At 53.2% G+C, this 107,085-nt stretch overlaps 3 protein-coding genes and 1 non-coding gene across 11 annotated transcripts; 3 read left to right on the forward strand and 1 right to left on the reverse strand.

The window, feature by feature from the left end:
• Window positions 1-22,480: 22,480 nt before the first annotated feature.
• On the forward strand, window positions 22,481-22,597 carry LOC116871404. The gene has a single exon (XR_004383378.1). It is a non-coding gene; the product is annotated as a U5 spliceosomal RNA (small nuclear RNA).
• Window positions 22,598-30,713: 8,116 nt separating this feature from the next.
• Window positions 30,714-36,878, reverse strand: KIAA2013 (KIAA2013 ortholog). The gene is made up of 3 exons (XM_032863427.1): window positions 35,738-36,878; window positions 32,955-33,808; window positions 30,714-31,393 (listed from the first exon to the last, which is right to left on the reverse strand). The coding sequence occupies exons 1-3, from the start codon at window positions 36,768-36,770 to the stop codon at window positions 31,376-31,378; spliced, it is 1,905 nt and encodes a 634-aa protein (XP_032719318.1). The 5' UTR covers window positions 36,771-36,878; the 3' UTR covers window positions 30,714-31,375.
• Window positions 36,879-42,040: 5,162 nt separating this feature from the next.
• Window positions 42,041-67,888, forward strand: PLOD1 (procollagen-lysine,2-oxoglutarate 5-dioxygenase 1). Its single transcript, XM_032863428.1, has 19 exons — window positions 42,041-42,217; window positions 50,905-50,996; window positions 52,102-52,235; window positions 52,564-52,727; window positions 53,757-53,869; window positions 54,390-54,453; window positions 56,046-56,143; window positions 57,032-57,133; window positions 57,718-57,849; window positions 59,287-59,408; window positions 60,421-60,525; window positions 60,941-61,066; window positions 61,341-61,482; window positions 62,099-62,212; window positions 62,796-62,861; window positions 63,367-63,471; window positions 65,025-65,171; window positions 65,907-66,032; window positions 67,326-67,888. Exons 1-19 carry the CDS (start codon window positions 42,142-42,144, stop codon window positions 67,479-67,481), a joined length of 2,184 nt encoding a protein of 727 aa, XP_032719319.1. The 5' UTR covers window positions 42,041-42,141; the 3' UTR covers window positions 67,482-67,888.
• Window positions 67,889-80,182: 12,294 nt separating this feature from the next.
• On the forward strand, window positions 80,183-106,522 carry MFN2 (mitofusin 2). 8 transcript variants are annotated; one of them, XM_032863429.1, is made up of 21 exons: window positions 80,366-80,419; window positions 80,678-80,731; window positions 81,624-81,765; window positions 82,186-82,270; window positions 85,905-86,083; window positions 88,274-88,409; window positions 91,601-91,763; window positions 92,449-92,573; window positions 93,272-93,380; window positions 93,502-93,609; window positions 95,068-95,236; window positions 95,682-95,749; window positions 95,879-96,000; window positions 98,203-98,329; window positions 98,739-98,843; window positions 99,111-99,213; window positions 99,657-99,877; window positions 100,456-100,611; window positions 101,922-102,118; window positions 102,958-103,092; window positions 104,453-106,522. In XM_032863429.1, the coding sequence occupies exons 2-21, from the start codon at window positions 80,711-80,713 to the stop codon at window positions 104,520-104,522; spliced, it is 2,541 nt and encodes an 846-aa protein (XP_032719320.1). In that variant the 5' UTR covers window positions 80,366-80,419; window positions 80,678-80,710; the 3' UTR covers window positions 104,523-106,522. The 8 variants fall into 8 exon arrangements, with proteins under 8 accessions (XP_032719324.1, XP_032719323.1, XP_032719325.1 ...); XM_032863431.1 differs by having other exon boundaries at window positions 95,068-95,221; window positions 104,453-104,522; XM_032863433.1 differs by lacking the exon at window positions 80,678-80,731 and having other exon boundaries at window positions 80,183-80,419; window positions 82,203-82,270; window positions 104,453-104,522.
• Window positions 106,523-107,085: the final 563 nt, after the last annotated feature.

Consider the following 107,085-nt stretch of genomic DNA (forward strand, 5'->3'; position numbering starts at 1 on the left):
CCGCACATGGTGGCCCAGCAGGCACCGCTAGCTGAGCCCGGACGATGGGACAGTGGCCACCGAGCCACCAGCATCCGTTACAAGACGGACATGCCTGCTGTCCTGGCAGGAGAGCTAGAGCATCCTCTCAGAAGGGGAGGGAGGGCCGCCGAGGACTGGTGCCCCCTCAGAGAGCCTTCCAGGCCAGCTGCTGATCTAAGCACGGATCATTTCTTCTATCCCCGCCCGTGGAGCGCTCACTCACACACCATCACATTCAGGTCCACTCACGACTGCGTTTCCTGCTTTGTTGCTTAAGTCATTAAGCAATGGTGCTTAAAGTACATGATCTTACAGACAATTCTATATGGACATGTAGACCTAATAGATAGACCTCCTAGCATAATCACGTCACAAAATCCAAACCAGGATGCTTTTGAGCATGAAATGTGTTGGTTGAAGAACGAGGCGGTGGACACCAGCCAGGACTCCCCAGACAAGCATGTCTCAGGCGGAGTCATGGAAAGGACCCAGCTGAATCTGGGTTGCATGCCGTTGGACAATTGAACACATCTTTTCTGAGACTTTCCTGTGTTTTCTAGGCAGACCTGGCAGTAGGAGTCACCTCAGGCTGGGTTCACCTCATTGGTCCTCAAACCTGAGAGACTCCCCGGGAAACCCAGTGTGCCAGGCTTTGGCGAAGACGCGCATGTCATTTTCCTCATGGCTTTCTCCTACTTTCGCTTTGAAAATTCCAGCAGTCGCCCTGCGTGTTGACTGAAGGCCCACCTGCTTGTCTGCTCTGTCGGTTCTGTGAGAGTCCAGGAACCCAGGCCACAGGGGAAAGGGCCCTACAGGCACACACAAAAAGGACACTCGACCGGTGTTGGCCCAGGCAGGACTTTCTGAGTCCTGCCAATGAGTGCCACCGAGGGTAAGCGAGGGGGCTCGGCTGGGCAAGATGGACAGGAGAAGGAGAGCAGGGAGGCAGGCTCCATCAAAGGAACACGGCGGATTGGAGAAAGGAGGAGATGGTCATGGAGCTGGGCCGTGGGGAGACCAGGGAGCTGTCTGGACCTTGTGGGGCCTTCAAGACTGCAACCCGCAGGCCATGAGCAGGAGTTAAAGGAATTCCCATGTGTGTGATGACAGGATCCCAGCTGCCCCCATCCCCGCCATGGAAAACACCCCAGAGTATGGGGAAGGGCAAATGACCAAGTCCTGGACCACAGGCCAGGGCACTGGAGAGGGAGACACAAGCCGACTCAGAGTGGTGGGGCCAGGGGCTCCTGGCGGGCCACCCAGGAAGTAGCTTCCTAGGACTTCACCAGCTTCCTGTGAGGCCAAATCTCTGAGGGCTGCAGTGAGGCGTGGGGGTTGAGGAGGAGAAAGAGGAAGAAGTCCAGGGCTAGGGGGCTTCCCTGACCCTGGGGGTTGGAGCGGAGGCCTGGGCCACCTGGCTAGAACCCCAGGCCCTTCTCTGGCTCACATTCCCAGCGAGGCCCCTGGAGCACCAGGCTCCAAGATGTCTGGGGCTCCTGAGCACCCCACCCCGCCCCCCACACACACCCAGAATGCAGCAGAAAGCACAGGAGACAAAGGGACAGTCAAAAAAGGAAAAACACGACTGGGAAGGTCAGACAGCCCCAGGAAGGGGCGGCTCTGCCCCCTCGCCTTCCTGGCTCGCTCGGCGCAGACGGGAAGCTGTTGGAACCGGCTCAGAATTTGGCAGGCGGGGCCGCTGGGGGGAGAGGTGCCCATGACCACTAGCCACTGGGCGGCCCCATTGGTCCCGTAGGTTGACCTCATTGCCCAGGCCCGCAGGAGTGCTTCCTGGGGTCACATTCCGCACTGAAGAGCCCCTCTCTAAGGCCTTGGTTGGTGCCAATGTCTTTTTAGGAACGAAGGGTCTAATTTTAGTGTCCCGGCCTTCGACACCTTCTCGAAATAGCTCCCTGTTTTCCCTCTTGTCCCTGCCCCTTCCTTGGAGAAGGTGAACCCCCTGCGTCCCTGTGATCCGGGGCGGTAAGCACAGGCCCAAAGCCTTGTATGGGTTTTGTTGGAGGGACCTGCGTCCCCTGCTGTGTGTGTTCCATGTGACCTGACCCAGAGGACTGGCCTCTGGAGAGAGCAGCTCAGCGCCCACCGGGCCAGGGGAGCCGCAGCTGCCAGAGCTCACCCCTGCACCCTTCCCTGTCCCCGCCCACCCGTGCTCAGGTGTGACGCAAATGCAGGTCCCTACTGCCCTGGAAATCAAGCCGGACTAACCCTACCCAGCCTCTACCTGTAAGGAGTGTGGGTGAGCTGATCCTTTGACCCAGGGGAGCCTCTATCGTCCTTTCTAGTGGGGTCTGCCATTCTTGTATTAATAACAATGATTACTATTATTTCCTGAGCACTCACTGTGGTGCCAAGCCCTCGTGGTCATGGTTCCATTTATCCTCTCTGCCACCCAGTCAGGGGAATGCTGCTATTGTCCCCAGAATTGTGGGGCCGCCAAGGGGTAGAACTGGGATTTGAACGCAGGTCCTCCTTGGATCCTCAAAACAGCCCTGTCTCCACTGCCTTTGTCCCAGCCCCCGTCCCAGATTCTTCTAGGCTTCCCAGGAGAGCAGGCCAGAGGGCTCATCCTGCTTTCTGCTTGCCTTCGGTCACACAGCAAACCCATGCTGGGAGAAGACGGATAGCTCCAAAGTTCTAGGATCCAGGGGGCATTCCAGGAAGGGAGCTGCAGCCTCGCCAAGGGAGCCAGTTGTGCCTCAGCACACAGCCAGACCAAGAAGTTGCTTCCAGGAAACAGGCAGGTGTGTGCCCAGCTGGGCCAGCTGCCCCTTCCTGGATAGGTCCATGTGCTCAGAGGCAGAAGAGCTTTCTAAAGAGGCACCAGCAGGGTGAGTGACTGGCTGCTGGGAAGCACGATTCAGCAGGCTTCCCGGGGCACTCTCCAGCAGGACCCACAGCCCTGCTGGGAGTGGACACATCACAAAGAAGGAAACCAGATCGGGCCTTCCTAGGCCTCCTCTCACTGCAGCCAGAGCCCAAATGCCACATCCAGGGGTTCCCCCAGAGAGCTCATGAGCATTGGGAGCTCTTTCCTGGGGCCCCGAGGCCCAGCTCCTGTGATGGGCCCCTGGGCCATGTGCAGACCAGGGTAGAGTTGGGAGGGAAGACAGAGGCGGGGGAGCAGGCAGTGCACTGAGTCAGATGGGACAGGCCACTCCACCCAGCCAGAGCAGAACACATCAGGGCCTTGGGAACCTCCTCCAAACCCCCAAAGTGTCTAGGTTTGTCCAAGCAGCCTTGACTGTCAGGACAGGAAAAATGAGTGTAGATAAAAGTAGATAAAAAGTAGATAAAGAGCCACTCTTCTGGGGCACCTGGGTGACTCAGTCAGTTAAGGGTCTGCCTTTGGCTCAGGTCATGATCCCGGGAAGCATCGGGCTCCCTACTCAGTTGGGAGCCTGTTTCTCCCTCTCGCTCTGCTTCCCCCACTCCTTCTCTCTCCCTCTCTCTCTCAAATAAATAAATAAAATTTAAAAACAAAAACTGTCCAGAGGGACTGATGATATTTCCCACGTAAATAATACAGTTGTTGCAAACCCATCTAACCAGACTAGATGGGTAGTGCAAGGACCAAAGCCAGTCAGGTGACAAACAGCACCTGACCTTGACCTCAGTGCTGGGGACACAACAGGCTGCACAAAGGGATGTGGGGACCTGGAGAACCTTGTTCACAGGGAGAGCTCCGTGCACCTGAGTACTCTCCTGGGGGACCACACCTGTGTTAGCACGTGCAGTGGTATATTCAAAATCTCCTGCAAAAATCTGATTTTTTAAATCTTGGCCAAACATTTTAACATCTTTCCCGACTGCTGAGCTTCTAACAAACGTATCTGCAGGTGGTATCCAGCCGTCGGGAGGGCTGGGGAGGCAGCATGGGCTGTGAGCTTGCGCATTTCCTGTTGACAAAGCACATGATCTTGTGTAATTGTCACCCCGACCCTTTTAAGCAGACAGAGCAGGTTGCTGTGTCCATCAGACATATGAGGAAAACTGAAGCCTGGGTGAATAAAGCACTTTGCAAACGTCACACGGCCGTGGAAGAGCACAGATCTAAAATCAGATCTCTCTGATTGCCAAAGGGGTGCTCTTTCTGCTCGGAGAGGTCAAGGCTGTGTGGTGAGGGAAGGGGTGGGGGAGTGGGAGCCACTGACCGCTCTTCTGCACCAAGAGAGCTGACCCTACCCTGTTACCTGAACTCCGGGCTCCAGGCTCTCAGCAGCCCAGAAGAGCTGAGCGTGGTGATAAGACTGCGGAGGCACTGGTGGAGCATGTGACACAGAGATTCGCACCGCCCCACCCTCCCTGGGTCTGGCCAGTGGAATGCAGAAAAGGGTCAGGGGATGGGCAGGGCGTCAGTGATGGGCACATGCCAGTGTCAATACCAGGAGCTCCAGGCTGAGCCCCACCCTACCTCCAAGGCCACCTTCCCCATCTGGAGGCTTCCTGGGTCTCCCCCGCCCTGGGTCTCACCTCCCAGGGGGTCCTCACATCACTGGGGCTTGCCTGCCTCTTGGGGTTCCAAAGCCCCGAGACTGAAGATCCCCCGTGGGGAAAGGGCAGGCAGCACAGATGCCTCCCACTGGACACATCCATCCCATGGGGCAGGAGCAAAGTGGTTTGCTGCAGACCCTGCCTTACTGGAAACCAGCTGGCATTACTGGTGCGGGAAAGGAGACCCAAGAGAAGCCACTTGGGACCAAAGACACACCTCCCCCACCAGCTCAGCACCACCCCCCCATACAGGAGGGCTTTAGGACATGGGTCCTGTCGCTCTCCCCACGCCAGAGGCTCCGCCCAGCCCCTGACATTCTGCTGCCCCTGCTCAGAAACCTGCGGCCACCAGTTTGCCGGCAGGCCAGGCCCAGACTGTCCAAGCAAACTAGATGGAAATCCCCCACCTGTAGGACTCGGTTTTGTTGTTTTTTAAAAATCCCTGATCTTTTCTGTTCTAATGTCACATATATAGACATTATGATGTTCGTCTTGCCAAGCTTGTTCTAGAAACGCAAGTATATTTGAAGTAGAATTTCCCTAGAATTCCCTCCACCCCTGTATAAAAGAAGCAGGGATGATCAGAAAATCAGGATGCTATGCCCCAGCTCCGTCCCTGAAGAGGGGGACAGATATTAGTATGACTATAAGTGCACTGGAGGAAGCAGTTTCTGGGACTTTCCTTGTCCCGCCTTGCAGTTCTGCCTTACCAGGACCCCAATTCTGTCCTTGCTCAGGGAACAGTGTGGAGTAAGTAAGAAACCCAGCCCCGGCGGGGCTCTGACTGCCAACAGGTCACCAACTCCAGGCCTATGGAGTTCCAGGAGAAGGAACCAACACTTGCTGACCACTTATTACAATCCAGAGTTTTCGCAAGCTGACCCTTTAGCCCCGATGCTAACCTGAGTTTAGGCATTGTTACCCCATTTTACTGATGAGTAAAACTGAGGTTCAGAGAGATGAAACAACTTGCCCAAGGTCACACAGCCTTCAACAGGCTGAGCTGGGATTTGAACTCGGGTCCACATTAATGCAAGTTCTATGCCCTTTCCAATGCAACAAGCATGAGTCTCAGGGGAGACAGAATGAGGTTGGCTTGGACCCCTGTGAAGCTGATCCCAGGCTAGAGGGGGCCAGGCCGCCTGCACTGCCTGGGAACACCCACGCAAGGACCAAGATCTCTTAGGAGAGTCCCCTGCCTCACCTGCCTCCTAGAGGTAGGGGGTGGAGAAGAGCCCAGTCCCGCCTCTGGTTGAGCCACAGCCCGCCTTCCTCCCAAGACTGACCCACTGGCTCTTTCCTAGAGACAGAGCGGGCTGCGCCACCCAGGTGAGAGGAGAGCCTTCAGCGCCACCTGCTGGACATACAGTAGCCGCATCTACTTATCCCGGGAGAAAGTCTCCCCTGCCACTGGGGGGTGGGGGAGAGGGTTTAATGGAGCGCAGAGAGGGGGCCAGGCTCCGTCTCAGGGGATTAGCTCCTATACTTAACTCTACAAACAGGTGTGGGTATTCCTCCTCCCACAAACTTAGAAAGTTATAGTTGGAAGGCTCAAAGCTGGAGCTGGACCAAAGGAAGGAAGGAAGGGAGAAAGGGAGGGAGTCAAGGAGGGAGGGAGGAAGGAAGGAAGGAAGGATTGGATGGACAGATGGATGGATGGACGGATAGATAGAGGCGTGTCTGAAGCTAAAGGCCAGGCTAGGAGGAAGGCTGGCTAATCACTATAGCATGGAAACAAAGCTATTTTCTTTCCTTCCTTCCTTCCTTCCTTCCTTCCTTCTTTCCTCTCTTTCTTTCTTTCTTCTTTTTTCTTTCTTTCTCTCTTTCTTTCTTCCCCCTTCCTCCTTCCCTTCCCTTCCCTTCCTTCCTTCCTCCCTCTTTCCCTCCCTCCCTCCCTCCCTCCCTCCCTCCCTTCCTTCCATTGGCTCCACACCAAATGTGGGGCTCGAACTCACAACCCCAGGATCAAGAGCCACATGTTCCCCTGACTGAGCCAGGCAAGCCCCACAACAGAGCAATTTTCTGCAGTTTTCTTAACAATGCCCTGGCTGTTTGGTTCCAAAGAGCAAGATTAGAGGGGTCAGCTGGGTCCTACTGTCATCCCTGGGGTTACATTGGCCCTGGGGAACCTGGGACAAGGGTGCAGCTCAGCCCTAGGGAGGGAGAGGAAGAGACCCAGGGTTGTTCCCACAATTAACATCTATCAAGCATATACTTTCTGCCAAATCCTACACCCAGCACACTACACATATGGTCTGCTTGACCCTGGTTGTGACCAGTGAGGGAGGGAGGGTGAGAGGCTTTAACCCAGGGGGAGGCGCCAGCATCCAGAGCCCTCTGTCCAGATGGAAATCTCCAGGACCCAGTCCTGCTGAATGCCTTCTACTGTTTAGTACACAAAGGGAGGAGTGTCAGGGAGGGAGGGAGTAAGTGAGCAGCCCCTGGAGCCAGCTGCCTGGGTCATCATCTAACAGCAGCATGATCTGGATCAAGTTAGTTAACCTCTCTGAGCCTCACTTTCCCCACCTGTGATATGGGGTTGTAACAAAACCTACCCAAGGCTCTTGGGTCCCCCGGCTGGCACAGCCAACATCAATTCTGACTCATAACTGTGCCATATGGTAGTTAACATTGACTTTAATTATAAAAAATGTGAGACGGTGGTGCCTGGGTGGCTCAGTCAGTTAAATGTCTGCCTTCCACGCGGGTCATGATCCCAGGGTCCTGGGATGGAGTCCCACGTTGGGCTCCCTGCTCAGCGGGGAGCCTGGTTCTCCTTCTCCCTCTGTTTGTGCTCTCTCTGTGTCAAATAAATAAATAGAATCTTTTAAAAAATGTCAAACATCATAAAAACCAAAAAAATAGCATAAGAATCTTCATCAACCCATCATCATTTGCCATATTTGTTTCACCTAAACTTTTTGTGGTTGTTCAAGCATTATACATGTAGAAAACGTTCCTATTGAAATAAACATACATAAGATATAGGGCTTAGCGGTTTTCTGCAGTGAACAAGACAGCTCAAGGACAGCACATTCCCAGCACCCCCAGCACAGGCCAGAAGCAGCCCTCATGGCCCCTCCCAGCCAAGGGTAAGCACCATTCTGCCTTGTATCATCATCGATTGCTTTTGCTTGTTTGGGGAACTTACATCCATGGCATGACTCAGGACATACTCTTGTGTCTGTCGCCTTATTCTCAACGTCAAGTTCATCAGGTTCATCTACATAGTCTCGTGCCTTGGGATCCCATCTTTCTTGATGTTTAAATTTATGATTGTACTGTTTGTCTATTGTGATGTTGGTGACCATCTGCGTTGTCTTCTGTTATAATTCTGCTATAGACATGCCTGTTCGTGTCTTTTGGTACAAATGCACACACACACACACACACACACACACACACACACACACACACACATTGTTGGGTTACCCGTGCATGCAGATACTGGGTCATGGGGTATGTCTGTGTTCAGCAGAACGTATACTTCCATATATTTTGTCGAAAATGGCTTTACCAATGGACACTCTCTCCGGCAACATAGTCGAGTTCAAGATGCTGCACTTTCTCATCAACACTTGTTATTGTGAGCTTTTCAACATTTCATCCATTCCCGTAAGTGCATAACAATATTTCATTGTGGTTTTAATTTACATATTTACATACCTCTGATGACTAATAACATTGAACACTTTCCACGTGCTTATTGGCCATTTGGATATCCTCTGCAGTGAAGAGTCTGCTTAAATTTTTCCCGGTTTTCTAGTAGATTACCATTTTCTTTGTTTTTTTAAAGATTTTATTTATTTACTTGACAGAGAGAGAGATCACAAGGAGGCAGAGAGGCAGGCAGAGAGAGAGGAGGAAGCAGGCTCCCTGCAGAGCAGAGAGCCCGATGCGGGGCTCGATGCGGGGCTCGATCCCAGGACCCTGAGACCATGACCCGAGCCGAAGGCAGAGGCTTAACCCACTGAGCCACCCAGGCGCCCCTAGATTACCATTTTCTTATTGATTGGTAAGAATTCTTTACATTTTCTGGATAGAAATCCTTTGTCCCATTATGTTTTGCAAATTTGTTTTTCCACCTGGTGATCTTACCTTTTAACTCTCTTCATGGAGTCTTATTAGGACTTCATTTTAATATTTTAAATGAAGTTGTTGGTCTTTACCTTCATGGAAAAATGTTTTTAGAGTCCTCCTTAAAAACATTTTCCAAGGTTGGGGCGCCTGGGTGGCTCAGTGGGTTAAAGCCTCTGCCTTCAGCTCAGGTCATGATCCCAGGGTCCTGGGATCGAGCCCCGCATCAGTCTCTCTGCTCAGCGGGGAGCCTGCTTCCCCATCTCTCTCTCTCTCTCTGCCTGCCTCTCTGTCTGCTTGTGATCTCTGTCTGTCAAATAAATAAATAAAATCTTAAAAAAAAAAAGACATCTGTCTAATGTGGGTGTGGTTTTTATACATTAGGTGACTACACGTGTAGCTCTATTTCTGAACTGTCTTGTTTCATTCGTTTATTTGTCTGTCCTTGGACCAATACCCACTGCTTCCATTACTGGAGGTTATTCTGAGCCTGAGCACACATAGCCTTACTTTAGCCAATACCATATGTCCTCACCAACGTTTGGAGAAGCATTCTTAATTTTAGCTATTCTCAAGAGTGTGAATTAGCATTTCATTGTGGTTTTGTTTTTCTTTTTTCTTTTTTTAAAGTAGGCTTCGTGCCCAGCATGAAGCCCAATGCGGGGCTTGAACTCACGACCATGAAATCAAGACCTGAGCTGAGATCAAGAGTCAGATGCTCACCCGACTGAGCCCCTCAGGTGCCCCTCATTGTGGTATTAATTTCTATTTTCCTAAGGAGAAATGATGTTGAGGACCTTTTATGTGCTTATTGGGCTTTCCTATATCTTCTGGGAGTTTCCACTCAGATCTTCTGCCCAGTTTTCATTAGGTTCTGTTTTTATTAATGGACTTACAGATTTCCTTATATATTCTGCATGCAAGTCCTTTGCCAGATGTGTGGATTGGGAATGTTCTCTCCTAGTCTGTGGCTTGCTTTTTTATTTTCACTGGCTTAATGAGCAGAAATTTTTACGGTTAGTGGAATGCAAATGATCTATTTATTTTTATATGCAGTGTGTTTTGCTGCTCACTCAGTAAATTTCACCTACCCCACGGTCATGAAGATATTCTCCTATGTTTTCTTTTAGAAGCTTTATGATCATAGCTTTTATGTTTAGGTTTATGACCCATCTTAATCCCTACTCTGGGGTTCATTTGCATTTCCTTTTCCAGCTTCATAAAGTGGAAGCTTAGAATATTTATTTTGAAATCTTTCACTTGAAGCTGTAAACTCCCTTCTAAGGACATTAGCCACATCCTACTATTTTTTATGCATTAGCTTTTATTACCATTGAGTTTAAAATAGCTCCTAATTTCCTTTTTGATTTCTCCTTGGATCACGGACTCATTTGGAAGGGTGTTGTTTAATTATCCAATGTTTAGGGCTTTTGCAGATAACTTAAGGTTTTTGATTTCTAATTTAATTCTCTCGTGGTCAGACAACATGCCCTGTAAGACTTTAGTGTTCTCCCTTTGATTCTGTCACTTTGTGCTTCATTACTCCTTGAAACTCTGTGAATCATCATTTAGGATTATTTTGTATCCTCAGTGCATTGACCCTTTTATCATCATAGAATGTCCTTTTATATCTCGGACAATATTCCTTGTCTTAACATCTACATTGTTTGACATTAATACAACGACACAAGCCTTATAATGCTTACTGGTCCCTAATTTTTCATCCTTTTAGCCTGAACCTATTTGTGTCTTTATATATCAAGTGTACTGCGTATAGTAACATATCATTGAGTCTTGCTATTGGATAACCTCTGGTCTTGAATTCATTTAGATTTAATGCAATTACTTATACTGTTGGATTTAAGTCCATCATTTGCTATGTGTTTTCTATTTATCCTCTCTTCTTCTTTTTTTTAAGATTGTATTTTATTTATTTGACACAGAGAGATAGATCACAAGCAGGCAGAGCAGCAAGCAGAGAGAGGAAGGGAAGCAGGCTCAAGGCTGAGCAGAGAGCCTGATGTGGGGCTCGATCCCAGCACCCTGGGATCATGACCTGAGCCGAAGGCAGAGGCTTTAACCCACTGAGCCACCCAGATGCCCCCATCTTCTCTTCTTCTTTGTCCCTCTTTTGTTGAATTCTTTTAAGCTAATCGAATAACTTGATATTCCATTTTATTCTTTTTATTAGCTTTTTAAACTATCCCTTTTTATATTGCTCCAAGGATTATAATATGTGTCATTAACTTTCCAGAGTGCACCTAGAATCAATATTTTACCACTTCAGGTAAAAGACAAATACTTTAAAACACTTAATTCCATTGAATCTCCCTCTTTATTAATGTGGTATATTTCATTTCTATGTTATAAACTCCCAAATACAAACCATTACTTTTGTTTTAAACTGTTGCCTTTTTAAAAAGATTTTATTTATTTATTTATTTATTTATTTATTGGACAGAGAGAGAGAGATTGAGAGCGCATGAGCACAAGCAGGGGGAGCAGCAGGCAGAGAGAGAGAGGGAGAAGCAGGCTCCCCGCAGAGCAAGGAGCCCGATGCGGGGCTTGATCCCAGGGTCCTGGGGTCACAACTTGAGCTGAAGGCAGCCGCTTAACTGACAGAGCCACCCAGGCACCCTAAACAGTTGCCTTTTAATGAAATTTTTTAAAACCTCCCCTCTAGCAAAACAAGCTGAGGGCGTCTCCAAGGGACAGAGAGGGTGGGCATCTCGATGGAGGAAGAGGGCTGGGCAGAAGGAAAGGAAGTGGCCTTCAGATAGTCCCACTACAATGCCATGCTCGAAGAGTGGCCCATGGACCAGCAGCATCACCCAGAGAATAATAGAAATGCAGAATCTGGGGGCACCTGGGGGACTCAGCCAGTTAAGCGTCTGCCTTCAGCTTGGTTCATGATCCCGGGGTTCTGGGATCAAGTCCTGCATCAGGCTCCCTGCTCAGTCAGGAGCCTCCTCCTCCCGCTCCCTCTCCCCTGCTTGTGTTCCCTCTGGCATGCGGATGATCCCTCTCTCCAATAAATAAAATCTTTTAAAATAAAATGCAGAATCTGGGCCCAACTCAGGAATTACCGAAGCTGAATGCGCCCATGAGCCAGCTCCCCAGGAGGCCTGCGTGCATGTGTGAGCTGGACCCAGGGTGAGAGTACATGCTGTATTTGCTTCCTCCCCATTTTCTGCCCCTTTCTTGGTAGCAGTTGCTTTCAGCCCAATGTCCTCCTGAGCCAACCCTACCCCCCTCCAACTTGCTGACCAGGGACTGAGTGCCCCTGAGGGACTTGAATCTGGGCATGGGATGTCGTTCTGGACCCTGTGATGTTTGTTGCCAAGAAGCCAATATGTTTTCATCTTCCATCTGCCATGACAGAGGTAGAAACTCCATGCTGACCAACTCATTTACTGCCCATTCCATCAGCTTCTGGGAGGAGAAGTACCTGTCAGCTTCCTATTTTTTTTTTTCAAGTTTATTTATTTAAGCAATCTCTATACCCAACCCCAAGATCAAGACCCGCATGTTCTACCAACCGAGGCAAACAGGTGCGGCTAGAAAATGTCCACTTTCTGAGAGAAGGGAGAAGGGGGAAGAGGAGTGGGAGGAGGTGGGCAGAGACTCCCAGAGTTTTCCCAACAAGGAGGCCACAAACGGAGGGGCAGGCTTTGTGGTAAGAGTGATCTAGGGGATAAAAACCTTGGACATCTGCCAGGGGTTCATCATCTCAGAGTGCAGAACAAGGTCTGGGGTGATACCGGTCTTTATTAGCAAGGTGGCAGCTGCAAACCTGCTCCTGAGTCCCTACGCTGTGTGGGGGCATATGCTCAGTCCCCAGGATCCAAGATGGAGAAGACATGGCCTCTGGCTCCCTCTCTGGGGAGACAGAACACAGCAGGAACATCCCAAGAATGCCAGGAAGCAGATGCTCCATGCCAAATGTGGGCCATGAAAAAGAACCTCGGCTGGAGTGCCAAGGATGGCTTCCTGGAGGAGGAGGCAAGTCAGCTGGGCCTCAAGGGCAGGGTGGAATTTACATAGGAGAGAGATAAGGGAGGGATGCCTTGAGAAAGGAGAGCGGAAGGGAGCAGTCAGGACCCTGGGACAACAGGCTGGTCCTAAGAACAGCAGAGAGTGCCATACATTAGCAGTTGCTGAGAGAGGCGAACCATCACGGCTGTGTTTGCTGGGCCTGTATGCAGAAGCCCTCTGAGGGCAAAGTGGGCTTCAGGAGGTGCTTTTCTGGCAGTAGGGGCAGCGCAGATGAGAGCAGGTAGACCAGGTGAGAAGGCCAATGGGTGCTGCCTGCTTGAGTTTAAGGTCCCTTTGCGTCTCCAGAGAGGGGGACAGGACCCCAATAAGCTTGGCAGAGGGAGGAGGGGGAGTTTGAGAGCAAGTTGGGTGGGGGAGGACTGAGCAGAGGTCCCCCCGGTGGGAGTGGGCAGAGAAAGCCTCCCCGGGAACCACAGTCCCATCTGCCATTTCCTGAGGGACTCTGCGGGGCGCTTCGGATGACTTTCCTCACGTAATCCCCACATCAGGTCTGTGAAACAGACGTTTTCATCCCGGATGAGAAGACTGAGGCTCAGAGAAGAGAAATAGCCGCCCAAGGGCACACAGCACATGACAAAGTGATTTATTCTACTGCTGGAATCGACGGGCGGCGGTGAGCAGGCGAGGACGACGGACTGGAGCCGCAGGGCGGGTGGGGAGCCCGGCGAAGGGTGGGGGGCTGCGCGGCAGGAGCGGAGCCGTGGCGCGGCCGGCTTAGGTCCGAGCAAAGGGCTGCAGGCCTCGGAGCAGCGCGGGGCCGGGGGTGTCCCCTGCTCCATCAGGAAGGCCGCCTGCCCACGTTCCCCACCTCGCCCGCGCGCCCTCGCACCCGGTCCCACCAGAGTGGGCCTCGCCTCCCCTCCAGCCTTTCGGGTGGCCCGTGGCGCACGGCGGCCACCAGGTCCGGGGCCATCTCAGAGACCTCGTCGGCGCGGGACTCCCGTTTGGCTCAGGCAGGCCGCTCACAAGTACGAGACGCCGACCGTCCCGCCAGCGGGCGAGCGGCGCTTGGCTCCAGGGACCCGCTGAGGTTTTGATCCCCAGCCCCGCCCCGGCCCCTGGCCCCAGGCCCCCGGCCCCTGGCCCCGCCCCAAGCCTCGCCTCTGGACCCAGACCCAGACCCACCCACCCGATCCCGTGCTCAGGTTTAGACCCCGCCCCGGCGCACTCCCAGCCCCGCCCCTTTCACCTAGCAGGTGTCCTTGGACCAGGCGAGGGGATCGGAGCACACGTCCTGCTTGTTGAGCGTCTCCACCAGCTGTAGCAGTGTGCAGGCGGCCCACGACGTCAGAGAGGATGGTCACTGGAGGGAGGAAGGGACACGAGGCTGGACATGACCTCAGAGGCCCACCCCCTTCGCAACCAGGGAGCCTGAGACCCAGTGAGGAACAGGAACGTTTGCCCTAAGTTATCCGGCAAACCACAGGCAGGCCTGGGACTAAAAACTGAAAAATGCAGTGCTCCGCTGGATTGGGCTGTGGCTAGAGAGCCTAAGAGGAGAGACTTTGTGCGTTGTGCCCCCTAGGGACTCAGAGGTTGAAGAAGCAGATGTGAAACGTTTTGGATTATTGTTAAACTTTGGGTTTTATTCCCCTATGCCAACTCTGGCCTCTGCGGCTGAGACGCTTCGTGGCGGTGGGTAAATTACGCAGGCTTTGAGGTAGCACAGACTCAGGTTTAAATCCTGGCTCTGTTATTCGGTCTCACCTGAGCAAGTTACCTAACCTCTCAGCCTCAGTTTCCTTCTCTGGAAAAGGACCATGAGAAAAGGACCATGACAGACATGCCTCCCCCATAGGGCTGTACTGAAGGTTAATTAAGATAATCTATTAAGACAGATACAAGTCTGGCACTCACTAAGCACTCAGCGGTACCTATTATCATTATTATTTAGATGGGGGTCCCATGAGGAAGACTCAAAGCAACTTCTCTTACTGGTTTTATTACTTTATTATTTTGTTTTATTTTATTTTATTTTACAGAAGATGAGCAGATCTCTCCGTACTTGTGGAGGTGGGTTGGAGGAGGTGGGAGCACAACCGTTTACAAGGCAGAGCCACATTCTTCATCTCAGGTGACTTCGGGACAACCTGGTAATTAGGCCAGAGACATCTTTTTTTTTTTTATAAAGATTTTGTTTATTTATTTATCTGACAGACAGAGATCACAAGTAGGCAGAGAGGCAGACAGAGAGAGAGGAGGAAGCAGGCTCCCTGCTGAGCAGAGAGCCCGATGCGGGGCTCGATCCTAGGACCCTCATGACCTGAGCGGAAGGCAGAGCCTTTAACCCACTGAGCCACCCAGGCACCCCAGGCCAGAGACATCTTAAGTTCTTTCTGGTAGAATGTAAGCTCTGTGAAGGCAGGGGCTGTGCAACTAATTTTCACGTCTATATACACCACAAAGTCATCTCAGCTTAAGACATGCAACGTTTCCAGCACCCCAGAACATTCCCTTGGGCCCCTTCCCAGTCAAGATGGCCCCAGAGGTAACTACTATTCTGACCTCAATCGCATGACATGAGCTGGTGAACGGTGGTATTTTCAAAAAATCTTCCAGAGTCTCTAATGTGCAGCCATGGTTGAGAGCCAATCACAGTGCAGACAGACATCTACCGGGTATTTACTGAGCACCTGGCATTGCTTGACGCTTTTCACAGGTTAACTCATTTAACCCTCACTCAACCCTATGAAGAGCGTTCTGGACTTAGTCCTATTCTCCAGGTGAGAAAACTGAGGCGGGAGATTTGAATTTGTGCCCGGTGGGGAGATGTTTATCACCTGTGCCCAATTGCAAAGTGGGGCTCTGTTGGGAATTGGGGGTCAGAGGTGAGGGATACTGCAGAAGAGCCAAGGCCAAGGTGGTCTGGATCTGGGCACACTCCCCACTGCTCATGATGCCCTGTGTGTCCATGGCCTCTCCCACTCTAGATCTTGGCCACCATGTGCTTTCTCCTGCATGCCACAGAACTGAAACGCCCCTGTGGCAGCCAGCCACCAATCCCACCGCGATCCCTCGGTGCTCAGAGGCCCTGGGTGCAGGCCTGGCCCCAGTGGGTCCTCTTCCCAAAGGAAACCAGAATGATGGGATATAGGAGGCTGGCCACCAGCAACAGGCTGACCTTCAGGCTGACATCGGAGAGCACCATCTTGGTCTTGCTGCCCAGCCCTACAGAGCCATACTCCCACCAGTGCCGGCCATGAAAAGACTGGAAGGAGCAGGAAGACGAGGCTGCCCCCTGAACTGGGGCCAGAGGAGGGATAGGTTGACATCCGCCCCCCCGCAAGCCTGAAATGCCACAAAAACCACCAAAGCATAGCCAAGGTGGGCAGCACCGTGGTCCTGCTGTTGACCTCATGTGGGCACAGCTGCCCAGCCTGGAGGAGGAACCTCGCGGCCACCAAGGCAGCCAAATCAGGGCTGGTCTTCAGAGTTGGGAGGGATTCTTCCAGGTCTTCCAGGAGCCAAAGCAGCTAAGAGATGATGCCTGAGAACCGCAAGCTGGGCTCAGAGCCTGACTCCAAGGACACATGGAGGCTCTGCGCCGCCGTCTCCACACAGAGCTCCCAGACTAAGCCCGGTTCCATTTCACATCAGGCGTGGCGCGCACACACCCTACCCTGTGCCACCAGACAGAGGGGTCTCCATCCTGCTGGACAGCAGCGCGCCCCAAAAACCAGGTTCCTAGCAGCAGGAGCTTCATAAATCATAAGCACCGGCCCCCTCTGATGCAGGGTGTTGCTGGCGGGGAATGGGGCAGGTAGGGATGGGGATTGTATGGGGAAACTGCTCTCAGGAATAAAGCTGATGAATTTTTAAAAATGAATGAATACTATCACAAGCAATAATTTGAGAATCTAGACATAAAATGTCAAAACTGGAGTAAGAAAAACTAATCATGTAAAGTAGATTGACAGCCAATAAGAAAAATTGATATGATAGTCCAAATACTTACAGCCCCAAAGCCCCAAGCCGGAAGGGTTACGGGTGTATTCTACCAAATTTTTTAGGACTATTGTAGCTTATCTTCTACTGGCAGTTCCAGTCATTTAGAAAAATAAAAATTTGGATCCATACCTGACACCATATATCAGAAAAAACTTCAAACACACAGAGAACTAAATGGAGGAAAAAAGAAACCATACAAGGAAACTGAGTGAATTCTTCTTATAATATGCCCAAGGAAACCCCTTCTAACTATGACTCAAAGTCTAGAAAACATAAATAATAATTTAACTCCATTTAAAAAATACTTTTGGGCGTGCCTGGGTGGCTCAGTTGGTTAAGTATCAGATTCTTGATTTCAGCTCAGGTCCTGATCTCAGGGTCATGAGATCCGGCTCCACATTGGGCTCTGCGCTGGGTGTGGAGCCTGCTTAAGATTCTCTCTCTTGGGGCGCCTGGGTGGCTCAGTGGGTTAAAGCCTCTGCCTTTGGCTCAGGTCATGATCCCAGGGTCCTGGAATCGAGCCCCGCATCGGGCTCTCTGCTCAGCAGGGAACCTGCTTCCTCCTCTCTCTCTGCCTGTCTCTCTGCCTACTTGTGATCTTTGTCTGTCAAATAAGTAAATACAATCTTTAAAAAAAAATTTTTTTTTTAATTAAAAAAATAAAGAATGGTGGCGGGATGCCGCCAGCGGGAGCTCTCGCCCTCCTGCTCCTCAATTGCAGACCCTGTAGGAAGAAAGGAACCTTACAGGTCCAAACCACCTGCTTTACTACCCTAGCAGGAGCAGGGAAGGTTTCCTCTGCCCCTGGCAACAACCGAGTCAATGAAAGACTGTCACAGCTCAGCCAATGACAAGCCACTATACTTCCAACTCCGGGATTACTCCAGTAGACTTCGTTTAGAGCATCCTTTCCAATGGAGAGGTCCTGTTCTTTGTTCTCCAGGCTTGCTTACAGTGTTGCCATGCTTTGCTTGTCCCAGATTGCGATCGTCTGCTATTCCCTAATAAACCCATTTTTGCTGGTAAAATAACTGGCAGCTTTATTTTTAAGGCGAACAGGTGATACAGTTTCCAGGAATCAGAACCCAGAGATCTTGGGCACTATTACTCAGCCTCCCACACCCTCCTACTGTTCCCATGAGACCTGAAATCAGGGTACAGGGGTTGGAAGATGTAATCTGGTCAGCAACTGCCTGCCTTGACCTGTTTGTCCTGTTTTACTTGGGCACTAGGGTGTACTCAAAAGATTTGGCAGATAAAATACATAAAGTGGAACTAGATCTACAGATAGCAACGCAAATAGATCTTGAGAACATAATGTTACGTGAAGAAGGCAAACTGCAAAAGGATTTAAATATAAACATTACTTTAAAAAGCACAACGTCAATGCACAGGAGCGAATGAGATGGAGAAGTGCAAATGCAGGATTCAGCTACATGTATGGTTTTGTCTATTTTTGTTTATTTATTTTTAAGACTTTATTTATTTATTAGAGAGAGACTACAAGTCAAGGAGAGAGGCAAGAGGCAGAGGGAGAGGGAGATGCAGACTCCCCACTAAGCAAAGAGCCTGATGTGGGGCTCGATCCCAGACCCTGAAGTTCTGGGCCAAAGGCAGACGCTTAACCGACTGAGTTCCAGACGCCCCAGATTTTGTTTATTTTTAAAAACAGACTTAAAGCACATTTGGAGAAATGTTGACACCTCTTAGATCCAGGTGCAAAGTGCATTTTGTTTGTTATACTTTTCAGTGGAATTAGAAATATTTTGTTATGGTTCTTTTTTTTTTTTTTTTTTTAATTTTTAAGTAGGCTCCGATCCCAGTGCAGAGCCCAGCATGAGGCTTGAACTCATAACCCTGAGATTAAGACCCAGGCTGAGACTAAAAGTCGGGTGCTTGGGCGCCTGGGTGGCTCAGTCTTTAAGCGTCTGCGCTTGGCTCAGATCATGATCCCGGGGTCCTGGGATCGAGCCCCACACCGGGCTCCCTGCTCGGCGGGAGGCCTGCTTCTTCCTCTCCCACTCCCCCTGCTTGTGTTCCTGCTCTCCCTGTCTCTTTCTGTCAAATAAATACATAAAATCTTTAAAGAGTCGGATGCTTAACTGACAGCCCCCGAGGTGCCCTCTGATTGTTCTTTTTTTAATGAATAAAAGAAGTGAGGAAGTGGAGATGAAAAGAAAAATAAGAACTCTCTCGCTATAGCCATTAGTTTCACCTAATGAAAAACGCACATTTCAAGACTCTGATGCTTGAATTTGTCTTAAGATTGTGAAGTGTTGTCTAACTACTTAAGCCATTTAGAAAAAGTCTTAGCGTGAAAAGTAATTCAATATTGTCCTAGTTGATGTAAATGCATTAACAGTAAAGGTTAGTATCTTTCTTTCTTTTTTTTTTTTTTAAGATTTATTTTAAAGTGAATAGGTTGGGGGCACCTGGGTGGCTTAGTCGTTTAAGTGGCTGCCTTTGGCTCAGGTCCTGATCCCAGAGTCCTGGGATCGAGTCCCGCATCTGGCTCCTTGTTCTGCCGGGAGCCTGCTTCTCCCGCTGCCTGCCACTCCCCCTGCAGGTGCTGGTTCTGTCTGACAAAGAAATAAAATATTTTGAAAAATAAAATGAATAGGTTGACTTGTTCTCTTGTGGCTTCAGGAGGGTATGGGGTTTTTTGGTTATTGTGGTAAAATATATGTAACAAAATTTGTCATTGTAACAATTTTAAGTGTATAGTTCAAGGCACTAAATACATTCACAATGTTGTGCAAACATCATCACTTTTTCCAAATTTTTCATCACCCCAAACAGAAACTCTGTACCTGTTACCCACTAATTCCTTACCCCCCCTGCCCCACACTTATGCCAGCCCCTGATACCCTCTGATCCATTTTCTGCCTCTCTAAATTTGCCTTTTCTCAATAGTTTATGGAAGTGGGGTCATCCAATATGTCCTTTTGTGTCTGGCTTCATCCCCCGAACATCTTTTCAAGGTTCATCCCTGTCATAACATGATCAGAACTTCCTTCTTTTTAAAGCTGAATAATATTGGGTAGAGGCACTACATTTTATCCATTCATCAGTTGGTGGACACTTGGGTCGTTTCCACCTTTTGGCAACTATGGAATGTTATTACTATGAACATAGGAGTACAAATGTCCTAGTCCCCGTTTCCAAATCTTTGGATGCCTACCCAGGAGAGCAATTGGTGGGTTATAAGATCATATTGAATTACATTTTTTTAAGGTTTTTTTTTTTTTTTTTTTTTTTTTTTAGTACTCTCTGTGCCCATCCTGGGGCTCAAACTCACAACGGTGAGATCCAGAGTCACTCGCCCCATGGACTGAGCCTGCCAGGGACCTCTGTGTTTAATTTTCTGAGGAACCTCCAAAGTTTCCCACACCGCCTGCACCATTTAACATTCCCACCAACAGAGCACAAGTTTCCAATTTCTCCACATCCTCGCCAACACCTGTCATTTTCCTTTATTATTACTGTTGCCATCCAAGTAGGTGCAAAGCAGCATAAGTTGGTTTTAATAAAGTGATTTCTGACAGATTTTTTTTTTTTTTCTGAAAGAGAAATACAAAGTGAGGATTTTTGTTGTTGTTGGTGGTGGTGGTGGTGGTGGTGGTGGTGTTTGTTGGTGGTGGTTATTATACTCCACAAGAGGAAAGCATCATGGGGTCTGGGGAGTTTTTCTGTCTCTGGTCTCCCCTCTCTCTTTCATGCTGGGATGTAAGGAAGCCCTGCCAGGTATCCAGGTACCCAGGTATCCGATGGCAGGGAGGGGAGACAGGTGATGCTGAGGGGGTCTGATGGGAGAAGCAGCGTCTTTGTGGGGTGAGGCACAAAACCCAAGTGGGTCAGCCTTGGATGGGAGGAGGCACAAGAAGTGGGGGGAACCCCTCCGGCTTCTGGGTTTGGGGTGGGAAGACAAAGGCTTCTGTTGGCTCAGTGAAATCCCTGGGGAAAGGTCAGGGCTGGAGCCTGAGAATCAGGAAGGGGAGCATCAACGGAGAAATTTAAAGGGCACTCCCAGGATAACCAAGAGATAGAAGTGCCTCCTTTGACCTCACATCCCTCCCAGCTGTCCCTGTGGAGTCCCCACTCTCCACCCAAGCCCCTCTCTCCCTCCTTCATCAGCTCCCTGATGCTGGAAGTCTCCAGCTCCCCCACTCCTCCGAATGGCCTCTGTCCAAGGCCACTGACCTCCCTGTCATGACACCCACTGACCTTTGCCGTCCCCACCTTACTTGATCTCTGGTGGACACTTCCCACAGCAGACCGCTTCCTTCTGCCCTTGACTTCTGTGCAGCCTCCATTCCTGGTTTTCCTGATGCTTCCCCTCCCCTGGGGTCTTCCTAATCCCCTTCACATGCTCCCTCTTCACCTACCCCTCATTCATGCCACCACCCCCCAAGGACCCACCTAGATTTCTTCCACCCACCCCGTTCCCAGGCATTGTCCCCCCAGGTTGGTCATTGTGTATTTCTCTCTGGCTTTAGTGCTCAGCTTTCTTTTTTTTTTTCTTTTAAGATTTTATTTATCTTTTAAGTAATCTCTACACCTAGCGTAGGGCTTAAATTCATGATCCCCAGATCAAGAGTTGCAAAATTCACTGACTGAGCCAGCCAGGTACCCCCAGTGCTCAGCTCCCTAACTCACCTCCCCCAAACTCTTTGTCTCTATGGTGGCCACCTGTGCCAGAATCGTTGTCCCACAGTGGTTGTCAGCCTAGGCTGCATCAGAGTCATGGGGGCTCATGCAATCCTGGGTTGCAGGCCCCCCCCCTCCAGGCTTTCTGATCCAGCAGGTCTGGGGAGAGATCCAAGAATTTGGGGACTCTAGCAGGTATCCAGGTGACACTGACCTGCTGGTCTGGGGACCACGCGGAGGGAACCTCTGTCTTAAAACACTTATCTGATCGCGTTGGTCTCTCTTAAAACTCTCTCTCTTTTTAAAAAGATTTTATTTATTTATTTGACAGAGAGAGACACAGCGAAAGAGGGAACACAGGCAGGGGGAGTGGGAGAGGGAGAAGCAGGCCTCCTGCCAAGCAGGCAGCCCCATGCAGGGCTACATCCCACGACTTGAGCCACCCAGGCGCCCCTCTCTTAAAACTCTTGAGTGCCTCGCTGTTGCCCTCAAGTGAAATCCAAGCTCATACCTTTGCAATGACGGTCACCTGGCACTTTTCCTCTCTGCACTGCCTAGAACCCTCACCGCCCTACTTCTGTGGATCGTGGAATGCTCTGCCCGGATGGCACTGAACAGTCTGTCACCAGTGGTCACCATGCACACCTGGCTCCGCCATCACATACGCGCTCCTTGAGGATGAAACGTTGGGGTACCGCTCTATTCCTTAAACCTAGCACAAAGTGTAATGCAGTGCTCAGCAAATTGTGGTTGAATGAATGTAAATATTTCCACGTTTTATTTTATTTTTATTGTTTTATTTGAGGACAAAAGACATTTTTACTTGAAGTCAAAATTTATAAAACAGAGTCAGACTTTTTCTAGCTGGACCAAACTCAAATCTATAATCCCGAAAATCTGGCTTCCGCTCTGCCCCCTGGCGGTAGTCCCAGTCCCAGCAGGAAAACGAACGTACCGTTTTAAGGCGTTTCCAGGAACGGGGGCGTGACGGCGGAGGGTCATTTGCATACCCAAAATGCATTGCACACCGAACAATTTCTCACTTAGAAATCACTCGATTTTCACTTTTTCTTTGAATTATTTTTCACCCAGAATAAGACTAATGTCACAAAATTGTCCGAAAGAAAGACAGAAATCAGTAATTCTTTCGAGCAAAGAGTCACCATCACTGTCTTCAGGGTAACAGTTACTCGAGGAACGTGTGCGGAGCTTCTTAAGCATACTCTGGTTTCTCTTCAGATCGCATAAATCTTTCGCCTTTTACTAAAGATTTCCGTGGAGAGGAACAATTCTGAGTTTTTTACCAATTTTTTGAGGCCTTGCGTTCGGCAAGGCTACTGATGCTGTTTAATGAAAGACTTTCTCGAAAGTACTGCTGAGCTGTCTTGGATGCGTTTGGTGATGGATTAGTTTCATTTGTGTGTTTAGGCTGTAACCTAACTTTAATTCGTTAATAACAGGAGTTTTGTTCTTGGTGCTAGAAAGGTTCTACATTAAAAGCCATTATTTTTTAACGTGGTTTTTCGTTTTTCAATTCTTTGCGTGTCTGGGCGCACCTGCTGGGAGTTTTCGGGAACTTCTTTTCACAGCTGGTGTAACAGCTTGTGTGTTCAGCCCCGCACGGAAACCTCTTGTGCAAATCTGAGCCTCGTCCTCTGAGCAGACCCCAACTGCAGAAAACCACCGCTCCCGGAACCCCGGCGGAACCTAGCACAGACGTTTGCTCAGCAAAGGACACCCGGTTAACCTGTTTTTGCCCAGACGTTGGATAAAACTTTTTGTAAAAGACGATGGGCGTATCTATTCGCCCGCTTTTCGAGGAGGGAAATGCCCGTCCAGGCGCAGCACCTTTCTGATCCTGGCTGCAAGGGTCGCGTTTACTGTGAGCTTTCCCAAAAAATCAAACAACTGAAGCGTAATTGGCTGCTTTTTCTATGACAGGTTCGTAAGTATTGCTGTCGGTTGGTTTTCCTGATAAGTTCATTAAAACCAGCGCTGGATCACTTGTGAAAACTCTGAATGAGAAAGGCTTTCAATCGTGGTTAGAATGGATTTGATTAAACTGGAGAGGAGGCTAATTTTTTAACCAATCCCACTGGTCAGAGCTTAGCTTTAGGATCCCGCCGGGGTGTGGGGTAGGCTGGGAAATGTAGTTTTTCCCCCAAGGCAGCCTTGAGGCCTGCTAATGGTGTGAGACTCCAGGAGGGAGGAGGTGAATCCTGGGCAAGAAAACTAGCAGTGTTTGCACCAGCAAGCGCGGGAGGGAATGCATCCCAAAGTTCCCTCCTTGAATTTCTCCACCTCCCAGGCCAGTTCTTCCTTCCTCTTTCCTGGGCACTTTTGATGCCCCCCCCCCTTTTAAAGATATATTTATTTATTTGAGAGGAAGGGGAGAGGGGTAGAGGAAAAGGGAGAGAGAGTTCCAAGAGGACTCCACGCTGAGCTCGGAGCCCCATGCGCTGCTCAGTCTTATGACCCTAAGATCATGGCCTGAGCCAGACACGAGAGTTGGTGGCTTAACCCACTGAGCCACCCAGGAACCCCCTGATGCCCCTTTGTATAGAGGACCATGGCCCAGGCTCAGGATGCTTGAGGCAGTTACCCTCAGTCCAGCCCTGCTCTGCTGGTCCCCGCATTTGTCACCAAGGAGACCCCTTGACCCACTGAATTCAGGACTGACTACCTGAACTCAGGAAACTCCCAGAAGCCTCTGCCTGTCAATTTCATCTTTTAGAAACTAACAAATTGCTTAAACAGGAAAAGAAACATCTGGGAACCATACCTGTCCAAGTGAGTCAGCAAGTGCCCACAGGTACCTCAGCTCCCTTATATTACAGTCCCTCTCTAAATATTTACCCCAAACCCCAATAAAAGGAGCCTGCTTCCCCCTGCTGGAAGAGTCACAACTTTGGAAATTATTCCTCGAGGTCTCCTTATTTGTACAAATAAAGTGACCTTGGGAGGCAGGCCCCTGCACTGGGTGTGCTCTCAGTCCACAGCTCCCTGAGGAGCAGGTTCAGTGTCCGGTGACATATTCAAACCCTTTTTCGCCAGCAAAGTGCTCCTCACTTGCCTAGGTTGGGTCAGTCAGAATTACATGCTGGCGGCCAGTGCTGTCTCTGGGCTCTGAGGCAGGCTGTGTATCCAAAGCAGGGGTTTTAAACTTGTTTCTTGTTCACCTTTGGCAAAAACAGCCCAGGGTAATGAGCACCTAGTCTCTAAATGCCATCCCTTGGTCAAAGGAGGCCGGCTTCTTGGAGAAATGGAGATTACAGGCGTGAGCCAGGACATATACCACCTTGCAGAGGCTCCTGAAAGCCAAAGATAACCGACAGACCATCGAGAAGATTCATACATTCAAAGGATTAAGGCATCTCCAATCTATTTAAGTCTATGAGTTCATAAAAATACTAAATCTGAACTAACTGGTCACTATGCTGAGGGAGTTTTGCTTGACTGGGCTAAGAGATGTCCCCCAGAGCTGGTAAAACGTTATTTCTAGGTATGTCTGCGGGGGGTTGTTTCTGGAAGAGGTTAGCGTCTGAATCAATGGACTGAGTAGATGGTCCTTCCCAAGTGGGTGGGCCTCACCAAACCCGGTGAGGGCCTGAAGGGAGCACAAAGGTAGAGGAAGGGCAAATTGGCTCTTTTTTTGCTAGGGCTGGGACATATCTTCAGCACCCGGTTCTTGGCCCTAATTTCCGCTCACACCACCGCCAGCTTTCCTGGATCTTCACGGGCAGATGGCAGATCGTGGGGCTTCTCAGCCTCCATAATTTCACGAGCCAATTCCCATCATAAACCTCCTCTTGTATGTATCTATTTATCTCCCATCTGGCCTATTTGTGTGTGTTAAACATGAGCCATATTAAAGTTTTATATATTTTTAAAAATTTTTTTAAAAGCTTTTATTTTTAAGTAATCTCTACACCCAGCATGGGGCTCAAACTTACAACCCTGAGATCAAGAGTCCCAGGCTCCACTGGCTGAGCCAGGAGCCCCTAAAAAAGTATATATATTTATATATTTATTTATATTTTAAAATAATTTAATGATATATTTTAATAATTTGTAATTTAATAAATTTATTTAATAAATATAAATAAGATATTATTTATTTAAGAGAGACCTCGTGCACGAGTAGAGGGAGGGGCACAGGGAAAAGCAGACTCCCCACTGAGCAGGGAGCCTGCCATGGGGGGATCCCAGGACCCTGATGTCATGATCTGAGCAGAAGGCAGATGCTTAACTGACTGAGCCATCCAGGCGCCCTGCCCCTGAATATATTTTTAAAACAAATTTGCTAGTGGTAACATGTGCTTCCTCATTAATAGATTAAATACAAGGGTTCAGTGGCAAGTCTAAGATTACCATAATTTCAAGGTCACGATAACCCTGAGCAATATTTCAAGATCCCTGCAACAACTCTAATGGGATGTGAACACTGTGATTTTTATTTGTGACAATGACCTAAATGCCAAAGTTAATCATGGGAGGAGATACTGAAATTCCAGTTAGAGGTTAGTGAAAATAAAGATTCATTTCTGATCCACATTTGCAGCCCCTCTGGATTCTGTCCGTGGGTTTAGGAGCTCCGGGCTACCTTCTTTTGCCTCCAGGTCTCAGTACAAACCATCCCCTGTGTGGGTAGAAGGTTTTGAATTTATCAAAGCACATTCCCGCACAGTCATTTATTTAGTGGGACTCCCTGATGGTCTTATGAAGTTGGAAGGTGCTATTAGACCCATTTTACAGGTGGGAACCTGGAGTATAAAAGCTTAATGCACTTGTTTGAGGTTTCACGATGATAATGACCAATGATAATGACTAAGCTGGAAATGGAAGCAGGTCCCCTAACTCCTGGCCCACGGCCAACTCTTTTATACCCAGCTGCCAGAAATGCTGTTTAATTACCTTTTCACGAAGTTTTTGTTTTTGTTTTCATCTTTAAATTTTTTGAAGCTTTTATTTATTTATTTGACACAGAGAGAGAGAGAGACCACAGCAGAGGGAGAGACTGAAGCAGATTCCCTGCTGAGCAGGGAGCCCAGTGCGGGCAGGGCTCGATCCCAGGATCCCTGGATCATGACCTGAGCCGAAGGCAGATGCTTAACCAATCCAGCCACCCAGGAGCTCCACTGCAAAGTTTTATTTTGAGAGAACCCACAGCCTTTCTCCTGAGCTCGCCGTCCTGTCTTGTCATTTCTCAGGACACCCACAGAGGGGTCACATTGATTCATGTGGCGGTTGGGCATCTAGGAGCTATGATTTACCTGTGAGCAGAGGTAGTCATTACCCTGTCTGCATCAGTCCTGCAAGGTGCTGGTGACCTCCCTTTGACCTTTGACAAGTCACTCTCTCTCTCACCTGGTCTCAGTTTCTTCTTTTGTAAAACAGGGTGATAATCCCTTGGTTTTGGGGGAACCTATAAAGATTGGCTAAAATTATAACAGTAAGGAGGGGAGAGGACGTGCCATGTCCATGGGAGGAATTGTCACCTGTGATCTTGCCATTGCCATGAGTTAGGGCTGAGCCTACCCACCCCTTGCCTTTAGAAGTCAAAGATCTAGACTGCAAGGGCGGGGAGAGAAAAAGAAGTCAAAGATCAATAAACCCCATAAAGATCAATAAAAAGAAAGATCCATAGACCCCCAACTCTCTAACCTGATCACCCGCTTTGCTCCTTTTGAGGAGTCTACACTAGGGACAATCTGATGTTTACTGTGCCCGTGTGTCCCTAAACATCCCCCACTCTGTACCTTTACTCATGCTCTGCCCACTGCCTGGACAGCCTTCTCCCATGCCTTAGCCTGGGGGACGCCCATTATCCATCAGGTTCCAGCTTGCAGATTTCTGCTTCTCTAGGGAGCCCTCCCTGACCCTCCGGCAGAGGTTCAGTGTGCCAGCCCCACGCTCATCACAGTCTGACCTCTTACCTGTCTGTCTCCACTTCACACTGTGCAGCCCCTGAGGTCGGAGACTGTATCTATGTTGTTCCCCTCTTTTCCAAGGCACTAAGCCTCACTTGCCCCATCTGCAAAATGGGAATGAAACTTACCTTGCAGGGTGTGCTGGCCACGTGTGCTTTGCCGCCAAGAAACTTCCTCCTCCTTCCTGATGAGAGTGCCCCAAACTTCCTTTGGGAAACTACTTCTTTCCTATTATTCCCTGTTCAGTGGTTGGAGACTGACCCCAGGCTCAGCTCTGAGGAGGTTATAATTAAGGTTTTCTGTCACTTACAACCCCAAGCACAAGGATTGAATGACATAATGCATACAAATGTAATTCAACAAACATTCTTCAGACATCTAGTTTCTGGCCAGCCAGAGATAAAAAGACAGAGTCACCGCCTTTGCAAAACTTAAGTGCCAAGCACACAGTAGCTGTTCATCCAATGTAATCTTTCCCCCTTCGTCACCCATGGGCCAGGTGCACGGCCAGCTAGAAGAGTCACAATAAATATTTATTGAATCAAATGATTCATTCAAAGCTTCCATTGGCCAAAGTCCAGAGGAGAGGCTCCCAGGAACAAGGAATGTCAGACGGCAGTAGCTATTTTAGGGTGAAGCTGTTTGCCCAGCCAGTGCTGGGGGCAGACTCCTTTCTGCAGGGAGGGTATCTGCCCCACAGCAAGTGGTGTGAACCTCCCAATCTCCAGGCCCCGAGCCAGGCTTCAGGAGCTTAGGCCATAGCTGCTCCCCGTGATGGGGGGGGGAGGGTAAAAGCCAGACCCCAAAGCACAGGTTGTCTTGTTTATTTTGAAGTCAGGCATCCTTTGGGAATCTGAGGAAAGCTACAGGACCTCTCATGGGGGGGAAAAAAGTGCATACAGTTGGCCATTCTGGGGTCCATGGATCTCGTGTAGCCTGGTTACAGACTCCTGAACAGGAAGAGCTACAAGGTTTCTTCTCCACCCAAGATCCTGGGAATCTCTGTTCCTTGCTTTGTTTTCACCTCCGGAAAGTTCCACTGCTCCGCTGCAGGAATATGACTGAACACATCAGAGTTTGGGCTCCGATAAGAGGGGGCCAGGGACTAGGGCTTAGGAAAAACAGGAAGGTATTTCCCACAGTTCTGGGTGCTGGAAGCCTGAGATAGGGAGCCAGCACATGGGTTCTGGTGAGCACCCCGTCTGAGTTACAGGGGAGAGGACGAGGGTGCTCGCTGGGATCCCTCTGATTAGGGCACTAATCCCATTCAGGAGGCTCCCACCCTCATGAGCTAGTCACCTCCCACAGGGCCCCGTCCGAACACCACTACATTATGGGGTTAGCATTTCAACATGTGAATCTGGAGGACATTTTCAGCCCATACCAATGCCTTTGGGAGAGTCCAACTCCCTTTGGAAAAACCGTCCCCCAGGAGCTGCGGGCCTCATGGTTAGTGTCCTAGTCTGAGGCAGGAGCTCGGGTGTGGATAGCTGATTTGGAATGAGGCCCCAGGGGCCAGGAGCGGGAGACTGAGGCAGGGTAAAACGAACAGAGGGAAAGCCAGTCAAGGGTAGTTATGGAGTTCCCCACCCCGTGAGCAGTGGGGCCAGCCCCCTGCTGGGCCAGTCTGAGGAACTGCTGCACAGCACACGTCCCAGAACGTTCCACCCAGGGACAGAGAGAAGCGTTTGTCCCCCTTAGGTCTGTCTCCCCTGGGTGAAGGGCTCCCAGAGAAATGTTAGCCTTTGCCTGTGTGGAGGCCCCGCACACACCCACGGGAGCAGTTTCCTGAAGGGAAGAGGGAAGCTACTTGAGGTCAAGGTCAGGTACCCACATCTGTTCAGAGCTGCAGCTGACAGAAGAAAGTGGGCTGAGAGGAGGGGAGAGGGGGCTGGGGGTGCTTGAGGAGAGGATGTGACCACCAGTGACCTCAGAGGCTCCTTACCCCTCCCCGTCCCTGGAGGTGGGATCTGAGCGCCTTTCCTGCTCCCAGAAGCTGCTCCAAGGGCCCCGTGATGGTGACGGAGCTCGTGTCTGAGGCCAGGTGAGGCCTCTGGAGAAGTTTTAACGTGTAGGTGGGCTGGTGTGGGGACCCACTTATTTGACAGTGCCCCCAAAATCCTCACAGGTAAGTTTCTTTTTTTTTTAAGATTTTTAAATTTTATTTATTTGTGAGAGCGAGCACACAAGCTGGGGGAGTGGCAGGTGGAGGGGGAAGCAGACACCCCGCTGAGCAGGGAGCCCGAGAAGCAGGGCTCGATCCCAGGACCCTGGGATCATGACCTGAGTGAAGACAGATCCTTAACGGACGGAGCCACCCGGGCGCCCCAAGTTTCCTTCTTATTCCACCTGCCACCCACCCACCTGCAGTGGCCTGCCTCGTCTTCGGTCCCTCCTGCCCTCTGGGAACAGGGACCAGGTTCAGAGGATACCTGGGAAGCTCCCGAGGGGCTTGCACACCCGCAGGGGCCCCCGGGGTAGGGCAGGTTTACTCAAAGCCTCTGCACATCCCTCCGAGAGGCGTTACTGGACAGCGCAGGGCGACCCGCTAGGCCGAGGCTGCCTACATTCCTTCCCTGTGCGGGGTGGCCCCTGCTCCCGGCACACACCTGTCATTCTTGGGGCTCCTGGGATGGGCTGCTGGTGCCATGGCCAAGGGGAGCGAGGTTGCTCGGGGGAGGAAGCCCCCAGAGGTGGGGGTGTGGGGGAAGGAGCCACACTGCAGCCTGGCACCCCCGGCCTAGATGGCCTGGCGGCCTCCACACCCCAAGTGGCTTCCTCTGCTCTCAAACCCCCATCCTTACCTCCTCTGGGGGAGGCCTGCCGTGGACAGTCCCCAGCATGCGGGGAGCGCCCGATGCCGTCCCTCACAAGTCGTTTACTGAGACTCCAGGCGTTCAGGCTGAATTTCTCGGCCACGGGTACGTGCGGTTCTCTTCACCTCCAGCAGGCCGGGTTCCAAGCTAAAGAGCGGAGGGGGGTGTGGGGACTCTTGTCCGGCGTCTTCCAGCTTCACGGGACCACTGCCGGGCATGCCACACCCTAAGCCACACACCCGATGGTGCCCCACTAGTTTCCTGCTCCCCTAAACAGGCAGGCCCACCAATGACTCATGGGGGGACGAGGAGGGCACCACTGTCCAGTGTGGAATGGGGAGGCACGTGGGGCCAGGGCGACTCCTGGTGGAGCTGGAGATGCCTGTTTGTTCTCTCTCCCGGCCTGCAGTTGTGAGTGACAACATTCAGCTGGTGACAAGGAGACCAGCCTTCCAGGGTGAGTCGGGCTGTGGCACCTGTGACATGGGGAACATGGCCTAGGTCCTGAGCCCCCCACCCCCGCCCCGGGGACGAACAGCAAGGAGGCAGCCTCCCACCTCCTGAAGAGAGTTAGACACAGGGAAACAATCTGTCATTGGGTCAGGGCCAGGTGGCTGGCCCTTCTGCCTCGGACACCACCCCAAAAGCCTGGTGATGGAGGAAGACCCCACGGCTCAGGGTTTCAACCACACACAAACCGGTCATGGAAGTTTGAAAGAGATTTATTTAAAAACAGAACAAAAAAGAAGCTTTGGTATTTGAAAAGCCAACAATCATCGATCACTAGAAAGTTAAACACCTCCCGTAAAGCCCAGAAGTACAAAAGCACAGATCTCCACAGGCTCATGATGAGAGACAATGTGCAAACCCAGGGTGAGCCGGGACCCGCCCTCCGCACAGGCCGGGTGGGGTGGCGTGGGTCACAGGTCACCTCCGCCACTCACTGTCTCAAGTGGACGCCAAAGCCACCCCGCCAGATCTCAACAACAATAAATTAAAAATTCAGTCAAGAAAGAACACATTAAATTAGGAAGAGAACACAATTTTTCCTAGACACGTCTTTTCAAAAGGGGGTCTATGTCCTGGGACAGAAGAAAGGGGGTGGGGAAGCAGAAGGAGTGAGTTCAATTTCAAGTATTTTCCATCTAGGTTCATTTTATTGAGTCGAAAGCTTACAAAAAGTCCACTGGGCCTCCCCTCCCGCTCCCCGAGGCCGACTCCTGAACATCCACACGCGCTCTGCGTCACCGGTGTCCCCAACAAGGCACAAAAGGGTGGGTGCTCTCAAAGGCTCCCTGTTGGCGCAGCAGGACTGTCAGTGCTGGGCGTCTGGTGCAGACGGGGCTGAAAGCGGGGCTGTCGGCGCGCTCAGACACTGGGGTCCTCCTGTTCAATGAGCAAAACAGGTTGTTACTCTTCACCACCAACCTGGGGAGGCTACACGATTACCAGGGGGAGCAGAGGACGGAGACGACCCTGGTGGCCCCCCGCCCAGGCTCCGATCGGGCTCTGCAGCCACTCCTGGCCCAGGGACGTGCCACAGCCACCGTAGAGTCCATGGCCTGGACACCTCCGCGGGCCGGTGCGGTGTTCGCCGGGCTCTGGTCTGCCGTGGCCCAGCTGGTGCCGGAGGAAACGGAGGGCCGGGCGGGTAGCACCCCCAAATTAGGGGTTTGGCTTGCCCCCATCCTGGATCAGGTGGGGAACCGAAGGCGGATGGGTGTAGCCAGAGGCCCACCAAGCAGCAGCGGAAAGCAGCCTGCCTCCCTCAGAGGCTGTCAGCCCCTGTTCTCACCCGGCTCGGAAAGATTTTTCATGTGACTTTCCGTGTGTTCTTCAGGCTCAGAGCTCAGACCTGCCGCCCCCCCTTCCCCCACTCCTCGGGCTGACCTCTGCTGCTTCTCAGCCTGGCCTCGGGCCAGAAACGAGAAACCAGAAGGCACGGAGCCCTCTGTAGAGGTAATGAGGCATTTCTCCCGAGCTGGCGCAGGCTCCTTAACCACTGAGAGCACAGATCGAGAGCTCGTGTATCTCTCCACTCACCAGTCTGACAAGAGGGGAAAGAAAGGGAGGAAAGCCCAGCTCCCTCTGAGGGACTTTCTCCTGTGACTGCTAAGAATGGACACCCTTCTGTTCCCTCTCCCGGGAAATCCTGGCAGCGAGACAGCACAGAGGGCTGGCTGGCAGGGCAGACGAGGCGGCCTCCCCGAGGCTGTGCCTGATCCCCAAAACACATTTCAGCGGACAGTCCCACAGCGGCCGAGCTCAAAGTCACGGCTTCCTGGGGGCAAAGATGTTTCAGGAAACAGGGTGGGGAAGGATCGTGCCCCGCACTGACAAGATGACCCCCTTAGCTGAGGCACAGCGAGGGCAGTGAACGGGGCCCTCGGGGTGAAGATAGGGCTCCCCCACTGCAGCTTACATGGAGGCGTGGGTCAACGTAGGGGCTTGTTGCAATTCGTAAATGCTGCGATTTACTGGGGCCGGGAAGGGACTGTCCCTGGGAGGCCAGCAGACAGCTACCCACCACTGTCCTTCCTAGGGTCTCCAGTAGAAGTCACTTTCTGACATCCTCTCTAAACATACTCCTCTCTGTGTTGCGGGTGGAAGGTACCGGCTTAGAAGGGAACCCCAGGGGCACCTGAATGGCTCAGTTGGCTAAGCGTCTGCCTTCGGTTCAGGTCACAATCCTGGAGTCCTGGGATTGAGCCCCGCGTCAGGCTCCCTGCTCAGCAGAGAGCCTGCTTCTCCCTCTGCCTGCTGCTCCCCCTGCTTGTGCGCTCGCGCTCTCTCTCTCTCACTCTTGCGCTATCTCAAGTAAACAAATAAAATCTTCAAAAAGAAAAAAAGGAGGAGACCTAGTATGGCCCGGGCCCTCCCCTGTGCTGGCCTCCGGACAGAACACAAGGCCAGGGCCCCGGGCTCTGAGGACACAGGGGCTTTATACCTTACTCCTGAAGAGGGGCTTGGCCCCAGGCCCACAGTACTCGTTGTAGATGAGCTTGAAGAGGAAGAGGTGGAAGAGGGTGATGAGGGAGGCCACGCTGAACCAGAAGAGGAAGGGCAGCCCGGGGTCCTGCTGGGCCATGTGCTCATCGTGGGCCAAGATGGCCTTGAGGTGCAGCGTGTGGCGCAGGTCCTGCAGGTGCGTGAGGTCGGTGGAGATGTACAGCAGCGGCGTGATGGGCTGCGTCACCATGACCGGGAAGATGTGGCCCTGCGGCGCCGAGGTCAGCTCCACGGGCTCCTCCAGGCAGCCCGCCTCGCACGCGTAGACCTTGACGGGCTGGCCGCGCGACTCCACGGACACGTGCAGGTACGGCTTGCCCTCGGGGTCCGCGAGCACGGCCAGGTCGATGTGGTCGTTCTTGTAGCGGATGCCGTGCAGGGCGTAGCTGTTGTGCAGCACGTCGGGGTCGGCCTGGAACTGCAGGTGGTTCTCGGTGAACTGGAGGCCCCCGAAGCTGAGCACCATGCCCTGCAGGATGCCGGGGGCGCCGACCCGCACCAGCCCCTTGCAGCCGCGCTTCTGCAAGGTCAGCCTCCACAGGTCGGACAGCTGCAGGATCTGCGGGACGGAGGCCAGGTGGCCCGGCCACAGGTTCTCGGCGTGCATGGTGGCGTGGCCGCTGAAGCAGTGGTCTTCATAGTTGAGCGTCGACTCCATCTGGTCGCGCTCCCGGTGGCTCAGGCCGGGGCTGAGCAGGGGGGCCGGGGAGCAGGAGAGCATGTAGTACAGCGTCAGGTTCACAGTCAGGCCCGACGGGGTGTGGGCGTCCGTGATCTTCTTCATTTCCACACCTGTAATGCCACAGAGGGTGCACGGTTAAGGAGGAATGGTGTGGCCGGGAGGCCAAGGTCATGATGTGAAGAGCAGCAAGAGAAGGAAGCTCTGGCCTCCAGGAGGCACATGGCAGCTCCGGTCTCCCCCGAGGAGGAGACAAAGTCATTCAGTTAGACCCTGTAGGCCCGAAAACTAAAATCCTGTTCAAAGTGGAGCCTCCTGCCACCGCCCAGAAGAACACAGATGGGGCCAGGACGTGGCCAAAGTCAAGCCCTCTGCCTCCAGAACACAGTCATCAGCGCCTGCTCCTTGCTAACATCTCATTCTCCAGCCCTGTAGCTTTAAGTAACATCCGAACACCCGATCTCCCAAATCTGTATGAATTCTAGACTCAAACAGCTAGCTGCCCTTTGGGTGTCTCCATCCGGATGCCTGACAGACATTTTGAACCCGACATGGTCTGAACTCTTCTAGCCCCAAGGCAATCCTCCGCCAGACTATCTCTGGACACTTGCTCAAGCCTTCTCCACAAATTTAGGAGTCACTCTCAAATTCTCACGCCCCACACCCAGTCCATGCAAAGTCCTGCTGGCACCACCTCCAAAAGTTATCAGAAGCCATCCACTTCTGTCTCCACAGAGCGGCCACAGCTCTGGTCCCAGCCACCCTCCTCTTCTACCTGGGCTCCTGCAAAATCTTCATGTGGGGTCTCCGTGTCCCACTTTCATCCCCTTACAGTTGCACTCTGCACAGAGCAGCCAGAGGGAGCTTTAAAAATGTACAGCTGGGGGGTGTCTCTGCTTGTTTTCCATCCCACACGGAATCAAATTCACCATCCTCACCAAGGTCTACAAGGCCCTTCAGATCTGGCGATCCCTTCCCTCGCCTGCAACCTGCCGGCCACGCTGGCCTCTCGCCTGCAACCTGCCGGCCGCACTGGCCTCAACCACACCTGCTCCTGCCCGAGGGCCTCTGACCTGCTGGCTCCCTCCACATCATCACTCGGCTGCTTTCTTGCTATTCAAGTCTGAGCTAAGTGCTTCCTCCTTGGTGTCCCCGGCAACTGGAGCTAACCCCACTCTTCCCCTCACCCCGTCACCCTCCGTGTACTTTTAACTTTACCGAACTTTTTATTCCGAAAATTTCCCTTCCTTACTCATTCAGATTTTCACTTTTCTAGTATCATCTTCCTCCCATCCAGAATCTGAGCAAGCACTAGGAGAACAGGAACTTTGTTCTAATTCACTTCTATACCCCTCACATGGGGAGAACAGTCCCTGGCAAGATCCAATCAATTCTTGCTGAGTGGATTAAACACGCGTTGAGCAAGTAAGCGTAAGAATGGAGACAACAAGCACCCTGGTAACCAACATCTCTCTCATCTAGAATAGGATTTCCTTTACTGAAACAGTCAACGAGGGAAAGAAGTTCTCATTTGACCTGCCCATTCCAACCTGCTGGAGAATACGTTCCATTCCCTCCCAGTGGAAAGGTGCAGCCACTCTGGCCAAGGCACACTCCAGCCGAGTGGGAGTCCTGCCTTGGGGGCGCCTGGGGCATGTGACTCTTGATCACATGTGAGTTCAAGCCCCACATTAGGCACAGAGTTCACTTAAAAACAAAGAAAAAAGCCCATGCTGTCACCAGCCAGACTGTGGGAAACTGAGGAGAGAATCTGGGGACAGCCAGGCCTCTCTCTGCCTGTTGATTTATCCTTTAAAAACTGACCCCCACATCCATTCTCCGTATCAGTGCTCATCTACAAGAACAAGGAACAGTAAGACCTGTCTTTCACGCTCATTCTTTCATTAGAATCTCACATTAGACCACCCCATTACTCCCCTTCAGTGTCCCCTTCGTACACTTTAGCGGAGTATCTCCACGGTGGCCCGTGTACTCCCTGGTGTAAGGTGTGGACTGTGGGCCAGGAACTGGCCAGGCCTCACCTGGGCTGAAGAGCTGAGCCCAGAGGTGCTGGTGGTCCTGAAGGAGCTCAGCCGCGGGCATCTCCAAGAGCTCCAGCATTTCCTTTCGGGCCAAATCCTGGAGCACCTTGAGCTCCTTGGATGCTTTGCTTTTGAGCACCTGGGGGCTAATGGGGCCTGAAACATGCACCACCCACAACACTGTCTCGTCCAGCTGTGTCTTGGGAGCCACTTGGAGCCGGTTCACTAGCTTCTTGGCCGCCACCACCACCAGGTGCACCAGCCCCGTGGGAAAAGGCGGGGACCGGCCTGAGTAGAGGAGGAACTGATGATCTCCCACCTTCTCCAGGGTACTGGTGAAGGCTCTGGGGACCGGGCCGGCAGTGGGCCCCACAGTCTGCAGCGCGGCCACCCGCTCCGTGGGATTGTTGAGCTGGATGCGCTGCAGATAGACGTGGGGTCGGCCCCGGTGCGCCAGAAAGTCCTCTTGCAGAAGCACGCAGTCGCGGCCTGATCCTGTGACCAGGCCGGAGGCCGAGGCGGGCCCGGGGGCGGCGGCCGCAGGGCCAGGACCCGAGGTCCCAAGCTGCAGGCAACGCACTCTGCGCAGCAGCCCTTCACGTAGCAGCAGCACTGACTCTCCCGCTTCGGAGAGCGCACTGAGCGGGCGCAGCTGCACGAAGGGCACGAAGTCCGGCGCCACGGCGGGCTCTCGTTCTCCAGGAGTCACCCACAGCCGGTTGGCGCCCACGTCCAGTGCCAGGAAGCCGTTGGCCACCAGGGCCGGCACTCCAGGGCCCAGCGGAACAGCCTCGCCGCGCTCCCGCAGGCCGCGCCAGGAGCGGGTGGCCGCCTCCAGGCAGGCAGAGGGCTCAGCGGCGCCCGACTCGCCGCGGGACCAGGGCAGTAGGTGCAGGCCGCCCGCGGCCCGCCGCGCCCCGGAGCCGGCGAACCACAGAAGCAGCAGCAGGAGGCCGAGCAGGCAGAGTAGGCGGCGGGCCCAGCTGCTCGACAGGAGTCCCGGCAGCCCCTTAAGCCGCTGCTGCAGCCACATCGGGCCGCCAGGCGCGGCGCGGGGGCGGCCGCCGGGCCCGCCGCCCAGCCCACCCGCCCGGCCGCCCGCGCCTCACTCCCAGGCCCGGACCGCGGAGCCCACCCCTGCCCCTGCCGTAGCCGCCGCAGCAGCAGACACCGCCGCTTCCTCCTCCTTCTCTGTTTCCCCCGGCCGTCAAACAACGCCGGCCGTCAAGCGCCGCCGGGTGTTTTGCGACACGCAGGAAAGGAGGGGGCGGAGGGAAGAGGCAGGGGCGGGCCAGAGGGAAGGGGGCGGACCCACGGCCTGGACGCGGCGGGAGCCACCCGGGCGGGACGGTAGTATCTCGGACAGATAAAGCGCAGTCCCAGAGAGGGCTGGGGTCTGGGGTGGGGATTGGAAGCATCCAACTCACTTGCAGAAAAAAAAAGTACTGAGCCAGCCAAACTGAACACGTGTTGGGCCCAGTTTGCTACTGATGGATTCAACAGCCCTAAGAGTAAAAAAAAATAAAAAGGAGACTTTTCTGTAAAAATGACGATCCTCCCTGCAAAAAATATAGAGAAGAAAGGAGGAAAGGAAGGAAGGAACGGACGAACGAAGCAAGGTTGGAAAGAAAGAAAGAAAGAAAGAAAGAAAGAAAGAAAAGAAAAAGGAAAGAAAGAAAAGAAAGAAAGAAGAAAGAAAGAAAGAAAGAAAGAAAGAAAGAGGAAAGTAACAATTGTAAACTAGACTTTTTAGGAGATATTTTGTTGACAACTCTTCCAGACCTGTCTGGCTGCATGTTCAGCATATAGACACACAAATCCTGCCCAGGACTGTCCATTTCTCTACCACACCAAGTCGTCTTTTTGATGTCACCCTGAGTTTTAAATCATGAAATGACATGAGACACTAAAGTCTCATTATTTGAAAATGCTTTTAAATTGTGAATCATTGGTGAAAAAGAGAAATTTTGTTTTGTTTCTGGGGAAAAAATTCAATACGAGCACAGGGGCGGACAATGGAGCAATTGTTTCCGCTTTGGATTCAGGACATTCCAAAACCAGACAGTGCTTTTCAGTTGTTGAAAATTAAACAGTCATTTGAGGTGGCTTCCTGTGGGCTGTAAGCAGACACTGATTCGTTTACCGAGTTGGACTGCCAGCGTCCTTTGAGAAGGTACCTGTCCAGGTGATCTTTTTTTTTTTCCCCCAAGGTTATTATCAAAGCATAAACACAATTTTTTTTAAAGATTTTATTTATTTATTTGACAGAGAGATCACAAGTAGGCAGAGAGGCAGGCCAGAGAGAGAGAGAGGAGGAAGCAGGCTCCCCAAGGAGCAGAGATCCCGATGCGGGGCTCGATCCCAGGACCCTGGGATCATGACCTGAGCCGAAGGCAAAGGCTTAACCCACTGAGCCACCCAGGCGCCCCCATAAACACAATTTTTTAATAGTTTATTTTTTTTTAGTAATCTCTATACCCAATGTGGGGCATAAACTCACTAGCCCGACATCAAGAGTCACACACTGTTACCACAGAGCCATCCAGACACCCCTATAAACTTCTTAATTCCCACCTGGTTCACAAACCCTACAGAATATGTTCACGGAGGTGCAGGGATAAATGACCTACCATTAGAAAGACAGGCTCCATCCAACGCCCCCTTGGGAAGGCAGAAGTCCTTGGGTGGCACAGTGTGATGAGAACAAGGGACCAGGCTTGATTCTAACTATGAAATGGGGATGACGAGAGAATGTGCCTCTCGTGTTTTTGAGGAATAAATAAGTTCGTGCAGGCTAGGAATGCAAGGTGCATGACACACAGTGAATGTTCAGTAAATGTCAACCTACATAATTACATTCGCTCTTACAATCAACTGTGTAATAGACATACACCTTGGCCTACTTACGTGAATGTTCCAGGGGGAGCAATTCCTAGAAATAGGTTCCTGGGTCGAAAGGAAGCGTCATTATGTGCTCTTCACTCCCTTGCCACCCTACCTTCCACCCCAGGAGGGAATCACTGCCCAGAGTCAACAACAGAACCACAACAAAGGGCTCATGGGTGGCTCAGTCAGTTAAGAGGCTGCCTTCGGCTCGGGTCATGATCCCAGAGTCCTGGGATCGATTCCCGTATCCGGCTCCCCGCTCCATGGAGAGCCTGCTTCTCCCTCTCCCTCTGCCTGCCGTTCTGCCTACTTGTATTCTCTCTCTGTCAAATAACTAAATAAAATCTTTAAAAAAAAAAAAGGGTTAAAAAAAAAAAAGAACCACAACAAAGCCAGGGACCAAGAGTATGGAGGACCCTGGCATCAGGCTTTCTGGGTTTTGAATCTTGGCCTTACCCCTTGCTAGCAGGTCAGCTGACTTCCCTGGGCCTCAGTTTCTCCATCCATAAAGTGGGGATTATAAAACAGAGTAAGATTGCTCTCAGACTTCAGGGACAGGGGCATGTGATACAGTTAGCATACTGCCTGGCTGAAAATATCCATTCACCATTTTTACCTATTAAAAGCGCTAAGGAGGGGAAGGGTGACGTCTTCCCCTCTCCCAACCCCAGTTATTCTGTTCCTCTCCCTAGAAGCAATCGTCATTAATTTCCACTCACAGAAATTGTAGCATATAATATACACATGTATCTCCCTATTTTCACTTAATAGTGAGCAGCTTGGAAATCCCATCCTTATTGCTATTAAAGGGGCTAAGTGCCAGTGGGTCTGGCTGACGGATGTGAACAGGGAGGAGGAGGCTGAGGGCCTACTGGCAGCAGGGTGTGGCAGAGGCCAGCACCCTTCCCTGGCTCAGGCTCAGCAAAGGAAATGAATAAAAGAAGGAGAGTGAGAAAACCACCGCCACCGCTTGGCACCAGACAACTGGCTTCCGGGCCAGCAGTCCTCTCTGCACCTTCCCTGGGAAACCAGAGTCCTGCGCCTTTAACGGTTCACAACACGTGCAGCACGTACCAGCAGTAACATCTGGGCAGCAGCCACCTCTGGTTAAAGAGACAAACTCTCGTTCTGGATGAAGTTTGGACCAGGTTCAAGTTCCAGAAATCTGGCAAAAGGAACAGAAAAAAGATACGAAAGGAATGGAGGGCAGGCTTTGCCACGGTGAGTCCTTTCTCCAGGGAAAGCCAGCAGCCTCCTGGATTGATTGCCTCTCCTGAGTTACACTGACTCTGGGCACGACCACAGGAACCCCACAGCCCAGGGATTTTTTCTGTCCACAGGACCTGACCATAGAGGTTCTCCTTGGATCCCAGCAAATGGGGAGCTCAAGCGGGTTCTAAAGCTGCCTCCCTTACCGTGTCCCGCATCAACTGTGTGATGTCGAGCAGGTTGGTTCGCCTCTCTGGACCTCAGTTTCCTTATTTCACAGATAGGGGCAATACTGCCCAACTCACAGGGCTGCTATGAACACAGAATGAGAAAGAGCTTTGAAAATTGAGCCAGCCAACATACACGCTCATTCTCCGCCCCTCTGCTCATCCCTCCATTTCCTTCTGGAAGGATCTGGAATTTCAGTCTGCATCCTCCTGAATTCAAAAACATCCGGTGGATTCTGGCACCAATCCTGTCCCCAGCTGCAGAAACTCCCCACCCTGGGTCCCAGTTGGAAGACAGAAGACCTGGATTGCTCTCACGCCTCTTCACTTTACTTGCCTTATGACCTTGAGCTTGCTGCTGGGTCCATCAACCATCCGTACAGAGTAAATCTCTGTACGGTGAGATGATCTCCAACGTTCCCAGGGATTCTACCTATCTTCTAAAAATAACATATGTTGGTTTTGTTTGGATTGTACAAATAGGATATATTATTTGCAAAAAAAAATTGTAAAAACACTGAAAAATATAAGTAGGAAAATCAAACTACCAGGAAATAATATGTGCAATATATAATTATAGATGTATATACAATCCCACGATCTGCAAATAATCACTGCAAACATTTGCCTGTCATTTGCTTCTAGCACTGTCTCTATTATATCCACAAAAGGATATTCTTTTTTTTTTTTTAAGATTTTTATTTATTTGACAGACAGATCACAAGGAGGCAGAGAGGCAGGCAGAGAGAGAAAGGAGGAGGAGGCAGGCTCCCTGCTGAGCAGAGAGCCCCGACTGACGTGAGGCTCTATCCCAGGACCCTGGGATCATAACCTGAGCCAAAGGCAGAGGCTTTAACCACTGAGCCACCCAGGCACCCCTTCTTTTTTTTTCTTTTTTTTAAAAGATTTTATTTATTTATTTGACAGACAGAGATCACAAGTAGGCGGAGAGGCAGGCAGAGAGAGAGAGGAGGAAGCAACCTCCCTGCGGAGCAGAGAGCCCGATGCGTGCGGGGCTGGATCCTAGGACCCTGAGACCATGACCTGAGCCAAAGGCAGAGGCTTAACCCACTGAGGCACCCAGGCGTCCCAAGAGGATGTTCTTTTGAGTGGGGTCATAGTGTATGTCCTTTTTTTGGACTTAGCAAATGGTAGAGGATTTCGCTTGCTGAAACAGTTTGATTTCTCTTTTCCCCAGAACCTAGGCATGGCCCACTCTGCCTTGTTCAGTAACACCCTCGACATGTCCCCTCCCTTCACCCTTTGCCCCCCCTCACCCAGGGGTTGGGGGGTGGGAGCCCCTGCCCATCCAGAGTCGCACCCACAACCTTCCCTCTGGAAACTAATGTCCTGGAAGGAGGCTCTCAGATTTGTCCGAGCGCCTTTTCCAAGGAAGGGAGGATGCCTTTCTCTTCCCTGGCTGCCCCTGGCTGACATCTGCTCTGGAAGCCGTTGTTCTAAGAAACCCTTAAAGTGTTTGATGAGCTTTGAAGACTCATGTTGGTGAAAAACCACTAATCTACCTACCTTCCTTCCTTCCTTCCTTCCTTGCTTTCACACTCATTCATTTCACTTAACAGGGTGACCTCAAGAGCAAGACCTTCCTCGGCTCAGAGGTTCTGTTTGCCACCCAGGAACATAAAGGCGGATTAAGTGACTTCCTTTTTTGGTAGATGGTGATGCACCTTCTGCATTTCCAGCAGCCAGGAGGATCTCGCCAGGGACGTGGACGCCTCTGAACTCCCCGACCTTACCCCCACCCCACCCCCATCCCCAACTCCCGCCCACCACTTCCAGCCGCGGAGAAGCCCGGAGAGAAGGGCGGGGCGGAGGACCGGCCGGCGGAAGGACCCGGGAGCCGCCCCAGCTCGGAGCCGCCGGGGTTCGGGCGAGTCTGCGGGAAAACCCTTCCCCCGGGCGGGCGGCGGCGGCGGCGGCGGCGGCGGCTGGGAGGGACAGGAGGGCGGTGCGACACCGCCCCCGGGGCGGGCCCCGTGCGTGGCAGCCGGACCGCCGACCCCGTCGCGAAAGTTCCAGCCTGCGAGCGCCGCCGGGCCGGCCGGACGTCCCCAGACCCCGGCCATGCGGCTGCTGCTGCTCTTGGCCCCGCTGGCCTGGCTGCTCCTGGCCGAAGCGAAGGGCGACGCGAAGCCGGAGGGTGAGGGCGCGGGCCTGGCCGGGGCCGGGGCCGGGGGCCTGGGGGGTGGGGGGCTTGTCTGGGGGCTGCCGTTCTGCACGGGAGGCCTGGGCTTCCGAGGAGATCCGGGTTCCGGTCCCTTGGCCACTGACTCGCTGGCCGCTTGGACGAATCACTTCCCCTGTTGGGGCTGCGGCTCCCGCGTCGTGCGGCCGGGAGGGGAGGGGCGTGGAGAGGGTCAAGTGATAAGAGCTGTCTCAGTAGTAATGACAGTGGCTACTGTGTATGGGCCAGGCAGCCTTGACGGGTGATCTCCACCTCCCGTGTGCTCTGCTTTTATCCCCCCTTTCCAGCTGGGTAAACTAAGGCTCCAGAGTCCGTTCACTTGTCCAAGATCACACAACGTGGGGGCCTTGGAACCAGGATTGACTCTCGGGGGTGTCTGGTTCCATGGGAGCCTCTAGGCATCCCAGCTATGGGGGTGGGGATGGCATGGGGTCCCCCATGGCAGAGGCATGTGCACTTCTGTCTGGGGCCCCTGTGGTCTGCATTACCCCTGCGGGGTGGGTCTTACTCCCTCCAGACAGGTGCACTGACTGCCTAGGGTTGTTCAGTCTTCGGATGGTTGGTTCGGGATCTGCTGGGCTCCGCATGTCATGTTCCTTCTCCATCCCCAAAGCAGATTGGATTTCAGAGTGTGCCCCACTGTTCTGAGTGGGTGCCCCTGTCCACCCCACCCCTCCCCCAGTCACTTCCAGGGTTGCCTGCTGAACCTCTGAGAGGAGCCGGAGGGGGCAGGATGGTGTTGTGTTAGACCCTCACCAGGGACGGGGTGGAACTGCCATTTCTGAGTATGTTCTTTGTGCCAGGTTGTGCCCAAGGCCACGCATCTCCCAGTGGTAAAGCCCATGAAGCTTCCATGAAGCTTGGTGTTCTAGCCTGCAAACCGGGGGGAGTGGTACCCGAGTCCTAGTGCTCTAGCCAGGATTGTATGGGATGAGGCCTGCTGGTGAGGGTTCAGCTCTATGCCTGGCCTATACAGGCCTTTTTTTTTCATGAACCCAGCACTGCCTGCTTTTCTGGAGTATCCCAGCAGGGTAGTGAATCAGGTAAAAAAAAAAATCCAGTGAGGCAGGTGCTGAGCACAGCGCTGGGCTGGTGGTGTGTGCAAAAGGCCTGTGGCCTGGGTTTACTCACTGGTCAGGAGACTGGAGCCCTAGAATAGCCTTGGTATCCCGGGCCTCTCTTTGCCTTGCTTCTGCCGATGTGTGCTCCGTCCACCCCCAGACCATTTAAAGAGAGAAAACTCCGGCTGCCCCCAGCGAAGCCCCCAGAGTCAGAGGGACCTAATCAGTGACGGGGCTTCAGGTGCCCTGACCCCAGCAGCAGGTGATGGGAGGGGACAGAGTTCACGGAAGGTAGCTGCCACTGAGAGTGCAGGATCCCGTGTGCCGTTGAGATGGTCCAGGTAGAGCACCCGGCAGATGCTAAGTAGATAGTAGATTGATGGACAAGAAGTAAGGGGTGGCCAGACATGGAGCTAATATCAAGCCACTGTCAAGTTGAGGCACTTTGCTTCTCCTACTCCATTCAGACCCTTCTGATAAGTAAGGAATCATTATCCCCGTTTTGCGGATAGCAAGACTGAGGCCCCCAAAGGTTAAATACCTGGTCTCCGGTTGCTGTAGGTGGTTGGAGGTAGAGTCATTCACTGGGACTCAAACCCGCTGCTCGTGACCCCTGTTGCCTGGAGATGCTGTCTGGAGGAATCTGTTCAACTTTAGCCTGCTGGCTAGGACAGAGTGGGAGGGTAGTTTGTCCTGCAGGCCCACTGACAGGGGTCCGGAGGCAGGGACGCTCCAGCAGCTGCCAGAGAGGCCAGCTCCTCCGTCCCCTGGTTGGGCCGGGATGCCCGGTCAGTACCAGGGGGCTGGGATGGGGCAGCTGCTGAGGAGTGTGGGCTGATGCCTCTTGGGGAGGAGTGGGGCAGGTTCGGGAATGGTGCTTCTGGCAGCTTGTCCACCCCGTACCCAAACACACATGGATTTGGCACATGGAGAGGAAGATGGAGTTTTCACTTTAGGGAGCTCCCAATTTTAGGGGAGGACTCAGAGCTCCTCTCCTCAGTAGATGCCCAGTCTTATGGGGGAGATACAGTCCTCCTCTTCCAGAATGCCCTGCGCTTGGGAAAGGGGACATTGACATATGCGGGGTGGGGGGGTGTCCCCAGCCCACTGTGGGGGACAGAAAAAGGCTGTCAGCAAAGCAACATCCAAACAGGCAAATTTTCATAGAGTTGGGAGCAGGAGAGAGTCCAGATGCCCCCTGGTCCTTTCTCCCTCTTGTAGATGCTTCTGGCTGATTACTGTTCCCTGCCTGCCCTGAGGGCCTGGGTTTGGCCATGGAGAGGGAAGGACCAGCTGGAGCCTGGTGGCTGCTGTTCTGAGACTCCAGGAGGTCAATAGGGCATGGGTGGGAATTGTGGGTCATACTGTTCCATGCAGGGAATGGAAAAATCCCAGGAGTCAGGCAGGCCCAGCTGTGTGTGTGTGTGTGTGTGTGTGTGTGTGTGTGTGTTGGCAGGGGAGTGTCTGAGGAGACCTCAGGGGACTGACATGAGTGGGGCGCCAGACCCAGGAGAATCACACTTGGCTTCTGGGCACTGGGAATCCCCATCTCCTGACATTCTGCCACACCTGCTTTATGGCTTCTGTTCAAGCCTGGGGTGAGCCCAGAGGATGGGGGAGGAGCTTCATTCATTCCCATGCCCCAGAGAGCAGACTGGGCTTCCGGATGGGGCCTGGAGAGCCTTTCTCTGCCTTGCGTGGGCTGGCCCCTCTTGGGGAGGAGGGGGCATCAGCTGTAGCAAAGCGACCCAGGCCTGGGTTCTCAGCCTCAACTTTGGACCCCAGAGAGGTGTCTTCCTAAACCCCTCCCCCCCCAGGGCCCTGGGCACAGCCTCTCCCCATCATTCTTGCCCTCTGGAAGGAAGACCAGAGGTCTGGGAGCCCAAGGGCAGCAGCTGGACTTCTTTCCGGGGAGGGTCCCTATGACAAGAACCTGTGTGGCCCCCATGGGCAGGTCCTGTGCCACACACTTCACAGACATTAGCTCTTTCAGTCCTCAGGCAGGTCTCTGGAGGAGAGTACTGGGGTTGCTAGGACCCCGTTTTACGGATGAGGAGACAGGCTCAGAGAGGCTAAGTTACTCACCCAGCAATCTGTCGGCGACTCTGCCCTGCTCCCTCCCGCTCACCTCTGCTGATCCTGGAGCACAGCTTGTCTGTCCAGGGAAGCAGGCCTGGAGCCCTGGGTGTCAGGCCTCATGCAGACCCGGGCTTGAGCCCCAGGCCGGATCAGCCAGAATGCAGGGGGGCCGGGCCTGGTGCTTGGAACTGGACCCTCCTCAGTGTCCCCCCGTGGTGTGCCCTGTGCTCTGGGTGGATGCCCGCCGCCGGACGGGAGCTGAGTGTCCGGCCACACTAGGGATGCCTGAGCGAGGGCGGCTGGACATGCTGGATTCGGTCGCAGCATTCCAGAATGTCGGCCAGGAAAACGGTGAGGCCGAGAACACGGGCCTTTGGAATTCCAGCTCATTCGCCTCTCACTTCAAGCCTCTGTGACCTCTGGCGGGGTATTTAGTCTCTCTGTGCCTCAGTTTCCTCACAGGCACAAGGGGGAATAGAAGTGCCGCCCGCCACATGGGATGTCGATAGTTAAGGTGATAGTGAACGCAGCACACTTCATGTAGCACGTGATGTCTCCTAAGGGCTCATCCGATGGCTGTGCTTTCTAGAATCACCTTCCCAACGTGCTCCCTAAGGCCAGACAGCGCACACCAGACGTCCAGACTCACACTCAGTCCCAGCCACGGGGAGGGGGCTGGAGACCAAGGAGATGAAGACATGAGTCTGGCCCAGCAAAGGGAGAAGGGACAGGCTTGTACTGGTGTACTGCTGGGCACGCCAAGGGCGCACCAGATAAGGGGAGGAGATGATGGAGGGCTTCATGGAGGAAGGACTACGGCCTCTTTTTTTTTCTTTTCTTTTTTTTTTTTAAGATTTTATTTATTTATTTGACAGAGCGAGAGAGAGCACAAGCAGGCAGAGAGGCAGGCAGAGAGAGAGGGGGAAGCAGGCTCCCTGCTGAGCAGAGAGCCCAATGTGGGGCTCCATCCCAGGACCCTGGGATCATGACCCGAGCCGAAGGCAGAGGCCTTAACCCACTGAGCCACCCAGGCGCCCCTCTTTTTTAATAATATTTTTTACCATGCTATGTTAGTCACTGCCCAGGACATCATTCGTTTTGCTGCAGTGTTCCATGATACATTGTTTGTGGATAACACCCAGTGCTCCGTGCGATTCATGCCCTCCTTAATGCCCATCACCGGGCTCACCCATCCCCCCCAACAAAACCCTCAGTTTGTTTCCCAGAGTCCACAGTCTCATAGTTCGTCTTCCGCTCTGATTTCACCCCCTTCATTTTTCCCTTCCTGTTCCTAATGTCCTCCATGCTACTCCTTATGTTCCACAAGTAAGTGACACCATATGATAATTGTCTTTCTCTGATTTATTTCACTCAGCATAATCTCCTCCAGTCCCGTCCATGTTGATACAAAAGTTGGGTATTCATCCTTTCTAATGGAGGCATAATATTCCATTGTGTATATGGACCATATCTTTATCCATTCGTCTGTAGAAGGGCATCTCTGCTCTTCCACAGTTTGGCTATTGTGGCCATTGCTGCTATAAACATTGGGGTGCATATGGCCCTTCTTTTCACTACATCTATATCTTTGGAGTAAATACCCAGTAGTGCAATTGCTGGGTGATAGGGTAGCTTTATTTTTAACTTTCTGAGGAACATCCACACTGTTTTCCAAAGAAGTAGTCAACAAAACAAAGAGACAACCTATGGAATGGAAGAAGATATTTGCAAATGACACTACAAAGGGCTGATATCCAAAATCTATAAAGAATTTCTCAAACTCAACACTCAAAAAACAAATAATCAAGTCAGAAAATGGGCAGAAGACATGAACAGACATTTTTCCAGAGAAGACATACAAATGGTTAACAGACACATGAAAAAATGTTCAACATCATTAGCCATCAGGGAAATTCAAATCAAAACCACACTGGGGTACCACCTTATACCAGTTAGGATGGCAAAAACGGACAAGACAAGAAATAGCAGATGTTGGAGAGGATGTGGAGAGAGGGGAACCCTCTTACACTGCTGATGGGAGGGCTAAGGCCTCTTTAGGAGGAGGAGTGAGCTGTGCAGGTGGGACAAGGGAATGGAGCAAAGGCTCAGTTCATGAGGCAGCTTTCGTGGGGGGTGGGCGGTGCTGAGAGGTGATGCCAGGGTCCCTTGTGGGGAGGGACCTTCCTGGAGTTCTCTTGCTGTGAGTGAGGACCCCCAGGCCCAGAGTGAGGACCAGGAGATGGGCTGGATCAGAGGTTTCCAAATGTGGCTGACTCGGAAATCACCCAGGAGATGTAGGATAAATCCGGACTTCTGGGCGCATCTCAGCCCTCTGGTTCTGGGGCCCAGGAGTTGAGTTCACAGCATCTCTTGTGATTCTGCCGTGCAGGCAGGCTTGGGATCTCTGAACTGGGTGGCCTGGTCGCGTCCTCGGCCAGGGAGTCAGGCACTAGATTTGTGAAGGTTCTGGGGGGACGCATGGCAGCATCCAGGAAAATAGAAGAGGCAGACTGAGTTGTTGGGTTGGAGGGGGCTGTCTGGCACGGCCTGGGGCTCTCTCCTCCACCACAGTGAGGGTTCCTACAGACGGAGAGACAGAGAGCTGGTCACTGTCCCGGGCCTGGGCAGTGTGTGCAGGGATTAAGGAGGACTCTGGGTCCAGGCCTCTGTGTCCACATACTGGTGTTACCACTTCCTGGCTCCCTTGGGCAAGCTGCTCAACAGGAGGAGGGGGTTAGGACCAATAAAGGGCTTAGAACCAAGCCGAAGGTGTTCGGTAAAGGTTAGCCATCTGGTACCACGATTTGGTAGAGGGAACTCAGCAAAGGAGCCTCAAGATGCCCACCGCATCCCCTCTGCCCTCCCCCTGCAGCCTGACTGCGGGAGCCCCCATCCAGCACCTTACACAGACACACACGCTGGCTTTTTCCATCCATGAAATGTGACACTTTTCCTGTCCCCAGCAGCCCCTGCCAAGGACAGGAGGGCCTCAGAGCTGGCAACTCGCCTCTCCTCACTTAACCATCCAAGCCAGAATTGGGGGAGACTTTCCTCCAGTGGGAGCAGCACCCCACTTTCCTGGTCCCCGCGGTCAGGTGGGGAGGCCTCCCCTCTCCACACCTACCTAGTGAATCCACCCCTCCCTCCCCAGATCCTTGGGGCCACTTCCAGTGGATTCCTGCCCAAACTGCTGGGCCGCCCCCTGCTCTGGGGCCAGCAGCCTGCCCGGCTCTGCCAGCTCAGCTAGCTCCGCCGGGCGGGACCCCTTTGTTCTCTGAGCCCGGGCTCCTCTTGCTTTCACAGAGCCCGGGTGCACAGGAAGGCCTTACTGGCCTGTGTTGGCCTGGCCACCTGCTGGGTCTGTTCACCCAGAAAAGCATTATGTCCTGGATCTCGGGGAACCAGTAATGAGTGCTACGAAGGAGGGGTGGGGGGGGGTCCTGCCTCTAAGGGCAGGAGAGGTCAGGAGAAATCTGAGAAGGCTTCATAGAGGTGGTGGCAGGAAAGGGGTGTCACTGTCACTGGCCCTGGGACCTGGAGGAAGATTAGGGAAAGGGTAGAGAGAGAGGGGGACCTGGGGCAGAAGGGGAAGAGCCAGTAAGGTGAGAGCCCCGGCTGGGAGAAGGCCGTCTCAGTGGAGGGAATGAGTACGTCACTGGGCCCATCAGGGAGAACCTTGAATGCCAGAGCAAGGTGTTTTCCTCTCCCTGATCAGTCCTTGAAGTAGGTACAGGGGTCTCGGTTATCCGTGGGCGAGCGGATGATCCTCCTTCTGAGGACCTGTCAGTACTAGGCTGACCGTGTCACAGAGCTACACTTCATCTTCTCTCCTCTTGTCCTGTAGCATGGTTGGTTGGTTGGTTGGTTGGGGTTTTGAGAGAGGGAGCACAAGCTGGGGGAGAGGCAGAAGGAGAGAGAGAATCAGGCTCCCTGCTGAGCAGGGAGCCCAGTGCTGGGCTCGATCCCAGGACCCCGAGATCATGACCTAACCCTAACGCAGACACTTAACGGACTGAGCCGCCCAGGTGCCCCTCGTCATGTAGGGTTTTTATATCTCACGCCATTACAAGAGAGGGGAGCCCAGTGCAGTAAGGTCATTTGAGAGAGAGGTCACATTGATAGAGTGTTTATTACACTATATTGTTATTGTTCTGTTTTATGTTGCTAATTTCTTACTATGCCTGACTTACAATTAAACTGTATCCTAGATCGGGACATTCAGGAAAACGCACAGTATATAGGGGGTCTGGCACTCTCTGTGGTTTCAGGCATCCACTGGGGGTCTTGGACTGCATCTCTCACGGATAAAGGGGGGACTGCTGTACTGTTGGGTTTTGTTTTCTTTTTAAGTAGTCTCTATGCCCTACACAGGGCTTGAGCTCGTAACCCCAGTATCAAGAGTCATGTGCTCTGCTGACCAATCAAGCCAGCCAGATGCTCCTACTGTACTATTATCGTCCCTGTTTTACAAAGGGGGAAATGGGGCCCTGAAAAATTAAGGACTTGTTTAAGGTCATAGGACTGGTAAGGAGCAAAGCTTGGATTCTGACCAGGCAGGCCAGCTCTGGAGCCTTTGTTCCTTAGATAACCCAGCTTCAAACTGTGATCTGGAAGGGACTTTCCCAGGGCTCCTCGAGATGCTGTCTGGGTTGTTGTTTCCAGCAAGTTCCATTGCAAAGGTGAAGCCACACTACAGAGCCCAAAAGAGGTCTCTTGTTAAAAACGTACTACAGCTGGTGTGGTCAGAGCTAAGGATTCCGTTCTTTCTTTTCCTCTTTCTTTCTTTCTTTTAAAGATTTTATTTATTTGAGAGAGTGAGAGAATGAGCAGGGGAGTGGCAGACAGAGGGAGAGGGAGAAGCAGACTCCCCACTGAGCAGGGAGCCTGACACGGGGCTTGATCTCAGGACCCTGGGATCATGACCTGAACCAGAGGCAGATGCTTAATTGACTGAGCCACCCAGGTGCCCCCAAAGCTAGGGATTTTGAATCACTTCCCACTCAGGGTCCACTCATAGCTTCTCCTGTGGTGGCCGAGTGAAGTTCAGCAAGAAAGACTGTTGGGTTAGACGAACAGTGTGTGCCCTGGGCACAGGCACGGAGAGCGGTGGCCATGCCTGGGCATCTGGCCAGCACTGACCAGAGAGGTCCTCCTGGTGTCCAGCATTCGGAGCGAATCTTTGCCTCCACCCCTGCGCAAGGCCAGAGCCCCCTAAATCCAGGAAGACCCAGCCCCACAGTGCAAGGTGCAGACACCCGTGCTCTGGACACCTCCTGTCATGTTGCTCAGTTCCCAGGGGGATGGAACTCAGGAGGAGAATCGGGAGACCGGAGTACTGACCTTCAACATGTCCTTCCTACTTGGGCCTTGGGCCCTTGTCTATAACGGGTGGACACGAGGACACATCCTGCCGGGATTTGCCACATCTGGGGACAAGGATCTACTCGTGCCTGTTGCTCCTCCTTCTCCAGTGCCATTCATCACGCCCTTCTCTGTCCCTAGACAACCTGTTAGTCCTGACAGTGGCCACGAGGGAGACGGAGGGGTTCCGGCGCTTCAAGCGCTCGGGTCAGTTCTTCAACTACAAGATCCAGGTGAGAGGCTCTCCGGGCAGGGTGGAGGGGGCAGGACAGCCAGGGGGTGGCGGGAGAGTCTAGGAGCTGGGCTTTTGCCCTTCCCAAACAGATGGGGGCCACAGGGAAGGCTTCTGGAAGCTCTTAAGATGAGGACGAGTTAGGAAGAGCAGGAGGGGGAGAACATAGTCAAAGTATGGGAGGTGCCGGAGGTGGGAGCGTGGGGGAAGTGAGACAGGAGTATGTGGCCGAGCTCACGCTTGGAGGGGGTGTGTGTGGCTGGTTTAGAAGGCAGGGCCTTGGAACCAGCATTTCCACCAGCCCCCCCCCCCCCGCCGGTGATTTTGGGATGGCCCATAGTCTGGAGACTGCACCTGTGTAAATGCTGCTCTAAAGAAACACAGGCCGATGCCCAGTCCCCTTGGTGTCCTCCGTGTGCAGTGTGTAGGGCTTAGCCCTGCAGGAAGATATTCCTCTATTCAGCAGAGTGTGTCAAGTGTTACCTTCTGTCAGGCACAGTGGTAGGCACTGGGGACCAGATGGTGGGCAAGGCAGACCATGGTACTGCCTATACAGCTTGCAATCTAGTGGCATTAAGTCAGAAAGAAAATGGATTAGTTCACATGAATGAGGTTGAAGCAGAGGGTTGCTTCAGGCATAGTTGGATCTAGGGGTTCAAGCTGCATGGTAAGGGCTTCATCTTTCCATCTCTAGGTCCTGTTGGTCTTCATTAGCAGACATGTTTTCTCTGCAGGGTGGCAAGGTGACCACCAGCCACAGACCCACATGCCCCGCTTCTCAACCTGAGCAGAAGTAGACAGATTTTCCTTAGTTTGAGCAGAACAATCCCAGGGAAGACTCTGAGGCCATGCTTAGGTCCTGTGCTGAAACCCATGGTCCTGGGAAGGATGGAACACTCTGATTGGTCAGATGTGGTCACATGACACCCCCCCCCCCCCCAAGGCCAGTCAGCCTCACATACATTGTAGAATGGTTTCCCTATGGGTGAAGGAGGAGGTCCTGGGCAGACACAGGCAAAGATGGTCACTGTCCCGGTGGGGGTGGAATTTTGGCTGGCAAAATAGTTCTTCGCCGAAAGCCCATGTTAAGGGGCCTTTCTCTACAGGCGTTGGGCCTGGGGGAGGACTGGAGTGGGGAGAAGGGGTCGTCGGCTGGCGGAGGGCTCAAGGTTCGGCTGCTGAAGAAAGCCCTGGAGAAGCATGCAGACAAGGAGAACCTGGTCATTCTCTTCACAGACAGGTAGATGGTGGGGGGCCTCCTGGGCAGGGCCCCTCAGCAGAGAGATGGAATATTCTAGAATGAGGCCCTTGCAGGATAAGGGAGAGGGGGGGATCACTCTCGCTAAGGTTGTCTATAGTTTTACGGGATCCCTGAGCCCAGAAAAGACCATTTCCATTGGTGGTGAGAAGATGGGCACGGGGGTCTGCCCAGGGGAGGCAGAAACCCTGCAGGCCAGGCTGGAGACAATAGGGCAGATTGATATCCCAGGGGTGATGTGGGAGGAGGTACCCTCATGAGCCCCTGCTCACCTCTGTCCTGTTCCTGCCTCCCCTGGCTCCGGCCACAGCTACGACGTGGTGTTTGCCTCGGGGCCTCGAGAGCTGCTGAAGAAGTTCCGGCAGGCCAGGAGTCAGGTGGTCTTTTCAGCCGAGGAGCTCATCTACCCGGACCGCAGGCTGGAGGCCAAGTACCCAGCCGTGTCCGACGGCAAGAGGTTCCTGGGCTCTGGAGGTGAGGAGCCCGGGTGCGGAGAGCGTGACGGGGCTGGGCGGGCTCCAGAGGGGTCCCTCCGCTGCCGTCAGGGTGGACCCCCTGCCATCGGCCTCATCTCGTGGACAGCCACCCTTCTGCACAGGGCAAAACCGCAGTCACCCCTAAATGTTCTCCCTTGGCTCCTCCCCTGCCCCTCAGTCTGGGGGACCAATTATGCCCCTCCCACTCTGAAAGACCTCTCAGCTGCACCCTCCTGTCCACCCCCACTGTCCCCGCCTCAGTTGGCTCCTGGCCATTTGTGGTGGTCTCCCTGCTCCGCCAGCCTCTCCCCTCACCCCTCCCAGGCCATTCTCCAACCAGCAGCACAAATCCACACACGTCAATGGCTTCTTGCTGCGTGGGGAATAAAATCTGTATTTTAGGCCGGATTCCTCTGTTCAGGCTCAGAAGAGCCCCTCCCCCACCGGCAGCCATGTTTCCCCATTGGCTGGGAGAGTTAGCACCATCTAGACGGACTGGTCCTGGCCAGGGCTGGCGGTGTTCTCCCTCTACCTGTCTGTCCCCTTCTCCCCCTTCTCTTCTATCCTTACCAATCTGCACTGTGGCCAAGATGCTGTGTGGGCTTTTTCCTCTAAGCCGCCATGCGCTGTGTGACCTTGGCCCAGCCTCTGCCCTTCTCTGGGCCAAGTTTCCCAGATAACTAGAAGAGCGGCTCCTAGCCTCTGCCCCACCAGCTCTGCTCTCCAGGGACTCCTGGTCTGATCCATTCATTTGCCACCTACCTGTGTGGTGCCCAGCACCTGAGCTGGTGCAGGTTAGTGGGCACCCGTGATCTTTCTCCGTGAGCTCAGGGGGAACTTGTCACCAAGTGGCATTGGTTAGCAGGGTGCTTTCAGCCTGGAGACACTACCTCCACTCAATCCAGGAGGGCTCCTAAGAGAAGGTGAAGGAGGGGGAGGTGAATGAAAGTGGATGCTGGGAAGAGGCTCCTGACTTGGAGGCCGGAAGCTAAGTGTCTGTCTCTGCATGTCCCCCACCAACCCGCAGGCTTCATCGGTTATGCCCCCAACCTCAGCAAACTGGTGGCCGAGTGGGAAGGCCAGGACAGTGACAGCGACCAGCTCTTTTATACCAAGATCTTCTTGGACCCAGAGAAGAGGGTAAGGGCCGGTGTGCGGGGCCAGGCTTCTGGGGTTTGAATGCCAGCGTAGACAGTTACTAGCTGTGTGACCTTAGGCAAGTCATTCAACTGCTCTGTGCTATATTTTTTAATAAATCTGTATTTTTTTAATGCTGTATTTTTTAAAACTACACCTCAATGTAGTGATGGTGATACTTTCCCATAAGGATGTTGTGTGAATTAAATTAATGTATTTATAGTACTTAGCAAATGACAGTAAAGCAAAAAATAAGCAATTTGTTGTCATCCTGGTGGATGTACTTAGATTAGCTATTTTCCTTAGATGCCTTCCGACTCGGAAAGTCCCTGGTTCTCTGTGAGTAGAGCCACTGGACCAGTAGATCCTAGGGCGGCCAGCTGCACCGGTGTGACAGGGCAGAGTGGGTGTGGGGAGAGCAAGTGGCAGAAGTAGGAGGCAGGCTCCCCACACTGGGCATGATGGGGCCCCATCCCCCGCCAGGGCCTGTCCCTGTTGCAGTCTGGTCTCCTCTTTCCCGCAGGAACGGATCAACATCACCCTGGACCACCGCTGCCGTATCTTCCAGAACCTGGATGGAGCCCTGGGTGAGCAGCCCCCACGGGGAGGGGGATCCTGAGAGGGATGTTAGGAAGGAGGTAAAGATTCCAGGCAGGGCCTGAGTCCAACAAGGAGAATGGGCTGGTTTTTCTGTGGCCATTGTGCTGGGAGGTCACCTGCCCCCGTCCTGAGGTCCCCAGAGGCCACCTGGATGCCCTGGGGCAGAGCTGTGGGTCTCTAGGAGTGGAGAAAAGAGGACCAAGAAGTCAGTGTGAGAGCCTGCGGGACACCCGGGCAGGGGACAACCGCTCAGCCTGGGAGCAGCTGGGCAATGCACACTGCGGGTACCTGCCCCCTGTCCTGGGGCCCTGGTTCTTACAGGTGAGCGGGCTCCCCTCCTTCCCTGCCCTCTCCCCTACCCGGCAAAGGCTTCCTGGGCATGCACAGGGACCGAGCTGACAGGAGGGTGATAGATAACTTGGAAAGCAGAGAGGCTGCCTGGTCCTTAAAAACAGAAACCCCCAGGGCTGGCCCCAAATCCGTGGCTGGTGACAACAGTCCTTTGCCTGTCTTCCTGGGTGACCTCGGGCAAGTCTCTCTCTCTCTCTCACACACATACACACACACCTTTAGGCCTCATTTTCCCATCTTTAGAAAGGAATAGTTAGACCCAATAGCTAATTGGTGATTTTTTTAAAAAGATTTTATTTATTTATTTGACAGAGATCACAAGTAGGCAGAGAAGCAGGCAGAGAGAGAGGAGGAAGCAGGCTCCCTGCTGAGCAGAGATCCCAATGCGGGCCTTGATCCCAGGACCCTGGGATCATGACCTGAGCTGAAGGCAGAGGCTTTAACCCACTGAGCCACCCAGGCGCCCCACTAATTGGTGATTTTACGGGGTAAATGGAATCTTGGTTTTTGAGAATCCAGTCAGTACTATGATTCCTTTCTCGGGAAGGTGCAGACACAGCCACACCCCTTTGTCTGTGGCTTCTGGGAGTACGTGGACCTACATTAAGAAGCCAGGTCCAGAACATCTTTTGGGGAAGCCAAGAGCTTGCACGGAGGGTCCCCCTCACGTGATCACCCACACAGAGGACCTCCTTCCCTGGTATCTTCCAGGCCTCTGATGACGGGCCCCTCTGCATTTATAACTATCAGACAGGCAGCTTCCTCCTGCTGTCTAACGGGGTCAGAGCAAAGGGGTTAGGACCCTGCTGGAGGAATCCTCTCCACCAGGACAGGATCTGTCCCCCACCCTGCCCAGGGCTTCCTCTTGGGCTGGCATATTCTCAGTGCTGCTCTGCACACCCCCAGGCCCTGTCCTGGGGGCTTTTCTCTGAGCTGGAGCTGGAGCTGGGATGTCTCAGGTCTTTGCTTTGTCCCCTCCCCTACCTCCGGCTCCAAGAAGTCATCACAGTAAATTCCGGGGGTTGCTATGGACTCCATGTGCCCAGCAGGGTGCTAAGTGCTTGCCCAGCATGGACTCCTCCCACTCTTAACCCCATTTCACAGACAAGGAAACTTGAGGCTCAAAGAGGTGGTGTTGGTGGCCTGGAACATGCCCTGGGCGGGAGCCAGGATTTGAGCTTAGCCTCTGGGCCTGACGCTGGATGTGTCTGTGCTTTCTGACCCCCAGATGAGGTCGTGCTCAAGTTCGAGATGGGCCACGTGAGAGCGAGAAACCTTGCCTACGACACTCTCCCAGTCCTGATTCATGGCAATGGGCCCACCAAGGTAGGGGGAGGCCGCAGCCCGCGGGTAGAGAGCAAGAGAGGGGCCAGAGGCCCAAGTCTGTTTTCACCATGATCCCATGGCTTCTCCTTGGGGTCAGGGCCACCTCCCCTCCAACCCTGGGGCCCTGTTGCCACGTCACTACTTCTGTCCTCACGTCTGAGTTCAGTGTGGTGCCTTGTCTCCTTGCTGTGGTGGTCAGTGATGTTTATCCCTGCTCAACCACAAGACACAGAAGAGGTCACTGTCCCCATCAGGGCCTCAGCTGGGCCACCTGAGTCATCCGTACCCCGTCCTCCCAGGGCAGACTTGTTTCTTCAGGCAATAAACATTTACAGAGTGTCTACACCAGAACATAAGGCAGAGTCAGTCATGAGCGGGACAGACTTGTTCCTGTGCTCTTGGGGCTCAGAAGGGGCTGGGGTGAGAGCCAGACCTCATGGGCCCTGAGGAGCCAGCCCTGGCTCACAGCAAATTGCTTCAAGTGTGGTCCTTGGCCCCCTCCCCTCCCCCCAGTGTGTCAGAGTCACGTGGCCAGGAGAGAATGGGGCAAGTGTGAAAGCAGATTTCCTGACCCCACCCCAGAGCTGCTCAGTGGGACTCTCTGGCGTGGGGGGCGGCCAGCGATCTGCATTTTACATGCTCCTGGCAGATCCAGAGATGAAGGTGTGGCAGCATGCCAAGCCCCACTCTGTCCTCGGAGCAGCTTTGGTGATCTCCAGGGGGACGGAACATTCTCTCCAAAACCTGCCCCAAGTAAAGTCACATTCCTGCCCCCTTAGAGGGCTGGGGTGCAGGTATCCCAGGGGCTGAGGGATATGTGACTCAGTAGGTACAGATGGGTGGGCCGGGCCCCAGACCCCACGTCTCAGACCCCATGTTTCCCCACAGCTGCAGCTGAACTACCTGGGCAACTACATCCCGCGCTTCTGGACCTTCGAGACAGGCTGCGCCGTGTGTGATGAGGGCCTGAGGAGCCTCAGGGGGATTGGGGTATGGCTGCCAGGCGTAAGGGGCTCAGTCTCCTTGGATGGGGAGGATGAGTGATTCTGGAAGAGGCTCTTGTCTTTGGTGGGAGGTAAAAGGATCACCTTCCTGTCTGGGGTTCCATCTTCCTCTTCCCCCAGGCACCTCCTCCTGGAAGCCTTCTCAGATTACTTACGGCTCCAGCTCATACCCCACCCCCAGCCATGCCAAAGTTCTGGTTCCTTAGCCCGATTCCTCTCCTACAGCACCCCCTCTCATCTTACAGACCTCACTCCTCATTTATAGCTCACTTCAAACCCATGCCAGCCAGGCCCTCTGACCGCAGGCCATCAGCTGGTCCTGGCTCCAAGTCGAGGCAAACTCTGCCCAGCTGGGACTTTCTCCTCCTGCTTCCTTCTGCTTCCGCACTGGGCCCTGCCTCTGCCTGCCTGCACGTGGCTGCTTGGAGCTGCCTGGCCCAGGTCCCCTTTCCTGCTAAGTCTGCACAACTCTGCCTCGGGCCCTGGGTCCCTTGGGCCACCGTAGGGGCTCAGCCGTGGCCCGGTGGCTGGACATTGCCAGCCCTTCACACTACCCCCCCCCCAATGCAGGATGAAGCTCTGCCCACGGTCCTGGTCGGCGTCTTCATCGAACAGCCCACGCCCTTCCTATCCCTGTTCTTCCAGCGGCTTCTCCGCCTCCACTACCCCCGGAAACAGATGCGGCTTTTCATCCACAACCACGTGAGTAGCAGGTGGCTGGCGTACAGGTCTACCTCACGGGGTGGCCTTGGACATCTCTGGGACTAGCTGCAGCAGCAGCATCTGGGCCAGATGGAGGCGGCCCGGCTGGGTACAGGTGTGACCTTGGGTACAGTCCTCAACCTTTCTGTGTTCAGTTTTCTCATCTCTCAAATCGGGATAGAAGTGTGCTGACCACGTGGATTTGCTGCAGGGGTTCCACAGGTGGGCACGTGGGACGCAGAGGCTGTTGCCATGGGGGAGGCACACACTAGCTGTCAACGTTGGCCTGGTTTCTTCAGGTGCTCCTGATATGATTCGGTGACAGATGGGTTCTTCTGCCCTGCGTACCTTCTGGGGAACCGGGGAGAGCTCTGAGGCCTGCTGCTTTGTGGGGAGCAGGCCCGGGCTCAGTATTCCCAGCTCCCTCCCTCTCCTCTTCTTCTTAGCTGGATCAGGTCCCAGCTCTGCTTTTGCTTATCCCAGTCTCCATAACTGGGACGCCAGATACACTCTCCGGTCCTCCCTGTTGTCAAGGCTCCTTGTCTTAAATGTCCTCTCAGCTGCCCCACCTAGTGTCAGCGCTTTCTGAGACCTCTCAGCTCTGACCGTCTGCACCCCATGCCCAGGGCCCTGTGGCCCCAGGCTCGGGTCGCCTGGGCCGCAGACGTTCATTCAGCTGTGCCCCATGGAAAGAGGAGGAGGGTGTGGACCCGGCCCGTGGGAGGCTCCCAGCTTCCCTGGAGACATGAAACAGCACAGCCATGAATTCCGACTTTGTGACTTGGTGTGGAAGAAGACAGTCGTCACAGGCCGTCTCTGGGCCCTTCTGTGTGCCCTGTCTGACCTGTCGACTCCTGACAGTGACCCTGTGAGGAGGGCACAATCGCCCTTCCATTTCACAAGGGAGGAAATGAGAGCTGAGACAGGAGAGGTGCCTGGCCCAAGGTCACACAGCTGACTGTAGCAGAGCTGGGCTGCACTCTAAATCCTGGGTTTGGTTCTAAACGTCCTGTTCTTTCTGCTTTCCCAGGCAAGGGGCCCCTGGTGTGGACCGTTGTTTTTCCAGGGTGGTCCAAGGATCACCTGGAGCATTTTGCAATGAAGCAGATCCCTGGGCTGTACTCCAGACCAGAAAAAATGACTCTGGATATGGGGCCTGTGGGATCGGGGTGCTGTCCTAGTGACAGAGGCTCTTAAGAGGCCAGTGGGCCTGGCCTGGTCAGGGGAGGATGGTTAAGGATGGCTGCAGAAGGGCACTCCAGGCAGAAAGCCTGGCATGGGCAAAGGTCTGGTGGTAGGAAAGCCAATGGCCAGCAAGAGTGTGCCGGGAATGAAGAGGAGTGGCCTGTAGTCGCAGAGGGTGCTGTGGTCCTGGGGGGGCGGGGTGGAACGGTGGAACCTGTGTCCCCATCCTCTCCCTCCCATCCCCCACCCCAGGAACCACACCACAAGGTTCAAGTGGAGCAGTTCCTGGCAGAGCATGGCGGCGAGTACCCGTCCGTGAAACTGGTGGGCCCTGAGGTTCGGATGGCCAACGCCGACGCCAGGAACATGGGCGCGTGAGTTGGGGACCAGAGCATCACAGTTGTCTCTGCTGACGGTAGTGGGGGAGGGAGGGTGGGGGGCATGGTGTCAGGAGCATCAGGGCCAGGAGACAGGCGTTCAGAAGCCTGTGTGTGCTCTCTGGCAAGTTCCTGCCCCTCTCTGGTCCTCAGTGTCCCTGTCTGTCAAGTGGGGAAATGGTCTCTGCCCTGACCACCTGGGGGCTCCTGGGTGGGGCCGAGCAGTGTCCTTTGGGTGCAGAAAGGAAATCTGAAAAAAGAGGAAGAACCAAAGGGCCAGAAGTAGATAAATAAGCTGACAGAGACCATCTGTGATTTTCCCCCAATCATTCAAACGAACAAACAAGTCATCTGTTGACCGTGGCTGGTGAGCTTTCCCGGAAAGGACTAGGTAGTAAATCCATGTGCTTCGGCCCTGTGGCTGTAGCCTGCTGGGCGTGACTGTGCGCCAACAGAGTTTTATTTATGGACCCTGAAATTTGAATTTCATCAAATTTCATCACTTTTAGAAATTTTTTCCCCCAACCATTTAAAACTGCGAAACAGTCCTTAGCTCACGAGCTGTGCCCTACCAGGCAGGCGCTGGATTTGGACCGTGGACTCCAGTCTGCCGAGCCCTGGGCCAGATAAATGAAAAGAACATACATTCATAAGGCTTTCGGGCCAGGTCACCAAGCCGCACTTCGGAAGGGCAGGACCAGTGTCCCCCCTAGCCCTGGGTAGTGTAGGAAGCTGGGGGCCGTGCTCTCCCCAGTACAAGCGTTTATAGGGCACCTGATACCAGTTGCTGAGTGAGCTCTGGGGGCGGAGCGAGCTCTCGCCTTGAGGGCCTGGCTGCCCAGGGTCTGGGTCCGAGCCTGCACCAGGGCTGGCCCGACCCCTTTAAATACCGGTGGCTGGTTCCCTGCGGTCATGGACGGGGACAGGCCTGGAAAGCCCGGCTGCGGGGCTCTCTGGGACCCTGGCACCCGAGCCCCAACCTCGCTGACCCCGGGTCCCCAACCCGCAGGGACCTGTGCCGGCAGGACCGGAGCTGCACCTATTACTTCAGTGTGGACGCCGACGTGGCTCTGACTGAGCCGAAAACTTTGCGCCTGCTGGTCGAGCAGAACAAGTGAGCAAGGGAGGCTGCGGGCGGGCCTTGGCAGTCGGCACCAGGCCCTCCGAGCTCCCCGCTCCTGCTCCCGCTCCGGGCCCCCCCCCGCCGTCCTGCCTTCTCCCCCTTCACCTCGGCCTCGCCTCCTACCCCGGGCCTGTCCCAGCCTGGCACCCTCGTCTTGCTCCAGAATGTTCCCTCCTCCGTGCTACAAACCACACCGCCCCTTCCTCCCTCTGCCCCTGGCTGTCCTGGTGGAGGGGGTGGGGGCCCCATCTGGGCCAACCCCCACCCCCCCCCCCCCCCCCCGCTCTTGGCCCTGCCCCAGGGGGTGCTTGAAAGGCCCTCGCCCTGTCCTTCCCCACATCCAGTTAGATCTGCCCTGGACTCCCAGTGGGCCGGGGGAACCCCGCTGAGGTGCTCTCTTTCTCAGGAACGTCATCGCCCCCTTGATGACCCGCCATGGGAGGCTGTGGTCAAACTTCTGGGGCGCGCTGAGTGCGGACGGCTACTACGCCCGCTCTGAGGACTATGTGGACATTGTGCAGGGCCGGCGTGTGTGAGTACCTGTGGGATGAGAACCCCCCCATCCATCTGTCCACGACCCCCTCACCACAGTCCTGTCCTTGTTGCCCTCAAATTCCTGCTGGACCCAAAGCAAGGAAGACTGCAGTCAGATACACGGAAGGGCTTCCTGACAATTATCCTGGGCCTGTGTGCCCGAATCAGCACTGCTGTGGCCCCCAGCCTGTGACTTTCCCCTTGTCCCGGGGCCTGGCCCCCAGCCTGTGACCAGCCTGCGGCCGCCTTCCATCTTCTTCTCTCACCCTTAGTGGCGTCTGGAACGTGCCATACATCTCAAACATCTACCTGATCAAGGGCAGTGCCCTGCGGGCTGAGCTGCAGCAGACAGACCTGTTCCACCACAGGAAGCTGGACCCCGACATGGCCTTCTGTGCCAATATCCGTCAGCAGGTCGGCCTGGGCTGGGCACTCAGAGGAGGCCCTGTTGATGGAGAAGGTGGTCTGTGTCTGCTACCTTATTCCCTGGAGTCTCTGAGATGCCAGGGCCTGGTGGGGGGCACTTGGAGCGGCAGGCATGAGGGCTGGTCCTTGGGGTCCATGGGGATCACTTCAGTGGACCCAGTTTCCGCACAGCTCTGTTTTATGTACATTTTCAACAGAGCCAAAAAAAACCCTAAACTTCCACCTAAATATACCCAAGTAGTGTGCCTGAGAGACACCCTTGCCCCGCCCATGCGCCCCACCCAGGATGTTTTTGTGGTTATTTTTTTAAAAAGTGACAGCATAATGATGTTTTTTCCCCATGCCCAAAACGTCAGGAGCAGACACCATCCTTTGCTTTCATACATTCATCCTTTCGTTCCCATTCGGTCCTCCAGGAAGCCCTCCTTGATCGTATCGCGTGTCAGGCCTGGGCTGGGTGCTGGGGAGATGAGATGGGGTGACCCGCACTTGGTTCCCTCATCTCCAACTTAACAGGCAGAGGAGGCTCCCGCTGAGCCTCTCCTGGGCTGTGCGTGGGACTGTGGGGTGGGGGTGTCTCTTCCATCCGGCCTGTTCTCCCCAGGATGTGTTCATGTTCCTGACCAACCGGCACACCTTTGGCCACCTGCTCTCCCTGGACAACTACCAGACCAGCCACCTTCACAACGACCTCTGGGAGGTGTTCAGCAACCCCGAGGTGAGGCCCTAGCTGGACGGGCAGGGGAGGGAGAAGAAGGGACCCCCGTGAGCCTGCTGGGGGGGATGCTCCTGCTTAGCCTGAGAAAGGCTGTGGACCCCATGGGGCACCAGCTTTCCTCCACCCCAGGGACTGGTTGGGCCGTGGGAGGGCTCTTGAGCGGCAGCGCCACCTAGTGGAGGAGGAAGGATCAGGAGTCAGGCCCCTGTCGGTGGACCGTCCCTTGAGCTTCTCCGTCTTTGGGGCCTCGGTTCTCTTAGCTCTAAGATGGGTATACTACCCCAGCCTCACTCACTTCTGAGGGTGTTGTGAAGATCAGAGGAGGAGAAAGTGCTGACAACATTCCTAGGCGTTGCGAGCTTGTGGCTGACGTGGGTACACGCACAGACATGCACACCTGCACACGCATGTAGGTACACGTGCAGACACCAGCTCCTGCGGGCACACACTCACCCACATTGCAGGGGGCCTGGGGGGAAGAACCGCCTCTTGCAGTGTTCCCTGGAGCTGGGCAAGGGGTGAGCCCCAGCTGGCCCAGGCCAGGCCTAAGGATCCCAACTGCCCCCGCCCCCCGCCCCTCCAGGACTGGAAAGAGAAGTACATCCACGAGAACTACACCAAGGCCCTGGCAGGGAAGCTGGTAGAGACGGTAAGGACTGGGCACCTCCGGGAACAAAGGTCCTGGATCTCCACCCTGCACCTGCCGAGAGGGAGGAAGGGCAGAGGGAGGAAACTAGCTGCCCCAGGCACCTTTCTGGGCCCCAGCAATGTTTGGGCGATGGAGTGGGTCATAGGATGGCCCTTCCTTCTGTTGGCCCTTCCCAGCTGGAGTCTTCAGGGGCCTTGGGAACCTTGAGTTTCTCCTCTGGCCCAGGTGAGAAAGAGAAAAAACGTCCCCAAATGTGGTCTCAGCTAGGGACCAGGGGCCAGTAGCGAGAAACTGTGCACGTTCCTTTCCTGGCCCTGCACCAGGAGCTCTGTGACCCCGGCTGAGAAGGGCGAGCACTGAGCTCTGCTTCCTTCCCCCCTTAGCAGCTGGCAGACAAGGGCGTGAGGAAGGGCCTGGGCTGCATGAGGGTCTTTGCCTGTGGGGGCAGGGGAAGGTGCAGCGGGGCCCCTCTAGACCTCTATCACTGAGTCCCTGCCCTCCCCAGCCTTGCCCAGACGTCTACTGGTTCCCCATCTTCACGGAGGCAGCCTGTGACGAGCTGGTGGAGGAGATGGAGCACTACGGCCAGTGGTCTCTGGGAGATAACAAGGTGGGTGCGGTGCCTGGGCTGGGGGTGCCGGGGGGCCGCCCCTCCACCAACACCTGCCCTCTGGGCTCTTGCCCTGGCGAGCCAGCCAGCCTCTCTGGCTCTTCAGATGGGTGGTTCTGGCACTTAAGAGTAGGGGAACATTGAGAAATGGGGTGGAGTGTGGGTGCCCATGCTGCCGTGACCGCGAGCCGTGGTGACCTGGAGCCGTCTTAATCTGGAATTGCTAGATTTCCAGTTTCTGGTTCGTTATTAGAATGACGTAACTTCCTTCCCCAGCTTGGGTGAGTCATGGGAGAGGACTGAGCAAGAGTGGGATGAGGAAGAATTAGGAACATGAGTGCCATGTTCGCCAGACAGCAGAAGCAAGTGGCATGTCAGGCCGAGAGGCTGTGCGTTCCCCAGAGGAGGAATCCGGTGCCTGTACTCATCTTGGAAAGTTCAGGGAACATTTTTTTTTAAGGGAGGGGAAGGGATGACAGAAGGAGAGGGAGAGAGAGACCCTTACGTAGGCTCCACTCCATGCTTGGCATGGAGCCTGGTGCAGGGTTCGATCCCGTGACCCTGAGATCATGACCTGAACCGAAATCAAGTCGGACACTCAACTGACTGAGCCACCCAGGAGCCCCAAGTTCAGGGAGCACTTTTATTTATTTTTAAGATTTTATTTATTTATTTGACGAAGCGAGAGAGCACGCACCAGCAGGGGGAGTAGCAGGCAGAGGGAGAAGCAAGCTCTGCTGAGCAGGGAGCCTGACCCAGGGCTCCATCCCAGGACCCTGGGATCATGACCTGAGCTGAAGGCAGAGGCTTAAGGGACTGAGCCACCAGGCGTCCCTAAGGAGCACTTTTAAAGGCACGTGACCCTCTGGGCCTATGCGGCTCCGAGCCTGACTAACCTTTGACCTGGCAGCTGGACTACCCTGTGGTTCCGGTTCTCAGCCTAAGCCACATGCTTTGGAGGCTGAGCTAAACTCTAAAAGCCAGTAACTGGGATAGTCCAGGCTTTCTGGGGTCTGGCTGGCCCTCGTGCTCCAGGGACCAGGTCAGCACTGGAACTCCAGTGCCCGAGCTAACCCGGGCCCTCTGAATTGGTTTCCTCTGTGTTGTCACAAATCCCTACAGAGCCTCGTGGCTTCAAACAACACCCAGGAATCCTCCACGGGTTTCTGGGGTTGGGAGTCCCCGGTGGTTTAGCCGGGTCCTCCACTCAGGGTCTCGCGAGGCTCCCGTCGATATGTCAGCCAGGACTGGGGTCTCCTCTGAGGCTCGAGGTCCTACTCGGAGCTCCTGGGGCAGAATTCATGGCCCTACTTCCTCCAGCCAGCAGGACAGTCTCTGTCTTCAAGATCTCCTTTTAAACATCCTCCCTTGTTGATTAACCCACAGTCAGCAGACTAGTGACCTCCGTTCTCTCTGCGGAGCCCCCTCCCTTGGCCCTGTACCCTGACCTTTTCCCATCACATTCACAGGTCAGGGGGTGGGGGTCAGACAGCCCGCACACCAGGCGGCCACCTCTGATTTCCCCTAACCAGGCTCCCCTCGGTCGTTTCCAGGACAACCGCATCCAGGGCGGCTACGAGAACGTGCCGACCATCGACATCCACATGAACCAGATCAACTTTGAGCGGGAGTGGCACAAGTTCCTGGTGGAGTACATCGCCCCCATGACGGAGAAGCTCTACCCCGGCTACTACACCAGGGTGGGCGCCCCGGGGAGGTGGCCGGGATGGGAGCAGGGCTGGACTGGCTTGTGGGGAGGAGAGAGAGCAGCCCCAGCTTGCGGAAGAGGCCTGAGCATTTGGTCTCCAGGTGGGAGTGCAGTCTCCTCCCATGGTTGGGGTCAGGGGGCCTCTGGAAGGGTCCAGGGTAGGGCCAGCCTGCCTTGCCTCTGACCTCTGACCTCACCCCTAGGACCCCCTCCTCCATGTCCTTAAATTCCTCTGCAACGCCTCTGCTGGCAAGCCAGGGCAACCATTCCTCTCCCAGCTTCCCACTGAGAATCTGTTGACCACCCCTGTGGCTTTTGCCCTCCTTCCCTCCCTCTCTCACAGTCTGTGCACACGCTTTCCTCCAGACACCTGCTCCCACTGCCTGGGCCCTGCCCTCAAGGAATTGGCAGCCTGCCTAGTTGCTACGAAGGCTTGCAAGAATTTGATTCACTCCTTCTGCCCTGTTTCCTTCCCCTCCTCTCCTTCTCCCTGTCCCTTCTCCCTTCTCCCTTGCCTTCCCTTCCCTTCCTTCTGTCCTTTCCTCCCTCAGCACATTTTTACCGAGAACCTTCCCTGGGCCGGGCTCTGGGGAGCACTGTGTGAAACAGACCTGCCCGCTGGGAGCCAGTGTCCCCTGAGACCAGATGAGGGGTCCCTTCTGTGCAGCCCGGCCTCTCCTGCTCTCGGTCAGCCCCTCTCCAGCCGGTTCTCTTTCCCTCGACACAGGCCCAGTTCGACTTGGCCTTTGTCGTCCGCTACAAGCCAGACGAGCAGCCCTCACTCATGCCGCACCACGACGCCTCCACCTTCACCATCAACATCGCCCTGAACCGGGTCGGCGTGGATTACGAGGTGGGCAGCTTACAGGGTGGTGGAGGAGGGCTCGGTGGCAGGGCCCAGGGGACCCGGGGCCAGAGAACCGGAGAGAAAGAGAAGGCCTCCGTGCTATAGGGAAGGAGTGGAGCAGGGGCACAGGAGTCGGAGGTCAGCCTGCGCGGACCTGGGGCCCTGCCTGCTCCGTACTCGCCAGCTCCGTGGCCTCAGGCATGTGTCTTAGGCTCTCCGTTTCCCCGCATCTTAGATGGGGAAACGTGGGGCTTCCTCCGTAGAAATGCTGTGAGAATTCCATGAGCTCATCCAGGGGAGAGCTTCCATGGACACCCAGTAAGCACTCAAGGCCTGAGAGCCGTCGGTGATGCAGAGTGTAGAATTTCCATCCTTGGGAGTAAGAAGGCTCCTTGGGGAGGGATGGGGTCAGCCCGGGTGTGGGGCGCAGGCCTGTGGCTGGAGGAGAGCTGGGGAAACCAGGAGGATGGGGGGTGGAGAGGGGACAGTTCTGGGGGCCTCAAGGCCCCACAGGAGGCCTCCGGGTGTGATCAGCTGGGGGCCTTTCATTCATTCCTTCACTCATGCCTTAAGCTGCTGTTTCAGGGACTCAGTCCTGGGCTGAGGACACCCATACAAACACCTCTCATTTTCTTGAGAGTTTACCATGTAAACAGGGGTTCTCCTGGGGGACACTTTTGTCCCCCAGCCCCCGGGGACATTGGCAATATCTGAAGACATTCTTGGTTGTCACAATTGTGGCGGTGGTGCTGACAGCGAGTAGGGGCTGGGGTGCCCAGGACAGCCCCCCATTAAGGGAGAAGGCCCTCGCCCCTGGTGGTGAAGGTTGCATAGCGGTACGCGTGGACTTAGTACTTAGTACCACTGAACCGCACACTTCAGAATGTTTATGTTGGTAAAGCTTATGTCATGTGTTTTTTTGGCCCGATTTTAAAAAAAATTTTTTTCTGGCCCCAAACGTCCACAATGCGGCGGTTGAGAATGCCGTTCCTAAGCTTTTACTCGTCTCACCGAACTCTCATGACCCTGTGAGGTTAATACCCATTTCCCAGAAGGGGAAACTGAGGCTTGGGTGGGGCAGAAAGTTGGTTAAGCAAACACGTATCTGGCATTTGGCCAGGGCTGCCTGACTCCCAGGCAGGGGGTCTGGCTCCCTCTGTCTTGGCTGAGTGTCTTCCTCAGGCAGCTATGGCCGTGACTCCACAAGGTGTCCCAGGCGGCTGCGCAGCGGGGCTGCAGGGAGAATCCAGCATGGGGGTGGGGGAAGGGCCCAGCCTCCTGACACTTCCCATCTTCTAGGGTGGGGGTTGTCGCTTCCTGCGTTACAACTGCTCCATCCGAGCCCCACGGAAGGGCTGGACCCTCATGCACCCCGGGCGACTCACGCACTACCACGAGGGGCTCCCCACCACCAGGGGCACCCGTTACATCGCCGTGTCCTTCGTGGATCCCTAATCGGCCAGGCCAGGCCGCCTCGGACCTCTTCCTCTTTGCCAACAACCACTGCCCAGCAACACTCTGGGGCCTCGGGGTCCCGCCTCCAGGCTCTTGACCTCCATTACTCTTGGAGCCACCGTCAGACAGACTTGGCCACGAGCCAGAAGCAGAGCCCACCTCCTCTGCTGGGGCGTTCCTGGGGCTCTGGACCAGCCCAGGGAGACACTGTTCGTGTTCATTGCTTTGTAGCAACTTGTCCCTTTCCCTTCTGGCTTCCTGAAAAAACCCAGTCCTCTTCCTCGGCTTCTTCTGTGGCCTGGACTTGAGCAGTCAAGGACTTAGCCAGCTGCCCAGAGAGGCTCTAGGGGCGAGAAGACAGCCCCAGGACTTCTGCTCCAAGCTTCCGGGCAGACACAGAGACTCAGATTCAAGCCCCCTCCCTGCCCCCTCGGACTGCTGAAGCCCCTTCCTCATCCGCTCCTATCGTGGGAGCAGAGCCTCATTCCCTGGAGACGATGACTCAGAAAATCTCCTGGGAGACGGGAAAGGTGTCGATGCCACAGCTTCGTCCTCGACGTAGGGGTGGCGGGGGGGAGTAAGATGCCCACACACAGCAGCACGTCACCCTGTCCTGGACGCCTCCGGAGGGAGGGATGGACGGTCAGAAACAGGAGAGTTTCTATTAAAAGTCATTCACACCACGGAGTGGGAGATGCTTGCGTGGGTGAGTGTGGGCGTCTTACCGCGAGTGTCCGTAGGGAGATATCTAAGAGCCCCCTGGCTGGCCAGAAAGGCCCTGTCAGCAGACTTGGTGGCTTGTGTTTCCCAAATACGGTGGTTTGTGATCCCTGAATCGTTTGTGTGTTCCAGAAAGCCTTGCCTGCGAGCCGGGCATGGGCTGCTGGGGCTTCCTTCTTCATCTCTCAAGATCTGCAAGTGTTCCCTCCTCCCTGAAGCCTTTTCTGACCACCCTTCCCGCCAAACAGGAATCTTGGAGAACACAGAGCTCCTGGTGGCCCCCAGCATTCCTGGGACAGACTCTGCCTATAGCGCTGATAACATTTCGGGGTGTTCATTAATCATGAGGGCCAACATCTCCCTTCTCCATCAGGTGGGAAGGAGAGGGAGAAGCAGGCTCCCTGCCAAGCAGAAAGCCCAACACGGGGCTCGATCCCGGGACCCTGGGATCATGACCTGAGCCGAAGGCAGATGCTTAACCCACTGAGCCACCCAGGCGCCCCTGTCATTTTGTTTTTATAGATGAGGAACTGTAGGCTTGGGGAAGCCCAGCAGGGTCACAGAAGTAAGTGGTAAAGGAGAGGGGTTTGACTGTGATGTCGCTGGACGCCTGGTCCCTTCCCCACGAGGTGCCCTGCAGTCAGCAGTGGGGCCAGAAATCCGAATTGCAACACGGTCCATGGTGACCCGGTGTGGTAAGTGTCTCAGTGGCCGGAAGAACCGCAGAGAGCAGCAGAAGCTTCTGGGTCTTCTGGGATGCTGTGCTTCTCAGCCGAGGGCGATTTCCTTCACTGGGGGATATTTGGCAATGTCTGAAGTCATTTCTGGTTGTGACACCCAGGAAAGGGGGGCAGCTGTCACCCATGGGTAGAGGCCAGGATGCCCTTAACCACCCTACAGGGCACAAGACAGCCCCTCCCCCAAGGAATTAACCTGCCCCAAATGTCAGGAGCGCCGAGACAGAAGCCTGGTGGGCAGATGCTATTTAGGCAGGGTCTTGGAAGGGGAGGAGGTTCCCAGGAGCAGAGACTCTCTGGCCCCGGTGGCTGAAGCCAACACGCCAGAGATGAGATCAGAGAATGCAGGTCGGCAGGGTGTGGGCAGTGAGGGGGTCAGCTTGTACAAGCCGGGTTTCCCAGCCTTGGCAGGGCTGGACTTCACCGCTTCAAAAGACATTCCGGGGTTTTCTGTATGTTCTAAAGATAATTTTAAGTGTTTGGTCTTTTTTACATGCCCCAGGGTGAATTCATGTAGTGCAAATCTTAATCCCTTTCCCGTTCAATCCTGGGTACAGTGTTCTCCCCAGAAGCCACCGTGTCTAATCTGTCTCTTGGGCGTCTTTTTTGAGCTGATAGGTGCGTGTGTGTGTGTGTGTGTGTGTGTGTGTGTGTGTGTTGTGTGTTTCAGGGTTGTTTTTAACTGCTACCTTTTTCTTTAGTTTCTGTACATTGAGAAAAAGTCAGTGAAAACCAAAGTAGGTCAGTCATGTAGGAAAGGAAGGTCTCATGGAATTGCCTACCAACCCTGCCCTGCACCCCTCCCCACTAACACCACCAGCTGATTCAGGGGAGTCTTGTCATCGAGGGCCTCATGGCTTGGAACTGTTTGAGAGAGAAAGCCCAGGTGCTGGCTGGAGCGCCAGACCAGAGGGCGGGGGATGGACTCCAAGGCTCCTGCCACGGGTCAGGCGCTTGATGGGGACCCAGGCCAGAGCCCGCAGGAGGAAATGGACAGGAAATGAACAGGACAGATGTTCAGGAGGGAAAACCTCCAGGCCTCCACCTGAATTGGGCAAGGTTCTGCCAAATAAGGGAAAGGAAATGGAATTCATTTCCTGTCCTCGGAGAATGGACAGTCCCCTCAGGGAGGTCAGGGAGCTGGAAGGAAGAAGGCAGCGGGTCACAGGCCCCCGTGTGTACTCCCTCCCAGAGGCCTGGCCACACCCAGAGGCAGCATCTGGGGACGGCCCCATGGGGCAGACTGAGGCTCTGGGCAGGAGGCTGCTAGTTCACTCAGGGCACAACTGTTCCCTTGGACCAGTTTCACTGGGAGCTGATTAGCTGGTCAGTCTGCCCGCACTGATTTGCCTCTTGAAGTATTTGTGGCAAGATTTTACCGTTTTCTAAAGCAGTGCTGTCTAATAGAAATACAATGTGAACCAACTGCAGGGAAAAAACTCTTACTGCTTTCCTTTCCATTGCACACAATACTCCACTTCCGATCGCCAAATGCAGAGGGTTTTCCCACCAAGCAATGCTCCAGTTCTCAGCAGAGACACCAACAGGATGTCCTAGAAATTGAACTCCATTCTACACAAACGACCTGGAGATAATGTTGGATGCCACAGGCGAGGGTCTGCATGTGGTGAGACTGTCCCCCGCCCTCTTCCACGTAAATACATCACCTGTGCACGCTGTGCTAAGCTGCTGACCCACGACAAGTGACACACTGGAAATTCCCACATCATCTGAGTGTTCCGTTAACTTGCTAGAGTGGCTCATGAATTTCAGGAAAATGCTTCACCTACTGGATTACTGTTTATTATAAAAGATTGCAGCTTAGGGACTGAGGCTGGGTGGCTCAGTTGGTTAAGCAGCTGCCTTCAGCTCAGGTCATGATTCCAGCGTCCTGGGATCCAGCCCCCGCATCGAGCTCCCTGCTCAGTGGGGAGCCCGCTTCTCCCTCTGCCAGCCCCTTCCCTGTTGTGTGCGTGCTCTCTCTCTCTCTGACAAATAAATAAAATCTAAAAACAAAAATAAAATAAATATAAATAAAATACAAATAATATAAATAAAATAAATACAAAAATAAAAAAAGATTGCAATTTAGAAATAGCCAGATAGAAGAGATGTGTAGGGCAAAGAACATAGGATTGGGACAAGGAATTTGCACAGTCTCTCTGGACCCTCCATCCTCCTCATGTTTCTACATGTTCACCAACCCAGAAGCTTTGCTGCCCTTGTGCGTGGTTCAGGGATTTTTATGGAGGCTTCATTACATAGGTATGATTGATTAAACCATTGGCCTTTTACGATCAAGTCAATCTCCCGTCTCCTCCCCTCCCAGGAGGTTGAGGGAGTGTGTTACCCAAAACGGGCTTTGTCTCTCTGTGGGTAGCAAGCTAAAAGACACAACCAAGCCGAAGAATAAGAAAAGGAAGGGGGTTCTGGGCACCAAGCAAGGAGAATACTGGGGATATTTCCCAAAGCAGTGTCTCCCCAACAAATTTAGGGGAGTTTGAAGGTAAGGGCGCATACATATTCGTGAAGGGGCTGGTGCAATGGGGAATATTGCACGGGACTGGGCTGGCTCGGGTAAGCATTTTTAATATTCTGGTCTGGTATCTGAGTGCTCAGAGGGGTTTAGATCCTGCAGAGAGAACCCATGAATGTGCATCAGGTCAGTGCTTGGAATCAGCGCAGTGAGTCTTAACTACTATTTGTTGTCCCCGATAGGATTAGGCAATCTCCTGGCCTGCTTATAAAACACCCACCTTGAGATATTTCATTCCTCGTGCCTGAAGGGTCTGGGGCGAAGGTCAGCCTTCCGTAGGTACTTCCTGCTGAGAAAGAGCATCGTGGTCTCCCTAGTTAGAGGAGTGAAACTCTCTCTCTTTTTAAATTTATTTCTAGAGGGGCAGAGGAGAGAGAATCTTAAGCAGACTTCTGATGCGAAAGGCTCAATTTCAAGATCCTGAGATCATGACCAGAACAGAAACCAACCAACTATGCCACCCAGGCGATCCAAGGAGTGAAACTCTCTTGCTGCTGCATTTAGATAAGTTTGGGGATCAGAGAAAGGTTTGGGCTGCAATTTTTCATATCCCCACTGAAACATGAGACTTCAGTGGACTGTTGCAATGAGCAAGTTAAGTATGCATGGACCAAATACGTCAGTCGCCAGGAGACAGAGGAAGGTTAAGGATGACAGCTGTTAGCGATGAATCAGGGAGCTGTATCTTAACAGCTTCCTAGAAGAGTCAGTGGTTAGCAGCCCCAAGTCAGGTCCTGTCCAGATAGGGCTGAACTGATCCTGAGCTGACCCTGGCTTCCAGCAAACCCAGTCACTCGGTTCATAGGAATACAGTTTATTCCGTGTGATAAAGGGAGGCTCGTATGTGCATAACTCGTTCAGGGCAGACACAAAGTCCCAAGGTAAATTATATGCTTTATTGCGTATTCAATTTCAGCCTCAGGGTGAGTTAAGGTTGGAACAAGCCTAGAAAAGTTCTTCCACATGTACACGTGAAGTTCTGTTGTTATCTTTCAACCTTCCCCGGGGATGTCTAGGCGCTCAATCCCCCAAAGGGGCCTTTTTCTTTAAAAAAAAAAAAATTTTTTTTTTCTTGTCAGAGAGAGCATAAGCATGGGGGACCAGCAAACAGAGGGAGAAGCGGACCCCTTGCTGAGAAGGAGCCTGATGGGGACTTGATCCCAGGACCCTGGGAGCCGAAAGCAGCCACTAAACCAACTGCTCGAGCCACCCAGGTGCTCCAAAGGGGCCTTTTCCGTAAAACCTCTAGATGATTGGGGCTTCCAGACAGCAGGCAACTTCCATTTTTATCCCTACAGCAAGGGCCACACCCCTGGTTTCTTTAGAACAAGTGCAAAGCTAGGAACCATGTCCCCAGACAATGCCTTGATGACCTCATCTGCCCCTTTAGTTCCACGGGGAAAAGCCTCCAACCACCCAGTGAAAGTACCCATGAAAACCAGAAGGTATTTAAATCCCACACGAGTTTAAGGGTGGCTCAGTCGGTTAAGCATCCAACTCCTCCAACTGTTGATTTTGGCTCAAGTCATGATCTCAGCACTGAGTCCGGCTCTGCACTCGCTCAGCTCCCAGTGGGTTTGGGATTTTCCCTCTCCTTCTGCCCCTCCCTGCCCCTCATGCACACATGCATGTGCGCTCTAACTAAAAAAATAAATAAAATCCCCCAGGGGCCAGGGTCGGTGGGTGTAACTATAGAACCCATAGGCCAATCCTCCCCAGGCAAAGTCCCTCTACTTTGCGTAACCTTGGCTAGAGGGAGAGTCCGAGTTTATTTTGTACCTCATTTTTAACACAGTACGTACATTTCTGCAGTCAAATGCTCTACCCCTGAGCTATACCCCTTCTAGTGCATACATTTCTGATTAGCCTCTCCCATGAAGTGTCTAGTGATCTTTTTTTTTTAAAGATTTTATTTATTTATTAGGGATGCCTGGGTGGCTCAGTTGGTTGGACGACTGCCTTCGGCTCAGGTCATGATCCTGGAGTCCCGGGATCGAGTCCCGCATCGGGCTCCCAGCTCCACGAGGAGCCTGCTTCTCTCTCTGACCTTCTCCTCACTCATGCTCTCTCTCACTGTCTCTCTCTCAAATAAATAAATAAAATCTTAACAAGAAAAAAAAAAGAAAAAAGATTTTATTTATTTATTTAACAGTTCACAAGCAGGCAGAGAGGCAGACAGAGAGAGGAAGGGAAGCAGGCTCCCCACTGAGCAGAGAGCCTGACGCGGGACTCGATCCCAGGACCCTGGGACCATGACCTGAGCCAAAGGCAGAGGCTCCAACCCACTGAGCCACCCAGGTGCCCTGTAGTGATCTTTTTGAATGACCCATATAGCAACAGGCACAAAGACTGTGTAGACACGGGCCATTGTGGAAATTTCCCGGAAGTTTACCTGCAGGCGTCTAGCTTCAGCTTTCAGGGCTTCTGGGAAAAGAGCAGGTTTGGTCCAGGTCCATGAATGGGAGAACACAGAAAACCTTAGTTTGGTGAATTATACCCAGATATTCCAGGTCGGGAGAATTCAGGATCCAGCCCAGTTTCCCAGGCCAAACACCAAGCACTCAAAGACAATCAGAACTAGAATCTAGAAACATCCATAAATATGTGTAACTGAAATAGTTTCTCTGTAAAATCACCCTAATTTTCACCAAAGATGGCCAAATGAAGACTCATTCATCTGTAAAACAAATCCAGTTCTTTTTTTAGGATTTATTTTTGAGTAATCTCTACACCCAACATGGGGCTTGAATTTACAACCCTGAGAACAAAAGTGTCATGCTGAGCACCCTGAGCCAGCCAGTTGCCCCAACACAAGCCCAGTTTTAACAAACTTGGCCTCATTATTTACAGAAATGCAGCAAGAACAGCGCCAAATAAGTTCTTTTAGATCTGCTCTGCTACAACTGTTATTAAGGGATTTCAGATTGACCTTTTTTTTTTTCTTTTTAATTTTATTCATTTATTTGACAGACAGAGATCACAAGTAGTCAGAGGCAGGGAAGCAGGCTCCCTGTTGAGCAGAGAGCCCGACCTAGGATCGTAACCTGAGCTAAAGGCAGAGGCTTTAACTCACGGAGCCACCCAGGCGCCCCATCAGATTGACCTTTTAAAAGCCCGTTGAAGCTAAGAAGCCAAACAAACACTTGCCACCAGATTTATTGGCAATACCTGCAGACTGGGGTCACTTTCTCTCTTTTCAAGGTCCTCCAAATATCCCAAAGTTATTTCCCCCAGGAAATAACCTTCCTATCTCACCTGGTAAGGTTTCTGGGAATCCTATAAACAAGGTGTCAGGCTGATTTTTCCAAGGGGCTTCACTGGTTCCATAAAGTCAACCTTAGTTCCTTAAAACTGTGTGGGTAAAGGTGCCTGGTTAGCTCTGTCACTGGAGCGTGTGACTCTTGATCTCAGGGTTGGGCCTTTGAGCCCCTCATGTGTAGAGATCATGACCTGAGCCAATGGCCGATGCTTAACGGACTGAGCCACCCAGGCACCCCAATAAAATCTTAAAAAATAAAATAAAATCTTAAAAAAGCTGTCTGGTCATATCTGAGTCTATGCATGTCTCTCTCAAATATGACCTTCCATTCAAAGTCTTGGTAATATAACCAATGTTTCCAATGGTGTCCTTTTACAAAGAGAACAGATTCTTATTGAACTTATGCAAATAATTATAATTGCCATCAGAGTAAGACTACTCAATGAGAGTTTCCAAATTCTAGAGGGATTGGGTAGGGAGAAGAAGATAAACGTTTCAATTTGTTTGCAAAGGGATATTTTACCAAACTTCTGGAAGTCATGGGTATGTTAAGAGCAAAATGTTTCCTTAAATCTGGAAGAGGCAAAAGTTAGAGAACCAGCAGTGTTTCAAACAAGAGTCATAACAGCTATAATTATTTTCCTCAATTCATTTAGTCCCACATTATTCTTGTTTGAATGCAGTTTTTCCATTAGTTCTGAAAATTCTTACCCCACTTAGTTTTATGATCTGAAAGGTATCAGAAAGTTGTATTCATCTAAAGTCCCTTTCATGAATCTCCTTGAAAATGAAATACATTTATAAAAGCATCAGAACAATAACTAAGTGACGAAAGACTCAAAAATGGCCATGGGGGTTGGTGCCTGGGTGGCTCAGTTGGTTAAGCATCTGTCTGCAGCTCAGGTCATGATCTCAGGGTCCTGGGATCGAGCCCTGCCTTGGGCTCCCTGCTCCTGGGGAGCCAACTTCTCCCTCTCCTCCCTGCTCTTGCTCTCGCTCTCTCTCTCTCTCTCTCAAATAAATAAATAAATAAATAAAATCTTAAAAAAAAAAAAAAAGTCCGGGGCACCTGGGTGGCTCAGTGGGTTAAAGCCTCTGCCTTCAGCTCAGGTCATGATCTCAGGGTCCTCGGATTGAGCCCCACATTGGGCTCTCTGCTCAGCGGGGAGCCTGCTTCCCCCTCTCTGTCTGCCTGCCTCTCTGCCTACTTGTGATCTTTCTCTCTGTCAAATAAGTAAATAAAATCCTTAAAAAAAAAAAAGTCCATGCATAAGGGCACCTGTCTGGCTCAGTCAGTGGAACTTGTGACTCTCCATCTCAAGGTTGTGGGTTCAAGCCCCACGTTGGGTATAAAGATTGCTTAAAAATAAAGCCTTTTAAAAAAATGGCCATGGTTAGAGATCTAATGGTAGTAGACAAGGCACCAGACAAGGAAATGTGATTATTTCTGTGACACGCACATTTCAATAACTAGAATTATGAGTGATGACATTCTACCAAGACATATTAAGACTTGAGGAATTTCATATAATTTCTAGAACAGCTATAACATTCACGCATACAATATAACCTGAGGAGGCTTTGACAATGCTTCCGGTGGAATTGAACAAACCCCCAAAACAAGCCTCTTTTGTCAAAGAAACTTCATTTAGAATTTGAATTTGAGGGGCGCCTGGGTGGCTCAGTGGGTTAAGCCTCTGCCTTTGGCCCAGGTCATGATCTTAGGGTCCTGGGATCAAGCCCCACATCAGGCTCTCAGCTCAGCAGGGAGCCTCCTTCCCCCCACCCCCCTCTGCCTGCCTCTCTGCCTACTTGTGATCTCTCTCTGTCAAATAAATAAATAAATAAAATCTTAAAAAAAAGAATTTTAATTTGAGGGATGCTCGTTAAAAAAACAAACAAAAAGCAACCTTCGAAGTTTTGAAAGCACACGCAGAATAGGACTAGAGATCACTACAAACCTTAACACTGAATTACCTATTTAACCAAGATGGCAGTAAGAGATTCTATGGGTTACATAGTTGTGAGCAAAACTTAGCTCTTTTATTTCTTTATTTTTATTTCAAGTTTTTATTTAAATTCTAGTTAGTTAACATATACGGTAAAATTGGTTTCAGAATTCAGTGATTCATTACTTAGATATAACACCCAGTGTTCATCACAACAGATGCCTCCTTAATACCCATCATGCAGGGGCGCCTGGGTGGCTCAGTCGTTCAGCGTCTGCCTTCAGCTCAGGTCATGACCCCTGGGTCCTGGGATCTGGTCCCACATCGGGCTCCCTGCTCAGCGGGAAGCCTGCTTCTCCCTCTCCCACTTCCCCTGCTTGTGTTCCCTCTCTCGCTGTGTCTCTCTCTGTCAAATAAAATCTTTTTGAAAAAGTACCCATCCCTCACCTGCCTCCCCTCCATCAACCCTCAGTTTGTTTCCTATAGTTGAGTCTCTTATAGTTTGTATCCCTCTGTCTCTTTTCCCCCCTCATATGTTTATCTGTTTTCTTTCTTAAATTCCACATATGAGTGAGATCATATGGTATTTGTCTTTCTCTGACTGACTTATTTTGCTTAACATACACTCTAGCTACACCCACATCGTTGCAAATGGCAAGATTTCATTTTTTTGATGGCTGAGTAATATTCCGTCGTATATATACACCAAATCTTCTTTATCCATTCGTCAGTTGATGGACATCTGGAGTCTTTCCATAATTTGGCTGTTGTTGATAACGTTGCTATAAACATCGGGGTGCATGCACCCCTTTGAACCAGTATTTTTTGTATCCTTTGGGTAAATACCCAGTAGTAGGACTGCGGGGTTGTAGGGTAGTTCTATTTTTAACTTTTTGAGAAAGCTTAGCTCTTTTAATATTGAGAAGATTCCGTTGTCTTTTCTTTTTTTTTTAATTTTTAAGAATTTATTTATTTGACTGAGAGAGGGAACACAAGCAAGGGGAGTAGGAGGGAGAAGCAGGCTTGCTGCTGAGCAGGGAGCCCAATGCACCATCCCAGGACCCTGGGATCATGACCTGAGCCAAAGGCAGACGCTTAATGACTGAGCCACCCAGGTGCCCCAAGATTCAGTTTTCTAAAGTAATCAAAGGCCTGATAAAGACAAAACGGAGAAACTGCTTTGTTTTGTTTCTGGGCAGATAAAGAAAAAAAAACAACAACTTTGTTTACAATTTCTAATCAAGAGTAAACCAAGGGGCACGTGGGTGGTGTGGATGGTTAAGCACCTGATGACTCTTGGTTTTGGCTCAGGTCATGATCTCAGGGTCATGAGATGGAGTTCCACATTGGGCTCCACACGCAGCGTGGAGTCTGCTTGGGATTCTCCTTCCCCTTTGCCCCTCTCCCTGCTTGTGTTCTTTCTCTCTCTCAAATAAATAAATCTTAAAAAAAAAAAAAAAAAAGAGTAAACCAAGGAGGGGCCTGGCTGGCTCAGTTGGTAGAGGATCTGACTCTTGATCTCAGGGTCGTGAATTTGAGCCCCATGTTGGGGATAGAGATTACTTAATAAATAGAAGTTTTTAAAAGAAGTGTTGAAAAAAGAGTAAACAACCAGTCTCATTTTAGGACAAAATTACTTTCTTTTCCCTTAAAAAAAATGTATTCTCATTCCTCATTCTTTTCTTAACAAAACAGGCATCTTCCCATGCACACGGAGTTGTTTCCCTCACTATTTTCAGTAGTCTTAATTATATCCTTAAAGGTTAGAAACCTTAATTTCAAGTGGAAACTAAGGGGCCAGCAATTTTGAGCTGTTACACCAGAATCTCATTTGGAAAAGACTTAGCTAGCCAGTGAATTGGACCCAATTTCTTATTTAAGCAAGCAAAATTTCAAAGTTTTATGTTACCAAAGATTTTGGAAGCTCTTTAGAAGTTTACTTACAGGGAACCCGGCTGGCTCAGCTGGTGGAGCGAGCGACTCTTGATCTCAGGGTTGTGAGTCCAAGCCTTGCATTGACTTTAGAGACTACTTAAAAATAAAATCTTTTTTTATTTTTTAATTTTTTTTATTATTTATTTGACAGAGAGAGATCACAAGTAGACAGAGAAGCAGGCAGAGAGAGAGAGGGAAGCAGGCTCCCTGCTGAGCAGAAAGCCTGATGCGGGACTCGATCCCAGGACCCTGAGATCATGACCTGAGCCGAAGGCAGCGTCTTAACCCACTGAGCCACCCAGGTGCCCTTAAAAATAAAATCTTAAAAAAAAAAAAACAAAAACACACACACAACAATTTACCTCTAAATCTTTTTATCTATTCAACCTACTTCTTCCCAACAATTATACATGGAAACTTCATGAGACAGACGAAATCAACTATCATTTTCTTTAAACATTTTAAAAAAGATTTTATTTATTTATTTGACAGAGAGCGATCACAAGTAGGCAGAGAGGCAGGTAGAGAGAGACGGGGAAGAAGGCTCCCTGATGAGCAGAGATTTTCCCCATATCGGGGCTTGGTCCCAAGACCCTGAGACAAAGGCAAAGGCTTAACCCATTGAGCCACCCAGGTGCCCCTCATATTTATTGTAAACCACAATATCACAGTGAGCCACTTTTATGCATTTTTAGATGTTTTAGTAGCCATATTTTAAACAGTGGGAAAGAAACAGGTGAACTTAATTTTAGTAATAGATTTTAACTCGATGTATCCAAAATATTTTTACCTTAACACATAATCAATATAAAAATATGGATGAAATCATTTGCATTTTTTAGGCTTATTTATTTTTTTGGTAATCTATACACCCAATGTGGGCCTCAAACGCATGACCCCTAGGATCAATGGTCCCATGCTCTTCCGCAGACTGAGCTAGGCGCCCGTCCCCCACCCCCCAACCTTTTTTCGTACTAAGTCTGCAGCACATCTCAATTGGCAGTGGTCACCTTCCAGGGGCTCCGTTGCCACACGCGGCTGGTAGCTGTCTTATTGGCGAGCACTGGCTTCACGCCTTCCCTGCTGTGCTGAGGCCACCAGGCGATCTCTTTACTGCTGTGTCCTAGTGCCTGGCACATAATGAGGCCCAGTGATCTGCCATATGTGAGCTGGGGACGTCTGTCCGCTGAGCCTCCACGAACTGCAGTGAGGGTTAAATAAAATGATGTAGGTTAGGTACCCTGCCTGTTCAGTGACTGTGGCTGTTCTTGCTTCCTCAAAGTCAACTGAAGGGCAGCAGGCCCAAGTTTGCTTCCTGTCTTCCTCTTGAGAGCTCTTCTGTAAAATTACAGAGCGCAGGCTGGGATTACAGAGCTGGCAGGAGCCTTGGGGTCAGGCTCCAGGGCAATAAACGAGAAAGCGGGAACCTCTACTCCACGCCCTTGTTTTCGCGGTCCCCTAGACAGCTCGAGGCCCCGCCCACCCCGCCCTGACAGGCGCCCGGCGGAACTACAGCCCCCATGATGCAGCGGGAGTCTCGAGGCCTAAGTCATGGGCTTGGGACGCCCTGGCGGTGAAAGGGCCCGCTTGAGGCGCCTCTCCGAGCGCTGAGCCGGCAGTCTCGCTGACCTGTAAGGAGTGATAGGGTCTAACCGCCTGAGCTCAGAGTCCACCGACTGACCCGGGCAGGGGCGGCGAACGTGCGGCGGCTGGTGACGTGAGCGTCCTCCCGCCTCTCTCGGGGTGGCGCCCTCTGGTGACGTGGGGGGCATGATGGCCGCCGCGAGGCCGGGAAGGTGAAGGTGAGAGGGGAGCGCGCCGGAGGGGTGGGGACTAGCCCGGCCCAGCCCTGCGAGTCCTGAGCAGCCCGGCGGGGACCGGTGGGACGCTGGAACCCCGGGGGCTCGGGATTCGGGCAGGCGGGCGTCCCACGCCCCGGCCTCGCTGTGGGGCCCTCCGCGGCCCTGAGAGCAGGGGGCGGGACGCGGGTGTTGGGAGTCGGGGTGGGGTTCCCTGAGGTTCCTCGTCTCCCTCTCCTTCCCCGCCACTTTCCACCCCAGCCCTTTGGCCATTTCGTATCCAGTCTTCTGTATATGCCAGCCTTTACCCAGCACGTAAGTGCCCAGGTTCACCACCCTAGCACCCTGTCCTCTCCCACTTTGGGCACTTACTGCACTCCCGTGCGGTCACCTATTTCTTGTTTGACTTCTCACGTGAAGGTAAGCGCCTTGAGGGCAGGTGCTGTTTGACCCATCCCTAACCTTAGCGCCTAGCAACACACAGGAGGCACACACAAGATGCCGAATAATTAGCTATTTGGATACGTGAAGACAAAGCTGCCCATCCTTTGTAATCCTTCGTTGCCCTGTTCCTCTCATTTCTCTCTTTCTCCTCCCAGAAAGGCCTCTGATTATCACTCTTCCCACCTGCAAGGGTGGAGTAAGGCAGTTCCACGAAGTTAAAAACAAGTGTGCTTTGGCGTCAAAGGAAGGTGGTATCTCAGTTTCTAGCTCGGCCACTTAACCAGCAGTCTGTACATCTTTTAAGTATTCCAAGCTTCTGTTTGCCCCCATAGAATTGAAGATTAAGCGAGAGATTTTACAGCCTCTAGCACACAAAGCCTTTCAATAAGTTCTGCTTCTCTTCCTCACCCCCACTCTCCCATCTCTAGTCTTGAGTTCCACAGTACTTTAGCCCAGTCTTTGCCCTGTTCTGCTACCTCCTCTCCTCATACCACTCTGGACGTGCCTTTAGCAAGCTCCTGCGTCTCACCAGCACGTGGCTGACCACATGTTTGTGCACACCCAAGATTGTCCCCACCTGTGTGTCGTGTTTTTCTCCTGGGCACTTCCCTCACATACCATCCTAGTGTGGGCAATGACTAAGCTTCCCTCAGGGATGAGTTTGTTTGGCTTTAAAACTGATTGAACATGTTTTATGCACCTTTTTTTTTTTTTTTTTTTTAATTTGCTGCTTGTTGACATGTTCCTTTTCCTTTCCAATAAGTTGGAATTGGTGGAGTCAACACAATCAGTAGCCAACCTCAATCTGAGAGACAGGACAGAGGAGAACTCAGATTCTTTTCGTCTTTTTGACTCCAGCCATGCCCATGATGCCCAGCCTGTGAAGGTCTCTCACCATCCAAAAAGTAAGTGGTGGCTGTGACATTTGTCATCCTGGATCTGGGTTGGATGGAAAGGGGTGTGCTCTGCTGGCCATCCAGTGGCATGTGTCTTGGATGGGGTCATCTTTGCACAGAACTGGAATTTTCCAATCTGTGTTGAAAAAAAAAAACAAAAACAAAAAACCACAACTGTATGTCCTTTCTACTTCCATGGACGATTTCACTGGTGGCGGAGAGAGCCTGTTTAAAGGTTGATAGTTCAGAAAGTGTCTAGAATCTTTGGGTTCCCTGAAGAATTAGTCTCTATCTCTCTCCCTTGTTCTCTGCTATGCTGGCTCCTCCCTCCCCCTCTCTGCTCAGCAGAGACTGGCTCCTTATCACAGCTCTTCTCAGAGTCTCCTCTGCTCCCTTTACCCTGTATACTCTTTTGTTTCAATTTCTCAGCTTCTCCTCTGTTCCAGTTGTGCCAGCAGACGATCCGTGGACCTATTTTATTTTCCCTGCTAGGAGTTGCTGTGCATAAAACTGGGTAAGGAGGTGGTGTGGATTCAGGGACTGTGCTTGGGATCCAAACACACCATGCAGTGAATTTTGCTACTGCTGTTTGCACGTGCAAGACGCCTGATACTCCTCAACTAATAGCCTAGGTTGAGGCCAAGCCTTTTTTTTTTTTTTTTTTTTCCAGTTGAGAATTGGATTTGGTTCTGGTCTTAAGTTAATACCTGTTAATGCTGTGCCCCTAGCAATTTTTTTGGGTGGGAGAGGAAGAGTGCCAGGATGAATGAGGCTTTCCCCAAAGTGTGTTCCTCAAGATTTTAAAAGCTGTTATGTAGAAGAAGAATTTCTTTAGATACATTAGTGAAATGCTGCATTAAATACAGTTAAGCTAGTGTCTTTATAACAGCCTTCTTTTCCAAAGTCTTTGCTTTGGTCGTGTACTCTGATGGAGGCAGACTGTGGCATATAGTGTTGGAACTATGGAACCCTCTTTACATGGAGCATGGGGTGTACTACCTTTCTGTGGACCGCATTTTGGGAAATGCTTCAGTAAACTATCTAAAACCCTGACTTGAGCACTTCGTAGCTGTCACAACAGCTTGAGGCATGCCATGTAATGTCCAGCTGATACTAGAGCTACTGTAACCCAGTTGTACTTGGGGGACTGGCCCCACAAGCTTGCCGTGAGCCCTGCAGTGAAGTAGGGACTATCAGGGCTTCCCAGAGGAGGCACAGGAACCCAGCTGCTTCCTACCAGCCTGTAAGGGTCGGAAGCCAGCAGGCAAAGCCCCAAGATAGTGGGGGCTCTATCTTGGCTCGTGTGCGTGTTTTCTGCAACTTTGGTTCATCGGTGCACATATGTATGTCCAGCTCGCTCTTTGAAGGATCAGATCCTGGAATATGAAAGGTCTGTTCAACTGTCTTGATTCCCTGAGCTCCAAACACTAAGAAACAGATGATGTGCCAAAAGCTGCTCTTTAAGAAAAAAGATGAGTGGGAGGGTAAGAGGGCAGTCCCGTTGAGGGACATTCTCTAATTCATCCATGTTTCTCAGAGTCGTAGAGGAGGAAGAAAAAAATAGAAATAGGTCACGGCCCAATCAGACTGTCTTTCTGGAAGCTCATTGACTAGATGAGGAGACAGTGTGATTAAAAAAAAAAAACAGAAGTCTGGTAAGGTTGCATGTCCTGCTTGGAGATGCCAGGGAAGGCTTCACAGAGGGGGTGACACTAGAGTTGGGTCTGGAAGGATCATCGGAATGTGCCGAATGGGTGAAACAGCAGCACAAACACGGGAGTTCAGGAGTTCACTGAGCCGGAGAAATCGGACAGTTTAGATGGGTTGGATGTAGGATCCGTGAGAGAGGACTGGGGCATGCGGCTGCAGGCCGGGGAATGGTGAGAGCAGGTCAGCTTCTGGACTGGGGTGACTCCGAGCAGATCATACAACTTTGAACCACTAAGCTTTGTGTAATGTGCCTGCCTTTGAATCTTAACACTTACAGAACACTAACACTTTTGGTTTCATGTCCTTTGGGCTTGTAGACAATGAACCAGAACTCAAAAGCATATGCTTCTAGACTCCCCCTGATCTCAGGGAACTTTCTGCCTCAAGCAGGTCAACTTCTGGGGCTGGGCGCTGCTAATCCTCAGCCCTGAACAGACCTGTTTGCTGGATTCCCCATGGCAGTGGTGGGGGAGCCCTCGGTGTGTTGGTGTTGTCTCTGCCCTTCCCCGAAGGCTGGGTGTTCTAGGGGAGAGTCATGCGTTCTTGCTGGTGGAGTTTCTGTTGCTGCTTTATAACAGATACAACTATCTTAAAGTTTGTACTGGGTCCTCTTGAGTCTTCTCAGTCTGTGTGGCATCACACTTGTCATACACATAAAGAATTCAAGGCTGAGGTTAAGTAACTTGCCCAGGTGTATGCGGCCCAGAAAGAGTGTGATTTGAACCCAGGTCTGTCTTTTTCCAGAATCTCATCTATGGATGTGTCACGCCCCATCCTGGATCCCTTCTCTTCTCCTTTCGATGCTTTCCACTTTTTGCACTCATCTTCCATTTCTCCGGAGAGTCTTACCTGCTGGGCCACACGAAGCCTGATTTCGGTGCACTCTAATGCTTTGGGGGAGCCAGTAGTGTTTTCTTCTCAATTCCCTTTCTCAGAGTTCTTTAGCCCCAGAAGTCCTCGACACACGACCTCTGCACTAGGAAAATCTCACAGTTGTGGTGGTTTACTGAGGAGGGTGGTAGAAATGGACATACAGTTACCTGTCTCTCCTGTCTCCCTAGAAGTCAGTAACAGAGTAATTTAATTTGTAAGTTTAGGTAAAACATGTGGGTCGACACGTCCCTGTGTGTCTGTCTGTCTGTCTGCCTGCTCTTGGGGATGATTAGATCCTAAGAGTCAGTTTTCAGGTGTTTTGCACTTTCTCTAGATGTTCTTTCTGCTTCTCTGGGACTTGTGTATACTCTTTGGCACCCTTGAGAAGTGTCTTCTCATTTCCCAGAGGCAGTGAGTGCTGATTGCCAGCTTGGGCGGGCAGAAAGCTGAGGCTGCCGTGATGAGGGCAGCTGGGAAGGGAGTGGCCTACAAGAATTTGCTGGGTGTTGGAGCCTGAGAACCAGGCACACGTAGCTGCGCACACTCCCCCTTACCCCTTAGAGGGGCCTTTGTCCTTTGACATCCAGGATCCGAGGGCTGTGCTGGGGAAGCAGCTCTGTGCACGGTGGGACTCAGGAGTAGGCACAGCCACATCCAGATGTCTTCGTCTCCGGTCTGTCTGCCTCTTTGGGCTTTGACCAAAGATCTTTAGGACTTTGGAGTTAAGCCTCACAGCCCCTAACAGATTATTGCTACTCGAAAAAATAAAGGCTATAAAAAGGTGTGTATGATTGAGAGCGAGAGAGCTGTGGAAACAAGACTCCTGAGAAAAAGTGCTCATCACAGAATGGTGGGGTTATGGATTTTTCCTTCAGTTTCCGCATTTTCTGCAGTGTGTACACATTTATAATGAAAAAGACCAATCAGTGTTTCTAAGTAAATAGTAGACGTAAACCTCTGTCACTTGAGCCTCACCTTTGTCCACTCCCGACCATCACCAAAAATCAAAACAAAACAACCGGTTAGGAATTAGGGCCCTGTGACTTGGGCAGCAGGGTGGCTGGTGGGGGGCGGGAGGGGGGGCTGTGGTGGGGGTCATGGACCTTGAGCATCACTTTGCTTTCACCGCTTTCAATATTCAGTGCTTTTTCTCAAGTGGGTGATGTGTAGGAAAGAAGTAAGATTTCTGTCACACTTTTCTGCCTGAGGCCGAGAGGAGGGCTTCGTGATTCCTGCCTGACCCTCTGAGGTGGGACAGGCAGGGCCTGCCCCCGGGTGAGGATCCCCCAACCCAGGTGTGATCACCCAAGGCCTTCGCTCAGGGCCCTGGCCCCAGCTGAGTGCCCACACCATGTCACAGGAAAACTGCCCACATGTCCTCAGCGGTCGCTTTGTTCTCTTGTCGACACTGACTCATCTTGCCATCCCTGAGCTAGTCCTGGAGGGCCTGGGCTCTTGATGGCCCCCAGAGCTAGCCTCAGACCCCTGCACCGTGCCCTGCCATGGCCCTAGCAGAACATCCAAGCTGGGCGTTCGTGGGTTACTCACTTTGTCTTCTCTTGCAGCGCGATGTCCCTGCTTTTCTCTCGGTGCAACTCCATCGTCACAGTCAAGAAGGACAAGAGACACATGGCTGAGGTGAATGCTTCCCCACTCAAGCACTTTGTCACTGCCAAGAAGAAGATCAATGGCATTTTTGAGCAACTGGGGGCCTACATCCAGGAGAGCGCCACCTTCCTCGAAGGTGAGACAGGCAACCTGCTCGGCGGGGCTCACTCCTCTGTCAGCTTCCATGTTTAGGTGGGAGGATTTGGGGGTGGGGAGGTAGAGCCTGGCCACTGGGGAGCTCCTGCCCAGACAGGGCTACAGGGAGATGGGGCCAGGGAAACAAGGGACCTGTCATTTAGGAATTCTGTGTATTCTGTGTCACTGACTCATGAAAGATCGGTGCATCTTACCGCCATGTAGAAGACAAGCAGATTGAGGTTTTGAGAATTGCTCAGTACCTTTCAGTGACACAGCAGGGCTCTTCCATGTGTCTCTGACTCCTGAGGCCAGGTGTTTTCTTTGGCCCATTTATACCAGGCCCTGTGTGGGTATTGGCTGTCCCTGGCCGGGGTGTTCTTTCTCTGATATTTATAGTCAATGGGATTATGGATAGGAAACTTGCGTCACTGGCACCTTTTCCACTAGTTACTAATTTGAGTCCAGCCTCTAGTCCCTGCTCGATCAGCAGAGGGGGAAGGGTTCCCAGGGCCCCACTCAGTCGATTGCCAACCCCTCGGGCTTTCTCAGGCTACCGTTCTAGAAGGCACATGTTGGCTCCTGTGTCTGAGATTGTCAGCAAAGACCCAGTAGCTGAGCCTTCCCTGCCCTTGGTTTCCTTGTTTGTGAAAGAGGTGCCCAAGCGAGACCAGGGCTTTTTAAATTCTGGTCTGCAAAACTCTGGATGTTCAGTGGAAATGCCCTAGGGACACAGGTCACCCTCTGCTTTCCATTAGAGAGGGTTGGCTTCGGCTTGGTTGGTTTACGTGACAGGCCACTGCTTAAGGCTCCCTTTGTAAAAAGGAAGTATTCCCAGTACTCTGGTCGGAATGTTCGTGTGCCCCCAAATTCCCATGTTGGAATGCTAAGACCCAGTGTGATGGGGTTAGGAGGTGGGGCCTTCGGGAGGTGATTAGGGCGTGAGGGGGGAGCACTCGTGAATGAGATTAGTGCCCTTATAAAAGAGACCCCCACAGAGCTCCCTGGCCCCCTTCTGCCACATGAGGATACAGTGAGGAGTCTGTGGCCCGAGAGAGGACCCTCACCCCCTAGGCTAGCACCCTGATCTGGGACTTGCAGCCGCAGAACCAGGAGCAGAACATTCCCATTTGAATGAGCCACCGTGTCTGTCGTGTTCCGTTAGAGCCACCTGAGCAAACGAAGACTGAGAATGGCCTCGCTCTGCCCTCCCCCCAGCGTGGTTCTTGATGCGGGAGAAGGCGGTCTCTGCGTTTTGTTAATTTAAAAACCGAATTCTAAAGTTCCGAGATTGGCAGTTGAAATCATTCCAGCTCGTTACCCGTTCACTCAGCAGTAGCTCGGGTGCACCTGGCACTGTGGGTGCAGAGATGGGGCGGGCGGGCCGCTCCTCCCAGAGCCAAGGCTGACCGTAGGTGGTGCTGTGGATGGACACGAGCTTAGTAAAGGTGTTTATGTGCTGCCGTTAGGAGTGGGTGTTTAGATTCCTTTTGTTGTCCGACTTTGAGGCCTCTTCTGTTGGTGGGCTGGAGGAGAGAGCCGGAGTGCTTCTGAGATGTGTTTGGGACCTGGCTTGGAGGGGGCAGTATGGTGACTGCCTTGGGACTGGACTCTAAAGATTTGTCAGTCCACTGACTGTTTCTTTTCTATTTTTTTAAATTTGTTTTTTAAATAAAATATCCATTTGGGATAGAGCAAGAGAGAGAGAACACATGCACACGAGAAGGGGAGAAGGGTCAGAGGGAGGGGGAGAAGCAGACTCCCCACTGAGCAGAGAGCTCGAGGCAGGGCTCGATCCGAGGACCCTGGGATCATGACCTGAGCCAAAGGCAGATGCTTAACTGACGGAGCCTCCCAGGCAAAATCTCTGTATTTTGTTTATTTAATCATTGCAACAGTCATAGGAGGTAGGCACTGCTGTTCATTTTAAGAGTCAGGAGACTGACGGTCTGGAAGGTTCATTTGCCTGAGGTCACAGAGCTGGGAAGAGGGGAGAAGCAGCACTTCCCTTGCACTGGAACCCAGGCAGCCTTGCTTCCAAGCCTCGTCCCGAACTGCTGGGTCATAGTGCCACGATAGGATCCTGCAGGCGATGGCAGAGAGCTGTGGCGGTGGACTCTGTCCCCAACAGACTTGTGACCGTGGAGCTGCCTTGACCGTGCAGTGACTCATTTTCAATCTCCACCTCCAGACACTCACAGGAACGCAGAACTGGACCCAGTTACGACAGAAGAACAGGTTCTGGATGTCAAGGGCTACCTGTCCAAAGTGAGGGGCATCAGCGAGGTGCTGGCCCGACGGCACATGAAAGTGGCTTTTTTTGGCCGGTGAGTCTGTGAAGCCCTCCCCCTTCTTCCTGGCCAGGAGGGAGGGGGCATGCGTGCGATCTCACCATCTGAGCACCTCGGGTGGGGAGCAGCCGGCGTGCCTCAGAACCCATGGCTCTCCTCCCCGTCCTTTTTCAGTTAACTGTGGTAAAATATACATATCGGAAAGTTCATGGTTGTGATCACTGTTAAGTGTACACTGCAGTCCTGTAGTGTTTAGTGTGTTCACGTTCGTATGGGACCATCACCACCAGCCATCTCCAGAACGTCTTCGTCTTGCAGAACTGAGCTCTGTCCCCCTTAAACACAAACTCCTGTTCTCCTCCCCAGCCCCGGCCTCTGGCAGCCACCATCCTGCTTTCTGTCTGTGAATTTGACTCTTTAGGGACCTCCAGTGAGTGGAATCATACCGTATTTGTCCTTTTGTAACTGACTTCTTCCACTAGGATCATGTCCTCAAAGTTCATCTCTGTTGTGGCACGTCTCGGGACGTCCTTCCTTTGTAAGGCTAAATAATACTAAATAATACTCCATTGCGTGTATAGGCCGCATCTTGGTTGTCCGTTCATCCATAATGGACACTTGGGTTGCTTTTACTTTTTAGCTGTTTTAATCATGCTGTGTGAACACGGGTGTACAGATGCCTCTTTGAACTTTCCTTCCAGTTCTGGATGTTGGCACAGAAGTAGAATTCCCAGATCATGTGGTAATTCGACTTGTAACTTTTCGAGGAGCCACCATATTGTTGTCCCTAGCGACCGCACCATTTTTCCATCCCTGCCGGGCGTGCACACGAGTTAATAGTTTCTCCATATCCTCTCTCCACCTGTTTTCTTTCTTTGATATAGGCATCCCAATGGGTGTAAGGTGGGATCTCACTGGGGTTTGGTTTGCCTTTCCCTATTAATTAGTGATGTTGAGCATTTTTTCTTGTGTTCGTTGGCCATTTGTGTATCTTCTTCGGGGAAATGTCTGTTCAAGTCCTTTGCCCATTTTAGATTGGGATGTTTGTGGGTTTTTTGTTGAGTTGTAGGATTTTTGTGGGTATTCCAGAGATTAATCTCTTACTAGGTATGTGATTTGTAAATATTTTCTCCCATTCCGTGGGTTGCCTTTTTACTCTGTTGAGTGTGTCCTTTGATACACAGAAGTGTTTCATTTCGATGTAGTCCCCTGTATTTATTTTTGCTTTTGTGCCTCTACTTTCGGTGTCCTATCCAAGAATTTGCCAAATCCAATGTCACGAGGCTTTCCTCTGTTTTCTTACAAGGATCTTACAGTTTTGGCCGTCAGGTCTCGTTGCTGGGAGGTCTGGTAGATGCTAGAGGTCTGGAGCGTTTCCCACACCTGGAGCAGTTCCGCAGTTCTCAGCAGACCCTGGGTATTGCGCAGGTGGAACTCGCCTCTGACGCGGTCCACCCGGAGGACGCATCACATTCCCTAGGTTAAGGGCCTGGTCTCACAAGACAGGCCTCATTTCAGATGCTGTTGGGAAACCTGGGCTTCTGCCCCACTGACGATAGAACAGACCTTCCCGTGACTCCTCCTCAACTTTGATTAATGTGCTAGAGTGACTCAGAAAGCTGGGGTCACATGGACTTAGGTTTCCCGGTTTGGTATAAAAGATACAGAACAACAGCCCGATGAAGAGGTACACAGGTGGGGTCCGGAATGATACCCTCCAGGGGTGTGGATGCTTCATCAACCCTGATGCTCATCAAACCACCTTGTCCAAGATTTTTTATGGAGTCGGATCACAGCCCCTTTTCCCTGAAGTGGGTGGGTGGGGCTGAAAGTCCAGCCCTCTCTTCTTTTGGTCTTTCTGGTGACCCGCCCATTTTGAGACCCCATGGTGGGGTCTCCTCTCAGCATAGACAAGCTGCTCAAAAGGGGCTCCTGTGAATGAGGAAAGACACTTCCATCACTTAGGAAATTCCAAGGATTTTAGGAGCTCCGTGCCAAGAACTGGGGATAGAAAACAAATCAGATATATTCCTTATTTTATCACAGTACCTTTAAAAAGGTTAAAATCTAATAAGGGAAAAGGCACCTGGACAGGTTGGATGCTATACACACAGCGGCCATCTGAGGAGAAGGTGTTCTGCCTTGAGTCCTGTCCCTAATGACCCACGAGGGAGAGAGGGCAGCAGGAGGGGCAGAGAGAGAGAGAGAAGTAGGCACCACACCCGTACAGAGCCTGACCTGGGGCTTGATCTGCGTCCTGAGCCGAAACCAAGAGTCCGACCTTAGCTGACTGAGCCCCCCAGGTGCCCCTGGCCAAGAGGATTTTAAAGGGTTGGGGGTCATTCATCAGTACGAAGGTGTAGGGACTGCTGATATTTCCTGATTCTGGGTAGATATGGTTGTGCCTGTTTATGGCTTTCTGTGCTCAAAGGTTGTGCAAGAGGTCTAATTCCTGTTCTGTGACATGTCGGGGCTTTCTGTTTGCCTTCTAGAAAGGAATGTAAGGTTTGTAGATACACGAGGGTTAGTGAATCAGTCACATGCACTTAGGAACCTCTATTAAAGGTCACCATGCTAATTATGAAGATTAAGGTGGCTTCAGCCTCAGTCTGTGGCCCTCCACTCCTGGGGGCTGTCATTTCTTCATCCTCATCTCAGAGATGTGGCCCTCTCGTCACCAGAATGTAGAAAAGGGCTGTGCTGGACAAGAAGACTCCAGCCATCTCCCTAGTGGTGACAGTTATCCGGGGGACTGAAGGGTGGGGCTTCTCGCCTTAGGGGGAGTGTGATGGGAGAAGAGCAGCAAATGGGCCTTTTGTGAAAAGCCATGGGTGTGGGGGTCATTCAGCTGAGGTCACTTAGACTGAGGAAGGCCGCCCCGGGGGTGAGCCCCTGGTTTCCAGTAGAAGCAGTGGGGATTATCCCTCGGAGGGAGACAGGGAGTTCCGTGGTGATGCTGCGGGCCGCGGGTCAGGGGCGGGCATCCGCAAGGACCGGTTAAGTGTCTGCTTGCGGGTAGGCGTGCTGTGATGGACCGGGAGCACACCATGGGCACAGGCCAGAGGTGTTTGTCCATCCATCCTCATAAACACAGAGTGCCCACTCCGCCTGTGTGGGTACTGGTGCCCCGCAGAGGAGGAGACTTGGGCTTCCGGGCTGGCAGCCTCACCGTGGGAGCCGAAATGCCGGTACAGGGAGCGTCCCTGACGCCTGGTGTCCCCTCACAGGACGAGCAACGGCAAGAGCACGGTGATCAATGCCATGCTCTGGGACAAAGTCCTGCCCTCTGGGATCGGCCACACCACCAACTGCTTCCTGCGGGTCGAGGGCACAGATGGTCACGAGGCCTTCCTCCTCACAGAGGGCTCGGAGGAGAAGCGCAGCGTCAAGGTGAGGGGCTGTGGCGGGGACCACGCCAGCTGGCGCGTGCGGGCGCGGCCTTCGGCCCTGGGCTTGCCGGCGGCTCAGGGCTCGGACCAGCCAGCACGTCCCTGGTGAGCGGACTGTCAGGGGGACAAGGGGGACGGCAGCCCCTGCGGAGGGAGAGGGGAAGCCCTGTTGGATCCGAGCCGTTGAGGAGGTGCCAGAGCTTCGGGAAGGGTGGGGGGTCAGGAGGCTCCGGTTCCTGTGGAAAGCCTGGCAGGCCCGCCAGCCTCTCTCTGCCGCGACGTGTGCCTGGGCCTCGTTTCCTGAGCGGCGGCCAGAGAGCGATTCCCGCTCTGGCTCTGTGATTGGGAATCGGCGGCTTGTCTGTGTTTATTTTTCTGAGAGCCGTTTGCGTTCCTCTTTGGGGCCAGGCGCTACTTTTGGTTCATGAAGAACTCATCAGTTCAGAATAACCGCAGCTTTAGGACAACATCCAAGAAAGAAGCTTAAAAGGGGAGTGAGGAGTAGTGGTTTCTTGCTGGCAGCTCCCAGCTCTTGGCTTTTCTGTGCGAAATGAAAGCAGGTGGGGTAGCAGGCAGGCCGCAGCGTCGGGCTGCCGTGCCGGGCGTGCCAAGCAGCATGGGCAGCCTCCTGCCTGGTGACTCCTCCTCAGCCCTGACCTCTCTTTCTTTTCCTCCTCCCCCGTCAGACTGTGAACCAGCTGGCCCATGCCCTTCACCAGGATGAGCAGCTGCACGCTGGCAGCCTGGTGAGTGTGATGTGGCCCAACTCGAAGTGTCCGCTCCTGAAGGATGACCTCGTGCTCATGGACAGGTGAGAGGGGAAGAGCCTCCCTCGGAGGTCCAAACTGGCCAGTCCCCAGGTTTCTGGTTCTGCCTCGTCCAGGCCAGGGTCCCCCGGGGCCTGTCATTTCTTGTTTAAGTGGACGGCCTTTCACAGCGGCCCAGCCCAGTCATCCTGCCTCCTGGATCTCGCAGGGGTCGGTTACTGTATCTGTTGGTGGCAGTGCCCTGGAGAGGTCCCAGTGATGGTCTGTAAATGGGGATGGGGGGAACGCTCAAAAGTGAAGGAGGGTCTCAGCCTGGACCCAACGTTGGTGCACGCATGAGGGGTGGGCGCTGGTCGTGGTGGAGTCCCTGTGGTATTTTTATGTCTCTCGAAGCAGTGCTTCGGTGACGGGTTATAACTATCCTGGGAAGTACATATAGTACTTCAGTGCTTTTGGGAGTCATATGCACATAAAATTTTATCTTAATTGTTACCTTAAAGTGAAATTACAAATCATTTTTTTTGTAAAAGTGATGCAGGGATGGAACAAAACACACGTTTTCAGACAGTCGAGGAGAGTATGAAATGAAAAGTAGATATCCCTACGAATAAAGGCCAGGCCCGATTTCTCTCAGATCTATAACTTCCTCCTCCTTTGCCTGGCTGCCTTGGGTCTGTGCAAAGCAGGAAGAATGGGGCCCCGGTCTGTGTGCCTGACGATAATTTGCCCCTGTCACCTCTAGCCCTGGCATCGATGTCACCACAGAGCTGGACAGCTGGATTGACAAGTTTTGCCTGGACGCTGACGTGTTTGTGCTCGTGGCCAACTCTGAGTCTACCCTGATGCAGACGGTAACCCTCTCCCCCCTCTTCCTGCAGCCCGGGAACCTAGCTGAGCGGGAAGCGGGGCGCGCGGCTGACAGGTCCTTGGCCGGCACAGCCCCTCCTCTAACTGAGGTCTCTCCTCCATCAGGAGAAGCAGTTCTTCCACAAGGTGAGCGAGCGCCTGTCCCGCCCAAACATCTTCATCCTGAACAACCGCTGGGACGCGTCTGCCTCGGAGCCTGAGTACATGGAAGAGGTTAGTGGCTGTTTGTCCGTGGGGGACGCCACCCTGTGTGTCTACTCAGGACCTCTCCGTGGGCACCCGGGCCACAGCAGGCCCGTGACAGAGTCCTACAGCAGAGGTTTCCCACGTGTTCCTCCGAGGGCTCCGAGAGCTTGCCCCCACTTCCCCACGCCCTCTCCCCCCACTCGCCCTGCTCTTCCGAAGGTGGCCGTCCAGGTCCGAAAAGCGTCCCCGCCGCCTCAGCTGTGCCCTTGTTGGAGGCTGGTGCTCACTTCAGTGCATAAAGAATTAATCATGTAGAACAGGCTCAGCTTTCAGAAGACGTCCGGGAGAGAAGCCTGAAGGAGGAGGGGAGAAGCGCTGATCCTCACTGATGGTTCCCAGTTCTTTGCTTGTCCTGCGTGACAGGGAGGGCCAGAGAAAGGAGTAGCAGATTGGCAACATGGGAGGGCAAAGCGCGCAGCTGGCAGGCCGGTGCCCGGCAGGGTAACTGGGAAGCCCCTCGCCTGTGAGGTGGCTGCCACAGAGTTGTTGGAAGGAGGAGGTCTGCTCACACTGAGGAAAGCACCGGGCAGGAAAACCCTAGGAGTTCAGAGCTAGGAGGGGTTTTCCGGTCACTCATCCTATATGTGAGGCCCCGGGAGGACTCGGCTTGACAGGACAGAACCCAGGTTTAGAGTCTTTCCTGGCTCCCATGTTCCTTTCCTTCTTGGGCACCAAAGTGAAGACACTGTGCTGGTTCTAGCAAGGGGCAGTTTGGAGCATATTTAAGCTTTTTTTTTTTTTTTTTAAGATTTTATTTATTTATTTGACAGGAAGAGACACAGCGAGAGAGGGAACACAAGCAGGGGAGTGGGAGAGGGAGAAGCAGGCTTCCTGCAGAGCAGGGAGCCCGATGTGGGGCTCCATCCCAGGACCCCAGGATCATGACCTGAGCTGAAGGCAGTTGCTTAACCAACCAAGCCACTCAGGCGCCCCACTTTTTTATTTTTAATTTTAATTTTTTTTTTTTAATTTTAGAGAGATCATGAGTGGGGTGGGGGCAGAGGGAGAGGGAGAATCCCGAGCAGACTCCAAGATGAATGCAGAGCCCCATGCAGGGCTTGATCCCACGACTCTGAGATCACAACCTGGGCTGAAATCCAGAGTTGGATGCTTAACCGACTAAGCTACTCAAGCATCCCACGTGTTTTAAGCATTTCTGCTTGTCTGTGCATAAAGTAGCTGTGGCAGCCTGTACCCCAGGAGACCCCTATCGTGTTGGTTTTGGGGAGCTTGGTGCCTAGAGAACGGTGATGGTGGGAGATGAGTTCTAGAGAGTGTGTGTGTGTGTGTGTGTTTGTACCTTTGTACTGAACCACGTGACTGTATTACCTGTCCTTTAGAGGAGAGGCAGTTGGGGGCTGTGGGCTCCATCAGGAAGGGCCCACCGGCACCGCACTTGGTTACACCCATCTGCTTGGGCTTCAGGTGCGGCGGCAGCACATGGAGCGTTGTACCAGCTTCCTGGTGGACGAGCTGGGCGTGGTGGATCGAGGCCAGGCTGGAGACCGCATCTTCTTTGTGTCTGCCAAGGAGGTGCTCAACGCCAGGATCCAGAAGGCCCAGGGCATGCCTGAAGGAGGTGACAAGGGAACAGGTTTCCTTCTTCCTTTTCCCTGATGTTTGAGACAGTTGGTTTGTGCTAAGTCAGCCAGGAGAAGGTAGTTCTGAGCATGAGGTGGTAAGAAGAGCCATGAGTAGGAAGCTCTTTGTTTCTCTGCTGGTATTTTATTTTTATTTCGTTTTTTATTATTATTGTTTTAAATTGTATTTATTTATTTGAGAGGGAGAGGACGAGCAAGGGGAAACAGAGGGAGGAACAAGCTGACGCCCCGCTGAGCAGGGAGCCCGATGCGGGGCTCCATCCCAGGAGCCTGGGATCATGACCTGAGCCGAAGGCAGAGGCTTAACCCACTGAGCCACCCAGGCGCCCCTCTGCCAGTGCCCTAAAAGCAGTGCCTGGTCGGATTGGCTTTGGGGGGTTTGGGGGTTTTCCTCTGCCCTGCCGTCACATCCCGACTCATGTGGTGCACTTCTCCTAGGGGGCGCTCTCGCAGAAGGCTTTCAAGTGAGGATGTTCGAGTTTCAGAATTTTGAAAGGAGATTTGAGGTGAGCCCTTTGATTCCAGTATCTCGTTATTCTGTGGCCCCCCAGCACCCACCAGCCATGTCCCTGGCAGTGAATGCCAGAGCCTGGCCTGTGGCTGGTGCCCCCCTCACCACCTCTTGTCTGTTCCAGGAGTGCATCTCCCAATCTGCGGTGAAGACCAAATTTGAGCAGCACACGGTCCGGGCCAAGCAGATCGCAGAGGCTGTGCGTCTCATCATGGATTCCCTGCACATTGCGGCACAGGAGCAGCGGTAAGAACCCAAGACCGCGTGCCCGTGGAGGGCAGTGCCGGGAGGTGATCACCTCCCCCTCCCCCGTGTGCCTACCGGCAGAGCCGAGTCTCTGGGCTGCCACCAGGCCCAGTCAGACCTGCGCAGAGTCGCCTGCTGAGGATGTCCGTTGGGTGTCTGGTTGTCCTCTGTGGTGTGTATGGTGGTCCCCTGAAACGCTGCCCCACAGGCCCGTGTTGGAGGCCTGGGCCTAGCACCACACTGAGCACTGCAGCATTTCTTAGAGCTTGAAGCAGGACATGTGTTTTATTTTTTTTAAAGATTTTATTTTAAGTAATCTCTACACCCAGCGTGGGGCTTGAACTCATAACTCCAAGAATAAGAGTTGCATGTTCCATCAACTGAACCAGCTAGGTGGCCCCCTCCCCCCAGGATACTTTTCTTCTTTCTTTTCTTTTTTTCTTTTTTTTTTAAAGATATATTTACTTATTTTAGAGAGGAAGATTTGCGGGGTGGGCAGAGGGAGAGAAAGAAGGAACCTCAGGCAGACTTAGGGCTGATTGCTGGGCCCAACTCGAGGCTCAGTGTCGGGACCCAGGCACCAGGACCTGTGCTGATACCTAGAGTCAGACACTCAACCAACTGAGCCACCCGGGAGACATTTTTTTTAAAGGCTTTTTTTTTGCTAGAAATTTACATCTGGGAAAGTTGAGAGAATAATACAAAAACATCTTGTTTCCTTTAGTGTTTGCTTTATGTTATCTTGAAGTTGAATTAAAAAAGAAAAACCCAGGTGGCACCTGAGTGGCTCAGATGGTTTGGCGTCTGCCTTTGGCTTGGGTTGTGGTCTGAGGGTCCTGAGATCGAGTCCTGCAACGGGCTCCCTGCTCAGCAGGGAGCCTGCTTCTCCTTCTTCCGTTGCCCCTGCTTGTGTTCCCTCTCTCGCTGTCTCTCTCCCTGTCAAATAAATTAAATCTTTAAAAAAACAAAAAACAAAACCATTAAATACCATTTGATTCTTTAGCCCCTGTGCCGCTGTCATCTGCCCATTCAGAGGTAACCACAGCCTTGAATTGGATGTGTAGCTCTATCCATTTAAAAGTACTTTCACACAGATCCGGAAGAGTATGTAATGTTGCTTCGTGTGTGCTTTCTTCCTTTCTTTATTTTTAAAGATTTTATTTATTTAAAAGAGAGAGATCCGAAGTAGGCAGAGAGGCAGGCAGAGAGAGGAGGAAGCAGGCTCCCCGCCAAGCAGAGAGCCCGATGCGGGGCTCGATCCCAGGACCCTGGGATCATGACCTAAGCGAAGGCAGAGGCTTTAACCCACTAAGCCACCCAGGTGCCCCGTTTTGTGTGTACTTTAAAAAGCGGAGACGTCGTATTGGGACCGTCTGCGTTAGTGCACCGTGCGTTTCTGCCCAGCACTGGTTTTGCCCCTTACCCCGCCGGTAACATAGAGTTGGAGTTTGGGACCATGAACTGCCATAGACTATTCCCTGGGGAATATACCTCATTTTTCTCATGGATGTTTTAAGTTTTTATTTATGTAAGTGACCTCTGTACCCAGTGTAGGGCTCGAACGCCCCGAGATCAAGTGTCGGGTGCCCCACTGACTGGAGTCGGCCAGGAGTCCCTCCTGTGGGTTGGTTTTTAGATTACGTTGTTTTCCTGCTGCAAACCCTTCTGCAGCGGACACGAGTTTACGTGGCCCCTTGTGCACATTTGGAAGAGTCTGTCTGGGATGAACTGGAGGCGGAACTGTTTGTCTCGGGGTGTGTGCCTTTTCAGTTTCACCCTGTTTCCCTTTGTTGCTCTCGGAAACATGCGCTCCCAGTCTCCCCAGCAGCGTGTTGCCGGGACCCAGCTCCCCCCAAGCCTCGCCAACACTTCAGACTTGCTGCTTTTTGTCAGGCTTCTGCCTGCCTAGAGTAGAACCTCTTCTTAATTTCATTGCCCCGATGACTAATGAGGCTGAGCTGTTTGCCTCTGTGAATGGGCAGAACTTGGTCTGAGCCCCCTGAAAGTGCGCTCCCTGCCCCGGGGCCCCCCCTTCTGAGGTGGGAGACCCAAGAGTACGGGGCTGGCACCTGGGAAGGCGGAGAGCATGTCTCTGCACATGCGCACGAAACTGTCGGGGCACATGCAGGCTTCACCGGTCCGCTTGCTCCTCTGCGGGCTTGGACGGGGACCCGCTCCTGACACCAGCATGCGCTCTCTCAGGGTTTACTGCCTGGAGATGCGGGAGGATCGGCAGGAGCGGCTGAGGTTTATCGACAAGCAGCTGGAGCTCCTGGCGCAGGACTACAAGCTGCGGATTAAGCAGATCACGGAGGAGGTCGAGAGACAGGTGAGGTGCAGGGAGGAAGCACTCGGGGAGGTCTGGACTCCCGAGTCGCATCTGGAGGGCCGGGAAGGTGAAAGGGCGCACGTCCTTCCTGTGAGGGTTTCTCAGCCTCGCAGAGGAGGCTGTAGCTCTGTCCTGAGCGCACGGTACCCCCCTGCAATACACTCGGGGCTCCCTGGTCCACTCTGTGACCCTGGGCCGGCCCCTGTCCTCCGGGCCTCCCCTCCACATCTCAGACGAGCGTTTGCTCGCCCATCTGCAACATCCCTTCTGCCTCAGGAGCCTTCCTGTGGCGAGTGAGCGAGGAGACCGCTGGCTCGCGGGGGCGCTCATGTGGTCTGGAGCGTCACCTGGGCTCTCCTGACGTGGCAGGTGCTCGCCCTCACCGACGGCGCGCCTCGTTGTTTCGCAGGTGTCCACCGCGATGGCGGAGGAGATCAGGCGCCTCTCCGTGCTGGTGGACGAGTACCAGATGGATTTCCACCCTTCCCCGGTGGTCCTCAAGGTCTACAAGAACGTGAGTGGTCAAGCGTCACGGGTTCTGCGCTCACCTCTGTCCCTTCTGGCCGCGGGGTGGAACGGCCACGCAGGACGGTGATTCGGCCCCTGCTGGTCTGTGTCTGGGCCCCTCAGCCAGGGTGGGGGGCGGGTAGGACCCCGGCTTCAGCCCGTGTCCTGCGGTCCCCTGCGGGGCCGGGCTCACCAGCCTCAGACTGGTCCCCAGAAGGAGCTCCTGATGCTGGTGCTGCTCCTGTTTCCCTTAACCTCTCCCGTCCGCACACAGGAACTGCACCGCCACATCGAGGAGGGACTGGGCCGGAACATGTCCGACCGCTGCTCCGCGGCTGTCAGCAGCTCCCTGCAGGCCACGCGGCAGGACATGATAGGTCAGTGCCTCAGGGGCCCCCGTGCTGCCCGCAGGTCTGCCCTGGAGGCCTGTGCACAGAGACGACGGCCTTCCCTTGTCTGTCAGCTGTGCTGATGAGTCCGTTCCGGACCCTCCGATTCTCGGGGTGTCTTATGCCTTCATCCACACACAGACTCTGGGAGCCGTCTCGGGTGACCCCATGGGACTGTCCCAGACTGAGGGTCTGGCCTGTCCTGAGATGCACACGGGGCATAGATGTCAGCAGGTGTAGAGCCTCGGTGCACAGAACCCCGGGGAGCGCTGGCCTGCTTCTCTGAGGAGGCCCTTGCAGCCCGGGCCCACTCCTGCGCAGCTGTCCGCGTCCCCGGCGGGGCTGGCACGGCTTCCGTCCCGAGGCAGGGCACCGGTGCGGCACAGGGCCGACGAGCTGATGGGCTTCCTCCTCATTTCTGCTCCTGACAGATGGTTTGAAACCCCTCCTGCCTCCGTCTGTGCGGAGTCAGATAGACGCGCTCATCCCTCGGCAGTGCTTCTCCCTCAGCTACGACCTGAACTGTGACAAGCTGTGTGCGGACTTTCAGGAGGACATCGAGTTCCACTTCTCTCTCGGGTGGACCATGCTGGTGAACAGGTTCCTGGGCCCCAAGAACAGCCGCCGGGCCCTGATGGGCTACAACGACCAGGCAAGCAGCGCCCGCCTCACCCTCCTGCAGACGCGGGGACCGCTCGGACGGGGCTGTCCTGCGGTAGCGGCCGGGGCGCCTCGGCGGCCACACAGCACACCGCGGCTCCCGGTTTTTGCCACACATCAGTCGAGTCTTCCCCTAAGTACCCATAGTTAACGAAGTTTAACAGGTTAGCTGAGTTTTGTCTTTAGGATACATTAAAATAAGTATATAACTGTTGAATATAGAAGATTTAAACGTGCCCACATGGCACCATTCCACGAGTCGGATTTTAAACCACCCCTGTCCATAGCACTTGAATTACGTGTGTCCTCTTCCTGGGGCACATCCCACACGTGGCGGGAAGGCCAGGGCTCTCATTCTGTGGGGTTCCCCGATGCTCCCCTTGGAGCCTAAATGCTTCCTGGCTGCATGCAAAGTTTGTTGGTTTTTTGGTTTCGGTTTTTTTTTGCTTTTTGGAAATGGCAGAGCCGCGGTGTGTCCCACTTCCCAGCCTCCGGGGCCTGAGGCTCACTGAGGGTTCTGTTGAATGAGAGGCTGGCCACACCCTTCACCCTCCTGTCATCTCTTTTCAGGTGCAGCGCCCGGTCCCTCTGACACCAGCCAACCCCAGCATGCCCCCGCTGCCGCAGGGCTCCCTCACCCAAGAAGAGCTCATGGTTTCCATGGTCACCGGCCTGGCCTCCTTGACGTCCAGGACCTCCATGGGCATTCTCGTAGTTGGAGGCGTGGTTAGTGACAAGCTCTGCCCGGGAAGGCTGGGGGTGGGAGGGCGGGGACTGGGGGGCACAGTCCCAGTGGCGGGGGGAGGTCCCTGCGTTGGCCCCATGTGTCACAGCGGGCACAGCGGTGGTTTCATGGCCACCACTGACTGTTCACAGTGGTCTCATGAGGAACTGTGCACAGCCCGAGCCTAAGCCCCAATGCGTATTCGTTGATTTTTTAAAGTCTCCCTGCGCTAACCTGAGGTTTAGACATCACCAGTCCCACCTTACAGAGGAGGAACATCTCGTTGGCTTGCCAAAGACAGAGTTAGGATTGAAACTCTGATCTCAAGGCCATGTTCGTCCCCGATGGAGCCTGCACTACACGATGGGTAGGGAAGAGACCTGAGATATGGGCAAAGCTGGGTTCTAGATAGGTGGGTGTGGCCAGGAGCTTTTCCTTTGTAGGTGAGGAAACCGAGAGCAAAACCTGCAAAGGTGTCTCCCGGTTTTCTTGCCCTTCCCTTTCTGTCCCGAGGCCTGAGCTCACAGGCTGCCTTCTTAATAACCAGCGTGCTCCCCACGTCCTGACCCAAGACGCTCTGCAGCCGCCATTGGTCGTATGTTGACTTTTCCTAACCTGAGGCGTCGCTCTCGGTCATAGTCTTTCGAGCTATACAGTGGTGGCAGATGTGACAGTGACAGAGCTGCCAGGAGTTGTTCTCCCTCTCTGTAGGTGGTGCGTTCTGTGCTGCTGTGTTCCTAGAGGATGACCTGGCAGGGGGTCATTAGCTTAGATGCTGATACTTGATGGTCATATGACCCTTACCTTAAATGCCCCGTTTTATCCAAACAGCCCTGTGAGTTGGGTGGAGGCCGTTATGGCCCTTTTGGGAAGAATGGGCGGAAAGAGACTTGCCCAAGTTTCAGGCAGGCAGGAAGGCAGCACCGAAGCCTTGGTGTCTGGCTGCACGTCCTTTGCTCTTCGACTATAACAACACTGCCTTGAACTGAAGTATTACAGCCCAGACCAGCAGAAGCCACCCACGAGGAACAAAATGCAGACTCCTACTTCTCAGTGCCATTGGAATGGAATGTCACTTTAGAGCATGCTTACATTCATCTTTAAGAATTCTGAGTGTCTGTGTCTATGCTTCTGGTCCTAACCACCTTCCCTGCCCCCCTGTCTTCTTTGCACGAGTTACGTTATGTGGTCAACACTAAGTTACTCTTGTTTCTGAACTGGGACCCTTGGGCAGGTCCTGGTGGTGACAGCCGAGAAGATGGGCAGTGAGACGGCAGAGGGTCTGCGTCCGCTCATCACTGTGCCTCTGCAGGTGTGGAAGGCGGTGGGCTGGCGGCTCATCGCCCTCTCCTTTGGACTCTATGGCCTCCTGTATGTCTACGAGCGCCTGACGTGGACCACCAAGGCCAAGGAGAGGGCCTTCAAGCGCCAGTTTGTAGAGTATGCCAGCGAGAAGCTACAGCTTGTCATCAGCTACACTGGCTCCAACTGCAGCCACCAAGTCCAACAGTGAGTGGCCCCATTGCACCGGGGTCGGTGCTGGCTCCTGTGGCTCAGGGCTCCCTGTAGCTTCCCTTTGGACCAGGCCTGGATACAACTGGGTCCCAAGCATCATCTGCCACTGGCCTTCAGCTGTGCAGTGTCAGCTTTGAGACCAGGGACGGGGAGAGGGGTCTTGCTAGGGACGCCTTGTGTCCTGGTCTGGGTCCACATAGGCCTCTGTTCCCCCAAGAAAGGAGGATATGGGAAGGCAGGGGACATTACTTGTAGCATTTATTACAGGTTGCCTTGAAGGGCTTGGTTTATAGGCAGAGCTTTGAAATGTGAAGTCGCAGGCCTGTCTTCCTGGCATAGCTTTGGGCAGCTGGGACTGGATTGCTTCCCAGGCTGGTGGACGGGAGTGCTGGCCTGCCCGCCTAACACGGCTCAGTGGCAGGCCCCTTGCTAGGCACTTGGCACCTAATTTCTCATTTTCTCTGTGACTCCTTTGACATAGACGTTGTTTGTATCGGCATTTTTTTTTCTCCAAATGGGGAAACAGACTGGAAGAGTCATCCCTTTTCCCCTGCCGCTGGGTGATTAGCAGCAGAGCTGGGATCTGAATCCTGGCCGGTCGTGCCCAAGGCAGGGTGCTCCTGGCTCTCTCCCTGTGGCGATGCTGTGTGGGTGGCGGCTGTGACAAGGTGTCGGCCGGGGGCTGGGAGCCACACGGGGGTGGCGCAGAGCGGACCTGTCAGTGGCTGACATACGGGCTACCTGCTTGCCCCACACTTGGTGGGATTTAGCCAGGCATGGCGTTCCACAAAACAGCCACGTGGCCCAGTTGATCCGGAGTCTCTCTCCCCTAGGGAGCTGTCTGGGACCTTTGCTCACCTGTGCCAGCAAGTCGACGTCACCCGGGAGGACCTGGAGCAGGAAATCGCTGCCATGAACGAGAAGATTGAGGTTCTCGACTCGCTTCAGAGCAAAGCAAAACTGCTCAGGTGAGGTCAGCCTGGGCGGCCAGAGGTGGTGAGCTCTGGCGCGTGGCGTGGGTGCCGTGGGGGCCTCCGCGCAGCTCTGTCTTGGGTGTGGACACGGACCTCACTTGCGTGGGAGAGGTTAGACGGCACGCCGCTGGAGGGTCAGTGAGACTGAGGGCCACCGGCCTCCAGACGCTTGCAGACAGGCCCGTGGTGGCAGTGGAGGAACCGAGACGTATGTGTCTCCTTATAGCAGCCCGTGGCTGGCACTTGAGCTCTTGGCATCTCTCCAGGCTTGTACGACCCATTTCCTTTTTCTAAAAGGGAAAATTGGGGCCTCCAGAAGTTACTTGTCTGGGATTCCATGGGAAGCGGTCAGGCCAGGAGTAGACGACTCCAGGCACGCGTGCCCCAGCAGGCTGTGGCTCTGCACGTTGATGATCTCTTATTGTCTACTGTGTGCTGGGGCCTGTGGGCTAGATCTGCCACGTGCTTTACTCCATTCCTCTGAGCCCAGGGACGGGCAGGTCAACCTCTTTACCGCCAGGAGAGCTGGGTACCCAGCTGGTGACTGGCAGGGCCCGCGTTGGCACACCATCCTTGTGGGGTCCCTGTTGAGAGCCAGAGCTTCTGTCCGTGCTTTGCTGGAAAGGATGGCTCGAAGGAGCAGGAGGCCTGGGTTCTGGCCCAGGCACTCACGTTGGGCGGGTCACAGAGCTTCCTTTGGTCTTACTGTTTTCATCTATGGAACAGGGCAGGATTTCATGACAGAGCCACAGAGCTGCACCTAAAAGCACTGTGCAAAGGTCCTCGGCCCGCTTGGCCCGAGATAACATCAGCACGTGGGGACCCTGTGCTTCCTGCCCCTGCCGCTGACGTCAGCACCGGTCCCCTCAGCAACTAGTGGACTTTCCCTCCCTGACAGTGCAGATGGGCCCTCCCCGCCTACCAGCCTGGCTCAGGCCTTCTCTGGGGACACGTGGGACCTCTCCTGGGGGGCGTGTGTGGTGGAGCGTGTTTCTGCCACTTGTCACCAACAGGGACGGGGGGGAACCCGTAAGGGCTGCTTATCCAGCAACCCCACCCCTTGCCGATGGGCAGGAAAACCAGGTTCCAGACAGTCTGGGGACTTGCCTGTGGTCAGGTGAAGCCAGCGTAGGGCTGGAGGGTCAGAAAAGCCCGACTTTCGGCTCTGGCAGGACAGTTGACTATAGGAAGTTATGTGACCTCTCTGGGCCTCTTTCCCTTATCTGTGCAATGGGGGGTGCCCGGAGGAGTAAAGGAGGTTACACGTCAGGCGTCCTTAGAAGAGTGTGCGTGGCCTGTCTTTCTGTCCCCCGTGATCAGCTCCGAGGGCTACAAAGCAACCATTTCTCCACAGGAACAAAGCCGGTTGGTTGGACAGCGAGCTCAACATGTTCACGCACCAGTATCTGCAGCCCAGCAGATAGTGGGCCGCCGCGAGCCGGAGCCCGTGTGGACAAGGGTGGTGCCGCCAGCGTGTGGGCCTCCCAGCAGGGCCACGCGCAGCTCCTGCCCGTGGCCGCCACTGTGAGAGGGAAAGCACCCCTGTCTCATGCCATTTTGAGCCCCTGATCGCTAGTATTTCCCCCCCCCCTTTGCCTGCTGTTGCAGGAAGATCTGGCTTGTGCCCCTAAAGGAAACTTTAATGACGACGTGGACAGCATGACACCAAGGAGCCGAGTCTTTGCTTTGTCAGGAGACCGGGACTGAGACTCACTTGAGTGCTTGTCGAGGTCCTGGGATCTGCCCGCCCCACGGAATGCCTGGTTGAAGCTTTTAGGGGTACCAGGGAGACCCCCTTCTCTGGCCAGCACCAACACCGACCCGTGCACACCCGCCTGCCACGCACTCCAGCACCCCTGCGGAGAAAGGCCGCCTGAGGGAGGGTTGGGTTTTCTTCCCAGGTGGCGCTGGAACAAGTTCCAGAAAGGCCGGAGTCCGTCCCAGAAGGGCTGTTGCCTGTGCGTGTCAGTCTGGCCCTTCAGCTTTTGTGCCTCGCTCCTTCCGCAGAGCATTTCGGACATGTCTTGGGGGCGGGGCTTGCCTCGGTTGGTCTTGGAGCCTCCTCGTGCTAGGAGGGGGGAGGTGTTGCAGAAGCGATTGGAGTCAGAGTAGCTGAGGGCAGGGGCTGCGTGGGGAGAGCAGGTAGCTGCGTCCCTGATGAGGGAGGGCCTTGGCCTTCCTCCTCTTCATGGCGTCCCTTGTTCTGGTTTTGGTCCTTAGCCCGTGTAGTCTGGTTTTTTCGTTGGTCAGAGATGGTTTGGCCCAGAGCATTCGAGGATGTAGCTGAAGGAAAGAAGGCAGAGGGAGGGGGGTGGGCCCGATCCAGGATGGCTGGAGAATGTGGCCTCCACGGAGAACAGAGCCCTCACGGGGTCTGAGAGCCCACCCTGTTAGCTCGGTTGTGTCCCTGTTAGGCTCCTTAAGAAAGGCTCCTGCCCCCGCCCCCCCCCCCCACCTTGGCCCAGGCTGCCCTTGACCTCCGGACCTCTGGACTAATTCTCCCGTGCCAGTAAGGCTGCTGCTGGCTGAGAGACGGTGTGGGACACCCAGCAGCCCTCCTCCGGTCTTCCCGTCCTCCCTGCTCCCCACAGCCTCTTGCTGACCCTCACTTGGCCTTGTGTTGACTTTGAGAAATGTTCCCTGTTGAGTTTGGGATTGTTACTGTTTGAAGTGGGGGCAGGTTCTTGTCTCCAAGTTGTTAACTGGGGCAAACAGCCTTCGCAGTTCGGGTCGGAGAACTTCCTAGAAACCAGTAGGTTCTCTCTCCCAGAAAGAGCTGGGGCTCAGGCCGAGAGGTGGGGCTTATCCTCTTGAAATTCCCCCCACCACCCCGCCCCACCACCGCCACCACCGAGCTTCCGGGAAATGAGTTGGTGGCCTCTGCTCACCAGTAGATGGCCACACAGGTGGTGTCCTGTCTGGGTGCCCGCTCGTTCAGACCTGTAGTCAGCTGCTGTGTGGAACCAAGTGGGGGACCTTGCCGGGATCGCCCCACGGCAGGACGATGTTCGAGCTTTTTGCCAGGCCTACGTGGTCACTTCACAGCGTGTCAGGAGAAATCAGTGTCACACAATTCCAATGAATTTTGTGCTTTTTGGGGAAAAAGAAATTATTTAATAACTAAACATGAATTTTTTTGAATGTAGCCCCTGGGCAATGAATGAATTTTGAGTTTCTTCTACAGTAAGTGAAATTAAATGTATCCCACTGAGGGAAAGGCTCGGACAGAAGTGTGGCAAAAAGCACTTTAATTTGATGCTGCTAACTTTGTTCTCCGGTTTTACGTTCATTTGCTAGAGTGTGAGACGTGCTTGACACAGTGAGTGTTTTCTCTGATGTACTTAAGGTGATCTACTTGCCTGAATTACTCCCGTATCATTGCTGATAATACTGGCACTAAAATAAAACCTAGTTGGAAACACTTTGTGGGGCCTCAGTTTACTGTTCTTGGGCAAACCACGACTGCAGGCTGTATTTTGAAATGACCTTAACTTTGTTCAGGGGAAGTTCCAATTGTGATTTGCCTATGGGTTCCTCTTGCTCTTGGAAGGACTCATACTCTGAGAACAAAAGGCGTAACCGATCTTTAAGAACCAGGAAGTCTAGAGTGATTGTCTTTACAGATTTCGCTGTAACTCCAAGCCATTGATTTTTCACTTAAAACGTAATGACTCAGACTGGCCCACCCTAGTTTGCTTTCTGAGAACTTGGCTGTGAGCTTTCTGCTTTTTGAAGGGCCCTCGGCAGTGACTCGTCAGCCTCCCTGGCCCCTGACACCTGTGCCCCGGGCTTTGCCTCCCCCCACTCCTCTCACCGATGGCAGCCTCATCCTTCCCTATACCTAGGCCATGAACTTGGGGTGTCATCCTGGACTCCAGGGGCACTTGCTTCCATCTTCAGACTGCCTCTGGACCCTGACCACTTTCCCCGGCCCATCACAGCCCCCACTCTAGCCCTGGTCACTGCCACCCAACGTGTCCCTCCCAC

Source organism: Lontra canadensis, unplaced genomic scaffold (genome assembly GCF_010015895.1).
Source record: "Lontra canadensis isolate GAN:19392208 unplaced genomic scaffold, GSC_riverotter_1.0 scaffold25, whole genome shotgun sequence".
Classification (NCBI taxonomy): domain Eukaryota; kingdom Metazoa; phylum Chordata; class Mammalia; order Carnivora; family Mustelidae; genus Lontra; species Lontra canadensis.

What these genes read in the sequence shown, in the direction of transcription:
- KIAA2013 (XM_032863427.1), bottom strand. Translation starts at nt 36,770, where the DNA reads ATGTGGCTGCAGCAGCGGCTTAAGGGGCTGCCGGGACTCCTGTCGAGC. An exon ending in GGCTCAGCTCTTCAGCCCAG is followed by an intron (nt 33,809 to 35,737) that starts GTGAGGCCTGGC and finishes GTGGCATTACAG; the next exon opens with GTGTGGAAATGAAGAAGATC.
- PLOD1 (XM_032863428.1), top strand. Translation starts at nt 42,142, where the DNA reads ATGCGGCTGCTGCTGCTCTTGGCCCCGCTGGCCTGGCTGCTCCTGGCC. An exon ending in TCTTCAACTACAAGATCCAG is followed by an intron (nt 50,997 to 52,101) that starts GTGAGAGGCTCT and finishes CTTTCTCTACAG; the next exon opens with GCGTTGGGCCTGGGGGAGGA. An exon ending in GGCTTTTCATCCACAACCAC is followed by an intron (nt 57,850 to 59,286) that starts GTGAGTAGCAGG and finishes CCCCCACCCCAG; the next exon opens with GAACCACACCACAAGGTTCA.
- MFN2 (XM_032863429.1), top strand. Translation starts at nt 80,711, where the DNA reads ATGCCAGCCTTTACCCAGCAC. An exon ending in GACCTCGTGCTCATGGACAG is followed by an intron (nt 92,574 to 93,271) that starts GTGAGAGGGGAA and finishes TGTCACCTCTAG; the next exon opens with CCCTGGCATCGATGTCACCA. An exon ending in CGGAGGAGGTCGAGAGACAG is followed by an intron (nt 98,330 to 98,738) that starts GTGAGGTGCAGG and finishes GTTGTTTCGCAG; the next exon opens with GTGTCCACCGCGATGGCGGA.